The sequence below is a fragment of the Engystomops pustulosus genome, chromosome 5, assembly GCF_040894005.1.
Source record: "Engystomops pustulosus chromosome 5, aEngPut4.maternal, whole genome shotgun sequence".
Classification (NCBI taxonomy): Eukaryota; Metazoa; Chordata; class Amphibia; order Anura; family Leptodactylidae; genus Engystomops; species Engystomops pustulosus.
Window position 1 is genome coordinate 48,072,984 of NC_092415.1, and position 109,499 is coordinate 48,182,482.

At 41.8% G+C, this 109,499-nt stretch overlaps 2 protein-coding genes across 4 annotated transcripts; one reads left to right on the top strand and one right to left on the bottom strand.

The window, feature by feature from the left end:
• Positions 1-31,715: 31,715 nt before the first annotated feature.
• On the bottom strand, positions 31,716-78,662 carry TGS1 (trimethylguanosine synthase 1). Of its 2 annotated transcripts, none has more exons than XM_072151893.1 (15): positions 78,357-78,662; positions 74,828-74,894; positions 73,694-73,801; positions 71,780-71,841; positions 67,049-67,215; positions 65,402-66,137; positions 63,422-63,530; positions 63,216-63,302; positions 61,643-61,808; positions 59,398-59,827; positions 58,020-58,187; positions 54,308-54,451; positions 49,631-49,847; positions 47,347-47,425; positions 31,716-33,647 (listed from the first exon to the last, which is right to left on the bottom strand). In XM_072151893.1, exons 3-15 carry the CDS (start codon positions 73,795-73,797, stop codon positions 33,540-33,542), a joined length of 2,577 nt encoding a protein of 858 aa, XP_072007994.1. In that variant the 5' UTR covers positions 73,798-73,801; positions 74,828-74,894; positions 78,357-78,662; the 3' UTR covers positions 31,716-33,539. The 2 variants fall into 2 exon arrangements, with proteins under 2 accessions (XP_072007994.1, XP_072007993.1); XM_072151892.1 differs by having other exon boundaries at positions 74,828-74,898.
• On the top strand, positions 78,472-109,234 carry TMEM68 (transmembrane protein 68). 2 transcript variants are annotated; one of them, XM_072151894.1, is made up of 8 exons: positions 78,472-78,766; positions 81,525-81,666; positions 85,132-85,513; positions 87,642-87,809; positions 89,768-89,961; positions 93,007-93,067; positions 95,213-95,352; positions 107,275-109,234. In XM_072151894.1, exons 3-8 carry the CDS (start codon positions 85,189-85,191, stop codon positions 107,377-107,379), a joined length of 993 nt encoding a protein of 330 aa, XP_072007995.1. In that variant the 5' UTR covers positions 78,472-78,766; positions 81,525-81,666; positions 85,132-85,188; the 3' UTR covers positions 107,380-109,234. The 2 variants fall into 2 exon arrangements, with proteins under 2 accessions (XP_072007995.1, XP_072007996.1); XM_072151895.1 differs by lacking the exon at positions 81,525-81,666.
• Positions 109,235-109,499: the final 265 nt, after the last annotated feature.

A 109,499-nucleotide genomic window follows, 5' to 3' on the forward strand; every position in this document is an offset into this window, starting at 1 on the left:
GTGTCGGTGTCTGCATTGGCTTTGTTACCGACCTGCTCTCGGTAAGAAAACACACATTTAATATTGTGGAGCTGTGCAGAGACATTTCTGACGCCGAGACTATTTTCTGTCCCTGGGACCAAAATCTGTCCCGAGCACCAGAAATGTGTCCAACAGTCCCTTCTAGACCAGTTTTCTTTTGGTCTACTTTCCGCCAGTTTACAGCGCCCAAAAAGGGCTGCGACACATATTAATTGTGTCTGAGTTTCCACTCCGCCAAAGCAACGCCCCTTTTCGGAGAGTAGTCGGAGCAGACAGAAAAAGTAACTTTTTCTGGCGCCGCCAGCTAATAAATAGGTAGGAGAGCAGAACATGTGGTGAGAGCGCCACAAAACTGGCAGAAACGCCATAGTAAATGTCCCCCATGGCGTTTTGGACACGTTTTTGGGCCGTTTTCAAGCAGTCCGTTAAAAACTGCATGCATTTTTAAACGGATGCGTTTTTTAACGGATTGTTTAAAAACGGCCAAGAAACGAGTTCAAAACGCTACTCGTGCCGCCAGCCTTAGGCTGCATTCAAACGTTATGTTTTGTTTGCGTTTAACGCGAAAAATGGTCAAAAACAGATGCGTTTTAAAAAACGGGCAAACACGGGTTCAAAACGGCACTTGTGACCGCACCCTTATATGTAAAACACAGAATAAGGTATGTACCGTAAGTAGAAAGAGTATATGCACAGACACAATGCTAGGCCGGCTCCTCCAGGTGAAAACAATGAGGAAAAAATTAGTTGAGTTCTGTGTCAATAAAACCTTTGGGGCACATTGAGGGTGCGGTCACATGTCGCGTTTAACGCATGCGTTTAAAAACGCATTACAACAGCTGAAGGGAGATTTGCCTAATTAAACAGCTGTTAACACTTGCGTTTACCACACACATGCCTTTGTTAACACAATGTTAACGTGAGCAATAACATTTGCATTTTGTAAATTAGGCAAACCTCCCTTCCGCTGTTGTAATGCGTTTTTAAATCTATGCGCTAAGGCCGGCGCCACACGTGGCGCTTTTGTCTGCGTTTGCAAACCCAAACGCAGACAAAGTCGCGCCCACCGGGGCGCGACTTTGTTTGCGTTTGCAAGCGCAGACAAAGCGCCCTGTGTGGCGCCGGCCTAAACGTGATTTGTGACCACACACGTTTTTGAAAAAGCATCCTTTTTTTTTAAATTTTTTCTGTTTTTCCCAACAGTTTTTCAGTCCGTTTAAATTTTTGACCGTTTTTGTTCATTTACCATGCATCTGGCTGCTTAGAATCTGTTTATCTATTAAGATAATTGGGGAAAACGGTAAAAACGGATGCGGTTTTAAACGGACTGAAAACGCATGCTCTAAAACGGACCAAAAACGCCATGTGTGGCATCACCCTTACCCTCCAATTCAGCCGTAACTAGACAGGAGAGCGCTGTTGGCAGTGCGCAATTATACCACACAGTGCATTGTTTGCAGCCTATGAGGTGCACGCGTTCCTGTGATTGAAGCCTTATAGTGTGCCATAATATTATACGAGTAGTATGGAAAAATAAGCACATTTATAAATGTATTATAAAATCAGATGATTTCTTTGAATGTTTTCGCGCTGTATTTCTGTATTTTCTATGCTAAAGATTACAATTTAATATAATTTTACAACTTAAAACCTATAATATAAATACCTTTTACTCTCTACCTAGATCTATTTGTGTTCCTCTGCCGAAAAACAAAATACTTGGGACTTAGCTACAATATGCATCGGGAGAGATGGAATTTATGGAAGTCGTGGCATTACCTGCCGGAAAGAGAGGAAGGAAGGAGTAGTAAACAGAGATTAGTCACTGATCAATTGTAGGGAAAAGAAAATCACCATAGTAACTTGAAAAATACAATTTACTTTTGGACGAAAAAAAGTAAAAAAAAAAAAGCGTTTAAGAATACGTCCACATGGGATACCTCTGCTGCTGAATTTCATCTCAAAGCTGCTATTACTAAGAATACTTGGAATAGGGTCTCCCCAAGGCTAAGTTCACACTTGTGTCCTGCAGGTTCTGTTACAGGTTCTGAAGGTGAAGGGAAAACCTTCCGTTTTTAAGTTTCCCAGATGTAGGTGTGAACAATGACGTTTCTGCTGAAACTGTAGAGGGTTTTCTGCTTTCCTCTTTTGCATTATAAGGCCTCTTCCACACTAGCGTTGCATTTCACGTCAGGGTGCAATGCGTGAAAAACTGACGTTTTTGGCTGCGTTTTTGTTCCATTTTTCCTTGGAGTAATTAGCGTTTTTGCGTTTTTCACGCGCGTGTTGTTAGCGTTTTTTTTCGCGTTTTCGGCGCATTTTTCACGCGCGAGTCAATGGGAGAATCGAGCATTTTTCAAAGGGACCATGGTTTGTGATTAAAATGTGTTATTTAATTGAAAAAGAATGTCTTCTGATAAGTTGCAAACATCTGCGATCTATTCTTCACTGTTTCGCGCGTATATTATCTCCTGACAAGTTAGCAGATGTGAAGAACAGTGAAGAATAGAATAAAAACAGTGAACACAGGATCATTTAAGAGAAAAACACAGTGCAGAACACAGTGCAGAATAGATTACAGATGTTCGGCACATCTGCTTACTTGTCGGAAGATACGCGCGGAACGGTGCGGCCAAAATAGCATGTGAAGAACAATATATATGTGTGAAGAAGACATTGCAGATGTTTAAATACATCTGCAATGTGTTCTTCACACATATATATTGTTCTTCACATGCTATTTTGGGCGCACCGTTCCGCGCGTATCTTCCGACAAGTAAGCAGATGTGCCGAACATCTGTAATCTATTCTGCACTGTGTTCTGCACTGTGTTTTTCTCTTAAATGATCCTGTGTTCACTGGTTTTATTCTATTCTTCACTGTTCTTCATTGTGTTTTTTTTAATTAAATGATCGTTCGCGAGCAGGGGAAATACTGTTATTCTGGTCACCTAGCAACCCTTACGTTTAAAACGCATTGCACTCGCATTGCACTTGCAATGTTCGCGAGTGCAATGCGTTTTTGATACGTCCCCATAGACTTGAATGGGGCGTGAAAAACGCGCGTGAAACGCAAAAATAGAGCATGCTGCGATTTTGACGCGCGTGCAAACTAACGCAAATGAAGAAAGACCCATTGAATACAATGGGACAGAGTGCAATGCAAGTTCTGCGCGTCAAATACGCCAGTGTAGAAGGGGCTTAAGGGTTAAAAGAATAGGAAAACTTGTAGTGCAAGTCAATTTACACTGTACCAGTTTTTCATAGCATTTGGAAGACACTCATTTACTATTTGGGTACTGTACATTACAGTAGAGGAAGAGAAGGGTAACTCTGGGACAATGTCCTATGTGTGTATCCTATAAGGGTAAAAAATAACAAAAACACCACATTTCACCAGTTTTAGTATCAGTGTTGAACCGGCCACATGCATGATATGTTACATCTCTGTCATCACCATGAATTGCCTGTCATGGTTATGTGTCAAGCCAGGGACCCACTGGTATATTATAAACTAGAGGAGAATTTAAAGGGTAAGTACAATTTCTTAGTATGTCCTTTAATGGTGTTATCTGACTGTAATAAAAATTTACATGCCAGGCTGGGGAGGGCTTCTTTGAAAAAAAAAATAAACGTGAAATCGCCTCCTCCGTTGCTCCCGGTGACCTGCACCGTGGTCTGTCGGAGTCATGTTAGTTTACAGGGTCACGGAAGCTCTTCTCCGGGTGGCCTACTAGCGGGTACTTTGAATGGGTGCAGGACAACAGGAGTGACAGAGGAGGTAAGTACATATTTTTAAACAGACCTCCCCAGACCGGCACCTAAATTTTTATCACAGTTGGACAACCCCTTTAAATTATAAATGCAGATTTCAAGGTTTATAGGTTGGATCTTTGCAATATAAAATATCTTGGCCCATATGTTTGCCCATTATGGGCAGCTTTATGGGGATTCTGTGACGCAGGAGGCCTATAAATGTAAAATGATCAATATCAATAATGAGTGATCCCTAGGATAGAAAGAGACTGGACATATGTCCTATAGTTATCACAGACCCAAACTCAAACCTTTTAGGGAAGTTATTCTCCATATGGAAGAAGCCTTGATGTTTTGAGGAGATAGATGTCACATCCTCACAGGATAATTGTTGCTGACGTACAAGTCACAATATGAGACACAATAGAATGAGAATTGCAGGAAATGTACAGAAAATTCAGTAAGTAGCACAGAAACAGCAGTGGAGGAAATGACTGGGAATCATTATAAGTCGTAACGTGAAAACCAGAGTGTAATAAACAAGCAACAATATAACAGGCAGGATTATTACAGATTTGTTATAAGAGTGTGGTTTGTATTGTTTTGTGTTTTATTACCTGTATTTTTTGTAAAAAAATAAACAAATTATATATAGTTTTGCCTCTAGCATTGCATTTGTTTATCAAATAGGCACATATTTTAGGTTTTTAAAAATCTATAGAGAAAATGGGGGAGATGTCTATTCTAGAATACTGAAGTCATTTGTACCTGAAATGCTGTGCGCCACATTTATAGACCATCTTTAAGCAGTTTTCCAAACTGTCTGAAAAAAGGTAAAGTGTAACCTGCGAGCCTGCACCGTAACATGTCCTATATTTTTCTGTGCATGGTAATGGATCAGTGACACAACATTTGCTTACTGCACCGTGGGCGGACACCATAGACGTGTAATTATGTGACCATAGCAATGACCCCCATACATTCACCAAATTAATCATCCAGAATCAAATACAGAGGTTAATCTGGTGCAACAGAGAACTGCCTAATTCTACTCTGCAGTGGTCTAAAGACGGACACATTAGTACATCTCCCATTTATCTTTATGCAAATGAGCCTCTTGATGCACCAGGGGCATGGCCATGTATACAGGTGCACCTCTATTTTCGTTATGCATCCTATTTCTAGAGGGGATTTCTAATTGTATTAGAAGCAGTACTGAATAACATGAATGAAGCCTCCACCCCTGGTGAAAAGTTTATTGGCATTAACCACTCTGCCGACACCCATGCCCCTCCACCCCCACATGGCATGGAGGTGGCTTAGGCGCCAACTGACAGAAAACTACCATAGACGCACTAAGAAAAATTCCCCTCTTTGTCTTTACCTGCCTGTATCAATGGTTCTAGACATGAACCACAAGCCTATTTTGGTACAATAAGATATAAGTATAAGAGTGTAAGATATAAGTATATCTATTATAAGATATAAGAGTGAGGCTTCCCCTTAAAAAACTCATTTGCATATGACTTTGGAGGTGATTTTATATAGGTAAACAACTGAGATATATCTAAAAAGAGTGAAATCAAGACAGGATATTTCATACCCCACACGAGGAGTCTAATAGTTTAGTGAGGCAAAAGCTGGAGACAGGTTCCCTTTAAGGATGTTTAAAGCGTACCTGTCACCAGGAATGTAATCCAATATCCTATGCTGATTTTAAAAATACCTTTGTCAGCATTCTGAATTATTTCAGTTTATAAATGTTTTATTTCACATAACCTGGCTCCCTGCCATGGTTATCAGCAGCAGCCTTTGTGCCTATGCCTCCTCATGTATTCTTCATGTATTCTTCCTCTCTTTCACACCATCCCCCTCCCTCCCCTGCCAGCGAAAGTGGTAAGGTGGGAGGGAGCTGGAGCAGTGTGGAGGAAAGAAGACTGACACAGGCTGCAACTGCCCCTCCCCAGGGACTCACCACATGCTGCTGGCAAGGAGCCAGGTAAGGTGCAATAAACATATATAAACTGCTGAAATTATTCAGAATGGTGACCAAGTCATTTATAGAATCAGCATAGCATAAGCTACTGGGACCTTTTACCAGCTAAAGAGGACATTCCTGGTGACAAGTGTGCTTTAAGAAAATGCAGTATACGTACTGAAATTGTTGAGGGGAAAAGGAAGAATAATTTCACTGTAATAAAATTTTTATCAGTATCGTTAGCACAAAGAAATACCGTAGTTCTTGGACATGTAAGCAGTGGATCTGTTACAGTGTAATGGTGAATACTGAAGGATTACAGGTGGGTTTAAATGTAAGATCATTCAAAGCAGAGTTAGTCTTTAGCATAGCAGCATTCAATCCAATTTTTAAATTTTTTTATTGCATTAATTATATAAATTACAATTTTTAGTAGACATGACATTACTTAATGAGACTTAAAATGTATTTTTAAATCTAAATGAAAAATATCAGCATTTTTATTTCTGTTTTCAATTCTCTGTTCCTGTTTTACATTAAAGGGGTTTACCCACGAAGGAAAGTTGTGGATAGGATAGGGCCTTACTTGCTGATCAGTGGGGGTCTGATCAGTGAAAAAGATTGCGAAAAAGAGGGGAGGTCCGTCGGTTCACTCATCGGTCTAATGGAGCAGACGACCACACGTGACCGTTCTGCTCCATTAATCTATATGGAGCTGATGGATTAATAGAGATTAATGGAGCAGAAAGGTCTTGCACGGCCGTCTGCTCCGACAGACCACTCGTTTCTTAGCACTGAGACCCCCACTGATAAGCAAGTTAGGCCCTATCCTGTGGATAGGGCCTAACTTTCCTTTGTGGGAAAACCCCTTTAACCCCTTAACGCTCTGCGCCTTAGCTCTACGGCACAGAGGTATAGGGAATGTATGAAGAGGGCTCACGGGCTGAGTCCTCTTCATACAAAGGTGGGGGTTGTTGCATATTGCAGCAAACCCCCACCGCTAATAACCTAGCTATTAACTCTTTCATTGCCGCCGGCGGCATTTAAAAGACGGCGGCACGATCGGTTGCCACGATAGCCTTGGGTCTTCATTTGACCCGAGGCTTAATGGCTTCTGCAGTGGCTCATTGTAATGAATGAGCTGCAAAAATGCCATATATTGCAATACAGAAATATTGCAGTATATGGTAGGAACGATCTGACTATCTAGGGTTAATGTACCCTAGATGGTCTAAGATATAGTGAAGAAAAAATAGTTAAAAAAAGTTTAAAAAATAAAAAAAATTAATAAAATATAAAAAATTCAAATCACCCGCCTTTCGCTAGAACTGATATAAAACAAAATAAACAGTAAAAATCACAGACACATTAGGTATCGCCGCGTCCAAAAATGCCCGATCTATCAAAATATAAAAACGGTTACGGCGGGCGGTGACCTCCGAGAAGGGAAATGGCGCCCAAATGTCCGAAATGCGACTTTTACACCTTTTTACATCACATAAAAAATGGAATAAAAAATGATCAAAATGTCGCACAGACTTCAAAATGGTAGCAATGCAAGCGTCGGCTCATTTCGCAAAAAATGACACCTCACACAGCTCCGTGCGCCAAAGTATGAAAAAGTTATTAGCGTCAGAAGATGGCAACATATTTTTTTCCTTTTTTGTACACATTCATTTAATTTTTGAAAATGTATTAAAACACAATAAAATCTGTATAAATTTGGTATCACCGCGATCGCACCGAACCAAAGAATAAAGTTGAGGTGTTATTTGAAGTGCACAGTCAAAGTCGTAAAAACTGAGCCCACATTTGTAAATAACATTACGGGAAAGTAAAATTTGTTACGCACAAAATTAGCCCTCACACAGCTCTGTACACGTAAAAAAGTTATGGATTTTTGAAGGTGGAGAGCGAGAAATGAGCGGAAAAACCCTGCGTCCTTAAGGGGTTAAATCATACTTAACCCATGTCTTTTGTAATGGTCTTTTGTCATGTTTAATTTCCAGTGACCAGTATGAGAAAGTGTTAGAGGATTAAAACCACATTTAACCATTTCCTTACTGAGAAATTTTCCATTTTCTGTTTCTGTTTTTTTACTTCTTTTTTACTTCTTCTTTCCACACGCCATATTTTTTTGGGTTTACAGTGATATAGGGGGTTCAACAATTCTGTTCAACAAATTGTACTTTGCATACTTTGTAGTGCCATCATTTAATATTTTATGGATTGCACAGGGAAGCTGGAAAAAATTCCAAATCTGGTAGAATTGTCAAAAAAACCTCAGTTGTGCCGTATTCCTATGGGCTTTGTTTTTACAACTTGTCATGTGTGGTCCAAATAACAACTCACCTTTATTCATGGGGCTCGGTACAATCACAGAGAGACCAAGTTTTATATAGGTTTTATTATGTTTCAATGCAAAAAAAAATTAAATCTTTTGTACAAAAAAATGTCTTAGTTCTGACACTTATAACTTTTTCATAGTACAGTATACAGAGCTGTGTAAGGTGTAATTTTTTTTCAAGGATACAATTTTGGGGACTGTATGACCTTCTGATCATTTACCATACATACTCGTTTATAAGCCGAGTTTTACAGCACAAAAAATGTGCTGAAAAACCTCACCTCGGCTTAACCCCTTATCACCGACACTAGTTTTCAGCTCAATGACCAGACTCAATTTTTCAAATCTGCCCTGTCTCACGATAATTGGTTATAACTTCGGAACGCTTTAACATATCCAGGTGATTTTGAGAATGTTTTCTCGTGATACATTGTACTTCATGTTAGTTATAAAATTTAAGTGATAAGTTTTGCAATTCTTTCTGAAAAAAAGTGAAAATTTGGCAAATGTTTGTAAAAATTCTTCATTTTCCAAGTTTGAAATGTTCTGCTTTCCAGACAGGAAGTAAAACTACCCAAAAAGCTTGATAATTAACATTTACGGAATGTCTGCTTAATGTTGGGATGATATTTTAGGCATCCTGTCACTTTTTTAGGTTGTTATGAGGTACAGAACTTTAGGTGCCATTTTTCTCATTTTCATGAAAATTGCCAAAACTCACAATTTGAGGGACAACTCAGCTTTCAAGTGACTTTGAAAGGCCTAAATAATAGTAAAACCCCATACATAACCCCACTATAGAAAGTTCACCCCTCAACGTATGTTAAACAACTTCTATTATAGTCCATTAACCCTTTAAGTGTTTCACATGGGTTAAAACAATATGGACCTGCGATTTAGAAATTATGGAATTTTTTGGGAAAATGCATTCATTTAGGCCAAACTGACAGTTTCAGAATAAATAAAAATGATGAAACGCACTGCAACGTTTGATGCCCAATTCCTCCCGAGTGTACTGATACCCCATACTTGGTGGTAAACTTCTGTACGGGCGCACGGCCATGTATAAAATGAATGGAGGCGCCATTCACAGCAGATTTGTATTGTCACATTGTACAACCTATAAATTTTTATTTTTTTTGGTAATGCAAACATATGAGGGCTTATTTTTTATGGGATGAGATACAATGTATAGATAATTCATTTTGGGGGTCTATAGCTTATTCATGAGATTTTATTAACTATTTCAAGGGGGACACAAACAAAATCATCGATTTTTATTTTGGATTTTTAGCACTTTTTTTCCCCCTCTCACGTAACATAAAAATAATATTTTATCTTTATTCTCTGGTTCACTACGATTGCGTTGATACCTCATTTATATAGTTTTTCTTATCTTTGCTCAATTTTCCTGAGCAAAACCAATATTGGAGAAAATCGCATTGTTTTTACTATTGACAACTTTTTAGGGCCATAACTTCTGTATTTTTCTGTTGTCAGATCTCGTTGAGGGCTTATTTTTTGCGAAAAGAGTTGTTCTTTTCAGTCGTATCATATTAGGGAACGTAACTTTTTTGATCACTTTTTAGAACATTTTTTGTGATGGTGTTTGATGAAAAATTGTATATTACGGGAAGTTTTTCAAGTTTTTTTTTTGCGTCGTTCACCGAGCGGGTTCAAGATTGATTTAGATTTATTGTACAGATTGATACGGATGCGGTGATACCAAATATGTACATTTTTCGTGTGTTTTTGTGTTTATTTGCATTTTATGTGTAACTGGGGAGATTATGGGACTTTTATTTTATTTATTTAATTATATAATAAAAGGATTTAATCTTTTTTTTTTTTTTAACATTTTCTACTTCTTGGCTTGAACAAGCGATCGTCCGAAGGCAGAACCCGGCGGGTAGAGGAGCTGGAAGCACACCGGGGGGGTCCGATCCATGCGGGACATGCTTGAAGGCAGAACCCAGGAAGGCAGAACCCGGAGGGTAGAGGAGCTGTAAGCACACCGGGGGGGGGCATCCACGTGGGACATGCTTGACCGCGGTGTGTTTAACATCTGGGATCTGAGTTTTTCCGATCCCGGGTGTTAGTGCCGGGTCTGGGCTGTGATATCACAGCCCGACACCGGCACTTGCAGGACCCGATGTCCCGAAATCTTCTTCTGACGCGCCGCCGTAGAAAGGCGTACGCATCAGAAGAAGTACCCTTAATGACCACCGTAAAAAGCCGACAGGACGGTCATTAAGTGGTTAAACACGAGTCATTTAAAAAAATATACATACCCACCTTCCGGCATCACCATTGGCGGCATGGCCCCCCATAGCTCTTATTCTGTCTTCTTCTCTGCTGTAACAGCCGGCAGAGCCAGGGACACTAGAAGGTGAGTATGGAAGTTTATTTTTTTGTGCTGGGCAAACTGAGGGCTGGTTGGCTACTAAAGTGTGCTGGCTAGTTGGCTGGCTACTAAAGGGGGCTGGCTGTATACCAAAGCGGGCTGGCTGGCTACTTAAGGGGGCTGGCTGTGTACGACAGGGGGCTGGCTGTATACTAAATGGGGCTGGCTGTATTCTTCTGGGGGCTTGCTGGCTATATACTGGGAGGCCGTGACCAATGCATTTCCCACACTTGGCTTATACTCGAGCCAGTGGCATAACTAGGAATGAGTGGGCCCCATTCCTTTTTTAAACTGTTAAAAAATGTTTTACTATTATTTCAGGCCACCTGTGCTACTTTAACCCTAGGGGGTCTGATCACTCATACAATATATTGCAATACAGTTGTATTGCAGTATATTGTGAATATTTATGAAACTGTGGAGTGCCTATGGGTGGAGGTGGTGGTGGTGGGGGAATAATAAAGTATTATTAGTGTTTTTTTTAAATAAGGCTCCGAATGTAATGGAGGCATCTGAGGACCTGCTGATAAGTCGAATAGATGCAGCCTCAAAACGCGGTGTAGTACTCATCATGGAGGACTTCAATTACTCCAGTATAGGCTGGGGGGGGGGGGGGCAACTCCTATAAAGGCAGCAGGTTTTTGTCATTGACAAAAGACAATTACCTGTCGCAACTACTCCTGGAGCCAACAAGAGGGGCAGCACTCCTGGAGCTTATGCTAAGCAATGGGCCTGAAAGAATATCAAAATTACAGCTTGGTGGAACCTGGGTAATAGTGACCACAACATCATTGATTTTATATTAAATTTTACTAAGCACCCAAAACAATTGGAAATTTTCACAAATATTCTATAAAAGGCCCGTGAAAAACTCATAAAAAATGGGAAAAAGCATAGTCAGACTAATCTGATTGGCTTCTAGAAGGAGGTAGAAGTTCTAGTCTGGACCTTGGGGGAGGCTGTGGGTGTTGTGTATCTGGACTTTTCCAAGGAATTTGACACAGTGGTTAGTACATAAAATGCGACTGCTGGGACTAGGAGAAAATCTGTGTATTTGGGTAAGCAATTGGCTTAGTGATATAGAGGGTTGTCAATGTCACATTCTTAAAATGTGTCGATGTTACTATTGGAGTTCCTTCACTGGGTTGAGATAAGGGTTTGTAAACCTCTCTATATAGGAACTAATTCACTGTGGGGGTCACGAGAGTATGTCTGGTGATAAAACATAACCTTTATTGAGTATAAAAATAAAATGAAACACAATCCTAAACTATATAAGTGTTAAAAAGGGGGAGCTGCGACCCTAACAACCAACTAATGAGAGTGGAGAACTGCTAGGATCTAACAGATATTGCTGGGAGGCTTTTGCAGCAATACAATGAGACAGAGACCCTGGCCTTTTCTAATGCTGGTGCCTAGATCAAGCACTCAAATCACTAGGCTATAATGATACAGTCTCTGTCTAAGCTAGCACTCCTCTAGATATTATTGCGATCCGACGCGTTTCCTGATAGCATTCATCAGGGATCTGATAGTGGATATAGTGATGAACATATTCATCCACATATTGTAGATGTAATTATGTAGTTGACCACATGGTAGGTCTGACACATATAGATAGCGTGTCCCCGCTATGATATCAACGGCAGTCGCCCGCGGGGAACGCCGGATACTTAATGCTTAAACCCCTACCTCCCTTGTGACATCACAGAATGGTCTCTAGCCAATGCGGGGGCACCCAGGGGAACGGGCCTCCCCGCATTGGAACGCCCCCTTGTTGTCATTTGACGTTGCGGCCAATAAGGAGACCGGGAGCCGAAAACGCCTCCGATCACGTGATCGGAGGCGGGGCCAAGTCCGGTCATGTGGTCGCACGTCAGGGTAAAGGTCGGAAGGACCGCCCCGACCGCGCGACAGTCACTCCCATTGGCTGCTCGGGAGCAAAAAAATATACACACAGATGAGAGACCAATACTTTTAATATTTTTTCATTAATGACCTTATAGAGGGTTTACGCAGATAAGTTTCAATATTTGCAGATGATACTAAGCTGTGTAAAGTAATGCTGTGGCCGATGGTATAGCACAGTGATGGTGAACCTTTTAGAGACTGAGTGGCCAAACTACAACCAAAAACCACCACAGGTGTGCCAAATGCCAATTTAAAGTAACGTATTGCTCCCTGCTATGTCACAAATTCGAACGTTTTGGCGTCCTGAAGACACCAATTTATTAGAAAGATGGAGAAATTCCATCTAAGGTCCCCTTAACAGGATGCATCACAGGAACTGATGAGGGGCTTCAATGATAATCCAGCTCTATCCACACCCCCTTGTTCCTCCTCTACTTCAAGTCTCTATAAAATAGTGCTGAACACTCCACTTTCTGTGACTGCAGGAGGAGGAGTCCTGAATGGTGACCTTTGTGCTGGGTGATGGCCTGGGTGCCCACAGAGTTGGAATACAATGACAGATTACAAAATTTGGGATTATTCAGTTTAGAAAAGACGACTGAGGGGAGACCTCATGTACATATACCTGAACAGACATTACACAGACAGGGATTTTTTACTGTAAGAGCAGTGAGACAGTGGAACTCCCTGCCAAGAGAGGCCTGATGCCGTTCTACAGAGCAAAAATATCACAGGTTATGGGTAAAAAAACATTTAATTCTTATAGGTTGGACTTTATGGACTTGCATCTTTTTCCAACCTTATATACTATGATGCTATGATTCTGCTTCTGTATTACAGTATCCAGGATGGTGGTGTCCATCGAAAGCACTGCTAGGTCCCGCGTCAACTTCCGCTGCAGTTACCGGCAGGTGTCAACTGCGTAACACAGCTGACATGAGCCCTCTGCGTACAGCCCTTACTGTACTTTTAGTAGCAGTGCAGCTAATATTTACTAAAATGTATTAATTTAGGGATCATGTGGTTCCTTGGCCTTTTGAAAACAAGATGCCCAATTATAGAGTTGTGTCATGTCTCGTGATTGCAGTAGTGGTAGTCAGGGGTTAAAACCCTGATATCTGCCCCACATCTTTCCCCAGATGATTTCTGGCTAGATAAAAATTTCTTCCTGACCTGAATAAATTGTTAATTTTCCTGGCTATAAATATGTTGTTGTTGGACCCTTGCATATTCTTGATAATTCTTGGATTTCTGTTTAGAACTTTGTCATTTCCTTATTTTCTTCTACTGGCATGATCCCAGTTTGTCTTTTCTCTAGTGTAGGGAACGTTGCCCAGTTGGTGCTGTCATTTGGGGTGGTCATTAAGTAGGCAGGGACAGTTTTACTTTTCCTTACTCATCCTCACTAGACATCTTGTCTCAACACAGATTACCTCTAGAATTTGAGAACTACTGATGGCTTTGGGCAAAATATAGAATTTCAAGAACAATATGAAGATGACCTGAGTCCACAACAGTGAAAACGTCAGCTTTTTTAGCAAGTCTTTGTACTCAGGTGTATAAACTGGTTAGACTTGTGTCTCATCTGTAAGGTTGTTGTATAAATGACATCCAGGAGGAGTAGTGTCTATCCCTGCTCTTTAAATCCCCCTTATTCTGTAGTAAACAAGCCATGAACCCCTAAAGCCGTGGTATCCCATGTCAGAATATAAGTATGTAGAGCACATATTCTATGAAACTCCAGATATTTCTCACTAAGTGTAGCATATCTTGCAGCAATGTGGATCTACAAATGCAAATACTGTACGATTGTGGGTTGGGTGATAGATTTGCTGTTATCAGTGTTTACTTTCGCGTCACCTGTACAGTAAAGTTCATGTGAACTTCAGTCAGGAAATAAAACATTGTGGAACGAGAGACAGATATTATGTCGATTTCAGTGTACACAATCCTGTGACTCGTCTTGGTTCAGTATATGAGACAAAGGGACTATAGGTGGACACCAAGAAGATACATCAGTTATGCTGATCATTGATTGATTATACTTATATGTTCCAGATCTGTGGTATCATCTGTTCAAAATATTCATGTGTTTTAAATGCTTTTTATTTGTACATGAATTGTTGCCTACAATGAAACAATGTGCACCAAAATGCAGTATAAAAGTCACCCAAATCCGAAGCTCTGATGAATCTGATGTATCTACTCCATGTTTTACTCTCTAGACCTTAGTGTCTTCCTGGCCTCAGTCTATGCACACGTTACGTATATTGACAATTGAGCCCTCAGTGTCTTGTGTCTGAAGTGGCGCTTGAGGGGCACTACATTCTCTCTCTAGTGCATTAGTTTTGCTCTGAGCGTAGTTTTTAGGACTAGTAAGATGCATGTTTACCTCACATTCCAGGTGTCTGTTCTTGTCTGGAGTTTATAGAGGTTCCTGATACATTCTTTCATAGGTCTAAAACTGATTTTCAAGATATTTTCCCTTTGCACTACATTCAATGAATGTAACATAGTCCTATTTGTGTGAGTGGATGGGCTTGATGGCTACTGGGGCTTCAAAGATGGCACTCAAACTGTAATTGGAGGGCAATGTTTCAATAGAAAGGTAGCTGGGAGATTATCAGGGCAATTTTCTGGCGTACTAGCCCCGGTGAAGGGGAACAAGCAGCCAACTTACAGGGTCTGTTGGAGGATTGTACATCGGCACAGCTCCCCCAACTAATACATCAGGAGGCCAGAGTACAGGCTCCAGTATATGATGAATGTTCCCCATAGAATCTTTATTCATCAAACATTTTTATTATTTTGACAATGCATATACAACAAATATAAATAAACAAATAATTACATACATAATAATAGACAAATATATACCCAAAACATCGTCTGATACATTTGTATACTGTAACATAGTTGAAGAATGTATGTTCTGACCGGAGCTCTCTTGTACTTTCTTCCTTTCCGCTTTAGACACTGTATTCCACACGTTTTTACGTTATTACTCATCTCTACAAGCACAATCCTTCAAACTCTCCGATGTAAATAGGTCATGATGCAGACTAACGCCCTTGCGTTTTTATTATATGGATATCTTCCTTTTGTTGTCACTGCCCATCACAGAGAAATCACTAGAAGAAATACGCAATAGGCTTAGAGTAGTATTTCCTTTAATAAAAATATACTCCACAAACAATTATTTAAAATGCACATAGCAAAAACAAATCGGGACGCCAGTTACACATGTCCGGCCGACCCTGGGTTTCGCCTTCTTTGACTTATTCCAGGGCGTTACTCCGTACTCATTACTGTTGAGAAAAATGTGTGGAATACAGTGTCTAAAGCGGAAAGGAAGAAAGTGCAAGAGAGCTCCGCTCAGAACATACATTCTTCTCTTTTAATTTGGGACCTTTTGGATCGGTCTTTGACTGTTTGCAGCTCTAAAGGGGTGGAAGAGTGTGACACATAAGTATAACTGTACATAGTTGTTTGGGAGACACTTTTTTTTTCTAAAGTGTAATAGGTGTAGGTAAAATCCTCTAACACAACATACGGTAACTAATCTTTCTCTAAAACAACTTTTCTTTGAATTTTAAAGATTATAAAGTAGATAGGCAACATTTTGCTTTTTGTTTCAAAATTCTTCTCTTAACAAGTGAAAGCTTTCTATTTCACTACCAGACCGGACCTTCTTAGTACCAGCACTTAATATTACCTCCACAACAATCCGCCCCAAATAAAAGTGCAGTTTCATAAAACATCTTGCTGCACATATTGAATCATCTTACCTTTTTTAGAAAATTCATTATTAATAGACTCGTTTTGAAGACTTTATTAGCATATCTACTCTATTATGGATTATTTTCCAAATAGACACCAATATATTTATAACTATTTTTGCCCATGTTCCTTCTAGTGAAATTGGAGTTACCTCAATATTTATCTTTTAGAAGTCAATAATCAGTCATTTAGATTTTTTGCTATTTAGTTTGATCATTGCTTGGACACATATGATGGGTGGCTTGATAGTTTGTGATACCGGTTACCATATGGTCCTTATTTGTTCCCAACCTTTATCATTCATAGTTAGTTTTGGCTTAAAACACAGCATAAAAAAGACAGACAGAAACTTGTTATGTAGATTTTGAAGAGAAAACCAAGTACTGTATGAATACTAAAGGGCAAGTACCTATAACAATATGCTTTTTATTGTTTTCCATCCACTTTTTTTTCCAATATTCAAAACATGCAATAAGAGGACTGAACAAGCCTTGATACTGTTTTTGTGTTTCAATTTTTTGCTCCCCCCTTTCAAAAATCCATAACTTTGTTTTTTTTTTCAGGGTACAAGCTGTATGGCAGCTTGTATTCTGCGTAACAAATTCTACTTACTATTGATTCATGCTGTATAATATAATAGTAATGATGTGTAACTGCCATCACTGCACATCACCTCACTGAGATGACGTCTCACCACAACACTGGTCATACAGGATGCACTGCAACCAACCGACCACAGCCAAACCGTGGTGATCACATGACCTGCCCAGGCAGGTGCAGAACATATGATGTGGACACGTGACCAGCGGCCATCTTCTGTCCTGTGTATTCTCCTTGCGGAGGAAATCAATGGACTGATTAAAGGACCAGTAGCATTTTAATTCTCCATTACAGTGTATATCCACAGCATTTTCTGCCATATTTTGAGGACCCATTTGTATATGAATTATGCGTATTCCTGGAATACCCCTTTAAACAAATATTGAACTATTGTTTTGTCTAGGAAGTTGACACTGTCAAATGTTTTTCTTTTATCTCTTAAAATAGTGAGAAATAGTTGGGTATTAGTGTTGCTGGTGGTGGTGGTGGCCCAAAAAAAGTTGGGGAACACAACTGAGGATTATCTGGGGTGACACAGGAGGAGGTTAAGGCATTAACTGCTGACTAATGGTGTGGTGAAGTTGCCTGGTCATGGTTGTTTTACTGTCAACATCTACCACTGCCTACAGCCCTTCTACTTACATCTTCCCCTATTCCGAGCTCCAGTACTACTGGGCAGTGAGAAATATAAGGAGCAGAAGTGCCATGCTTGGCACCATATCTCTAGTCAGCTGGTGGTAATGCTTCATCTTTGTATTGGTCCATGGCCTGGGGAACACTGCCTTAGGCTTCGTCCACACAACTGTGTTCACTTTGCAGGCCATAAGCAGGGGAACGTGATTGTGGTCCATTTGAATTTGGTGTGTAAGATACGCTCATGTGCTGATGTCAATAGAAAACTACTTCCAGGGCCTCAAAGATGAGCAAGAATAGGACTTGTTTTATGATTTGTGGAGCAGGCAGTCAGCTTGGTCATATGCGATCGGGTCAGGACCCGTCCCTGTACCCTAGTGCTGCATTTGTAAACCCATTGCTAGCAGTACGTGTGACCGCACCTTAATGAAAAAAAGGCTACGTCACGGCCAAAATGAATGTTTGTGGGGATGAGGCCTTAGAGCACAGATCTTCACATGATCATATTGGAAACGTAATGTGAATAATAACCATCTGGATTTCAAAATGTGCTGTATACTGCAGGTAAGGCTGTCAATTTTCACTGTGCTTTGAAAACCTTAACCCTGTACCTATTTGCATATCAGTGGAGCAGCTCAAAGGTTATATTCCACTGGATTATATGCAAATGTATTCTTGGACGGCTTTATTAATTGTACTGAACTGGTAAATAATTACCTTGAAAGTTTCTTCCGGGAAATTCCCAGATACCTGAAAATCAATGCATGCAGTGTGACTGAATGTGACTGGATGTATTACTATCAGACATTCAAAAGGCCTAAAATGTTTTTGCTATGTTGTAGAATTATAAGAATAGACTTGACATGGTGCGCAAACTATGAATGTTAGAGGAATGGAACAATTTATTTTTCTGATCTTTGGCTTACCTTTTGAGTGATATTTGTACATGTTCATGGGGTCATAGATGTCTACCTTTTGTCAACCATATAGGTTGGACTTGATGGACATGCGTCTTTTTCCACCCTTATCTACAGGATGGACATGCGTCTTTTTCTAACCTTATCTACTATGATACTATGATTGTGAAGAGGCCGCGGTTTTCCCCTGAACATGGTTGTCTAATCAGAAGAGCTGATCAACATGGGTTTCAGGTGTCGGGTAGATGATCAATAATAGAATTTTTGAAAATTTTTGTTATATCTCTACTATTTAATTGTGTAATTAACAATCTTCATAGATCAGCCATGTCAGGTTTCCATGTCAGGTATATCCAGTGCTCCATTGTGCATCTAGATTAATTCTACACCAGCAACACCTGCTTGGCATAGAATTGCTTTATCACATAGCCAGGAACTGGTGCAGGCTATATTTAAAGTGCCAACATGGGGCATTGGCCCACTTTTTCCCCTTTCTATCTACTTGTTGTGGAGGTTGTGTAAGGGGAGTCACAAATCCTGGCCATGCGCCAAGAATTGCCACTTTTTCATGGCTTGTGTGCCAGTAAGGCACTAAAAGTCCCCGTATAAACTAAAAGTAGAAAACCAAAGTAGAAAACTGAGGTACTACAAATACCAGCAAAACCTAGCACTTGATAAACTTAGTGGATAAATGAGGCACTACAAATGTCCTAGTACAGGATAATTACATAATGGAAAATTGAAGAACAATATATGGCAGATGGTGTTGAAACCAAACTTAGATAACCATAAACTAAAATAGATAAAGCAACTAAACTTGGACTACGTGTTTTGAATCTGTAACAAATTTCTCTAATTTCTGAACTGTTGAAGATTTTATCATGGATCCAAAAGGCGTGTTCCAATTTTAATTCTTTATCTATTTTAGTTTCATGTATTTTAAGATTGGTTTCAATTCTAATAAATCTGTAATTTACAGACACTGCTAGCTCTTAGAAAGAATTCCTTCTAGCTTTTATATAAATCCGGCCTTGTCCTGAGACCAAAGGCAGGGTCCAAAACTGATGCAAGCGTATCCATTGTTGTGATCAGTCACAAAATATTAAATGGGAAAAATAAGCACATGCCCTTTTTGCATCACTTAGTATTCACAGCATTGTCATGAGGGCACAATATTAACTGCAACTTTCAGCACTTGGGAAGCCATAAATATGAGCCTAAGATTCCACCATTGCTGGGAAACAAAATTGTCAACGGTAGAGACCCAAGCATAGTCATTACCCAGTCATCATGAATTACATTATCACAGTCCTTCCAGGATTTATGAATGAACAGCAATATCATCTCATTTTACTGTAACATTACTTAAAACTGAATAAACTGCTGAAGAAATGACTGCAGAATTACAAAATTTTGCAGGAAATTGCATAAGACACCAACCATAACAACACATACAGTAATGTCAAAAGGGGAACTTTTACCAAACTTTTAACACTCAGGATTTTACATCAGTTTTACTTTATAGGTGAAGGCTGCAGTGGGATCACAGTTACATTGCAGCCCGTGGAGCCTCTTAAAGGCCGAGTTCAGACGCTGCGTTAGGTGTAAATGCAGCCATAGAAACTCCTCCCCACTGCTTTTGAACTGCATTTCATAAACCAATTAAAGCGTCTGAGAGAAGATAGGTTTAGCCCCTTCTCTTCTCTTTTACGCTTTTTCTCGGACGCTTTCATCCCTTATGCTGCTGGACCCCAAAGCAAAAATCTAGATAACTACATGTGGGAAAGAGACCTCTGAACAGGGAATACATTTAAATTTAAGTTTTTGTATATGAATCATTCTGCCCATAATTATGGGTGCAACCTGGGCTCTAACAACATCACTTAGTGAAATACTTTACAGCAGGCTCATAGTGTTGAGCAGACCCGAACTGCAAAGCTTGGATCCCGCAGGACTTGACCCTGAACTTGATTAGAAATTCGGGTCCGGCTTAAGCTCAAACCCTCTGCCTTTAATGTCCTCGATTGGGACTGGCACCAATCATGGACCCTACGCTAACTCCTTAATTTCAATCACTGTGGCCTCATGCGCTGGTACTAATATGCTGGTGGGCAGGGTGCCATTTTAGGGAGGATCTTGGCTCTTTGATGACATCATTTGGAGCATTGACCAAAATGGCAGAACAACCGTGACAGAAGTGGCCGCAGTGGTTTAAATGCTGCTGGTGACTTTGTCAGCAACATTTCAACAGTTAACACCTGAAATTGGCACCTGAACCCAGACCAATTTTTTAAATTCGGGGTCTGAGTCCACTCATCACTACTCTATAGGCAACAATCACCTGGAGCCAATATATTGATATCTATGCAGAGTCTTTTAGATTTGCTGCAAGCAGATAAGTTGTGAAGATGGTGTTTTCTATAAAGGTCACATATTCTATTGTAAGTCTGTCTTCGATGTAAGAACTCCTTCCCTTTATGCCCTGGTTGCCCTCCCTGAAATCACATCTGTGTGAATGTAGCATTACCTCTACAGAAATAATATACAAATAAATGTATAAAAAATCTAAATTTGTTTGCATTTTGCTTAGAGAAATAAGCATGTCATTTCCTAGCACACAAATGTGCCTTTTGGTGGCACGATCCCACGGGCTACAAACAGTAAAGTGGATGGGAGTTCCTACATTATATAGAAATACAAAGCAAGAAAGTTCCCTTTGCCGGCAGATCCAGTGCGGCTGTTTTGCCAGAAAAGGGAACGTCCTTGCTTTATATTTCTGTTTGATCCAGCAAGTCCCATCCACCGCATGTGTGCAACCTGTGGGATCGTGCCGCCTTACGGCACGTTTACAAGGGCTGCACATGATTGACATCAATCTAGGGCACAATGCATCCTTGATCACGAGGAAGGTGAGAGATCAGCCTAAAACTACATGGCTGGAATTTAGTAATGATCCCAAGGTAGATGACCACCAAGAAAACCATTGGTAACATACATGTTACCGTAATGGATTAAAATCCTGCAGTGCCCATAAGGTTCCCCTGCTCAAGAAGGCGCATGTGCTGCCTGAAGTTTGCCAATGAACCCCTGGATGATTCAGTGAGCGATTGGCAGCATGTGCTGTGGTCAAATGAAATAAATTTAGCTCTTTGGCATTAACTCAACTCACCGTGTGTGTGGAGGAAGAGAAATGCTACATATGACCCAACAAACACCATTCCCACTGTCAAGCATGGAGGTGAAACATTATGTTTTTGGGGGAGTTTCTCTGCTAAAGACACAGGACTGCTCACTGCATCAATTGGAGAATGGATGGAGACATATACCGTAAAATGCTGAGTGACAATCTCCCTCCCTCTGCCAGAAAATCAAAAGTGGGTCGTGACTGGGATTTCCAACAAGACAATGACCCAAAACATACATTGGGGGAAAAAAGTATTTAGTCAGCCACCAATTGTGCAATTCCACCAACTTAAAAATGCAGAGAGAGGCCTGTAATTGACAATATAGGTAGACCAAAACTATAAGAGACAGAATGAGAAAACAAATCCAGAAAATCACATTGTCTGATTTTTAAAGAATTTATTTACAATTTATGGTGGAAAATAAGTATTTGGTCACCTAAACACAAGAAAGATTTCCGTCTCTCACAGACCTATAACTTCTTCTTTAAGAGCCTCCTCTCTCATCCACTCACTACCTGTAGTATTGGCTCCTGTTTGACCTTGTTATCAGTATAAAAGACACTTGTCCACAACCTCAAACAGTCACTCTCCAAACTCCCCTATAGTGAAGACCAAAGAGCTGTCAAAGGACACCAAAAACTGGATTGTAGACCTGCACCAGGCTGGGAAGACTGAATCTGCAATAGCATCTTAGGAGTGAAGAAATCAACTGTGGGATCAATAATAAGAAAATGGAAGACATACAAGACCACGGATAATCTCCCTCGATCAGGGGCTCCACACAAGATCTCATGCCGTGGGGTCAAAGAATGATGACCAAAAATTCCCAAATCACACGGAGAACCTAATGAATGCCCTACAAAAAGATGGGACCTTGTCACAAAGGCTACCGTCACACTACATCGCCAGGAAATCAGATCCTGCAGTGCCAAATTTATCCCCCTGCTTAAGCCAGTACATATCTGGGCCTGACTAAAGTTTGCTATAGAACATTTTGATGTTTTAGAAGAGTTATTGGGAGAATGCCAAATGGTCTGATGAACTGTTTGGTAGAAACAAAACTCGTGTTTGGAGAAAAGTGAATGCTAAATTGCATCCAAAGTACACCCTACCTACTGTGAAGCATAGGGGGGCAACATCATGACAATGGGCTGATTCTCTGCAAAGGGACCAGGACGACTGATCCGTCCGTGTACATGAAAGAATGAATGGGGCCATATGTCTTGAGATTTTGGGGGCAAACCTCCTTCCATCAGCAAGGACATTGAAGATGAAACGTGGCTGGGTCTTTCAGCATGACAAAGATCCAAAGCACCCAAGCAATGAAGGAGTGGCTTAATAAGAAACATTTTAAGGTTCTGGAGTGGCCTAGTCAGTTTTCAGATCTCAACCCCATAAAAAACCTTTTGAGGGAGTTGAAAGTCTGTGTTACTCAGTGACAGCCCAAAAGTGACACTGCTCTAGAGGAGATGTGCATGGAAGAATGGGCCAACATACCAGCAACAGCATGCGCCAACCTTGTGAAGACAGAAAACGTTTGTCTGTCATTGCCATCAAAGGATATAACAAAATATTGAGATGAACTTTTGTTATTTTCCAAATACTTATTTTCCACAATAGTTTGCTTTACAAAGCAGACAATGTGATTTTCTGGATTTATTTTCTCATTTTGTCTCTCATAGTTGAGGTCTACCTATGATGTCAATTACAGGCTGCTCTCATCTTTCTATTGGGAGATTTGCACAATTGGTGGCTGACTAAATACTTTTTACCAACAGCCAAGGTAACAAAGGAATGGCTCTAAAAGAAGCACATTGAGGTCAAGAAGTTACTTAGCCAGTCTCCAGACCTTAATCCCATAAAAAACTTATGGAGGGAACTGAAGCTGCAAATTGCCAAGCGAAAACTTCAAAATCTTATCTGCAAAGAGGAGTGGAGCAGAATCCCTCCTGACATGTGCACAAACCTCATCAACTACGAAACCTCTGATTACTGTGTTGTCAACAAGGGTTATACCACGAAGCATTAAGTCTTGTTTGTCAGAGGGATCAAAGACTTATTTCTCACTGCATGCTAATAAATTTATACAATGTCATTGTCTGGATTTTTTTTTTTTAATATTCTATCTCTCATTGTTAAAGCGTAACTGTAAAGTTATAATGATTTTTACCAAATTATTACCGTATATACTCGAGTATAAGCCGACCCGAGTATAAGCCGAGGCTCCTAATTTTACCACAAAATACTGGGAAAACCTATTGACTCGAGTATAAGCCGAGGGTGGGAAATGCATTGGTCACAGCCTCCCCAGTATATATCCTGCCAGACCCTGCCCCATTGTATATAGCCAGCCAGACCCTGCCCCAGTGTATATAGCCTGCTAGACCATGCCCCAGTGTATATAGCCTGCCAGACCCTGCCCCAGTGTATATAGCCTGCCAGACCCTGCCCCAGTGTATATAGCCTGCCAGACCCTGCCCCAGTGTATATAGCCTGCCAGACCCTGCCCCAGTGTATATAGCCTGCCAGACCCTGCCCCAGTGTATATAGCCTGCCAGACCCTGCCCCAGTGTATATAGCCTGCCAGACCCTGCCCCAGTGTATATAGCCTGCAAGACCCTGCCCGAGTGTATATAGCCTGCAAGACCCTGCCGGAAAGATTGCACAGAAGATATACAGGGGTCACGGGAAAGTTGAGTTTAGATATATTTATTTTATGGACTCAAGTATAAGCCGAGTTTGGGTTTTTCAGCACATTTTTTGTGCTGAAAAACTAGGCTTATACTCGAGTATATAAGGTATATGTGATTTCCCCTTTGAAAACAAACAGAACGATGTCTACTCTTTGCTGCTCGCCCTTTTCTTTCCAAGGTTATGGTATTTTTTGTTCAGAAAGTGTTTGACAAAAATCTTTCTCACCAGAGTGGAAGTGGGCGGAGACTAATATCTGTCAGTCTACGCCCCCAAGCTGAGGCAGGTTAGCTTGCCCACAGATCTCATGATGCCTTGTGTTCTCTCTCAAAGTAATTTAACATTAAATCAATTTAGTTTCCCACAAGTTAATCCATTGAACACTGCACAGTGCACATACAGGATGTATATGGTGACAGCCTAGCAGCTCCCATCACATCAAGGAGCAGGGAACATGTAATAAGTGAAAGAAATCATAAGTAAACCAGTTACATGAATTCTATAGCCTGTGCTGTGTGAGCATTAGGGGTTGATAGCTTATCTGCACATAAAGAGCTCTGTGATGGCTTATTTTTTGCGTAACAAATTGCACTTCATAGTTTTTAATATTAAATGCCGTGTACTGGGAAGCGGGAAAAAAATTCCATATGCAGTGAAATTGTTGAAAAAACGCATTTGCAACGTTTTCTTGTGGGCTTGGATTTTACAGCTTTCACTGTGCGCCCAAATGACATGTCTACTTTATTCTTTGGGTCGGAGCGATCATGGGGACACAAATTTGTATAGGTTTTATAATGTTTTCATACATTTACAAAAATTAAAACCTTCTGTACATTTTTTTTGGTGTACGGAGCTGTGGGTGGTGTCATTTTTTTTGTGACTTTTGATGGCGTTTTCATTGCTATAATTTTTAGGACTGTGCAACATTTTGATCACTTTTTAGTGATTTTTTTATATTTTTCAAAATGGCAAAAAAGAAGGTTGTCTGATCGATCCTATCATATGCTGCCATGCTACAGCCATGCTAGCACATTGTAATGAATGGGTTAAAACGAAGACCTGAGGCTGCCCCTATAGAAAGACAGTAAGCAAAGATCTAAAAAACCGTGAGGAATTGATACAGAAAGTATATTTGAGAATGTAATAACCTTACATTACACAAGCAATATCAATTATTTGCTGTAATTTGCTTAAAGTGGACAACCCCTTTAAAGTACAGGGGACAGGAACATGGCACAGAAGTGCCAATTAGCATGGAAACTCCAAGATATTGGCACAAAATCTGAGTAATAATACTAATACTTGGAAGTTTGTGTACATTTCTTCTTACATCATAAGGCTCCGTTTTTATGGACCTGGTAACTCATGTACTTTGCACCCTAAGGCTACATGAACGCTACTTTGTGTTGTGCCGTAGTCTGGCTGGACAATTTGCTGCAAGATCACAGCCGCCATTGTAATCCATGGAGGCCAAGACAATGTGCGCTGAGGGGAGATTTATTAATCTGTCGACGACAGAATCCGGTCGTAATGGTCTGCGCCTCATTTATAAAGGGTTTTAGACAGTTTTCTGCCTCTTCTATGATTAGTTCGACAAAAGGATGTGGTTTATTAAAAGGGGACATGGCCTTACATCAAAATAGTCTGTGCACCAAAAATTGTGCTGACCTGATTTTGCCAAAGTTTTCTGGCCAAACAAAGCCAATTAGGAGTTGCAGAGTACGACTAGACAGTCTTAGGCCCGTTCCACACTTGCGAGTGTGATGCTAAGGACTCGCCACACGCATGCTGCCGGGATCGCACGGCCCGAACGCTGCACACACCGGAATGAACTGACATGCTGAGTTCACTCCTGGTGTGCAGTGTTCAGGCTGTGCTATCCCAGCAGCATGCGTTGCAAGTGTGGAACGGGCCTTATACTACGGCTGATTTATCATCCAGCCCCAGACACTTGTATGAATCTTTTGCTGAATAAGACTGTCCAGTCTAACTCTCTCTAGTCTGCATTGTCTAACCTTAGGAAACTTTTTATAAATCTGCCCCACCGCTGAGGGCGGCAGCACTGAAAAGCATAGAGCAGGACCTATTTGTGCCCTCATTTACAGTGTGGCCTCTCAGCTTCCTATGGAGAGGGCAGGAACAAGCACCGCTCGCCCTTGCCCTCTCCTCCCAGTTTGCGGCCTAAGGCACATGTACGCTTCTACGGAAGCAGGGTCGGCACCAGCACTGGGCCACATAAGGCTGTACATAAGGCATACTTGGGGAAGGGGGGGGGGGGCTTTATCGAATGAATCCATAGGGTGTGAGGGGGGCTTATACAAAATAACCATGAGGAGGCTGTTTAGTATGATGAACTAGGGAGTATTTTAAGACAGGAGACTCTTTTAGTTTGTGAATTTTGAATGCTGCCATATGAGTTCACTGCAACCTAGAGCCGACCCTGTACGGCAGTGTGCATGTCGCCCAAGTTTTTAAAAGCTCCACCTCCCAGTACAACCTATTAATAAGGGAGACCCACGTGTCCATATTATTGTCCCCTCAGTATAACATTACTGCTCTGCCGCTCTTCCTCATCACAGACTTCCTGGAATTGAGTATTCTCCCTGGTCATGGACCTACGGCCACTGGTGACACTACAAGGGGCCCTTTTGTTCCCAAATCACCAAACACAAACTGTACATGTAATAGATTAACAGGTTTACACAGAACTGTCTGTTCAGCGCGTCTACAGGTGCCAAGTTTTTTTATTCTGGCCGTTACCTAACACTTTCTTTAGAAAAAAAAAATGTGTGGACGAGCTGGGAATTTCTGAGGCCAGAGTCCAGAAGAAATCCATCTGCATTTACTGTTCTAATAATAATTAGCTGTGAGAAGTCGCTCTATAAAATGACCTCATGTGTCCTGTGCCTGTAGCAGTGGCTTTCTAGGTAGACAGCGACATGGCAGTGCTACAATCATTATTAATGATCCGGAGGGAACAAGAGAGAACACAAGTTTAAGGCATAAAGAAAATCAAGTACAAGTATGGCCCGTTCCACACTTGCGAATGTGATGCGATGACACCGGGAGTGAACTCAGCATGTCAGTTCACTCCCGTGGTGCAGCGTTCGGGCCGTGCGTTCCCGGCAGCTTGCGTTGCGAGTGTGATGCGAGTTCATCGCATCACACTCGCAAGTGTGGAACGGGCCTAAGACTGTCTAGTCGTACTCTGCAACTCCTAATTGGCTTTGTTTGGCCAGAAAACTTTGGCAAAATCAGGTCAGCACAATTTTTGGTGCACAGACTATTTTGATGTAAGGCCAAGTCCCCTTTTAATAAACCACATCCTTTTGTCGAACTAGTCGTAGAAGAGGCAGAAAACTGTCTAAAACCCTTTATAAATGAGGCGCAGACCATTACGATCGGATTCTGTCGTCGACAGATTAATAAATCTCCCCTCAGCGCACATTGTCTTGGCCTCCATGGATTACAATGGCGGCTGTGATCTTGCAGCAAATTGTCCAGCCAGACTACGGCACAACACAAAGTAGCGTTCAGTATAACTTCAGTATAACTTTAAAAGGAACCTGTCAGCAGCAAACCATCAGCACCATTACCTTCTACAGCATCTTATAGAGACTGCAGCATTTTACCCCACCAAACTAGACATTTCTAGATTTCTGTTATGTGAAATCCCACCCTTTTTATCAATAAAAAATTGCCCTCAAAACTAATGATAACGAGAAGTCACTTATAAAAAGGACACCTGTCATCGGGAACTCTTTCTGGCTCCCCCATGTCTCCATAGATAAAGGTGTGCACATGGCCAGAGAGTTTTTTTTTAATGGTAAAACTGCCTTTTTCCGAAATGAATAGAAGTTAGATCAAACTTTACCTTTCTGTGTCCCTAGTCCCCTGGGAGTGGCCAGTGATGAGCCCTCCCCCCACCGGGAAACGCTCTGTAGTGCACCAATTTCAAATTTTAAACAACTCCCATGTCCAAAACGATGCTTCCCCCCTCTGGGTGTCATACATGTCTGCCCTGCTCCTCCCTGGTCACTCCCATGGGAATAAGGACAGAGCTCCCTAGGTAAACGGTCATCTAACTTATATATTTTTTTTGAAAAAAGTTATACTATAAAAAAACCCTTTGGCAATATGTACACTAGTCTCTATGGGGATATGGGGGAGCCATAAAAAGAGCTCCTGATGACAGGTTCCCTTCAAAGGCTGAATGGGGAGTGTCTTCAGTTCTGTAGCACCAGTGCTTCTAGGGTCATATTAAAGTAGAACAATCTCATCTTTGAGATCACATCAGGCTTTGGTTCTGTGATCTACAGAACCACAAGTTACAGCCATTTAACCCCTTAAGGACGCAGGGTTTTTCCGCTCATTTTCGCTCTCCAACTTCAAAAATCCATAACTTTTTCATTTTTACGTGTACAGACCTGTGTGAGGGCTTATTTTGTGCGTAACAAATTTTACTTTCCCGTAATCTTATTTATTTTAACATGCCATGTACTGCGAAGCTGAAAAAAAATTCCAAATGTGGAAAAATTGAAAAAAAAATTCACGTGCGTCACGTTCTTGTGGGCTCAGTTTTTCCGACTTTGACTGTGCACTCAAAATAACACCTCAGCTTTATTCTTTGGTTCGGTGCGATTGCGGTGATACCAAATTTTTATAGGTTTTATTGTGTTTTATTACATTTAAAAAAATTAAACGAATGTGTACAAAAAAGAAAAAAAATTTTTTGCCATCTTCTGACGCTAATAACTTTTTCATACTTTGGTGCACGGAGATGTGTGAGGTGTAATTTTTTGCAAAATGAGGCGACGTTTTCATTGCTACCATTTTGAGGTCTGTGCGATATTTTGATCATTTTTTATTTCATTTTTTTATGTGATGTAAAAAGGTGTAAAAGTAGCATTTCGGACATTTGGGCGCCATTTCCCGCCTCGGAGGTCACCGCTGTCCGTAACCGTTTTTATATTTTGATAGATCGGGCATTTTGGCACGCGGCGATACCTAATGTGTCTGTGATATTTACTGTTTATTATGTTTTATATCAGTTCTAGGGATAAGGGGGGTGATTTGAATTTTAATATTTTATTAATTTTTTTTATTTTTTAGACTTTTTTTTCCTTTTTTTCCCCACTATTTCTTAGACCATCTAGGGTACATTAACCCTATATGGTCAGATCGCTCCTACCATATACTGCAATACTTCTGTATTGCAATATATGGTATTTTTGCAGGTCATTCATTACAATGAGCCACTGGCTCATTGTAACGAATCTGCAGAAGCCATGTAGCCTCGTGTCAAAAGAAGACCCGAGGCTACCATGGCAACTGATCGCCGCCCCACCGATGACGTTCGGGGGCGCGGCGATCGTAAAAAAGATGGCGGCGCCCGTGTGCCGCCGTCTTTTAAACGCTGCCGACGACTTTGCCGGCGGCAATGACAGGGTTAATAGCCGCGATCGGTGCAAGCACCGACAGCGGTTATTAGCGGTGGGGGTTTTGTGCAAAATGCAAAAACCCCCACCTTTGTATGAAGAGGACTTAGCCCGTGAGCCCTCTTCATACACTCCTTATACCTCTGCGCCGTAGAGCTACGGCGCAGAGCGTTAAGGGGTTAAAGAAATAGTAGAACATTTGAGCAGTAGATAAAGATCCAGTTCCTACCCATTTCTTTAACTGCATGTATCTCAGGTTCTGTAACTCACAGAATGCGATAAAATTTCTCTGTAACATGACATCAAAGCAAATTTGTAGCTACTATAGAACCAAAAATAGGTGTCTGACATGATACTACACTTTCAGTCTCTAAACCTGGACTCATCTCAGTTAATACATGACTCTTTTCTGCTCATTAGCATAGGACTTTGGTGGAGATGTTTTTTGTAAACAGGTGAGATTTTACATCAAAAAGGTAATGATAGAAATTACATTTCTATCATTATAATGCAGATAGTTTAGTGGGGTAAAAATCAACTTTTAATCTGTATGGTAATAAGCAGCATAAAATCAACGATTTCCTTAAAGGGCTATTCCCACAAAGACAACGTTTCTTATATGTACTCAGGATAGCAAAATAATAAATTCTCTAATTCACTGTTATCAACAAAAATGCAGCATTTCACAGACGTAAGTCCAACCTATCTATCAGTCCTGCTGCACACAATTTCAGTTACCCCTAGACACGACCCTGTAACTCGGTCACCATCTTGGATTTCTGTGTGAGATTGTGCAGCTGCCTGTAGCCTCACCCCCTGTAGTCCGGACTCCGAGCTCACACTGACATTCACTTCCTGCCAGCAACACATCATGAGGAAAGAGAAGATGCAAGCTACAAACTCCAGGCAGATAAGTGATTCAGGGGAAGGGGGAGGCAGGCACATATCTGTGAGAACAGAGATGTAGCAGAGCTGACAGTGTAAAAGTCTGTCAGCCTCGGTCTGTCATGCCTCTGTGTAATATTCATCTCATCATCTCTGATCTGTCTCATCTATGTGTGTGGTAGTTCGTCAAAAGCCAGATGAAAGTGTGTACACACCTGTATCCTGATAATCTAACCACATTGTCACCCCACGGAACTAGACGGATCATAATGGGGTTTATTTATCAAGGGTCTCGCGGTCACATTTCCGTTGGCGACGGCTTTCATGCGACAGAAATGGGGGGGGGGGGGGCGGCGGGCCAATACGACTGAGTCGGACAGAGCGCGGGATTTAACTTCAAAATTGTGTCGCAAGCCATGCACTTGCACCAGGAAGAAGGTGAAGTCCAGCGGACATGAGCGTGGAGCGACACATGCAGGATATCTATGTAAGTGAATCGCGGCACAGTGCATTCTCGTCGGACACTCCGGATCGGGGAACGCTCAGGACCGGTTAAGTAAATGCTCCCCAATGTGTCTGCTTAGAGAGTCCTTACCTACACCCTGGAATTTTGCACTGAGCCGTCTAGGGAACCATAGGAGCTAAAACAGCAATAAAACTGGGTAACATTGCAAAGTAAGGGGTTAAAATTATCTTTATTGTGTAACCATCACTAGGGGATTGAGATGTGAGAATTTTCTTTTTTGGGAAAACCCCTTTAAAAAAGGTATTTTCCAGGAATGAAAACCCCCCTGACGACCAGGCCAAAGGTAAAAAGATCTCTGAGTCTTTAGCACTGCTGGAACGTCACACGTTCTACACCTCAAGACTGGAAGACGATTGCTATGCTGGAACTGGAGGAGTCACTGTGCAATCACTGCACGCTGATCATAGGCACATGCACTCAAAATACATGGCCCATTGGCAAAACCTCACATGCAAAAGAGAGAGCGATGGCACTACAATGAGGGGCATCACTCATAACTTGACCTCCTCTCGTTTAAGCAGAGACTTGTCTTCCCAGCAGTGAACAACTATTGTTAAGCTACTGCTGGTTTATATCCAGCGTAGTAATTATACCAAGAGCCATCGATCTCAAAGCAATCACATTAAAAATAAGCACTAGACGACCAAGAAAGCAATTTTTTTATTTATGGACAAAAAAAAAAAATTTTAACATCAAATTTTTTTTACAAAATGAATACACCATGGTTATAAGAATGGGTTTATCCACCCATGATCCAAATAAAACAAAACACTGAACAATACAAATTCTATAAAAATACCTTGAAATCACCATTTACCCTTAATTTACAGCAAAACTTACAATATAAGATTTAACATCTGATATTACATCTTATTTATGTATGGAAATTGTGAGGCTTCTTACAGATGGTCAGTAGTAAAATATAGTCACAAGTCTTTGTCCCTGATCTCAAGCTAGAGTCACAGTCTTTTTTCATAGTTTGCTTCCGTCTTCACTGTATATATGTTTTATACCATGCTAAATACTTTGTATAAAGACGCAGCAAGCTGCTTATTTGAATATTGCTGGGCAACATTTAAAGGAAATCTACCACTCAGACACAGGTCAGCCCGTTGTCCTGGACTCCTGAAACACCTTTAACAAACAAACAAAAAAAAAAAACAGTTTAGGACAAGTGTATTTAGTTTAAATCTTGTCTACCTAAGTGGTAGATTTCCGTTAAGTTCAGTGGAGCTCATTGTAGCCTATGGGGAACCGGAGGCAGTAGCACTGCATCCCCCTCTGGCCTCCGCTGAGCAGTCAGGGAGTTCACCAATGGTAAAACTGTCCATAATAGGAAAGTGACATCAGTGGGGAAACCTAACACTTCCTCCTGTATTGGGGGGTGGTGGTGGGAGGGACAGGGTGACATACTCCCCATTGTAATGGTATGTGAGGAATTCTCCCAATGTACGATTACAATGGATGACTGCACCGTGATGCGAATGCAACCTCCGTTAGGGTGGACCTCCAGGCTCATGAACAAAGTATTCTTTTTTCTTGACATCATTTTTTTCCGGTGTATTTTGGAGCAGAAGCACAAGTCATTTTTAAGCAGTCTTCTCTTCACAAACATTTATGTACGATCTGCATTTATACCAGTTATGGATGTGGATCCAACATTTCTTACTGACAGACTTCCCAATGCATAGCTCTGCAGAAGTGCAGCTCTATAGAGAGACAGGCATCACAGTCCACAATACAGAGGGACCCCAATGTGTGGGTCCCAGAGTTGTAACCTGTAACTATAACAACTAATACTCTATGGATACAGAATGTCAGAAATATCGGAGATGAGAAAAGCCACTTGTCGGACAGATCAGTTTTAATTAGATGAAAACAAAATGAACACAGGAAGGGCTGTTTTGTTTTATACATTCTTCATGGGACAAAATTAGAAAAATAAATGTCTGCTTTCTTTAAAAACATGTCTGAGGAAATCTGAATACCTTTAAAGCACATCTATTACCAGGATAAAAGACTGTATGTAAATGAGCCTGAGGGGCTCCATAGGTGTTAATGGAGCCCCTCAGGCTCATTTGCCTACAATCTTTCATCCTGGTGGTAAAATGTCCAGGATGTCCTGTGTAGTTGCAGGAAGGTGCTCTGCAATTTACACACATATATACAGTTATATAAAATGATCTACAGAACTGGATATCATTTTAGAAGTTATTATGTGGTGAAAGATGTAACCGGGAATAAAACATATTTCAAGCTCAATGAACATTTCACTTTCAGAATAACATTTGCCATCATGTTGGTTATAATGAAACATTATCTTACAGATGTGTCAGGATGACAACGTGGGTTTAAGATAGAATATAAAAACTATTTTCTTAATAAACGTTTTCCCTCAAATACCCTTAAAAGACATCCACACGACCATAGCAGCGCATCGCCAGGCTTTACCGTACCATGTACATTCATCATTTTCGGATTAAGTCCCCAAAATACACAGTCATAGTCTTCAACTTTTTGTTTAGGAAATTCTGTTCTATTTCAACCTGTCCACCGGGGCCAGCGAGAGACGCCACCTGAAAGAAGCAAAAGTCATGAATTATTACTGCAACTTTCCACACAGATGATGAGAAAGACGATCGGAGCCATTTCCATAGGCAGCAAGAAACTTCTCCCCTCCATAATGTACCAGCCATTTACCTGCCTGGCCACGCACCGGATTTACCCGTTACAGTACAAGGCGAACGCTCGTGGAAAACAATTTGTGATATGCGCATTTTTACCTTTTTATGTGAGTAGAACCTGTAATAAAAGCTTTTAAAATTTTGAAACTGTCTACACTATGTCTGGATATGTCTCTTATATACAGTGAATGGAGGAGACTGGGACAGAAGTAAAAATTTTGCAGTTTCTTATCTGAATGGTGCCTTATTCCCGAAAGTGATCTCTTGTGTTTTGGAGTGGTGTACAAATAAGGAGGAATCGTACAGTGATCGATGGTGGAATTATGAGCTCCGGTCATTGAAAAAATTGTTTCTGCTGGACTACTTTTAGGAAAAGCTGAATACAAAATAACTGTAAAGAAACTGGGACTAAAAGGACAATGTCACCGGCAGCCTCCAGTAGGGTATGAAATATAATTTCTGGCATTCCTACTTTTATGATATATCTCACCCATTCATCAATTAAAAATTGTCCCCAAAGTAATATGCAAATGAGCTGTGAAGAGTTCCTTTTTGCCTTAGATAAATCATGTGGGCTCTATAGTACTAGAACCATTTTGGTATCATATTAAAGCTAATAATGTCATCAGGCTTGCTTCTATGTATAATAGAACTAGAGATACAGGCAGCTAAAGCAATACAGGTGGTCCTTGATTTAAGGACAACTGACTTACAGATGGACCCCTCTGCCCACTGTGACCTCTGGTGAAGCTCTCTGGATGCTTTACTTTACTCCCAGGCTGCAATGATCAGTTTATTGATGAGTTGAATGGATGGTACCAAAGATTAAGAACAAACCTAAAAAAAATATCTATCTTGTACGAAACCCGGTGACTGCCTGTAGTTGGAATATGAGCTCCAGAAAAAGGTCCCGTTCCTGCTTGTATGTCCGGTTAAGTAGCTCACCACTCCACAGTCCTGAACTTTGATATCTTTATATGATACCAAAAGCAAGGTTCTAGAGCCCAAGATGGTTCTAGTTATAATATGCCCACTTATTTAGGAAAGACTGGCTGTGGAGGGCAACCAGTAGTCAGAATCAGGAAAGATAAATGGACGTACCCTCCTCACCTATGCTTAATAATGGCTGAAGAAAAATGTACTAAACTCAGTTATGCTAAAGAGCCAGCACCTTTTTTCCTTGTATTGGAGGCCACAAGATGTCCTGGATTGTAGAGAGCTGGACCTTTTTATCACACTTATTGTCTGTTTATTTTGCATTCCCACTCTTTTCACCACTTTAAAAAAAAAAAAAAAAATGATGAAAAAAGGAGATTTCCTCCTTAATTGTTACTTCACCACCTGGTTTTAATCATTAAGAAAAATGGGCGATACAATTCCCTCAGAGTCAGATCTATTGGTATGTAATTGATTTTTCCATTCAAGACATTATTAAGATAACTACTGATGAAGGATTTGATATAACGATGACTTATGAAACTCACATGATGCCACTAACAGAAGGTAAACACAATGGCCAACAAAATACTTTAACCACAAACATTTTTCAGATTTTTACTTCCCTGCTTTGATCCCTTGCCTTTATTGGCTCTAATTCTCATCCCTCATCTCAGTCCACCAACCCTACCCATGCTCTCCCCAGGCCAAAGATTCAAGATTAACGTCTTCTGTAATTGGAGTTTCTCACTTGAAACTTTTCTCAAGCTGCACCTGTTGATTGGAATGCGCTACTCTGGACAACCACATGGATAATCAACAATCACAGTTTCGACTGTTCTCTCAAAACACACACTTACATGCACAATGGGGGTCATTTACTAAGGGCCCAGTTCGCGGTTTCCCCGACGTGTTACTCAAATATTTCCGATTTGCGCTGATTTCCCCTGAATTGCCCCGGGATTTTGGCGAACGCGATCGGATTGTGGTGCATCGGCGCTGGCATGCACGCGACGGAAATCGGGGTGGGGGGGGGGTGGGGTGGTGGGGGGGCGTGGTCGAAAGAAAACCCGACAGATTCGGAGAAAACGCCGCATTAAAAATAAATAAATAAATGTGTCGCAGAGCTTGCACTTACCTTCACTAGGAATAGGCTGGTGAACTTGAGTGCGTTCCGATGCCACCTGGTGGATGTCGGAGGAACTGCCTTAATGAATCCCGGCCGGACCCGAATCCACCGCAGAGAACGCGCTGCTGGATCGCGAATGGACCTGGTAAGTAAATCTGCTCCAATGTGTCTGTACCTGCAGACGGGCTCCTGCATCTTTATTGGTATGGCCTTATTTTATAACATTTCAATGCTTTAGAAATAAAAGTTACTATCAATATATGGATTTTATAGAATAGCATGTTCCACAAAATATAATTTCCAAAGTAAAATCTCAAGGTAAAGGTGTCCCAATACTCTGCATAGACTGTTGGTGCATGGTCTATAGCGGGGATATTCCCTGCCAGGTTCACACAGTGATCATGTATATCAGTGATCATGTAAGTCAAACACAATTCATTTTTATCTAAATTTTTTGTCATTAAAAAAGTTTTTGAAACTTTTTATGGTTATATAAAAGTGCATAAATGTATTATCCCTGCACAAAGGCAAACACAATGCATTCCCCTAGATACAAATAACAGAATCTTTGGGTCCATAACTACCACTTGTAGCAAAGTATATTTTACATTATGCTTTTTTTAATTCTGATTTCAATTCAACACTCTGCATGACTGCCCTTCTAGGCTTGTATCGCCTCTGCAGTATAACATCACAAAAGAGGAAGCGCTTGTCTTATGTTGTAAATCATTTATCCAACACTATTACTTCTCTTTTCTAGAAAACACACCCAGAACATACATATGGGATGTAAGGAATAGTGTTCTGCAAAGGGTTACTCTACCACCCAGTCTGACATTGGGGGTGAAGGGAACCAACCAGATCACTAATGGATTTGACTTTGAGCTAAACCTTTGAAGATTCGGCATTCTGTACCTTTAGCCTCTAAATGAAGGTGTGGACTTCCCAGAGGGAATTTCTAGGTGACTGCCATTTCTAGAGGATTGGCCTGTTTAAGAATGGCTGACACGTAGAAAAGCAGGTTTTTCCAACCCAGGTAGCAGAGAGGAATCATATTTGGGACAAAAGGTGAAGGCTTGAAGAGTTTGGCTGTAAGCAGAGGTCAGCACAGAGAGAAGACTAAAGCCCAGGAAAGAAGCCAAATGGAAAACAACAAAAAATCCTTTTGCAGGTTTAGGAAATATAAGGACCTCATGGCAAAGTCTGTGTGACAAAGGAGAGGTCCTCTGGTAGCCTGGGGCAGGGGCCCTCTGCCAGAACAGTGCAAGGACGGAGCACAGGGGCAGCAGCCAATTCAAACTATGAAAAACAGAACTGGACTTCCTCTTAGTTGTGTAAAAGTGCTGCAGAAATGCTGATGCCTCAAAACAGTTATTAGGCTTTATAGTTCCAGTTTTACTTTTTTGGCGTCATATCAGCCAAAATTTTTAAAATATGGCCGGAAAAGATGAAACAAATAAAGATACTAGGTAGATATCATTAGAACAAGTACAGGCGTACCCTGACACCCAACTTACAGACAGACCCCTCTGCCCACTGTGACCTCGGGTGAAACTCTCTGGATACTTTCCTTTAGGCTGCAATGATCAGCTGTAAGGCGTCTGTAATGAAGCTTTATTGCTTAAAGGGGTTATCCGGGTTTAAAAAATTTCTTATGGCCGGGCTGGGGAGGGCTATTTAAACACAATAAACATGTACTTACCTCCTCTGGTGCTGCCGATGTCCCGCGCCACGGCCGGTCTTCTCTGTGCGCCGGTTTCATTACAAGTGCGCACAGGGAGCTTCCGGACGGAAGCTCCCATGCGCACCATCTCCCAGCGCTTACAACGCTGAGAGATAGGGACGGATGGGAGGAGCCGTCCACATCGCGGTCCGGAAGCTCCCAGTGCGCGGCATCCGTGCCCCTGTAAACAAACAGGGGCACGGATCGAAGGGACCGCGGCGCCGGAGGAGGCAAGTCCATGTTTATTATGTTTAACTAGCCCACCCCAGCCATAATAAATTTTTTAAACCCGGATAACCCCTTTAATCTTGTAAGCTTGTTTCCATGATACCAAACATTTTAAAAATCTTTTGTCTGGAGCTACTGTTATAAAATATACCAATTCTGACTTCCATAAAAAATTCTACTTATAGAGGTATTCTCATCTGGGAACTCATTATTTAATTTATATATACATGCCATCAATTGTAGCAGTGATGGTGCAAAGAAACAAATAGTTTTTGTGTATGAAATGTCTGTAATGAATGCGTGAGATGGTGGGGAAACTATTTAGGTTTCTTTTTTTGTTTAACTGTATATTTATTGAAAGAATTCTATACAATGTCCAAGTAGAACCACAAGCTGTAGTCCAGAGAATAATAAAAGGGCCAACATTTGAATGTGCCTTAAATCTGTAATCACATTTAGTAGTGGCAGGTATTACATCTTATGCATACTGTTCATACAAGCTCATAATAAAAATGTCTACCTGATAACAGCTGTAAATATAACCTTCTTACAAATATACATGACAAATACACATAAGGGAAGGAGGGTTCCTATAGGGGACAAGCTTGTCATGGGGCCTGGTCTTCTCACTGTTGAACTATTGCACCCCAATAAGTATCCCTTTGGGCTCAAACCTTAGCAAAAAAGACTCCATAGTCCTTACTGCTTTCACTCCTGCCAAGAGTATAACTCTGGAAGGTGCAGTCGTCCTCTTCCAGTGCTTGCCAATCACATACCAGGCCACACGTAGGCCAAGTTTAGTGGCCGTCTTAGATAGGGGCTGCTGGGGTACAGGTAGAATAAGGGATTAAGAGGTATCGACAGGGACATTACCTCCCAAAGCATTTCCTGAACATCATCCCAGAATGTCTGAATGAGGGTATGTTGCAAGTTTCCCCAGATCCCCACATCGCCAGCATGCAAAAAAATCTGATGCAACTGAGCAGGTGTTTGGTACCAGAGATAAAATAGCTTATATTGTTTTTCCTTGTATGCAGTACAGATCGATGTTTTGGCTGCATAGTGCCATATTTGATGGCAGGTTTCCTACAATACTTTCCCATTTAGCCATATAAGTGTCCAGACCTCGTCACGTGACTTGTGATGTGACTGTTCGGGTTAATTTAGCCTACTCAACTTGCGCTCACCTTTCACTCAGGACACAAATTGAGCATAAATCACACCTCATACAGCTCCAGCCCTCCAGATATTATCCAGTGCCACCACTTATTGCATTTATACCGGGACCAATAAGTATCCCACGCTACATCCACTCTTGCTTCTCCAGCAGTCACCTTGTTACACCACTAGACATGCACACTCAGCACTCTAGCAGTCACACTTTACAAGGCTGTGAGTTCTCAGAGCATACAGGGACCAAAATTAAAGTGAAATCTTTAATACAAAAAGGGTTCATTGCGTCCAAAAAAAGATGTTGAAAACAAAAGAATTAAAAAATAAAATGACACACAATACGGCACAACAGTTATAAAATAAAGGGTGAAAAATAACAAACTTACAAATGAAAGAAATTCCTGATTCTCTGGAGGTGGGAGAAATATGGGACACCCCAGCTTGTCCGGCAGCCTCCTTGGAGTTAACCCGGTTTTCCTACATATCACACATGTTTTATACATTTACCATTCGGTTCAGGTTACAGAACCTCCCATTAATTAATTAGTTAAAATTGTTTCTCACGATTGGACAAAGTGTTAATGAGGGAGAGAGTCCCGGAATATTTAAACAGTTCTTTGTTTCAAAGTCCTGATGCAAGGAGGAGGGGGGATGACCAAGAGTCCTTTGGGGTCTGCACAGACCAGTCTTCAGATCAGAGGTTATCAGGCTGTAAAAACTCTAGAATGTCATAAAAAGCTGTCTGGACACTTCAAAAGATGCCAATTGTCATATATTTCACCAATTCTACACCCTGAATATAAGTCCTTCCATGACAATAAGCATGGGAGGCTGGGGCCTCAGGATCTGGGTCCAGAAGCACGTATAGAAGATACATATCAGAAATGAGCCCAGACGTTTGTTTGTTAGTCTTACAGAGTTATCCAAAAGGAGTGGGGTTGGAAACTGCATCGAAACCCCCAAGGGTTTAAAGGAGATGACAGATCAGCAAATAATGATATTGGGACAAGGTTGGGATGTCAAATATTTCTTGGAGGATTACGAAGGGGAGTAGTGCCTGAGTAACATGATCCACCAGGTCCGCAAAACGGTATAGGCACATTTTAGCCAAGGTTTAATGGTAGACCCCATCAGATCATGAGGAATAAGAAGTGTATATAAACTATAGCATAGGCAATTGCTGGGAGACCAAAGGAAATTTGGAAAAGCAATTGCGCCAAAGTGAAGGCTATGGGGACCAGCAGTAGTCCCTAGGGAGGGGTTATGAAATTATTTAGTTTCTAAAGGGACATCATAGCTACATTTTTTAATTATAATTTATTTTCATTTTCTACAATCGTTGTTACATTTATGGGAACTTATCTTCACATGTGTAGATTGTTTTTAAATAACATGCAATTGAAAAAACAAAGGTTTATGGTAGAGCAGTGGTGGCGAACCTATGGCACGGGTGCCAGAGGCGGCACTCAGAACCCTTTTTGTGGGCACCCAGGCCATCACCCCAGCGCACCAGACAGGACTCAAAGAATCTTCCTGCAGTTCCAAGCAACTTAAAAGATGCTGCTTTCAGTCATATTTTGATACTGACTTCGCTCCTTGGGACTGTAGGAAGAAGGAGAATGAGTAAACGATTCTCCCTCTTGAGAACGATTTTTGATGTACAGAGGGACACTGGAAAGAAGCTAAAATGATGAAAATTTTCCATCTTTCTACTGTGTTGCTGTCCTCAGGAGGCCAATATGATTGAAAGTTGTTGAACAGGGAGCAATAAGTTACTGCTTTAATTTTTGGTTGGCACCTCGCGATAAATAAGGGGGGTTTTGGGTTGAAGTTTGGGCGCTCGGCCGCTAAAAGGTTCGCCATCACTGTGGTAGAGGAATTAAATTACATGTTAATGCCCAGATGAGAATATCCATTTAAGTACGAACATGTAATGTGGTCTGTAATGTGACTTCTTGCTTAAGGAACTGGTAGTTTTTGTTACCAAATCTGAACTAGTCATGCAGCGGCTAGTTAAAATTTATAGAATGGGTTTAGTGGTAAAATTATATTTCACACTTATTGTGCAAAAATGTGCAACAATTGTTTTACATGTCCCCATCTGGATTCTTAAGATAAAATCAGGCGCAACACTGAAAAACGTGGTCGCAGTAAAGCAGCAAGAATGAGATTTCTACAATCACCTTGCATTAGTTAATTTTACTTCTTCATTCTAAAAGTGGAAAACCTGACGTCTCCTCGCTGTAAATAAGCCTTTCTCAATTATGAACTTTCCCAAATAATAATACAAAACAGAATACAGAAGTAAATATGAAGGATAAGCATTCAGACTTCCTGCCTAAAAAATCCAGAAGTTATAAAATGAGCAAAATCATATACAGTCTACAAAAACTAACGTATATTTACCACCAAATAGATTCTTAAAGGAGGAGACAAAATGTGTCGAGACTGATGAGTGCACCGTGATAAAATCAGATCATTGTAAGTGTATTCCTGTTTATAGAAGCCCAGTCCATAAAGAAACTTTATGTTATATTATCCGGCAGCAGAGGGGCATGTCCTGCTCAGTCGGCTCTTCCACCTACTCCTCCCCATGTTACATGCCTCTTCTCAGCATCTACAGCTCTGTTACATTTGCAATATCTACCCAATGTATGCATCTGATCACTTGAAAACGCTGTGATTTAATGCGATCAGATACATACATGGGGTAGACATTGCAGATGTTACATGGCCTTAGATGTGGTCATCCTGGTCCCATGACTAAGTGACAGAGCTCTGCATGACTCACTTGTGTGAATGTGTCTACTTTGGAATAAAAAGGACTTAATATTATTTACATTTTGGAGTGCTGCCCATTTTTTTGTATATTGATGGATTGAGTCAAACCTCTTAGCTTTGCAACCACTTATATGATATTTGTTGTGCTGCTTTCCTTCTCTTTACTAATATTAATAGTAAAGATGTGTGTATATGTACACACCTTTTGCCACATTTCCAGCTTCAAAAATAAAGAAAACAAAATTGTAATTTTTTGGTGAAGGAACAACAAGTGGCACATAATTGTGAAGTGGATCGAAACTTGGATATTTTTTTAAACTTTTGCAAGAAATAATAAACTGAAAAGGGGGCGTGATCCAATGTTGTCCTAAATGACCGATTATAAATTTAATCCCCCTGTGTGTAATCAAGTCTCCGTATAAATACACCTGCTCTGTGGTTAGATGCTTAGCGCACCAGGACGCACTATAACGTCCTGCTTCTGGCACCGGCTCACGAACGGAGCCGGTACCAGAAGCAGCGGCTGCCAGCTGTCTAGTACAGCTGACACCGCGCTGTAACACCCACGATCGGAGCAGACTCTGATTGCGGGTGTTAACCCCTTACACGTCGTGGTCAAGCATGACTGCAGCGTGTAAGGGTGTTTCCGCTATGGATCGGATCCCCCGTGTCGCTTACCGGGAGATCCGATCCACTTCTGGGCAGCCCCGAGGACTGCCATGTGCCCCGGAGCTGCCCGCTCTCCCTGGCAGTCAGACCCCTTCCATGCTCTGCATGCTCAGACAGTTTACACTGCTCTACAATGAAGAAGTATTGTAGAGCAGTGTATTGAACTTGAACCAGCGATCAGAGCATCGCATGCTTTTTTTACGATCTGCAAACGCACTAACTAAAAACTGCCCAAAAACGCCATGTGTGAGGAAGATGGATGGAGCCAAACACATGACCATTCTGGAAGAAAACCTGTTGGAGTCTGCAAAGGACCTGAGACTGGGAGGTAGATTTCTCTTCCAACAAGACAATGATCCCAAACATAAAGCAAATTCCATAATGGAATGGCTCACACATAAACAAACAGCTCCAGCTGTTTTCCAAGGAAGAATGGACAAGAATTTTAGTGTCTCATGATAGAGACCGGATACCCCAAGCGACTTGTAATCACAGCAAAAAGTGGCGCCACAAAGTATTAACTTAAGGGGGCCAATAATGTTGCACGCCTCACTCTTAAATTGAGTTTAAAATATCCAATGAATTTAATTCCATTTCACAATTGTGTCCCACTTGATGTTGATTCTTCACAACATAAGGTTGGCTTGTGCTAAAACCTATTTTTAAAAGGATCTGACCCATGCGATAAGTACCATAAAAGTAAAGTAAAAAAAAAAAAAAAAAAAGTACCAAAGTTTTCTGTGTGAAGATATCCATAAACTTTGAAATCCATAGTGGAAAGCAGTTCCCCGCTTGTGTGGTCGCCCTTTAGAGAGTATTCTTATGCAGACCAACACAATGAAACTACATAAGATAAATGTTATCACACACTGCATACAGTATAGTGGTGAAGTTATACATTACCACAGTCTTTCTGTGCCACGAAATATGAATAAGAAGCAACCGTTGTACCTGGATGTCCCTTTCCAGATCACCTGCCCGTTACATATCTCACACTTATGGAAAGTACATATTATGTAACCCTTATCTGCTAGAATTACAGTATAGAACCTGCTGCAGAGACACTGGGGAAATGCCCAGGATCAGACACACGTGTAACACACACCAGACGTCCTCCCAAGACAGACGATTATTCTTTTCACATCAGCCATACATTATAGTAATACCTGATCCTAAAATGAACCCATATCAAAACAAATGGTGCCTAACACCTTGCCGCTAATGGATGTACTTTTACTGCGTCCCACGGCCGAACGTGGGTGTTAACCTTTTACATAGCACTGGCAAAGCCTTAAGCGACATGTATGCCGCTGTATCGGACGAAAGGTTAGAGTTCGGCCTAAAAAAAAAAAAATAAATAAAAAAATATAAACAAATTCAAATTCTGTCATGTCATGAAATAGCGAGAAATTTAGATTTTTATGCAAAAGATTCGATTTTTAAAGATCTATTAAAACACAATAAAACTTATATAAACTTGGTATCTACGTGATCCTTTTGACCCAAAGAGGCGTCACTTAAAACAAACAGTTAAAGGGAACCGGTCATCAGAAATTGGCCTAATAAACCACTACCAGTATGTTGTCATGCAGCTTCTAGATGGTGTTTCATGGCCTGGTGTGGTGGCATTATCCAGAAAAATCTACTTTGAAGTGAGATGTAAATTGGTTTTATGAGGTCAAGGAGGCAGAGAGATTAACACTGAAGTCAAGCTTCGCTGCCCCAGAACGCCCCCTTTACTGCAATTCATGGTCCTGTGTCCAGCAACATCACTGATCCGATCCCCTGAAGTCCGGTGAGTGATGGGAGGAGGAATTCAGAGGCAGGGAGAGCTTGACTTCAGTGTTAAACTCTCCGGCTCCCTGACTTTATGCATCTTACTTACATCTGACTTCAAAGTTGATTTTCTGGATGATGCCACCACACTGGGCAATGAAAGAAACATCATACTGCTGGTGGTAAGCTGTAAAAAAAAAAAAAAAAAAAAAAAAGAAGGAGGGCCCACAGTTATATTGTGTTTTTTTTGTCAATTTCTCCACACTTGGAAAGTTTTCCAGCTTCCCAGTACATGAATATTGACACTAGTATGTACAATTTGTTATATAGAAAACAAGTTCCCATACAGCTGTGTACATGGAAAAATAAAAAAGTTATGGATTTTTAGGGAAGCAAAAACTGGAAACAAAAAAGGTCAACAGCAGCAAGGGGTTAGTCTGTCTGTCAGGATATTCCCAATGACATGTGAATCAGTAAATATTAATTAAATGCACCCTTGCTTTGGGCTGAATTCACACACACCAATTATATTGCCATTTTAAATGCCAGTTTTCTGTCTACAGGAAATTACTGAAATTCCACATTGTGGTATTTTTTTTTCTTTTGTATTTTTCTAAAAACGGATCAGTTTCCGACTATGGAGTTTCCTTTCCCATGGGCTTTTCTACAGGACATAAACATTCCAACCCAAAAATATTTTCTTTAAATTCTCCAAAATCACAGCTTTTCTAACGGTGTTTAAATACTAGTTACTTTTTCATGACGCCCCGGTAAGATATGTTGAAGAGATAGAGATATATATATATATGAGATTTTGAAATGTGCAAGACAATTTTTTAATTTTTTTTTTAAATAAATATATTCTTTATAATGCAGACGTTCTCTGGAAGAGCAAGACATCACACAAACATACTATACAGCACAACTGTGGCCCTTAAAGAGGTCGTTTCAACTACGTAAAGCGTAACCTATATCATGCTGTGGTTTCTTCCTAGTCTGGAATCCAGCCTGGTATCTATCAGCCCTGCTTATAAAAACATCTCCAGCTCACTCCCCACCTTTAAAAATCTATAACTTTTTTATTTTTCCATGTAAAGAGCTGTGTGAGGGCTTGTTTTCTGCGTAACAAATTTTCTTGTGGGCTTGGCTTTTACTATTTTAACTGTGCGCCCCAAAATGACTCCTTTATTCTTCTGCGTTGATAGAATCAGGAAAATACTAAATTTGTATGGGTTTTATGTTTTCATACATTTACAAAAATTAAAACCTCCTGTACAAAGACATTTCTTCCTTTTGCCATCTATTGCAGCTAATAAACCTTTTCATACTTCAGTGTACGGAGCGGTGTGGGGTGTCATTTTTTGCGATTTTTTAATGACTTTTTCAAAGCTACAATTTTGAGGACTGTACGGCCTTTTTGATACCTTTTTATAGTTTTTTTTTTTATATCTTGCCTAATGGCAAAAAATGGCATTTCCGGACTTTGGAAGCCAGTTTCCATTTTGGGATTAAACGCCAGGAATATTTTGGGACGCGCAATACCCAACAAGTTTAGGATTTTTACTGTTTATTAATAACAGTTTTAGGGAAAGGGGGTGTTTTTAGGTTTTATTTAACTTAAAAAAAACCTTAACCCTAGGTTGTTTGATTGCTCCTACCATATACTGCCCTACTACAGTATATGGGGATGCTGCACATCTATTACAATGTGCAAATTGCTTAAAATCAGACAGCCTTGAGTGTTTGTATGACCAGAGGCTGTCACAGGAACAGATTGCCACTCCCCGATTACGTACCGGGCAGCAAAACTTCCCAGCCAATATGACGGCGCCCATGCGCCACCAACTTTTTAATACCGCCCGCAGCTTTGACGACGGCGAACAAAGGGTTAACACCCACGATTGGTGCCATCACCGATCTCGGGTGTTACGGTGGGTGTTTGCGGCAATATGCAGCAAATACTCACCGTGTATGGAGAAGGCTCAGCCAGTGAACCCTCTCCAAACACAGTCAGACCACGTGTGACGTACTAACACATCAAACATTGTTAAGGGGTTAGAGTGGGGGGGGGGGCACTTCCTGGTTGTTACATCAGCTAAGGGAACTGAGACAAGAGCAGCTCCCATCACTTCCCATAATGCTGAGCTTTCCTCTCTAGCAAAACCAGTTGCAGCTCACAGATTATTACACACACACATATAGAATTATGCACTGTTACATAGATAGACCTGTAAACTAATACATCCTTATGACTACTCTACACAATACCTGCTATGATGGATGTGTCAGCCATGCGATCACGCTCTCCTCATCCCAGGAAAGTGATAGTGGTAGATGGGGAGTACAGAGAATGGAGGAGACATAGCACACAAATAAATAGCCTTAATCTTGGGCATCAGATTGCTGTGCTGATCCTACCCCCTTTTCTGACCAGATTATAACCTTTTCAAAGCCTAAAGAAATGTTAGGGAAGGCTTATGGATGGTAGTAGATTGCTTATTAAACTGCAGTGGGAGGATATGGACTGAATGGGGGAACAAAGAGAAGAGTGTAGTCAGAACAGATGTGAAAGAGTTGCTGCTGCTTCCAGAAATTACTTAGCAGAGACCATAACTAGCTCTGTGCATAGCCCCACCCCTTACCCGTATTTTTCATCAATTGCAGCTATTAAACAAAAAAAAAAAAAAACTTTACAGTTGATTTTTAAAATTTGACAGCAAGCTGCTGGGATCTCCCCCAATCACGAGAACCAGAGCCCCAGCAATCCCAAGAATGGGCGTGCCTTTCTCACTAATGGGTGGAGGTGGAGAAGCAGAATGAGCATGAGTTCTCCATCACGAGAATGGAACATCTGTTCCCCGGATTGTTGGGAGTTTCAGCATGTGGACCCTCACCGATCAGATTGTTATTACCTATCCTGTGGATATTTTATAACTTGGGACATTTTAATAAGGATCCATATAAATTGTGTGCTGCTGTAAATTGCCCAAGAACATAAAACAGTACAATGAGCAGTACTTCCTATGTGCAGATTTTAGAGCGAAAATTCAAATACACGAAATGCAGAATAATAAACCGCATTCATACCTCTGACCAGTCAGACAAAAAATGTAAGTTCTATATTTACAATAATTAGTGATAAATAAGTTAATTTTCACAAAATGTAGAATCCTTACCTGTTCTACATCAGTATTTCGTGGTACAAAATAAATTATGTTCTTTGTTATCTGCTGGGAAAGTTGAAAAATTTCAAAGGTAAAAGAAAGTTAAGGAAATCAGTCAAATATACAGTACAGGTGAGATTTACATATTAAGCTGTATAAACAGGGAAGGCGGTTTCCTATAGAAACCGAATCTGGAAAAAAAAAAAAAAAGGGGGGGGGGGGGTCCCTTTTAAGATGTTGTCACCTGACTCACTCCCATGGGGTAGGGGTAGGGCAGGGCCGCCATCAGGGTGGGTTGAGTGTGACTGTTCATGGGGCCCGGAGAAGAAGGGGCCCCAAGTCCCAGAACACCCCCTCCCCCCAGACTTCCTAGTGACGACCTTGGGGTAATGGGTCACGTCTGCAATTCAGCTTTATTGTTAATCCAACATTTTTAAAATCTAACTTGCATACAAATTCAACTTAAGTACAACCCTACAGAACTTATCTTACGTAACCCGGTGACTGCCTGCAGATTTTTAGTTTTTGATCTGATGTGAATTTTGCGAGATATTTCCCCGTCCGCACCTTTTTGTTACACCCTTTATGTGACAGAATGGTGTGTTCTCTCAGGGAGTCTCAGTGGCACAAGAATGTTTTTGTTCTCTGGATGTATACAAGAATTCTGCAAAATATCCAAATGCAGATCTTAAAATGTGAGAAAAGCGCTGGACTGTATAACATAAGGCACATTAATAATAACGGGTTACACAGTGTGTCGGAAACTAAAAATACCCCCGAAGTGTTAAGCAGTAACTATTTTCTGATGTTGTACTAATGTGTGAATGGTCACCACAGAACATTTCCATGCATGTGACCTTTCATTACATTTAGCGTTTCTTGACAATAAAGTTCACAATCAGAGACTTTTACATCGAAGGTCAAAGGAAAAACAACTCCTAGGCCTCCTATCAGGTCGCCGGATTATTTAGTCAGCAAGTATCTACACAAAAATTCTGAATGTAAATAATTTTTTTTTACATGCAGATCTCCCTATTTAACACAATTAGATTAACCCTTGAACTCAGGTACTACCTATCCAAACAAAGGTAGTACCTCTGTAGGTTAGAAAGTCGGGAAAATGCACCCCTTAGGCCTCAAGCACACAATGTATATATGAGGCCAGTGAACTAGCGCTCACAGCCCCCACAGACCTCTATTATGCAGGGCCGCGGTGCGGTGAGATTGCAGTGAATGTGCTGGGAGGGCACTAGGAATGGACATCGGCCCATGTCAGCCGGGCTGCAACAATGGTCGTATGCAGATTAAAAATAGAGTTTACAAATACAGATGGACCCCTCAGCCCACTGTGCCCTCTGGTGAAGCTCTCTGGATGCGTCCAAGTTGAAAGGTGTCTGTAATGAAGCTTTACTGATAATCCTTGTTCCCATTACAGGAAAAAAAATAAATAAAAAAAATAAAAATTGAAAATCCATTTGTCACTGGGACAGATTTTTTTTTTCTGGAGCCATTACAAAATATACAGTTGCCACTTGGGACTGCCTGTAAGCAATAAGCCTGAGGCATCACCTGAGCTAAAATCTAACAAGACAGCCCCCCCCCAGACTATAAGGGGGGTGTCTGTCTTGTTAGATTTTAGCTCAGCAGTTGTGTTGACAATTAGCCAGTTTAGGGTAGAATGAGCAATGTATATGGAAAGCAGTGAGCCAGTCAATCTTCCATAGGTAGTCTAGAATAATTTTAGTCAGTTCTGTAATAACCCCCCAGACGTAGAGGGGGGCCGGGTTCGAAGTGAAATGGAGGTTCTTCCATACCCCTAGACACTTTGCTGAATTTCAGTTTCACACAGATGAAAGTCTATTCAGTGTGAAATAGACTAGTTAGTGTCAGTACACATTGTTAGGTTATACTAGCGATTAATATTCAGTTGCCAATCTCTGGTATACAAGTGAATTTGATCACCATTTGGAATAATGAAATATAAATCCCTCTCACTCAATATAAGAAAAGGTGCCTAGTGAGAATAACCGGGACACAGGATTGGCACTGATAATCAGTACGGAAGAGTTGACAAAATATATGGCTCGGCTTCCGTTACTACGTCAAACAGATTGGACATAGTCAACTATGGTTTGATAATTTTAAAAGAAACATTGTTGGATGAACGTATATTCAAGAGCTATAATAAAGGTTATATTTTGGTGACCAATGGGTTCACATGTCCCAATTGGACAACTCTCCTGCACTAGGTGCCATCATAACATCTCATATTGCTTAGCCAGATTGTGAAGGATATCCATCAGGGGACATCATGGTCTTGATATCGAAGGTCTCTGCACTGACATAGTCAGGGCCTCCCCATGGAGGGCTGAGAAAAACCACATCTGCCTTCAAATCACGAGCGATGCCCATGAAATCAGCGCGGATCAACTCAATGCGATCCGCTACTCCATACACCATGGCGTTGTTATACGCCAGCTCCAGCTTCACAGGATCAATGTCCACCGCGATGACTGCAAAAAGAGGGATAGAAGCAAAAGATAAAACAGACATTACTTTTACTGCATTATACATAGATAAGAACAAATTACCGCTCACTAAACTACCCAGATACGAGGCCGAGGGGAGTATTTTTAGTGACAAAATTTAGGAAGGAAGTAAGAGTATGCAAGGGGTTTAGGTTACTCATTTAACAAAAGTCACTGTTTAATGAGCTTAAAAAGTCTCCTGCCCATTCTAGTAAGTACTGAAAAGGCAACATTGCCGCTTTATTTCTTATAAATACCCAGAAGGAATAACCGAGGGACAACAGTATAACCTTCCAAGTGAATTGACAACTAGAGTAACATCTATTCACCTATGTTCACACTTTCTGGTCACTCTGCCCTCACACTTATCTGTTTAGATACACACACACATATATATTTTACTGTATGACCCACGCCTGCACCATTTGTGCTGTACTAATACTGTACATACTGAAAACATACTAAAAAGATACATGTCCTCGGCTACAAAGGCAAAATGTGCTTGCACCAGGAGTCTGGGAATCATCTCCAGCAAATGTAAAATCATATTAATAATAAAGTAATGGTTGAGCAGACATACAGCTGACTAAGGGACCCCAGTCCTGGAGACATCAGGCTCTATTCATACTACACTGCTTTTCTACATCCATTGTTTGGATTCTTTTGAATGAAAAATAGCACTAGCAAGTCACTCCATCTGCTTTCTAGTGTACTGGGACAATATAGATTGCGAAGTGTTTCAATTAAAAAAAAAAAAAAAAACTTAAAAAGAGGCAAGATTCTTAAATATACTGAGGATAACAAAATAACACAATCTACAGCATTTCACAGATATAATTCCAACCTGTCTCTTATGTTGTTTACAATTTTTGTTTGCCCCTGGACCTGACCGCAAAACTTCTGACTATGGTCAGATTCTTCTCATGAATAGCTTCTCTTGTCTGCACACTGCAGTGCTCTCTGCCTCTTGCTCCTCCCCTGCACTACAAGACCAACTCAGTCAAAGGCACTTCCTGTCGGCAAGCAGCAGTGTGCAGGGCCTTGCTCTATGACAGGGGTAGGGAACCTATGGCTCGGGAGCCAGATATGGCTCTTTTGTTGGCTGCATCTGACTCTCAGGCAGATCTGTAATAAATAGTGATGGCTGCTGTGTGTCTGTTAGACTGATCACCGGACACCGTCAGCGATGTTACCGCTGCCTACGTCCTTTGTATGACCCAGGTGCTATTGCGGCCATCGTCTAAGCCTGAGTCAAAGAGAAGAGTGTGGGAGCAATGAGGAGCTGGCTGCAGGGAGAGCTGGTAAGTGAATATTCTTTATTTTTTTTGCTGTGACTACCTATCTACCGGGGAGCATGTGCTGTGGCTTCTTATCTACTGGGGGTATGTGGTGTGGCTACCAATCTACCGGAGAGCATGTGCTGTGGCTACTTATCTACTGGGGGTATGTGCTGTGGCTACCTATCTACCAGGGAGCACGTGCTGTGGCTATCTACTGTGGGCATGTGCTGTGACTACCTACCTACCGGAGAGCATGTGCTGTGGCTACTTATCTACTGGGGCTATGTGCTGTGGCTACCTATCTACCGGGGAGCATGTGCTGTGGCTATCTACTGTGGGGTATGTGCTGTGACTACCTATCTACCGGAGAGCATGTGCTGTGGCTACTTATCTACTGGGGGTATGTGCTGTGGCTACCTATCTACCGGGGAGCATGTGCTGTGGCTATCTACTGTGGGGTATGTGCTGTGGCTACCTATCTACCGGGGAGCATGTGCTGTGGCTATCTACTGTGGGGTATGTGCTGTGGCTACCTATCTACCGGGGAGCATGTGCTGTGGCTATCTACTGTGGGACATGTGCTGTGGCTACCTATCTACCGGGGAGCATGTGCTGTGGCTATCTACTGTGGGACATGTGCTGTGGCTACCTATCTACCGGGGAGCATGTGCTGTGGCTATCTACTGTGGGACATGTGCTGTGGCTACCTATCTACCGGGGAGCATGTGCTGTGGCTATCTACTGTGGGACATGTGCTGTGGCTACCTATCTACCGGGGAGCATGTGCTGTGGCTATCTACTGTGGGACATGTGCTGTGGCTACCTATCTACCGGGGAGCATGTGCTGTGGCTATCTACTGTGGGGTATGTGCTGTGGCTACCTATCTACCGGGGAGCATGTGCTGTGGCTATCTACTGTGGGGTATGTGCTGTGGCTACCTATCTACTTGGGGGCATGTGCTGTGGCTATCTACTGTGGGACATGTGCTGTGACTAACTATCTACTGGGGAGCATGTGCTGTGGCTGCCTATCTACTGGGAATATGTGCTGTGGCTGCCTATCTACTCGGGGTATGTGCTGGGGCTACCTATCTACTCGGGGTATGTGCTGGGACTACCTATCTACTGGGAGGCATGTGGTGAGTGTCAGGATTTGGAGTAATGCACCCCCTGGACCACCATGAATGATGATGTAAGCAGAAACCTGGGACCAATCAGCGGCGCTCTAAATCTGCAAGTGCCGGCGCGTGTAGAGGTGAGTGAGCTCGGAAAGAGGCGCCGCCACAGAGAGGGGCGCGGGTGTGCACCCGTAACACTGGGACCACCTATCTACTGGGGGGCATGTGCATATTGTACGGCTCTTACAGAATAACATTTTAAAATATGTGACGTTCATGGCTCTCTCAGCCAAAAACATTCCTGACCCCTGCTCTATGAAATACAGACAGATAAGGTCTTTATCTGGGAGGTAGTCATTTAGTAGAGCTGACTCTGTGTTTGTTATAGGTAAATTAGCAGAGCTGAGAGCGTCATAGTGTTTTATATCCAGCTCATGGATCTCATCTCTGATCGGTCTTATCTCTCTTTTTCTATGTGTCAGATGCTAGTAGGATGTTCAGAAGTTAAATAAAGGTGTATATAAACCCTGATCCATGATAATCTAAGCACACTGTCAGCACACAGCATCTCATAGCATAGAGGAATCATGAAGTGTCTGCTTAGACAGTCCCCACCTTACACTGACCATCACTAGGTTATAGGAGCAAAAACAGCAATAAAACTGAGTAAAATTTGAGAACTTCCTTTCATGGAAAAAACCTTTTAAAGGGAACTTGTCAGGCCAATATGAAAAAAATTCAAATTGTCTGCAGTTCTCCAGTTATCTAGTGAAGTTGGCAAACTGCACCCTCACTTATCTGCATATGTGATGTAAGAACAGTGCATATGAATTGATTGTAATACAACAAGAATAACATGCAGGTACCAGGATCAACGGAGAGGGAGCCAATTACTACCATGGGCCAAGATGATGTAGGACGCTTTGGAATATTAAACCATGGCATGGCATAGGGTATGAATTCTCCCTTAATGGTCAACTTTGAAAGAAGTCTCCCGCCTACACCAAGTGATAATAGTCTGCTGGTAGTAGGTTTTAGAAAAATGCACTGTGTTTGCCAATATACCTTTATTATTTTGGTCCACTATGCAGTTTATGAGATATTCCTAGTTTAATCTGTATGCTAATGAGGCAGTTGGTGCACCGGAGGTTGTCCTTATCACCCCTTAACAGAGCACTATGGACAGAGTTCATTCTCTCTTCTTACAGTGTCTCTCCGTGCCTCTCCCACTAGGCTAGAGGCTAGTGGTCCAGGCAGGAATACAATGCCGTGGGGGGAAATGCCGCGGGTGTAAACAAAAATCAGGTTGCACCTTGAATAGCACCAAGTTAGCACCTCTGAGGACGCATCCTAAGACGAAATAGGGATGCAGAAACGCATTAGGTGCGACGCAAATCAATACCACATATAGGTTATCGCCGATCATCAGTGCCGCCTATGTTATGCCTGGTCTAAAGCAACAAACAAATTGTGTTGCATGTTAGACTATCTGTGGCTCGCATACAGGGACAGTGTAAAACAATAAAACACTATCAAACACTGTACCTCTGTAGGACCATAATACTAGTCCAACTTGCTGGCCAACGCCTGAACAAAGTATATATTGAACAAGACTAGTCTTATATCATTTTAAATTAATTCTAATAAAGATTAATCCTATTTTAAACGTTCTAGTCAGGCAGAAAATGTGATAATTAATTCATTAGGACGAAACCTTGACAATATCAGTGTGTATTCATACTTTGGTCCAGGCAGGAATAGCAGTGCTCCAGGTGCTAGAGACATGACCTTGGTGCATCAACTACCTCATTAGCATAAGGATTAAAATGGGTAAAAAAACAGTATAATGGACAGAAATAATAAAGGCATTTCTGAAATCACAGTACATCTCTTTACAACACACTACTAGAAGATTAGAACGCTTAGGGAGAGGATAAAAATACATTTGCATAAAATCAATATTCATGGGAAAAAAAATTAGAAACAAAGCATACTGTTTCTTCCCCTTATTGCGCCAAGGCTTTTGTCAACTCTGACGTAAACTCACCCTGCATCCCTGCCAAGGCAAACTGAATGGCATTGCCACCGACACCACAAAAGGCATCCACTACCACAGCTCCGGGGATGCACTGCCTCACCCGCTGCGCAATGTGCTCTGCAATCTTCTCTGGGGTGACAGAAAACCAGCCTTCTGCAAAAGAGGAAACATGAACGCTCAGTACAGGGAAAAGTGTATGGTGGACTGGGTTATCAGTACATAAAAATATTGTGGTGTGGACCCAAACTTAAAGCGAACCTGTCAGCCGGAATGTCATTTTAAGCTGGTGACAGGTTTCAATAATGTATACTGTGTGGATTTTAAAATTGCCTTTGTCAGCATTCTGAATCATTTCAGTACTTTAGAAGGCCTCATGCACACAAACGTATGAAAAAAATATATACGAGTAGAATATGGCCCTATTATTAGAATGGGCAATATGGCCTCCATTTCAATGGCTGTATTGTTCACCGTACCGTGAGCGAGACAGAAAAAAAAAAAAATAATAATAATTAGGTCGTGTCCCATTTTCTCTTGTATTTCTGTTCCGTACCCCCCCAATGGGGGGTGTATAGTTTGCATATGGTTTGCAGTATATACGTGCAGTATCCAGGAAGACCAGAACCAGTGGGAGGCACATACTGTCAGCCAGCCAATAGTCAGCCATCCATCATTTGCCAGCCCAAGGTTTTTTACACGGACACGGTACCATACATGCTCAAACGAGTGAAAAAAGTCCTGTATTTTCAGCGGAATATATAGAACAGAAAAAAATACATTAGTGTGCATGAGGCCTAAAGCTGTATTTCACATTTCCTGTCTCCCGGTCAGCAGTGTGTGGCGAGTCCCGGGGAGGGAGGGGGGGTGTCAGAGGCAGCAAACGGTTGCCAGTTTTGTCTCTTTTGTTTCTTACCCACTTCCTGTCATGTGCATTGAGCAGGCAGTGGAGGGAGAGGGATGGTGTGGGGGGAGCAAAGAATTGAGTTACAGCTGCCCCTCCCCCCAGGACCCACCACATGCTGCTGACAGGAAGCCAGGTAATGTGAAATAAAGTTTTATAAACTACTGAAATGATTCAAAATTCCTAGAAAGGAAGGATTTCCCTATAAACTCTTAACTTAGCCTTGACTAATCTGCACCACTTTTTTATCAAATCCAATATGTACATTCACACCATAATTGTCATGTACTGTATAACTGAAAACACAGATGTCATAATTGTCAAATTCCTAGAATTACATGGAAAAACCTGATAATGTCAGGAGGAATATATAGTGCAAGGTTTCTGGAGATTTAGACGAGGTGTCACTTCTGCTTAGAATGATGATCTAATATGGATAACACTGAGGCCATTTCCCCTTTTTAGGAATTTGTACTTACAGGAACAGCATGAAGGAGGAAGTAATTATTATATCAGATAAAAGAGAAAACTATGCTAGGAAAGTGTCAGACCTGAAAAATTATAGGCCACGTTCACAGAAGTTTGAGGCTCTGTGGATTTGGTCAAAAATAACAGAGAAAAAGAAATGTACTGCCCTTGTAAGGTTTGGGGGGTGTTGATCATCTCTATATATAATGTCCTTGTCCCAGTCTACCAGCAGAACTGTACAGTGCCGATGCTGCAGTTCAGATGACAGACAGGGAGTCTGTTTATCATATTTCTCAAAGCTGCAAGGACCCCCGTCCACTGTGTTCAATCTGTGGGATCAGACCAGCAAATGGGTCAGTTTTCAATGGCCAAATGCGATCTTGTGCAGTCGGCCTTAGGCTACATTAACACACATGTATGGGGCTACGGAGCCTCACGTGTGCTGCACCATACCGCTCCCATACAGGGCCGTGAGCCCATAGAAGTGTATGGGGGACGCATATCGGCCGTATATACGTCCCCCATACACTTCTATGGGCTCACGGCCCTGTACGGGAGCGGTACGGTGCAGGACACGTGCGGCACCGTACCGCTCCGTAGCCCGGGAAAAGATAGGACATGTCCTATCTTTTCCCGTGATACGGCGCCGTATCTTCCTATGGAGAGGGGTGGGGGTGAGCAGCGCGGTACGGCGGGCATACATCGTGTGAATGTAGCCTTATACTGCATAACCCCACCTGGGAGAACAGAGTTGAACCCGTGGACTATAGACCCGGGTAAGACCATTTCAGTTATTTCCCTTTGGTGGAGTGATGCGAGAAATAAGTGGCATAGAAAGTCCCATAGATTAGGTTATCTTTGGTGTTTTAGGTTTTGCGCTACATTGGAATGATCAGACCTTCTAGGGTTAATGTACCCTATAGGGTCCAAAAAATAGAAATCGTAAAAGAAAAAAAGTTTCAAAAATAATTAAAAAAAAAACTAAAAAACCTAAAAGTTCAAATCACCCCTCTCCCTAGAACTGATATAAAACTTAATAAACAGTAAAAATCACAGACACAATAGGTATCGGCGTGTCTTAAAATGCCTGATCTATCAAAATATAAAAACAATTATTGCTGGAGGTGAACCACATAACGGAAAATAGAGCGTGATCAGAATGTTCCACAGTCCTCGAAATTGGCAGCAATGAAAAAGTGCCATGAAAAAGTCGGCCCATTTTGCAAAAAAATGACACCTAACCGGAGTATGAAAGAGTTATTAGCGTCAGAATATGGCGAAAGTTTTTTCTTCTTTATCGTACACATTTGTTTGATTTTTGAAAATGTATTAAAACGCAATAAAACCTGTATAAATTTTCACCGTGATCGTACCGAAACGAAGAATAATCACTGCCTCTGACCATGTGACCAGCCTCATTTACATAATAAAGAAAAGATTATTTTATAATGATTAATGTATGAATTGACTAGATAAAGGCTGTGATGGATCCATGTGAGCTGCTCCAACAGGTAGAGGTGACAGAAATAGTGACACAGACCTGATGACAGGTGTCCTTTAACTATAGCTCCCTGTTCCTGCAGAGTCTTCTGATTGGCTATGTGGGCCAGGGGTTTGGAGGACTGATTCCCAAGTTCCAAAGCTGTTTTTTTAGTAATAAAATAGTAAGGAGTTTGTTTTCTCTATCAGGGCAGTGAGGTATGAGACCTGTATTGATCGGTTGGTTTCTGAGGAATTTGCATTGTATTACTGCTCTAGATCATTACATCTAGCTCTGCCACCGTATGAGCAGATTCCTTCTTATTCAAGGAAATGGCTGATTGGAGGCACCACCTCAGGAAGCTTTTGAGGACATCCCACTAGAGACTTATGAATAATGATGAGAAACCCCCGAGTTTATCAGAGGCGCCTCTATCCAGGTACCGTATGGATTGGGTGGGAGTCAAGAGTGAGGCGCATCCCAGAATGTAATTGATTGGGAAGAGGGAGAAAAATGAGGCACTGTAGTAGAATGTAGTAGGGATGTAGACACCCAATATGCTGTATAGTAGGGATATCATCAATGCGTGTGTGGGAAATACATAGCAAAACATAGTTTGGTATACAATTGCACCGACGCTATGCAAGAGTCCTTTTTTAAAAAAGTCTTTTAAAATTAGCATAGCATAGGCTACTGGAACCTGTCACCAGCTCAAATGACATTCCTGGTGACACTTTCACTTTCACATAGAAGAACAAATAGTTTTTTGACGATAACAGTAAAAGTACAATCTTTTAGAGCTCCATAGGTTCCCCTAACTTTACAAAAACCTTGTTGCTCACAGAGATGACAATGTCCTTGTTACCGCTTACCTTCATCAAGTTTAATCCCTTCGTCAAAGCGGGAGAAGAGCCTGTAGCGCTGAGCCCAGTATTTGGCAAGGTGAGGGTCTGAAGCAATCTCTGGAGGCAGAGACTGAACCTTCTTTTTCAGCTTTTTCCTTTTCTTCTTGCAATTGTCCACAGCTTTACTGAAGGAGCCTGAGAATACCACAATCACATCTCTAATACAAGTTAGGAGAACAGTCCGCTCAAATACAGATTTTGGCCTCTTTCAGCACCTTCTATCTTTTTCCTGTGCATGGTACGGTGGCACAAGTGTGGGCGCCACAGGTGTCTATCGGGATGTATTATCCCCACAACGTCAGTGTGAAAGGAACCTTCGGCTGCATTCACACATTTTGTCTGGATTGCGTTTCAAAATGCAATCCAGACAGAACAGGGAGAAGGTCGGCCCCATCGACCCAATATGCATTTCACTAAACGCTTCTTAGCCATGGCAGGCATTTCTATTGAAAAGCATATGTGATGGGGACGAGCTCCTCCCCATTCTGTCTGGATTGTGATCAGGACTCATTCACCTTACAGAGGTCATTCTGTAGATCCTGGACTGTGCAGTGTCCTGGATCTCAGACCGACCACAATACAGAGGACCTGACTACGAGCATCAGCCTGCCGCCACAAGTGGCAATTCTATTGTGTTGCAATGCAAATGCCCGGGGCTCATCCCAAACCTACTGTATATGCATTTCCAGGGAAAAGCATGCGATCGGTGTTTAGGGTGATGCCACACGTGGTGTTTTTGGTACGTTTTCAAGCATGCACTTGCAATGCATTTTTAACGTTTACCATGCGTTTGGCTGCTTCAAACATGTTTGTCTATTAAGATAAACAGGTTAAAAGCAGCCAAACACATTGTAAAAGGTAAAGAACTCATGCGGTTTAAGAACGCATCTGTCTTTAAATGGACTGAAAACGCATGCTTAAAAACAGACCAAAAACGCCACGTGTGACATCACCCTTAGCATTGTTTGCACAGGTTGCTGGTTTCCGATTGCATTTGTTTTCATTGAAACACATATGCGATCAGGCCAAGTCCTAAGCGTAAGCATTGCAAGTAAAACAAATATGATCTGAGGAGGACCTTTTCCCACTGCATCATATTGCTGTATGGTCCATGATTCACGGACAGATCACGATCATCTTTTTCAGCGCTTAGACATAGGTAAAAAACATGTTAGATTACTGGAGTTTAAAAGGGGTTTGAAACTCGTGGAGGACATTCGCCATCTTGTACCTCATTGTGTGTAAGTCACAGGCACATGATTTCTGAAGTCTAGACAAACCTTTTAACCCAAGAAGCACCAACTAGTAGCAAAACAGGGAAACAATCATAAAAGGCAATACAAACCATTACAGTTTTCTTCGGCTTCAGCCTGTAGATAGTCCGGGATTTCCAGAGAGACAAGCTGTCGTGTATCTGCCAGGTTTGTGTCGGCATCGGATTCTTGTTCCATGCCAGTTGCATGGTCTGAACACCAGATGGCGTTAGAAGGTAACAAGGAGCCCGGCCTGCGGCTGCCGCTATCTGTTGTATCGGATGGAGATGTAATTATCTGGTCGTGTGATACACATTCTCCTTCTACATCAGGATCCTCTGTATTTTCAGGAAGTTCTTTGTTGTCGGACGGCCTGCACTGAGCACTGGGGTCACTGATACTACAATGATCCAGACCTTCAGAATCAGAGCTGCTGGGGGACTCTTCTACCTTTTGCAGGGACAGATCTTCATTTAGGAGATCACTAGAAGCTTCACCAAACCCTTTGAGAAATTTCTGCACCTAATATTAAAACACATAACCTCCTAAATGTAATAGATGAACATATGTAGATTTCACAGATACCTCAAAAGCATATATTCACATGAAAAAAAAAATCATTATACGATCACTAAAACTGAAATAAAATTTAGATTAAGATTTTTAGTTAAGACTGTTACAGTAAAACAGATTAAAAATTAAAGACAATTCTAAAACCTATTATTTTTTTTAAAAGCAGACAACCTGGCGATTGCATTTGTCTTGATAAACAGTTGACAACCTTCATTCAACTTTGTGTCAAACACAAATTATTTTTAAAAAATGCACTGAAAACATACATTTTTACAACTCACATCAAAACAGAGGTTGACGCACAAATAGGGATGTTAAGATAACACAAAGTAAGCAGATTTATGTGTACCATAATGCACCACATCAACAAGAATTTACACTCCCAAAAATGCTAAACCAAGAAAGCAATATTTGGTTGCAATCCAAAAATCTGCTTACCAGCGATTCTAACAAAAGCAGAAAATCAAGTTTTATTCTCTACCTGGTAATTAGGGAGAACCCAGCGAGTAAAGGGAATAAAGGGCTCTATGGGAACCAGTCTTCGATGAATTTTTTTGAAACCGCTATGACAGGTTCCCTTTAAAAATATATAAGGCACAAAGTAAAAATCTCCCATTCTGTCAAAATCACAGCCTTCTATGTATAATGTATACAAAAATAACTTAATTCACACAATTTAATACACACAACCATCTTCATGCAACTTTGCAGCAAACAGTGATAAAATGCAAAACTTACATTGCTGGCCTGCTGGCTAGCTATATACAGGGGACTGGCTGGCTGGCTATATAAAGGGGACTGGCTGGCTATGTACAAGGGGCAGGATTATAGTAGTTATATTCTTGTACATGTGGGCAGTATTATAGTAGTTATATTATTTTAGATAGGGGGCAGTAGTCAGTATTAAGTTGTGTTCTTTTAATCAAAAAGCTTTATTCCTGTATAAGGGAGGCAGCAGGAGTCTCTCTGCGCTCTACATGGTGATTTAGACCATCTACAGCTAGTGTGGAGTTTAGTAACTCCACCCACATTACATGGTCACGCCTACTTATTTTGACTCTGCCCACAGAATGGGGCCACTTTAAATTCCCAGTTGAACCCTGGAAACCGGTAACTTCCTCCTGTGTGGCAGATTCTTCTCAAACAGGCGGAGGACAAGGCTATACAAGAAAAAGAGGCAAGTGGAGAGACCCCACGGGAAGCTGATGACGAGATCCCCCGTACATACTCATGTAAGTCATTTACCTCCCCAAGAACTCTTTCACCTGCGGAGATTAAACTTTTACAGAATGGATTATCTTGTAGTCCAATGGACACATTAAACTCGTTCTCTTTGGATTATGTGCAGCGGTTACAACAGAATATTGTATTCTAGTCCCCCCCCCCATTCCCCTAATAATCCTGGTTGCTCTCCTCTGCACCCGTTCCAGCTCTACTATATCCTTTTTATACACTGGTGCCCAAAACTGTACACAATATTCCATGTGTGGTCTGACCAGGGATTTGTATAAGGGCAAAACTATGTCTTTATCATGAGAATCTATTCCTCTCTTGATACATCCCATAATTTTATTTGCTCTAGCAGCAGCCGCCTGGCTCTGGTCACTAAAATTATGTTTACCATCCACCAATACCCCCAAGTCCTTTTTAGCTGCAATTTTACCAAGTAATTGACGGTTTATAACAGAATTGTACTTTTTTTTAGTTCCTCGAACCAAGCGCATTACATTTAACCAAAATAAACAAACAACAAAAATCACATACCTTGTTCACGGTTTTACTTTTCAATGGTTTGACTTCAGATCCCTCAGAGAAAAATATGTGCCTGTTCTTTACAGGCCTGTGCATATCCAGGAAATGTGAGCGGTGCTTGACGCCTTTTTCCAGGTAGCGCAGGGTCCGATGCTTGAAATGTGAAATTCCCCCATATCTATAGAAGTGCACAACATAACACTGGTCAATTAGTCTGTAACCATTATATACGCAAATACACAAAAAAAAAAAAAAAAAAAAACACACACACGAAAAAAAAAAAAGTGTATTTACACTCCTGCCTGGTTCACAGTCCACAAGCCGATGACAGAAATCTATGAGTTGTTTAGAAATAGGTGGCAAAATAAATAAATGAATAAAACCAGCTTGACAAAAATGATAATTATACCCCCTGTATAAACCTCTCACAAACACACACACCTTCCTCCTGTGCTTTTTATTTATTTTGTTACTTTCAGCTTTTAACCCAACTGTGACTTTAACAATAAAAATCTATAACACCCCTGCCAAAGTGTAGGCAAGGGAGTAGTTGCGAATAAGGCCCTCTACCTGATCAACTCACCCAAGGGATAATGCAGGGAGATCTCAGGTAATATCGGCTGTATCCTCTGCCTGGATAGGCAATAGTTAAGTGGGTGTAGAATGTTATCCAATTATGTGGCTGCATTGTAAACTGGAGTGTGATTGGAGAGGTGCTACCACCTGACCAGGGGGAGTATAAAACCCATGTGTAGTGGGAGTACAGAGCTCTTTACCACCAGGTCTGCTCTTTGTCCAGCATCTACTATCAGGCTAGTGCCTTATTCCTGAGGATCCCTCTCCATGACCACTCCAATACCAGAATCCGAATCTGCTATTAGATCGTCGACCTGTTGCCCGCTGTTGTTTAATAAAGAACCGTTAATTACTTTGCACAGCGTTGCCTCCGTCTGATCCCTGGATACGGCTGTCTACCACCACGGGCTTCCCCATCCATTACTCAGGGACTCTTCTTACAGATACTCAGGGGTTGCCCCATGAAGAACTAGTACACCAGCCTCTCCCTCCATATTTCTTGCACACACCACCTGCTGGAGACCTGCCGGGCTGTAGGACAGCCCTCCAGTCCCCATACCAAGCACAACCAAGTAGGCCGTAACCGCCAGCCAATCCGGTATTCTGGGCCCCGGCTGCCTCCAGGCCCCAAGAAATGGCTAGGCCCGGATGGGGGATGTTGCAAATCCTTATACAAATCCATCACTGAATATAAATTAGATGTCCCTCAATTCTTCTCCGGGCACATTTACACTTGCTTACATTTCTTAAAGGGGTATTCCGGGAATATGAATGTCTGATACAAAAACCCACAATGCTATAAATAAATGAATACATCAGAACTCATGTCATTTATCACAAAATGGAGCTTAAATAGTATGCTTTTACAATTCACAAGATATGAAGGGCTTTGAGTCCTCCAAGATGGCCAAATAACAGCTAATTAAATATTAGCTTATATTTTAATGCCCCATTTGAATATGAATTATGCTTATTCCTGGAATACCCCTTTAATTCCATTTCTTCTTACTTTTGTCCTGTGCCATGTTTGAGTCCCAAGACAGTGCAAACTTCTGCAGCCACTTGACACGGGTTATCTTCAGCGTCCAGTTCATGGCTATGGAAAGGAAGAAGGAATATGACAAACTATTTTCTACACAATGCATTGTCCAACGTTCTAAGCTGAAGACTTTCAATTCCTTAACAAAGAGCTCATCCCTTTAATGGACACCTTACCTCCTCTTTATTTTAGCCTGTCTGCACTCCGGAGGTTCATCCTCATCATCGTCTTCTCCGGTAACTGGTGTTTGTCCACAAGACGAGTTGTTTCTTGACACTTTTACAGCTGGAGAAAGAAAAAAACAACAAGTGATGTGGTGAATGATCTAGCGTGAAAAGAAAACCCATGAGTGACATAAATTAAAGGCAATCTACCAGCAAGATCCAGTATTGTAAACCAAACACACTTACACGCTGGCGCCCCTCGGTCGGGGTCAACTCTTCTTTTAGTTTGTTTTGCACTCATTTTGATAAAAAAAAGGCTTTAACATGATACAAGAGAGCCCGGGAACGTCACCAGAACCCCTCCGCGTTGCTTTGCCTGTTATTATGCAAACCTTCTTGCCTGCCCCTCCCCAGTGACATCACTCATCTTTCGGCTATTCCTGCACATGTGCGGTCATCTCGGCATTGTGCAGCCGGCTGGGGACTGCAATTGCCATGAGCCAGGTGACGTCACTGGGCAGGGGACGGAGGAAAGAGCAGCTAATAAACAGGCAAAGCAGTCTGGAGGGGCTCTGGTGACATTCAGAAGAGCACTTCAGACTAATTTACATAATTTTAAAACCACTATTTTTGTCAAAACTATGGCATGAGAGACTAGAAGAAAAACGGATCCTGACCAAGGGTGCGTACACCAGCGTGTAAGTGTATTTGGTTTACAATACTAGATCTCAGTGGCAGTAAGAGTCCTGTCCAAGCCAAGTACCAATGGACTTGCATTACTGTGCCTTCAACTGAAAACCAATGCACTTGATTGAAGTAGTGCATTTCCATGCATAACAAAACTACCACGCTAAAAGCTATTAAGCCAAATGTTTTACAGTTTCTCATGTGTTTTTCAAGAGTTAATGACTTAGCTACTCAAAGTGCTGAATAATCAAGTGAAATATTATCCAGGTCGCTTAGGAGTTCCTCTTTAGCCTCGTCTTCTTATCTATGCGCTGTCTAAGGGTTTTTGAAGACTTTCAGATACATTGCTCACTACAGGAAAAGAAAGTAGCAGACAAAACGGACAGCCTTTTTCTCCATAAAATCTTTGTAAAGTTTTTTTTTTTTTTAATAATAGGAATTAATATTGGAGGTGATAAAAGTAATCAAAAAGGTTTAGATATGCTATAGCATTTCCTTAGATTGGGATAGTAATCATGCCATGGGCATATCGCTTTGTGGCACCGTGCGTTGTCTGCCGAGGACAGGAGTCTAACTGATATATGATGCGAGGAGTCCCTTCTTCCCCTATGTTTTGATGATTACAGTTTGGCGCCGCCGTTTTCCTGGGGAGCAGGGACTTTCTATATTATTAAGATTCACATAGTCCCATCCCCGTCCATGAAATACAGCCAGCACGTGGTTTGTTTATTTTACGGACTAACCACTTTTGTGTGCTATTGGCCTAATAATGGAACAGTTTAAATGCAAATTCTCAGTATAGGATTCAAAAATCTCAATGGCTTCTTATACCAGTGAGAAAAAGGTCTCTTTATTGGTTCAGGGTAGCTTGGCTTTACATGATGGCTAACACACATTCTAGATGGGAGCAGTATGTATGGATAATTCATAGAAAGCAGTTGTGCAAGTGAACTCTGTAACAGTGGGGTATCTGAAAGAGGGGCATACAAAAACCAAAGAAGCTCCCTTCTCATTCCTGTTTTTTGTTGTGACTTCATTAGTTTTAGACTAAATGCTTCTATTTGCATCCACATTTCTGGACAGGATTAAAGTAATGTATAGAAATCACAGTCCATGAAAGTGTGTATTCAGGCAAATCGCAAGACTTTGGGAAAGAAGAAATAAAAGATGGCCAGCAGTTAATCACAAGAAGCTTTCCTCCCGTTTATAAATTGCTTTAATGAAATCTCAGCCAAGGCCATTTCCTGCTTTATATCGGCAATAAATTAGCTATTAGTAAAATCAATAGGCGCTAATTTCACAGACCTGGCTGGCTCGTATGAGTGTGTCCGGATGATGCATCCCTATCCGCAGAGCCGACATCTCTGGGTTCGCTCTGATCTGGATCACAAGGGCATTGAGCTTCAAGGCTCTCTGGGTTCTGCATCTGATGACTCTCGTAAATAACACTTAAAGGTTTACTGTCTCGCTCCATTCCCTTTAGATCAAGATTTATGTTCTTTACTCCATTTACGCAGTCACTGAGACAATCAATACTTTCTGTAGAAGTTGGGGGTACATGCACAGTATGGTTCGGTATCTTATCTGCTTCTTCTAGGTCTTTACATTCAGAAACTTCATCAAATGTCCACCCCTGCTGTGCCCAGTACTGGAACTGCCCATAATAGTGCCAATATGTCTCATTGTAGTGCTCAGCCCACTCCTCCTTGGTTGTGGGGCAATTCCATGGTTCTCCCCCTGAGAGCTCCGGTTCTTCATGCTTTGTAACCCAGCCCTGCCACAGAATACCCTGTCCGTACTGATTCCAGTAACGGTCCCAGTTCTCCTGGAAGTTCGGCTCCACAGACGTTGGGTCCAGAGCTCCCTCCTCACCGGTAGTAGCAGGACTATCCTCACAGCCATCCCTGATGCTATCAGAACCATCTTCACAGACATCAGTAATGTTGTCCATCACTTCTTTTATGCTTTTGTCTTTAGAGCACTTTGTCTTTTTCTTCTTCTTCTTCCGGATTTTATGTTGCTTTACACAAGTTTCTGGTGGCTGAGAGAAATGGAGAAAAAAAAAAGATTAGTGGTAAAGAACTAGACATGGTGGCCAAGAACATTGAATATCCGAACTCTAGACTTTCACAAGGACGAAGTGATAAACTAGACTCAGGCTACATCACTGCCGTTGCCTGCCGCACCGTAGCATGGCGGGCACATGGCAGCGCGGGGAGAGGAGGAGGAGGTGAGCGCAGCTCACCCCCGCCCCTCTCCATAGGAATTAATGGCGCACGGCGCCGTAATACGGGGAAAGATAGGACATGTCCTATCTTTCCCCGGGCTACGGAGCGGTACGGTGCCGCACGTGTGCTGCACCGTACCGCTCCCGTACAGGGCCGTGAGCCCATAGAAGTGTATGGGGGACGTATATCGGCCGCATATACGTCGGCCGTATATACGTCCCCCATACTGTAGTGTGAATGTAGCCTTAGACAGTAATTAGTGCTGCCATTGGTAAAAATAGCTTGATTAACAGCTATTCCTCCAGTTTCCTTCACACACATGGCCCGGTCAACCTGCAGGATACACTTCAACAAGTCAGATTCTTTCTGTCCGTCATAATCTATTGATGGGGTTAAACACACAACAGTCTACTGATCTCTTCTTTGTAGGAAAGCAAATAATGAGAGGCTCGCATTACAAATATATATATATTAGTTCAAAGATTTTTATTTTATTTTTTTTTTACATACATGGCTGGGCATCCTCTACAGAGCCGCCATTGTCAGGCTGGGATTCTTTACTATGAATGAAAATATAGAATTTCTGCAAGATCTTGTCATGTGATTCATTGTATCTTTTACCTTACAAAATTGTAAATTTTTTTGGTGGGGTCATAGAATCTTTTCAGACTCCAACTTTCTAATGCCATCCTGTAACGTATATATGTACCAGCCATATCCTTACCACAAAGTTCTTTTCAAATGCTGATCCACCAAACTGTACCGGGAGCCCCATCTGCAGCATGAGCTCGGCCTCAGAGTCTAATTCCGCTTCCTCCACAGTCACCTCGGAGACACTGGAGACCTCAAACGCTTCCTGCTCATCGTCTTCATCCTCGTCCTCTCCATAATCTGTGCACGGACAGAAAAAAGAAAACTGAAATCTGATACAGCAGTCCCCGGGTTACGTCCATGATAGGTTCCATAGGTTTGTTCTTAAGCTATATGCTATGTTGATTTTAAAAATGCTTCGTCAGCATTCTGAATCATTTTAGTAGTTTATTTCACATTACCTGGCTCCCTGCCAGCAGCATGTAGCGAATCCTTGGTGGGGTTAGGGAAACTGCAGCCTGTGTGTGCCTGTGTCTCCTCATGCATTCCTCCTCTACTTCAGGGGGGGCTGCATGAGTGTGGAGAGGAGATTAACACCGCCACACAGGCTGCAGCTGCCCCATCTCTTCGGGACTCGCCCGACGCTGCTGGCAGGGAGCCAGGTAATCTGAAATAATACTACTTAAATGATTCAGAATGATGACAGAGATTTTTAAAATCTGCACAGCATAAGCAACTGGAACGGTCACCAGCTAAAAGTGACATTGTTGGTGGCAGGTTCACTTTAAGACATCCTAATGTTCAAGGCAGGAGATAAGGGCTGGAGGGTATAATTTACCAGGAGCAGTTTACCTCCCACTGTCCTGTAATCCTAGACAATTGCTGGGATGGCTGCTGACCGCATTGTAATCCTACCCATAACATTGGCAACCAGAGATCAAAATGTCATGCACTTCAATAGTAGTACCTGCAGTGCCCTGGGGCAGCCGCTACACTACACATGGAGAGGTCTGTTACCAAATCTGTCCATAGTTTCAAACAGCCAATTAGCAAGGATGCCAAGTGTTGAACCCCTGCAATTTGCCAATTAACAATCCATCTTGGATAAGTGATTAATGGATTTTTCCTTGAAGACCAGTCTTTGGAACTACTATCGGTGATTCTACTACACTTCTGTCACCATCTAAAATATCTTTTAAAGGGTTTGTCACAAAACATTGTCGTGCATATCCACCATTGATGGCAGTTTCCTACAAGCCCCATAACACCTAGAGTGCACCTCTTTGTGATTTGTTCTGCCAAGTCTCCTTCTACCTTGTGGTTGACCCTACAGTATACATAACAGTCCTAAATACAGTGTAGTATGTTTGTCAATGTATATGTTATGCTGGGTCATCTCTCTGGATACTTCACAGGAGCCATTTACTAATATAAATACCCTATTTGCTCATTGTATGAAATTTATGGGTGCTTCTCCATCAGGTAGTAGGCATGTTAGGCCCTTAGTGCTTTTGGAAAGCCTTGTTGAAAAGAGCAGTTCACAAAACTGTATCACCGCAACCAGAATAGATCTGGCTGAACAGTAAGCTCCTCTGCACATGCCTGACACATATGACCTCAGCCAATTATGTGCAACAGGGGGCGCTATATTTGTCGATTGCAATATTTTTATAATGGGTTCCAATTAGTCAAACATTAAACTTTAAAGTAGAATAATATAACAGAGTGTACTTAACATGCATGCTACATCCCCTTTAAGGCTCATAGGCAGCAGAAAAAAAATCTCATGCTTACCCTTTCATTGTGGCCAATAATGAAGCCTAGCAATCAGGTTCTACAAGTTACTTTTTTATACCAATAACATCCAGATCTGATCACGCGCTCACAAAGTGTAACACGGTCACATTGTACGAAGCTAAAGTAAACATCAACTGTTGGCATCCGGAAGAGGCGCATCAGAGAAAACAAACTGTGTATTGCACAGACCTTATACTAGCAAGGTAATGACATCCAGATTCATGTCTGCACAGTGTGGTCTCTAAGTGCTGGATCACTTAGTCACACTGTAATCTTAAAGGGAACCCATCATCAGCTTTTACCAAGCCAAACTAGCTGCCCCCTTAGGTAGGGTATGATATACAGGTATCATTTCTAGAATTCTCACTTTTATGCAAAATCTCAACATTTATCTATCCCCCCAAAAAAATCTCCTGTGAGGTCTGCTCATTTAGCATTACAGCCTTGCAGCGCTGGGTTTCTGGGTTCAAGTCCCAGGGTCAACACCTGCAAAGAATTTGTATGTTCTCTCCCTGTTTGCGTGGGTTTCCACCTGGTTCTCTGGTTTCCTCCCACACTCCAAAACATACTGGTAGGTTGATTAGATTGTGAGTACCATGGGGACAGGGACTGATTTGGCAAGCTCTGTGTGCACTATATACACTCACCGGCCACTTTATTAGGTACACCTGTCCAACTGCTCGTTAACACTTAATTTCTAATCAGCCAATCACATGGCGGCAACTCAGTGCATTTAGGCATGTAGACATGGTCAAGACAATCTCCTGCAGTTCAAACTGAGCATCAGTATGGGGAAGAAAGGTGATTTGAGTGCCTTTGAACGTGGCATGGTTGTTGGTGCCAGAAGGGCTGGTCTGAGTATTTCAGAAACTGCTGATCTACTGGGATTTTCACGCACAACTGTCTCTAGGGTTTGCAGAGAATGGTCCGAAAAAGAAAAAACATCCAGCGAGTGGCAGTTCTGTGGGCGGAAATGCCTTGTTGATGCCAGAGATCAGAGGAGAATGGGCCGACTGGTTCGAGCTGATAGAAAGGCAACAGTGACTCAAATCGCCACCCGTTACAACCAAGGTAGGCAGAAGAGCATCTCTGAATGCACAGTACGTCGAACTTTGAGGCAGATGGGCTACAGCAGCAGAAGACCACACCGGGTGCCACTCCTTTGAGCTAAGAACAGGAAACTGAGGCTACAATTTGCACAAGCTCATCGAAATTGGACATTAGAAGATTGGAAAAACATTGCCTGGTCTGATGAGTCTCGATTTCTGTTGCAACATTCGGATGGTAGGGTCAGAATTTGGCGTCATGAAAGCATGGATCCATCCTGCCTTGTATCAACGGTTCAGGCTGGTGGTGGTGGTGTCATGGTGTGGGGAATATTTTCTTGGCACTCTTTGGGCCCATTGGTACCAATTATTGCTGATCATGTCCATCCCTTTATGAGCACAATGTACCCTGTAACATCTGATGGCTACTTTCAGCAGGATAATGCGCCATGTCATAAAGCTGGGATCATCTCAGACTGGTTTCTTGAACATGACAATGAGTTCACTGTACTCAAATGGCCTCCACAGTCACCAGATCTCAATCCAATAGAGCATCTTTGGGATATGGTGGAACGGGAGATTCGCATCATGGATGTGCAGCCGACAAATCTGCGGCAACTGTGTGATGCCATCATGTCAATATGGACCAAAATCTCTGAGGAATGCTTCCAGCACCTTGTTGGATCTATGCCACGAAGAATTGAGGCAGTTCTGAAGGCAAAAGGGGGTCCAACCCGTTACTAGCATGGTGTACCTAATAAAGTGGCCGGTGAGTGTATATATAATTATATATACAATCTTTTCCTAGAGAAGAGTCAGGCTCTGAATCTGAAGCGGGAGCATCAATTTAGACACCTATATCTTGAGATCTATAGGAGTCATAATCAGTCTGATCCTGATTAAAGAAGATCATTTTTTCTTTCAAACAGCATCAGACTCATGAATTTGTAAGTAATAGAACCGGAAAAGGTGACTCAAATCGAAAGAGAAATTCTCATCTTTAATCTGATGCTATAACTATTGTTCTAGCTGCTATAGAACCCAAGAGATTGACACCTAAATTGACACCACTCTAGTCTCTGAGCCCAAATATTGTATGTCAAAAGATGAAAAGTTCTTTGCTCATTTTCCCATGACTTTCACCATGTACTATGCGGTCTAGGAGATTGCACAGACTCAGAAGCAGAGCCAGTGGATTCACAGCATGAGACTGATAGCCATGCCACAGCGTCCAGAGTCGGGGTATTCACCAATTGCGGGGCGATCAACCGCTTAGATGCTGCGGTCACTACTGACTAAGACACTGACTGTTCTCCCCGCGGCACGATCGGAGGGTGCCGCCTATACAGTCATGGTAGATAGGGGCCTAGTGAAGGCATGATCTATTCTTAATAAAGCTATTAATACCTTAATTTTTCAAGGAAAAAAAAAATTACTTTTAAAATATATGCAAATGAGCCTCATGGGCTCCTGTCTACATCACAGAAGCCCCTTCTTACCCTGTTGGCTGTCAGCAACTCTCTGGCTGGAGAAGGGAAGGAGGAGGATGAATAAGATGCAGCCAACAGGACCTCTGTGACATACACAGAAGCCCCTGAGGCTCATTTGCATATTTCTAAAATATTTTTTTTTTTTACAAAAAAATAAGCCAAAGAGCAAAATGATTAACAGATCTGGTTTCAGGGGGCACACAACAGCTTCCCCCTGTTCATGAGTGGAGTGACACATAATGCTTCCTGCTGCTCAGTTCAGAGTTTATATCTATGAAGATGAAACCGGACACATGCTATTTTTCGAGTCCATTTAAGTCTAATGTGCAGCGAGTGAGGTTAATCAGGTAAAGCTCCAAGAGTCAAATTATTTATGAATTATTCACAGGATCCCAATTGTCAGAAAAAAAACCTAAATAGCAGAATATTTTGACAGACAGGACATGACACAGACTCCCTAAAGAGGTACAAAACCATCTTTACTTCTATAATAGGACATTATAATGACAATAGTCAAAGTGGGATCAATACCTGCGAGGTTCCTCTTACTGATATCAATTCCCTTCAATCCCAAATAGTACAAGTCACGATCACTAGAAGAAAATAAATCACATTATACATATGGGAAGATGAGAGAACATCCTGTGCATTGTTATATTACAGAAGGCCCATGAATCCTTACAAAGTTACACCATAAAATAGGTTTACACCCAGCAATAGTACAGGGCACACATAAAAACACATGACTGCACTACAACAATCACAACTGTTACAGCGATCTCCAAGCACTGCTGCAGGACTTCACTAATCTATAGCAGGAAATATTCATTACTGTACATATGGATTTATAGAAAATTGTCACACAGATTTTAGATGAGAGACTGCTGAGTGTGTATAGCAGTGCTGTGTGCGTTCTTGTGTGCGTGTGTATAGCAGTGCTGTGTGTGTTGTGTGCGTGTGTACAGCAGTGCTTTGTGTGCGTGTGTATAGCAGTGCTATGCGTGTTCTTGTGTGCGTGTGTGTGTGTGTTCTTGTGTGCGTGTGTATAGCAGTGCTGTGTGTGTTCTTGTGTGCATGTGTATAGCATTGCTGAGTGAGCACATGTGAGGGGGTAACATAATTTCAGGCACCTCAATCTTGTGCTATATTGTAACTAGAACCACGCTTTAGGAGTCACATTAAGGATAACAATCTCTGATGGCATCGAGCTGATGGGATTGGCAGCTACCGAACCAGAGTAACAGGCAGTTTAAGATACATCACATATTTTCTTAATGATAGGGTTAGTGGAACCACACAAACATGAAGATTAATTCTCAAACAGTCTTGTTTACCGATGAGTGTTGTGCAACACATGGAGTTTGTATGGTTGATGGATAGTTATCATGACCCAACCAGGCTGCGATGTCAGCAAGTAGGTGGTCGAGTCATGTTTTGGGCCGGAATCATGGAGAGAGAGAGCTGGTAGGCCCCTGTAGGGTTCCTGGAGGTGTCAAAATGATCTTGGCACAGTATATAGAGTTTCTAACTGACCAATTTCTTCCATGGTACAAATAGAAGAATCGTGCCTTAAGGAGCAAAATAATCATAATGCAGGACAATGCACCATCTCATGCTGCAAAGATACCTTTGTGTCATTGGCTGCTATGAGTATAAAAGGATAGAATCTCAGGATGTGGCCACCATCTTCCCCTGACCTCAACCCTATAGTGAAAAAAATCTACGAGGGTGGGAGGCCGTTCACATCAACCCAGCAGCTCTGGGGGGGCTATTCTGACATCATGGAAAGAAATTCAGACAGAAACTCTCCAAAAACTCACAAGTTCAATGGATGCACGAATTGCAAAGGTGACATCACAGAAGGTTCCTGTTACATGTAACTTGGACTGTTATGATGTTTTGGTAAGAAATAGCTTTTGATCCAGTGAATGTCACCTCCTAATTCCGCAAATTCAACTAATGGCCATTTTCAGTTCTTTAAAACCTGTAAAATGTTTTGAAACTCTGCTGTGCGTAATAATTGAACTGTGTATTTTGAAGGTTTTTTTCATTTTGAAGAATATCCTGTCATCATTGGGAGGTTTGTTCAATAAAATTCGATTTACTCTCCAACGGGTGATGACTTATTACACCAACTGTCATTTGCATTGACAATTTAGAAAAAAAAAAAAAAAAAAAAAATCAGAGAAAAATATTATTTGCATAATAATTTGGAATGTGGTATAGTTGGAAATACAAGCTGCAGATGAAGATCCAGTCTGTGATCTAAAAGATTTAATTCTTATCTTTAATACGACACCAAAAACACGAGCGTAGGTGTTACAGAACGGTACCTGAGGTAAGTAGTTTGGCAAAACTCCATCAAAGGGATTCGCCAGACACGTTTGCATATTCATAATTAGATAACATACATCCCAGTCGTATAAAAACATGTCGTCTACTTACTTGAAAAAAGCTCTGGAGCAGAGACACAAGATCCGACTGTCATCACTCATATCATCCAGATAAAGACACATCTCCGCCACCTGATTCCATTCCACACACAGCATGGTCCTGACATAAGGTACAATGAAAGACACACATAAAACTAAAAATAGCACGATATATGCTGCCCAAATATAATGAGACGGGCAGCTGGCAGCCGCTAACAAAGACAATCCTTGTATTTAAAGGAGTTTTCTGACAACAAATTAAGGTCCGATGTTCCCAAATTGGACCCCTCGTCACTCCCCGAGATGAGCGGAGCAGCCGGTTACACATGGCAAGAATACGGCGTTTGGCAATCTCCGACAGCTCCATAAAGATGAACAGGGTAGCCTGGCTATGTGTTACCGGCGGCTCCACCCGAGGAACAACAAGGGGTCAGACAAGGGTACACCGTTCTTGTGATCCATGGGGGTCTCATCACTGATCAGCAAGTTAGGTCTTATCCACAGGGTAAGGCCAAACTTGTTTCATGGGAAAACCCCTTTAAGGGTTTTAGAGTGTTAACGCCCAGCACTGACCAATGAATGACCACCTCCATCATGTCTCTGCCTGTGCAGAGGAAGGGGAAGGAAAGGTAGGTTTTACTGAAGTTTAAAAGGTATACCCATCAACTATTTGAAAGGCATATTTTTTTTTTAATTTTAAGGCTAAACTACATAATGCAAATGAATGAGATGTATTCTGACCTTAATCCAACTTTTTTTTTTAATTTTTCTGTATTTCTAAACCCTAGGGGATCCAAACAATATACAATCAAATACAATATACGGCAACACTACAGTATTGCACTATATAGTCAATTTACTGGATCTGTAAAAGCCTGCAGACAGCAGAATCTTTTACAGATCCTGGCTGCCATAGCAACTAGCCAATGCCCACCGATGATTCCACAGGGGGCACCGGCCGGATCCATGATGGCGGCCACTGCGTTTGATGGTGGCACTTAATGGGTATAATGCAGCTACTAATGCGCCTGCAGCCCGTGATCCTGCTCTGTACACCCTTACACGACATGCAATGTCACATGTCATTGAGGGTTTTAAGACTGATGACACAATGATAGGATATGAAGTTTGTCCTTTTGCTTCTCACCTGCTTTTAAATGTACAGTCATAGAAGAAAATCAAACGCTAGAAGAGTTCTTTTTAAAATGACATTTCTATCTAGAAAAGAAAGAAAAAAAAGCAAGTTATAATATATTTCTGTACACCATTCCTATATAATCTGTAGGACTTTGCACCTTCTTCTTCGTTTGCATGTATTTAAGAAGTGGCAGTGCCACATAGCGGGGCATACATCAGCGCCAGGGAGAGGAGGAGGGGATGAGCGCTGCTCACCCCCGCCCCTCTCCATAGCGATATATGGCCGCGGCGCTGTATTATGGGGAAAGATCGGACATGTCCCATCTTTATCCCGGCTATGGAACAGTGCCGCACGTGTGCTGCACCTTACTGCTCCCGTAGGACGGCGAGAGTCCATTCCTGTGTATTGGGGACGTATATACGACGTATATTCGTCCCCCATACGTTTGTGTGAATATAGCCCAAATCCCATTTGTTCCTGAGCTTTATATTAACACGGAAGCCTATGGCCACATGACAATGGTCCAAAAATAAGCCATGTAACGTCAATATGCAAGAAGAAGGGACTCCTTGTATCACATATCACTATGATGCAGGGTTCCCTCCTTTGCACTGTGGTCAGCCTGTGAAATCTGGCCACAGCAGGTCCATTTTTTATGGACTGGGCCTCCTGGCACACACCCATGTGCTCACCTGGGCAATAACCCGGGTATTGGTGCTTCTTACGCCCATTTCTCCATAGAAAGCCAATCCACCACCGCCGTAATCTAACAAAATATAGTCTCTCATGAATTCTTCCTCCATGTCACAACCTCTTGTAATATCTAAATAAACTACTAATACTAATGTATGGGGTGGGGGGACGGGACTTATTTTCAGGGGGTGTCTTCCTTCGGGGAAACGGGGTATGCTGCCTGTCTTAGGACCATTTAAAATGAGTGTTTTGCCACAAATTGTCAGTTTGGTCAGTGAAAAACTCACGACTTTCCATCAGATTCAATCACTTTTCTGTCAGATTAGTATCAGTGTTTTTTTTGTTGTTGTTCTTTTAATTTGATGCCGTGAAAAAACTTACAAAGTAAAGAATACGGTCAAATGTTTTCTATGGGAATAGACTAGTGAAAAGCAAATTGTGTCATAGTGCGATGCATGTCTGATGTGCAGTTCCTTGAGTTGAATGGTGTTTATTACTTACTGTATTGTTTGTATGGTCATTAATGCTTGTACACTCCTTTAAAAACCTGCAGTAGTGGTCAGTTTGTGCAGTTTCATATACAGACCATCCCCAGGGTTACGTACAACCTTCTTTAGGTTTTTTCTTAAGTGGAATTTGTATGCAAGTCGGAACAGCTACCATAATATTTTATAATTGTAACCACATTGTCAGCTCACAGAACAAGATGGATCATGAAGTGTCTGATTAGAGAGTCTCCTCCTCCAACCGGGAATTTTACACTGACCATCGCTGCGCGATAGGAGGCATAACAGCAATAAAATTGTGAAATAAAGTGTTAAAAATGATCTTTGAACACTGAGCGAGAAGGGAGATGACGGGACAGGCTCAGTGATAGAGATGATGGGAAGGGGTTAAATACCTTATGCGCCACAACAGAATCTCTCTATTATGTCCTTTGTCCCGGTGGCAATCAGATTTTTAAAAAAATTGTCATGGGAACAAGGATCATCAATAAAACTTCAGTACAGCTGATCAATGCAGCCTGCGACTAAAGTAACAAACCCAGCGAGCTTCACCAGACGTCACAGTGGTCTGTCTGTAACTTAGGGTTTGTCTGTAAACTACACTCACCGGCCACTTTATTAGGTACACTATGCTAGTAACGGGTTGGACCCCCTTTTGCCTTCAGAACTGCCTCAATTCTTCATGGCATAGATTCAACAAGGTGCTGGAAGCATTCCTCAGAGATTTTGGTCCATATTGACATGATGGCATCACACAGTTGCCGCAGATTTGTCGGCTGCACATCCATGATGCGAATCTCCCGTTCCACCACATCCCAAAGATGCTCTATTGGATTGAGATCTGGTGACTGTGGAGGCCATTTGAGTACAGTGACCTCATTGTCATGTTCAAGAAACCAGTCTGAGATGATTCCAGCTTTATGACATGGCGCATTATCCTGCTGAAAGTAGCCATCAGATGTTGGGTACATTGTGGTCATAAAGGGATGGACATGGTCAGCAACAATACTCAGGTAGGCTGTGGCGTTGCAACGATGCTCAATTGGTACCAAGGGGCCCAAAGAGTGCCAAGAAAATATTCCCCACACCATGACACCACCACCACCAGCCTGAACCGTTGATACAAGGCAGGATGGATCCATGCTTTCATGTTGTTGACGCCAAATTCTGACCCTACCATCCGAATGTCGCAGCAGAAATCGAGACTCATCAGACCAGGCAACGTTTTTCCAATCTTCTACTGTCCAATTTCGATGAGCTTGTGCAAATTGTAGCCTCAGTTTCCTGTTCTTAGCTGAAAGGAGTGGCATCCGGTGTGGTCTTCTGCTGCTGTAGCCCATCTGCCTCAAAGTTCGACGTACTGTGCATTCAGAGATGCTCTTCTGCCTACCTTGGTTGTAACGGGTGGCGATTTGAGTCACTGTTGCCTTTCTATCAGCTCAAACCAGTCGGCCCATTCTCCTATGACCTCTGGCATCAACAAGGCATTTCCGCCCACAGAACTACCGCTCACTGGATGTTTTTCTCTTTTTCGGACCATTCTCTGTAAACCCTAGAGATGGTTGTGCGTGAAAATCCCAGTAGATCAGCAGTTTCTGAAATACTCAGACCAGCCCTTCTGGCACCAACAACCATGCCACGTTCAAAGGCACTCAAATCACCTTTCTTCCCCATACTGATGCTTGGTTTGAACTGCAGGAGATTGTCTTGACCATGTCTACATGCCTAAATGCACTGAGTTGCCGCCATGTGATTGGCTGATTAGAAATTAAGTGTTAACGAGCAGTTGGACAGGTGTACCTAATAAAGTGGCCGGTGAGTGTATATCGCTAGTGTAACCTGCAGCATCCCGATTACTGGCGGTGTGGTTCTAGAATAACATATACTATATGGGGCAGTCTCCCCCCACACCGTGTTGTACCATGGATGTGCAAAGTTTTAGGATTACTGGATGCCGTCCTATACAATACAACACATAGATGTTATCCATGATATATCCTGCTGGAAGGAGGATATGTGGAAGCTCATTTAGCCTCCGGTGATATAACTTGAAGCTGCGGGTCTATTCCACAGAATGTATTGGCATCTTTATCCGGTACATACTATAAACGTACGCTGCAGACGCACAGCAAATCATCATTAGGTTAAGAAGTTGGTCTTATATATATATATATATATATATATATATATATATATATATATATATATATATATACACTCAAATTGGTGCAAAGTCATTAGAAGTGACACAGAGATGACAGAACTATAGAAACATCTACAATGCATAGGAGAAAGGTATAGACATACACATTTCTACAGCTAAGTACAGTATAACATACATGCAGTCACATCGCGCTGTGACACAGGCGACATGCATCCTCATCCACACGCCGCAGTTCTCAGCATGGGCTCCACAAAACCTGCACTACAAAACTACAACTCCCGGCATGCACCGCGACGTTTCCTGCTTCCTGCACGCTGAGAGGACGTCACTTGGCTCCGGGAACAGGATTCGGCTCATTTATTACCGACTACAGGGAAATTTGTATCACAGCCACCCGGTAGCTGCAGGACTGCCGCTAGGAACTACATTTCCCGGCATGCTTTTCTGTATTGGCACTCTGCAGTCCAGCCTTCGCCTCTCGTCTAAGTGACAGGAGGCAGGAAGAGCACGCGAGGCCGGGGAATGCTGGGTATTGTAGTTTTATCGGCCGTCTATAGGCGCTGAGGATCTGACGCTGGCATCAAGGTGGGTATTATGTTGTGTCTGGGGATTGGTGGTCACTGATTGGTGGACGTTGCTGTGATGAATTGTATAGATGTCATGTACATGGCTAATGTACCTAGATCCAGATGTAGAAGCCTAATATATATAAAATAATATGTATAAATCCAAAGATAATGAGACTGCACTCCAAAAACTGGTGTAAAAAAACGAGTGGGTGCTTTATTTGCCCTAGAACAACGTTTCAGGCCCTATTCTGGATGCTTTCTCAAATATAAATATTTGTGGCATATCCTAAGGAAGCTGCATCTATCTGAACCACAGGTGTCCACGGCCCCTTCTGCCACAGGAGTATTGAGGGGAGGGGTAGATGTGCCCACCCTTCATATTCCAGAGGTGAGAGAGTGATATGCACAATCATGGACAACTCGGCTTCACTAATTGCAATACTTTTTAATGAATCAGATCCCACGGCCCTAACTTTAATAGGTTATGCAACGGGTCCAATTTAAATTTATAGTATGTCCTAGTAACATCCGTTTTTCATTGATCATTTGCGAAAAACGGATGCACATCGGCCAAGAATAACGGGAAAAAGCTGTGATGCTGAGCTGCGGCACATTCATGTGCAGGTACCTATCACAGTAACAACCAAATGGGGGAAGTCATTTAGGGGGTACACGCGGTGCTCACTTGGTTATCTATCTAGTGTTTGGCAGCACGGTGGCTGAGTGGGTAGCACTTCTGCCTTGCAGCACTGGAGTCCTGGGTTCAAATCCCACCCAGGTCAACATCTGCAAAGAGTTTGTATGTTCTCTCCGTGTTTTCATGGGTTTCCTCTGGGTCCTCCGGTTTCCTCGCACACTCCAAAACATACTGGTAGGTTGATTAGATTGTGAGCCCCATGGGGACAGGGACCAATTTGACATGATTTGTGCAGCGCTGCGTAATCTGTGTGCGCTATATAAATAAAGAATTATTATTATCTGGTTAGGGGGACTGCTGTACACCTTTGCTGGATCCAGTCTGATAGTGTAAGTGTATATGAACAATGTTGGAGGAGCAAATCCAGGTTATTAGATGTGTTGTCTCTAAGGATGATGCCTACAAGTACATTATAGACATTAACCTTTAATTGGGATTATGCGTTTCAGAAGTGTACCATACACAAAAAAAGACGGTGCATGTGGGTATGTACAGAGATAAGTACAAATATAAAATATATATATAATATAAATTTATCATATTGGACCTTCCAAAACACATCATTCCAATCAGGAATGTACTATAGAGAACGTGTCTATAGATTGTATGACTATAGATGTATTGTTATTTGATGTCTGTTGAAAAATCTGTGAATAAACTTTGATATGAAAAAAAATATTTATATAATAAATGTATGTATAGAAAAAAAATGTGGGAGGAGCAAATCCCAGATTTTAAGATTTAAGGATGACGCTTAGAAGTACAGTGTAGAACCTTTTTTTCCGGACAACGCATTTCAGAAGGGTACCCCTTCCTTAATGGGGTCCGATATGATAAAAGCACAAAAAAAGACACTGTGTATGCACAGCAGTGACTACAAATATACACTTATCATATTGGACCCAATGAAGGAAGCAGTACGCTTCCGAAAAGCGGTTTCCCAAAAATAACGTATCACTATGCTTCAGTGTTTGCTTAGTATGTAGTTGCAGTAGGAATGGACCTCGTGATACGGATCTTGGTATTTAGGTCAATCCTTCCTATTAAGACATTTGATCCTTCCTATTTAGCACATAGTTTGCTCAGATTACAGTCGTGCTGAACTTTGTTAGACACATAATTGCAGCCTGCATAAGAATATTCATTAACATAGACATCTTCCTAATTTATTGTATAATAATGTAGGAATTTCCAAATTATTGTAATTTCAGCCCCGGTGCCACAACCTCTTCAGGCAGTAGATAGGCAGGGGGCAGGAGTCACCAATATCAGAGTCAAGGCCTATTCTATGGATAGACCATGTTTGGTTAGTCTGGACAACCCCTTTAGTTAAAAAAATATTGTATATTTAGTTATCCAAGATATTCAGTGTGTGTGTATGTATAATATTTTATATTACTCACACATGGAATATTTGTTGCAAAAGGTTCTTTGAATTTTGTGAATCGTGTTGTAGAAATCCATGTGCTGCTAAAATAATCCTAGAACCCTGGTGATTTCAACCGTTTTCAGAATCCATATACAGGCGGTCCCCAGGTTACATACCAGACAGGTTTGTTCTTAAGTTGAATTTGCATGTAAGTCAAAACTGTATATTTTATATTGTAATGACAATTGTATTTTCAACATTTTTATTCTGCCATGGGAACAAGGGTTATCACTAAAACATAATTACAACATATACCTTACAGCTGACCATTGAAGTCTGGGATTAAAGTAAAGCTTTCAGAGAGCTTCATTAGAGGTCACAGGGGACGTCTGTAACTAGGGGTTGTCTGTAAGTTGGGTGTCCTTAAGTAGGGAATCGCCTGTACATTGATAAATTCTTTACAGGAGTTTATTTAAAGGGAACCTGTCACCAGGAGACCCATTTTTAGCACTCCCCAGTCCCCATAGAGCATAGTACATACACTGCCGAAGAGTTTTTGTATAAGAAATAGGTTTTATAGAAAAAAAAAATGTTCTATGGTAACTTTCAATACCATGTGCTATGTGACCAGGCACTCGTCACCTGGGAGTGGCTGTATTGTAGAGAATTATTTTCATAATATATCTTTGAACTTTTATCTCATTTTAGGTTGGATATGCTATTTCTTGGTTTGTGATGTTTATTCCCATCCTGAAACCTTTTTGACTGCAGCTGCAATGTATGGAAAGGCTGACTGACCGCGTATGTGCTGTATGCTGTGAGGTGACGTGAGCAACACGTTGGTTATTTGGTGAGTATGATGGGAAATGCGCAATAATGCAGCAGAAACATACATATAATAATCTTTATTTATATAGCACCATAAAATTCTGCAGCGCTTTACAAATCAAAGGGGACACATACAAATATAATAATACAGTACAAACATTCATATGGAAAAATAGGAGTGAGGGCCCTGCTCGCAAGACCTTACAGTCTATGAGGATAAGGTGGTGACACAAGAGCTTACAGTCTATGAGGATAAGGTGGTGACACAAGAGCTTACAGTCTATGAGGATGAGGGGGAGACACAAGAGCTTACAGTCTATGAGGATGAGGGGGAGACACAAGAGCTTACAGTCTATGAGGATGAGGGGGAGACACAAGAGCTTACAGTCGATGAGGGGGAGACACAAGAGCTTACAGTCTATGAGGATAAGGGGGTGACACAAGAGCTTATAGTCTATGAGGATGAGGAGGTGACACAAGAGCTTACAGTCTATGAGGATGAGGGGTGACACAAGAGCTTACAGTCTATGAGGATGAGGGGGTGACACAAGAGCTTACAGTCTATGAGGATGAGGGGGTGACACAAGAGCTTACAGTATGAGGATGAGGGGGGAGACACAAGAGCTTACAGTCTATGAGGATAAGGTGGTGACACAAGAGCTTACAGTCTATGAGGATGAGGGGGAGACACAAGAGCTTACAGTCTATGAGGATAAGGGGGTGACACAAGAGCTTATAGTCTATGAGGATGAGGAGGTGACACAAGAGCTTACAGTCTATGAGGATGAGGGGTGACACAAGAGCTTACAGTCTATGAGGATGAGGGGGTGACACAAGAGCTTACAGTATGAGGAGGAGGGGGTGATACAAGAGCTTACAGTCTATGAGGATGAGGAGGTGACACGAGCTTACAGTCTGAGGAGGAGGGGGTGATACAAGAGCTTACAGTCTATGAGGATGAAAGGGTGACACAAGAGCTTACAGTCTATGAGGATGAGGGGGTGACACAAGAGCTTACAGTCTATGAGGATGAGGAGGTGACACAAGAGCTTACAGTCTATGAGGAGGAGGGGGAGACACAAGAGCTTACAGTCTATGAGGATGAGGGGGTGACACAAGAGCTTACAGTCTATGAGGATGAGGGGGAGACACAAGAGCTTACAGTCTATGAGGATAAGGGGGTGACACAAGAGCTTATAGTCTATGAGGATGAGGGTGTGACACAAGAGCTTACAGTATGAGGAGGAGGGGGTGATACAAGAGCTTACAGTCTATGAGGATGAGGAGGTGACACGAGCTTACAGTCTGAGGAGGAGGGGGTGACACAAGAGCTTACAGTCTATGAGGATGAGGGGGTGACACAAGAGCTTACAGTCTGTGAGGATGAGGGGGTGACACAAGAGCTTGCAGTCTATGAGGATGGGGGGGTGACACAAGAGCTTACAGTCTATGAGGATGAGGGGGTGACACAAGAGCTTACAGTCTATGAGGATGAGGGGGTGACACAAGAGCTTACAGTCTATGAGGATGAGAGGTGACACAAGAGCTTACAGTCTATGAGGATGAAAGGGTGACACAAGAGCTTACAGTCTATGAGGATGAGGGGGAGACACAAGAGCTTACAGTCTATGAGGATGAGGGGGTGACACAAGAGCTTACAGTCTATGAGGATGAGGGGGAGACACAAGAGCTTACAGTCTATGAGGATAAGGGGGTGACACAAGAGCTTATAGTCTATGAGGATGAGGGGGTGACACAAGAGCTTACAGTATGAGGAGGAGGGGGTGATACAAGAGCTTACAGTCTATGAGGATGAGGAGGTGACACGAGCTTACAGTCTGAGGAGGAGGGGGTGATACAAGAGCTTACAGTCTATGAGGATGAGGAGGTGACACGAGCTTACAGTCTGAGGAGGAGGGGGTGACACAAGAGCTTACAGTCTATGAGGATGAGGGGGTGACACAAGAGCTTACAGTCTGTGAGGATGAGGGGGTGACACAAGAGCTTGCAGTCTATGAGGATGGGGGGGTGACACAAGAGCTTACAGTCTATGAGGATGAGGGGGTGACACAAGAGCTTACAGTCTATGAGGAGGAGGGGGAGACACAAGAGCTTACAGTCTATGAGGATGAGGGGGTGACACAAGAGCTTACAGTCTATGAGGATGAGGGGGAGACACAAGAGCTTACAGTCTATGAGGATGAGGGGGTGACACAAGAGCTTACAGTCTATGAGGAGGAGGGGGAGACACAAGAGCTTACAGTCTATGAGGAGGAGGGGGAGACACAAGAGCTTACAGTCTATGAGGATGAGGGGGTGACACAAGAGCTTACAGTCTATGAGGATGAGGGGGTGACACAAGAGCTTACAGTCTATGAGGATGAGGGGGTGACACAAGAGCTTACAGTCTATGAGGATGAGGGGGTGACACAAGAGCTTACAGTCTATGAGGATGAGAGGTGACACAAGAGCTTACAGTCTATGAGGATGAAAGGGTGACACAAGAGCTTACAGTCTATGAGGATGAGGGGTGACACGAGATTACAGTCTATGAGGATGAGAGGTGACACAAGAGCTTACAGTCTGAGCTGTCATATAGATATTTCAGAACCATTACATAGCTATATTGGTCGCAGTGGTCCCTCTTGTGACTTGAACCGTATCCAATGGGTCCTAATGCCCCCACCATGCTGACACTGCCTCCCCTTCATCTTTATGATCAGGCAGAGCCCTTCAGGAATGCTTTGCTCAATAATGAAGAGAGGCTGGTAGTTGAGTACACAGGGTCTCGCTGCATAGTGACCTAGCCGGGAGGCTATCAACAGAGAGGGGAGGCCTCAATCCCCCCTTTTTTTCAACCTGCTTTTCTGGGAGTGAACACGGCTGTGTGAATATTGGACCCCAGATGTGCACAATAAACGTCTCCACTGCCATAGACCACAAGCAATACTGAAATCAGCCCCTTTAGTACTCTAGACCACCAAGTATACTAATAACCAGCTCGCTGCCCTAGATCACCTGGTATATTCACATTTGACCACCTTACTACCACTAGGTATATACTGCTATTCAAAAGTTTGAAAATGACCTCTAAAAGTTCCTGTTACCTCATGAGTTAGAAATATTTGCACTTTGCCCTCTTGGGGTATGTTCACATGGCACTCAGCAAATATTTTTCAGAAACCTGAGACTGAACCTCTTTCTGCTGCGGGTTGGCACTCTGCCCCACAAGATGTTGTGTTGGTGGATACATTACATGGAACCTGAATGCCTTTCTTAAAAGTAGAGATATCAAGTAACTGGAACAAGATGTTTGTGATTGGATATTGATCCATGGATTTATTTTGCTGTATTTGAAGTTGGGTTGGATTCCCCCCCCCCCCCCCAAATATGGGCCTGATCAGTCACTGACCCGATTTGTAATATTTCGTTGTACCCCTTTGCTGATGCGATCCTGTTCTTAATTTATTATTGGCTTTTGCTTTAGGATGGAGAAGAGACACCTCTGAGATCGCCTGCCTGTGCCTTAGGTTCTGCATTGAAGATGCAAGCTCACAACGGCTCATGTGACATCGCCCCATCGCTGTCCTATCTCACCTGCCTCATGGAGCTCCTCCTGGACTGGCTAGAGTTGGACAATTTGGAGGATTATCTAAATTATCTAGACTACCTCATGTGGGTCTTCACACCACTAATAATAGTATTCATTCTGCCCTTCATTATTGTCATTTTTCTCTACCTGTCCATCCTTTTCCTCCACGTGTACAAGCGCAAAAACGAACTAAAAGAAGCATATTCCAACAGTATATGGGATGGCGCTCGGAAAACATTGGCAACACTTTGGGATGGGCATGCTACAATATGGCATGGTAAACATTAATGATTGTTAGCAGTTATGACAACAGTAATAGATGTTGAAATTTACATTTTCACAACTTGCTTACACTTCCAGAAATGAAGAAAAACTGATTCAAATCATCCAAATGCATGATGAACTTACAAAAATGCATTTGTTTTTAAATACATGCGTTTTAAAATGCACTCAGAATGCACCATGTGACCTCACCTTAAGAGTATCTAGACACACCCCCTTCCCCCAAAGATTCTCTTACATCATGGAGACAAATCTTTTAACAAAATTGTAAAAATGGTGCAGATGATAATAGTTAACTTTAATCAAAGAAATATTTTCCAGTGTCTTTTTTTTACCTTTTCTTTCCGAATGTTGAAAAACATGGCTGCCTTCTACCAAAAAGCACCACACCTGACCATGGTTTGTGGCATTATTGCAATTCTACTCCATTCAGCTGAGTTGCAATTCCAGCCCAAACCATGGTCAGATGTGGGGCTGTTTTTTGGTAGAAACCAACCATGTTTTTCAACCTCTGGACAACCCCTTTAGGCAATGTCCAATGACAGCTGAGAGATAAAGGTACCTGATGATTTAACTCTCTACAGTCCCTTGATAGTATAAGCTTCTTACATAGCTGAATCATCTAGAGAAATATTCTCTAGGTCTGTCAATAATCAATTATTAGCCTCCTTATCTGTCTGAAGAGGATGGTACTCAGGTGGCTTTCTGGTACACTGCTTATTTCAGAGGAAACCAGGCAAGGAGAAGCTGTGTTATTTTAAGAATACTACAAAGTTTAATATTATCACCTGCACTGTAACGCAATGAAAAACTTAGCTTCAATTCTTAGGTATTTTTTCTTTAATTTTAAACAAAAGCTGCACTTTTTACACCTGATGCTTCTGCCAGTGCCAAGAAAAAAGGATTGGACAGTTCAAAATGATCATCCGATATCTGCCATGAAGAGTCATGATGTACAATGTATCTGATCACATGAAATCACTTCAGCCTCAATGAACGTCTTCTCCTCCCCATCCTCCATGGAGGCTTCTGTGATTTCATGTGATCATACATGAGGTAGACATTGTAACAGGACGTTCGATTACATCAATTTGGTCAAGTGCCCAATGATGTAACAGAGCTCTATCTTAATGTTTCGCACCGTAGTGAGACCCGTCAATCAGGAACAAGGAGGCGGGGCTGTGGACTCTCTTAGTGAGGTGGACTCACATCAGGTTATTTGCATAAAAGTTTGCATACTCATTTTGTAACATGACAGCCATTGCAGTATTTTTTTGGGTGGGTTAATTTGCATGGCAGGTTCTCTTTAATATGACACCAAACCAGCATGTCCCCAGATACTATAGCACCAAAGATTGGGACGTATAAAGTGTCACTCTGCCTGCAGTCTTATCTGTGGAAAAATGTCTCTTCTCTGCTCTTTTTCACATGACTGGAGGAGATTTTTATAGGTATACGGGTGACATTAAACAGAAAGGACATTTTATATTCTACCTGAAGGGGCTAGTAGTTTAATTGGGTAAAGTCTGGTGACAGGTTCCCTTTAAGAATGTAAAGTATATTGGTGATCTATCTTGCGGTTTGTCTACTCGTAGGGACATGTTGCAGCTTATACCTATAGGTATAAACAATAAGTATATATATCGGTGGATAGTGTAATGTAAAGCTCAAAGCAAAGTGTGAATGGCCGCAGATGGGGCTCATGTGATCTCTATCTGACCATGAACAATTGCCCTTCCAGGACCTTGATCTTATATTCATGAATAGCTACGATAAGGTCCTGTCAGGGCAATTGCTCATGGACACATGATCCTCCATCTGCAGACAGGAATGGCTCACTGATGAGGTATATATCAATAAAGAGATTTAGAACTATTAACAGATGTATATTGGTAAATGACCTAATATCCTGCACCCCCACCCGCCCCAATCTTACACACATTACAAAAACATGAGGTAACGTTAACAACCCCTTAACGTGTTTGCATCTTTTTCGGAGGAACAAGAATAAATGTTGCTATAAATACACTATTTTTTTTACTGAATTGTTCTTTAATGAAATTTTATTTTTCATATATGATAGAACTTATGTGAATCCTGTATTTTATCTCGTTTCTGTACAGGTTATGAAATTTACGGCTTGGAGAAAGTACCTGAGAGCGGGCCTGCGCTAATTGTGTACTATCACGGAGCGCTTCCTATAGACTATTATTATTTTGTAGCGAAGGTCATTCTCCTGAAAGGAAGGACTTGTCACTCGGTGGGGGACCACTTTCTTTTTAAAATACCAGGTAAGTAGTCGCGCTGCGGTATCTGAAAGCGATCTGCTGGGGAAGTGATTATTACATCTAGAGCCAGACCTGGAAACCTATCATTTATTACAGATAAGCAGCAGCTGACCTACTCATTATGCCGGCCTTTTACTAACACCACTTGAAAAGCAAGAAATGGGAGCTTTGCATCCATAAAACTGGTGTTTTTTTTTTTTTTTAATTGTTTTTTTTTGTGGTCGGCTATTTTCTTTTTTTTTTTTGTCATCAATTGTAACTGTTTGTTCTTAATTATTACAGATAAAATCTTTTTGTTAGATCTTTCTTTTTATATATGTGTAGTGTCTTATTAGGTTATTCAGTACTTGTACACACCCCAGGCTGCTGTAAGACAAGTCAGCTAAACAGTACGAAAATATACTAATGACAATAACACTAAACACAGGCTTCATGCATGGGGGTTTCCACATTAGAGGTACGTGTGGCAGTGGTGTGCTGCAATTTGCTTTTGTCAGAATGCACACTGCCCGTAGCTCCACTTTTGCCAGGTATCGGTACTTCGAGCCCTTGGACCATTGGAGCCTTTGGTACAGTGTCCTTCCTAACAATCGGTAAGGTACTGATTGCGATCACTTAGATTTCAGGTGCTCTAATGATGCTGTAAGTGGTGCACTTGCCTGCCCGGTTCTGATTCCGGCACTCTGTTGCAGCCAGTCCTGCGACATGGAGCTCTGCTGATGATGAACCGCTTGGTGCCAAAGGATGGGGGTGCCGTGTGGAGGGGGTGGACCGCATAGAGGCTGCAGACCATGTATTGCCTGCAATGACAATGGCTGGTGGGCTGCTGGTGAATCCATTGGGTTTTCCGACAGCAACGCCGCCCGATTTCCGTCACATGCATGCCGGCGCCGATGCGCCACAATCCAATCGCGTGCGCCAAAAACCTGGGGCAATTCAGCGCAAAACGGTAATATTCTGGAAACCCGACAGAAGAACGCGATTCAGACCCTTAGTAAATGACCCCCACAGTCTCTGGCGTCAGTTGGCCAGGGGCTGTCCACTAAGGAGCTTGGCTCTAGGCCTATTGTGCACTCCCTTTGTACCATGCATTGGTTCTGGTGCACAGTGCAGACCACGTGTTGCGACCTGATCTCCTGTGCGCTGCTGGGGGGTAGGGCCACCTTGTGTCTCCAGAGCCGGTGGATGTGTGCGCTGATGGGCCTCACCAGTGATGCAGCTTTCTGGTGGCAGGGCAAGATGCCATTGCTAGTGGTGATTGAATCCTTGGGTCCAGACATTGGAGGTAGGACACTTGCTGTTCCTGCCTCTATGATGTGCTGTTCCATGCTCCCTCTGCTGGATGCAAGCTCCGATGGAAGGTTGCGTTTGGTGGGTGTGGGAAGAAAGAAATGGTGGGAAAAATGTGCAGCACCATCTTTGATGTCAATGCAGGAATGATGATGCAGGCCATCTCTGGTGTGTGTGTGTGATGAAGATGCTGGCCGTCTCTGGTATGTGTGATATGGTATGGAACGTTGAGAGCTCTGTTAGATCATCGAGCACTTAAAATCATGTGACCTGAATGACATCATCTAAGGTCCTGCAAATCATGTGTATCTGATCACATGAGATCACTGCAGCCTCCATAGAAGATGTGGAGAAGTAAAATTCCATGGAATTTCATGGAACAGGACACGCCCCCTCTGATGCCAGGGAATATAAGATTAATTGATTTTATGAGGATGTAAGGCAAACCATTTTTAGCTAAAAAAGGGTGTCCGTCAGTCAATAGGGCTCTATGGGATCCTGTCACTAGCTTTATTTGTAAAAATCTGGTGACCCGTTCCCTTTAAGCCTCATGTGGCACTTATATTACAGTCCTGAGTACAGAAATTGGAATAAATCACATGATAAATCTACCCTATTGGCTCTCATTCGGTGAGTTATAACCCTATAACTTATCAACATTTCTATTACAGGTTTTAAACCATTACTTGAAGTGTTTAGTGTAATCCACGGACCACAGGAAGAGTGTGTGAAAGCTCTGAAGAATGGCCATCTCCTGGCTATCTCTCCAGGAGGGGTGCGGGAAGCCTTGTTCAGTGATGAATCCTATATCATCATGTGGGGAAATCGCACAGGTTTTGCACAAGTGGCCATCGATGCACAAGTGGTGAGTTTAACTAAAATCTCAAACATTACCAAACTTTGCAAAACCACAAGTGCTCCTCCCTTTCATATGGATAGCACAAATAGGACGGTGACAGACCATGGGTCATGGGGAATGGTATCACCCAGTTGTCAATCTATAATGACATTTCCAAGAACAGGTTATTTGTAGTGTTCTTTAGAAACGATGCCTTGGAATTTGTGTATTTTGAGGAATATAAACATTTGTGCAAATATATCTCTGTTTACCCAATGATTCATTTGGATAATTTTAAAAACCTTTTTTTTGTTTAAAAAAAGGGAATAAGACTCTAAATGAAGAGTAGATCCTAGCAGAGGGGGCGCACACAGTATGTCAGTGTGCAGTATGTCCTGGTGGTAGATGTCCTTTAAGAAGGTCAAGTGGGTCGGGAAATGCGGTCCATTGCTGCATCCCAACGTACATGTATGTCTTGGCGATCGCCCAAGCGCAGTAGAAGACCCCATGCGATCGCTGTGGGAGCTCCATTGTATGTGAAAGCTGGGTTTCCGCATTAATAGCTGGGCTTGTGATACTATACTATGACCGTGGTGTCTATGAGGTTAAACAGTCGGGATCTATGGAGCAGTGAGGGTACTCACTCGGCAGGTCAGCATCCTTCGTGAGGTCTGATGAAGAACCCCAGGGTTGCCGGCAGTAAATTTCTGCTGCAAGCACGATCTAACAGTGCTACTGTCGGCCTATGCAGAATGTAGACTGACTACAGACGGTCCCCTACTTAAAAACACTCGACTTACATACAACCCCTAGTTACAAACGGACCTCTGGATATTGGTAATTTATTGTACTTTAGTCCTAGGCTACAATAAACAGCTGTAACAGTTATTAGAGGTGTCTGTAATGAAGCTTTGGTGTTATTCCTGGTTCTTATGACAACCTAACATTTTTAAAGTCCAATTGTCACAGAGACCAAAAAAGTTGTGGCTGGGATAACAATGATAAAATATACAGTTCCGACTTACATACAAATTCAACTTAAGAACAAACCTACAGACCCAATCTTGTATGTAACCCGGGGACTGCCTGTATATAGTATGCTGTTATACATTAGCATTGCCGTACATCAAATGATCACTTGTTAATGTCCCACCCTCTGACAAAGTATAATAGTCACAGCTACATAATGGATATCGCCACGTCCGTAACTACTCATACAGTGAAATAAGATCCGTATTGAACTTTATTTGGAATGCCGTTAAAAAAACAAAAAAAAACATGCAACAATTATATTTTCACATCCAACCTCATAAGAAAAACAATAAAAAGTTACCAAAACTGAACATTTACCCCTACATGATATCAATAACAAGTACAGCTTGACCTGCAAAAAAAGTCCTAAAACAACTCTGTATACAAAAAATAAAAATGTTCTGCCTCTTAGAACATGGCGATGCAAAAACATACGAATTCCTCAACAAATGAGTCCCATATTCTGTAAAACAAGTCAACCATAAATGAGCTATATAAAAGGGATATTGCATAGAATAAAGATAATAAATTATTTTTATGTGATGGTGTACAGCCAACAAAAGAAAAGCTCCTTTTTGGGGTATCAATCTTTGTGGAGGAAATCGTCATTTAATCTATTGTGAATTTTGAATTTTTGGGCCAAAATTAATGTATTGTTCAAAAAAAAATTACAAATTGTAAGTTCCACCGCCATTTTATTTTGATCCCTAAAAACACCTAAAGGGTTAACAAACTTCTTTAAAGTTGGTTTCTCATACATTGAAGGATGTAGTTTCTATATTGTGGTAATTTATGGGATTTTACCCTCTCAAAGTCACTTAAAACCTGAGCAGGTGCCTGTAAATATAGGTTTTTTGCAATTTTCATAAAAATTTCAAAAATAGACCCACAGTTCTAAGCCCCATAATATCCTACAAAAAATGGGAGGATGCATAAACAACCATGCTGACGTAAAGCAGACTAAAATGTTAGTTCTAAAGTATTTTGGGTGCTATGACTATTTCCCTGTATTTAAATGTTGAACTTTGAAATTTCAGAATTATTCAAAAATTTTGCCAAATTTGAGTGTTTTTCCATAAACGCTAAATCCAACTTTTTTTCTACTGATTTGAAGGCCATATACAATGTGCGACAAGAAAACTAAAAATTACGTGGATACGTTAAAGAATTTAAAGGTTATAACCACATATAGTGACACAAGGCAGATTTTTACTAATCGGGCATTGTCCGAGAGCCCTAAAGTGATTTGGTCCTTAAGGGGTTAAAGGGGTGTTCCCACAAAGGTAAGATTCTTTAAATATACTCAGTGTGAAATACAGAATTTCACAGACATAATTCAAACTTGTCTCTATTAGTCCTGGTGTACACAATTTTGGTTGCCCCGAGATCTGACCGTTAAATACTCTATGGTCAGGCAGGGCAGATTCTTCTCATGAATAGCTTCTCTTGTCTGCACAATGCAGTTTGCTCTCTACATCCAGTCCCTCCCCCTTCATTACAAAACAACCTCAGACACTTGGACACTTCCGGCCGGCAAGCAGCTCACAAAGACCTACTCTACAAACTACAGACAAGATCTTTATAGCAAGAGAAGGAGTTATAGCAGAGACGACTGCATGTGTTATAGCTGATATGTAGCAGGGCAGAGAGTGTCTCTGTGTTTTATATCCATCTCATGGTCTCTCATCTCTGATCTGTCCCATTTCTCTTTTTCTGTGTGTCCGATACTAGTAGACTGTTCAGAAGCTAAATAAAAGTCTAGATAAACCTTGTACCCTGCCAATCTAACCACATTGTCAGCACACAGTGTATCAAAGCACAGAGGAATCGTGAGGTGTCTGCTTACGTAGAGAGTCCCTGCCCACTATCGGGGGTTAAAAAAATTATCTTGTGTAAACATCAATTAGGATTAAAATTTTAAAACTTTCTTTCATGGGCGAACCCCTTTAAAGAAGGGGATTTGCAAAATATATTAGAAATGTAAGATATTGAGGAATGCTGAAACTGCCTGATTTGTTATTTATTTATTTCTTTTCTTAGTCGATCATCCCAATGTTTACACAGAATGTCCGGGAGGGATTCCGATCTCTTGGATTCTTACGTAAGAATTATCTCTTAATCTCTTAATTATCTATTATTATATATAATATATTTATATCGTAATATCAGATTCCGTGTCTAGCAAGCCATGCAACTTTACTCATCAACTAGGTCAGGTTTTTATTTCAGATGTACATAAGAGGATTGTATTCACTTCTTCAAGTCATATCATGTTTTTAGCCTTTTATTTTAAGGATATGTTGGGTGGATATGTTCCTTACAAAGTGTACAAAAGTGCTACAACGTATCCCATTGTACACTCGTACAGTGGTATACGTCCTCCAGTCAAGCTCCTTCCACCTGAAGTGGTGAAAGGAGTGAACATTGACAGTGTTTCTGGAGTGACGTCGCTGAGGAAACGCCCAGAGTGTATGTTCAAAGGAGGCCGGGATGGGATGCCACACAGCTGCATCCATCTCCCAGTGCCCAATGCTGAGTGTATACATCACTATCCAGCAGGAAGAAGGATGGAAAAATGTAGTCTGCTGCATTTTTTAATTTCAGTGTTTCCTGGTGGATGCAACATACAGTGGGCACAGAAAGTATTCAGACCCCTTTAAATTTTTCGCTCTTTCTGCTCATTAATGTGCACTAATTTATTAAACAAGAAAAACTGAAATATCACATGGACATAAGTATTCAGCCCCTTTGAGTAGAAGCAACATTTGAGCTAGTACGGCCATGAGTCTTCTAGGGGATGATGCAACAAGTTTTTCACACCTGGATTTGGGAATCCTCTGCTTCTTCCTTGCAGATCCTCTCCAGTTCCCTTCAGGTTGTGTGGTAAATGTTGGTGGATGCCATTTTCAAGTCTCTCCAGAGATGCTCAATAGGGTTTTAGATCCTGGCTCATGGTGGACCAGTCAAGAATGGTCAAGAATTAATGTTTTGTGTTTTTTGCAAACTGTATAAAGGCTTTCATATGTCTTGCAGGAGACAAGTTCCTGTTGGCACACTCTACCATAAAGGCCCTGACTGGTGGAGGGCTGCATTTATAGTTGACTTTGTGGAACTTTCTCCCATCTCCCTACTGCATCTCTGGAGCTCGGCCACAGTGATCTTGTGGTCATTCTTTACCTCTCTCATCAAGGCTCTTCTCCCATGATTGCTTAGTTTGGCTGGACGGCTAGGTCAAAGAGGAGTTGTGGTCTTCCCAAACTTCTTCCATTAACGATTGTAACGATTATGGAGGCCACTGTGCTCTTAGGAACCTTGAGTGGTGCAGAAATTCTTTTTGTAACCTTTTGTAATCTGTGCCTTGCCACAATTCTGTCTCTGAGCTCCGTAGGCAGTTCCTTAGACCACATGCTTCTCATATGCTCTGTCATACTTCCATATGCTCGTATAAGTCTATGGACACAGTTAGAATGTATGCGTGGTCAGGTTCACTTTCAGAAGACCCCTGGGTGACAGAACCTCAATGGCCTCACGTGGCAGCATTAAAAATATTCCCTAGTTTATCATACCGAACAGCCCGCACTTGGTTATTTTATATAACGCCCCTTTGGATACATCCCCCTAACTCTCATGGATTCCTTCTTTACAGCTTTATGTGGCCCCCCAGCAGCTCTGTGCCTCGGCACTTGCCCAGGTGTGCACTGTGCTGGCGCCGGCCCTGTGCTTGGTGCTTTCCTGGTGTACACACTAAACATATCAATTAATCAAGATATGAACCTAATCTCATAAAGTTCCTGACACTTTAATTATTCTGTTATGCAAAGAAAGTTAGTCTCCAGTTTTATGGAGAAAGTAAAGCTGTAATTTTAAGTTTTTGAAGGAGTGTATAAAATGTGACATTTACGTCTGACTAATACGTCTGATCCCTGGCATCACAGCAACAGAATTTTCTCAAATATGGCATCTGCTCAGTACTTGGTCTAGTGAATGATGCCAGGGCCCCGCTTACATGTCCCATCCAAGTAAATGGGGCAACACTTTAGTTTCCTGCTGGAGTATAAGGAGCATTTCCGAAGAGAAAGTTCTTGGGGCCCCGCTAGTTTGTTACCCAATCCTGACAGATTATTATTAAAACGTAGCTTTCTCTACATTCAGACAAAGGATTTTCAGCGAGTTCTATAAAATGTTATTTCTCATTGAACTCTACCTGTTGTTGGATGTACGTGTTAATTTCTTTTTCCTATGACAGGGATTCTTAGATGGCTGTATGAGAGGTATAAAATACCACTGGTTCCTGTGTACGGTGGATTTCCAGTGAAATTTCGCACATATCTTGGGGACCCTATTCCGTATGACCCAAATACCACTGCAGATGAATTGGCAGAAAAGGTAAGTTGAATTGTAGTATTGGGGGGATGAGTGATGCTGCTGCCCATTATGTGGGATAGGGGCTGACCCAAACCTTCATTCTCAGGTAGTACAAATGTCCTGTTTTGATAACTGGGATACACAGATGATACACCAAATTTGGAACAATTACGGCTACAACTTTTATTACAGGTTACAGAATTGTTATAAAGTCCTGATTTTCAGTGACGGATAAGACTCCTGGTCCTATATAAAACCATAACGTGACAGGACCTAGTTTTTACAATCATGAACCATCTCTTGTCCAGCTTCCAGTTAATAAGCACGGAATATTAGGAAAAAACCTAATATTCCGTGCTTATTAACTGGAAGCTGGACAATTACAGTTTTCTGCTTCTCGATAAAATTAGAAAGTTAACCCCTTTGTGACCGAGGGTCATTAATGCCTGAATATCCAGGCCAGTTTTTGCGATTCTTTTCTGCTCTTTAAATGACAATTTATAACTAAAAATGTGAAAAAACTATGCTCTTTTTGTCATTTTTTTTCCCCTTAAAAATGTTTTAATAAGCGGTAAAATTGTATAACCATTTACCAAAATATTTTATAAATGGGAGAATCTCCCTTTAACATAATATGAGGATGGTGTTTTTTTAGGTAGAGAAGAACCAGAGATTTTTACTCTTAAAGTTGCAGATGAGAATTGAGATCAGTATTTAAAAAAAACATTGCTGTAACTTTAAGGCTATAATCACACACACACACACACGTATGGGGGACGTATATAAGTCCCCCATACATGGCAATGGCTGCACGACGCCCTACGAGAGTGGTATGGTGCTGCACACCATCTTTCTCCTGTAATGCGGGGCCGTGGCCATATATCGCTATGGAGAGGGCCGGGGGTGAGCGGCACTCATCCCCTCCTCCTCTCCCCGGCGCAGACGTGTGCCCACCATTCTACGGTACGGCGGCCAACATCTGTTTAGAAACACAATTTTATATTTTTTAATGAAAGGGGAGACTCCCCTCTTGAATGGGGTTGGCCACTTTACCTCATGTTTTTTGTAATGTGTGTGTGTATAAGTGTTTGTGGGGGGGGGGGGGGGGGAGGGGGCTTGGCAGGATATTATGTAATTTGCCAATATACAACCAACCAAGATCACATCATGTGATCTTATCTGTCCATGAGCAATCACCCTGCCAGGACCTTATGATAGTATTCAAGATTATAAGATCAAGGTCCTGGCAAGAGAATTGTTCCCGGACAGATAGAGATCACATGACCCTCCATCTGCAGCTATTTTATGACCCTCCATCTGCAGCCATGTTTGGCTGATGAGGGCCCTTCTTCCTGCCCTTTACCACGTGCTACACACAGTTGTCTGCACAATGACTGCTGCGCCCATTCTGCCCATACTTTCATGCTATTAATATTTGATCATGTTAATGTATTATTGAAACTCGTTGAAAGGAAAACCTAGAAATCAATTATTAGATGCAATGTGTAATTGCCCTATTAATCAAATGATTTTATTGTGTATTTAGGCAGGAAAAGAAAATACTTTTTGATTGAAACTTTAATAATCTGCAGTATCTGCTATTCTCAGTTATTCAGCCAAAATAACACTTTTTATTATCCCATAATAAAATATTATCTCATAATGTGTTTGGCATCAGCCTTTTTCTTAAATTAGTTTTTTCCCCTCAAACACTTATTTTCCTATCCGTGAGATAAGGGCAGGGGAGATTGCTGGGAGTCCGAACACTTGTGTATGGAATGGTGGTGGACATGTGTGACAATCCAAACAAAACAAGAAAAAGTTGGGATGCGTACACAAGGCTAGACAGAAATAACAAAAAATGTTTATTGGATAAGTAACAATTTTAAACACAAACAAGACGGGACAACAATAAATATAAAAACACTTAAAAAGTACACCAGAGGGGTGTACAAAGCTGCCAAGGGCCAAGTTGCCCTAGAAACCCCCTACTACAGTCTGCCAATAGAACTACAGTAACCATAAGGACCAGAATATGAATAACCATATAGAGCTAAAGTGCAAAAATGATGCATGAAAAGTGCAATTTGAACAATGTAACAAAGCTCCGATGCATCGATCCCTACATGCCCAACATATACAATACCATGTTGTCGTAGAATGAGACAATAAAGCAAGGCAGGCAGGTGTAGGCATAGAGAGAGGGGGGGTAGGCAGACCCCACGCGTATCGTCACCTATTCGGTGACTTCCTCAGGGGTAAGGACATGTGTGACTCCTGAATCATTCACTGAGCTCTGCTATCTGTCATGTAATGTAGTCCACTTAGTCCACGTGCCATCTACCATATAACCATATGAGTTGATAGAGAACAGTATTAGTATAAAGCAAAGGAGAACCCGTGCTTATCATGCTTATAGTGATCGGATAGTGGACCTGATCGGTTGGTGGCATCCGACTACTGTGATCAGTGCCGGACTGGGAATTTAAAGTGGCCCTGAAAAAAAACTCTAAAAGTGACCCCATTCATGCGGGTGGAGTTGCCAAACTCCACACAAACTGGTGATAGATGGTCTAAATCAACATGTTCATCGTAGAAAGACTCCTGCTGCCTCCCTTATTCAGGAATAAAGCTTCTTTACACAACTTAACACTATCTTATATATTTATACAAAACGCCCTACTACAATACCTTCTCCGATAAACAAGAATATAACTACTATAATACTGCCCCTATGTACAAGAATTGATAGAATTTACTCACGAAATTCTCTTTTCTTGGAGTCCAAAGGCAGCACAAGAACAATGAGATTATGGTCCCTAGGCATAATCACATAGATACAGGTTAGCACAGCAATGATTAATCACCATGGGGTGGAGCTAACCCCACCCATATAAGCTCCCATAGGAGCATGGGCACTTTGTAATATTAAACAGCAATCATTTCAAACATATTAAGAAGGGAGGGAGCCTTGTGCTGCCTTTGGACTCCATGAAAAGAGAATTTCGTGAGTAAATTCTATCATTCCTGATCGTCCTTAAGGCAGCACAAGAACAATGAGACTTACCAGCAATACCTACTGTGAAGGGTGGGTCAAGCACGCCAACTGCAACACTCTTTTGCCAAACTTAGACCCCTCTGCCACTAATGAATCAAGCCTGTAGTGACGAATAAATGTAGAGGAGTTTGACCGGGTTGCAGCCTTGCAAATGTCATCCAGAGGATTATGGCCCATCTCAGCCCATGAGGTCGCTGTTGACCTTGTGGAATGGGCTCTGATCTTCAAGGGAGATGGAAGTTTCGCTAGAAGATAACATTTTTCTATGGCAGATCTAATCCACCTTGCTAGCGTAGCTTTGCTGGCTTTTTGCCCCTTGTTGGGGCCTCTTAGCTGTAAAAAGAGTGCTTCGGACTTACGGAAGAAGTTCGTTCTTTGGATATATATCAGAATTGCTCTTCTGACATCCAGCAGATGCCCTTTTCTCTGTTCCTCATCTTGTGGATTTGGAAAAAAAACTGGTAGACAGATTTCTTGTGTAATGTTCTTGAAAGATGGAACTTTGGGAAGAAATCCTGGCATTGTTCTTAGGATAAGGCATTCTCCTAAGTCCCTTAGGTATGGATCCCTATGGGACAAGGCTTGTAGCTCGCTAACGCGCCTTGCTGAAGAGATAGACACTAGGAAGAGAGTTTTCCCTGACAACCACTTGATTGGAGCCTTTTGCAAAGGTTCAAATGGTGCACCTACCAGTTGTTCTAGAACCGTAGGTAAGTCCCAGGAAGGGGATGGAGGATGAGGATTTGGATCCATTCTTGAGAGAGCCTTGAAAAAATTTCTTATCAAGGGATTACCTGAGAAGATATTCTGCAATTGTGCGTTTATCGCATTAAATTGAACCTTAAGAGTATTGATCTTGAGGCCTTTTTGATATCCTTTTTGCAGGAACTGAAGTACTGAATTCAAGGAATCAGGAGTAGTGGTGTTTTGAGCACACCATGACTTAAACAGAGACCAGACTCTATTGTAGACTTTCACTGTAGAGGGTCTTCTTGATAATAGCAGAGTGTTTATGACTTCCTTTGAAAATCCTAAATTTTTCAAGTTTTCCCTGTCAGTCTCCAGGCCGCTAGTTGAAGCATTCCGGGGTTCGGGTGAACCTGACCTCTCTGAGAGAGTAAGTTGTGGGAAACCGGAAGTTTGATAGGATCTTCTTTCGAAAGCGACCACGCGAGTGAGAACCAGGCTCTGTGTGGGCGAAAAGGATGGCTATGGCTTCCGCCTTGTCCTCTCTGATTTTCGTCAGGACCCTCGGGATGAGAACCACCGGGGGAAATACATATATCAGGTGATGTGACCAACTGATTGATAGACCGTCCAGAGCCAGGGCTTTCGGGGAGCGAAATATAGTGCAGAAGTGAATGCATTTTGAGTTCTCCTCCGTCGCCATCACATCTATCAGTGGTGTACCCCATCTGCTTGTCAATAGGGAAAAAATCTGATGATTTAGTGACCATTCCGCTTGGGAAAGACGATTCCTGCTGAGGTTGTCTGCCAAATGATTCAGACGACCTTTGATGTGGACTGCTGTGATGGACGGGACATTGAGTTGTGCCCAGCTCATGAGCTGGTTGCACTCCTTCATCATGGAGCGACTTCTGGTGCCGCCTTGTTTGTTTTATATAATAAAACACCAGAATCTTGAAACCGCGTAATATTGGCTGGAAATGTAAGAGGGCCAATCTGACCGCCTTCAGCTCTTTGAGATTCGAGGATAGGTAAGAATCTTTCTTCTTCCGCTTGGCCCGGAACTGGAGATGATCTACATGGGCACCCCAACCCCAGGAGGATGCATCCGTAGTGAGGACCTTTTGTGGCCGGGGAACCAAAGACACCCTTTTGAGGAGAGAGGACGGTGTCTGCCACCAGGAGAGATCTGTGATCGTCTGTGGAGAGACTGTTAGATATGATTGTAGATCCTTTTTGCCCCGTCGCCAAGCCCTCAAAAGATCTCTTTGGAAGGACCTCATTCTTGCTCTGGCCCAAGGCACTGCGTCGATTGTCGTGGTCATCTTCCCCAGGACTTTCATAGCGAATCTGATAGTCACTGTCCGCTGACTTTTGAGATTGGACACTATTTGTTGGATAGACTGTATTCTTTCTGGAGATAACGTGATTCTCCAGTTGACAGAATCTACGATGAACCCTAGAAACATTATGTTGCGAGAGGGTGTGAGGTGAGACTTCTGATGGTTTATAAGAAAACCATGATCTAGCAGTGTCCGTAAGGTTCTCTGGAGTTGAGATTCCAGAAGAGCTTGGGATGAGGCCTTGACCAGCCAGTCATCCAGGTATGGGATGATGCATATATTCTGTAGTCTTAAGACTGAAGTTAGCACGAACGGAAGAATCTAGTCGTTTGTTTCTTCTTTTCAGGGAATTTCGCTCCTTTGTTTCCTTCTAGTGATTCCAATATTGTGGATAGCTGAGGACCAAACATCGAGGCCGGCTGAAAGGGTAAATTGCAGAAATTAATCTTAGATACCACATCACCATTCCACATTTTGAGCCAATGGGCTCTTCTTGCTGAGTTTGAGGTTGCTAGGGATCTGGATGAGCACTTGAGGACCACCAAATGAGCATCAGCAAGAAATTCGACTGCGGATTTCAATATCGGCATAGTGTCTAATAACATAGAAAAAATATATAGATGTTGGAAAGGATAAAAGCTTTCAGCTCACCTTATCAGCCGATATTCTTGTGTGAGGCAGTCCTATATGCGATTTCCACTTGAGTCGTGTGAACGGTGCCCGGGTCCTTGGACAGCAGTATACCTGTGCCGCTACAGGTGTAGGACTAAAGGAAGGAAATTTTGTGGATCCAGCACTCGTAGTTCTACAAAGTAGTTTTACAAAAATGTAAAAATCTAATATTTTGCTTAGCGGAAAAAATCATGGAATGCACAAAAGTGCTATGTGCATATCATAGTGCCTGTTAAAAAGTGCATAGTAGCAGACCTACGCGTTTCGGGCGTAACCTAGTCTGTTGCCCTTATTCATGGTCTGTCTGCTTTAGGATGAAGCGTGCTTCTTATGCTAAAGTGTCAGGTGCAATAGTGTTAGCGCTAATGAAGACATGCGCATAGGTAATGAAGTGGGGAAGGCGTGTGTTCGAAAGAGGAGGGTATGTTAGGTTAGAAATAATAACCAGATATAATCAAATTTATGATTTAGTAGAAATACATGGTATCTGATCTATTGTTGAGACCTTGCGGGTATCGCGTATCTAATTTGAGAATCCAGTGTATTTCTCTATTTCTTAGTTTGTGTTCTGTCTCCCCCCCCGTAACGGGGCCGTGACCTTTTCTATTGCTGTGATGCGTAGGTATGAAATATCTCCTGCGTGTATATGAATGAAATGTTTGGATAGACACGATATGTTTCTAAGACCAGCATCTTCTTTTGTGTTGGTAGCATCTCGTATGTGTTCTGCTATTCTTGTTTTTAATGGACGTATGGTGCTGCCTACATATTGTACATTACATTGGATGCATGTGGCTAGATATACAACATATTTAGAGTTACAATTAATGATGGCATGAATATTATAATCTCTTTGATTATGACATGATGAAAAGTGTTTGTTGGGGGCCATATATTTACATAAGTTGCATCTATTTCCTCCACATGGGTATGAGCCTTTTGTTGTTAACCATGTTAGTGATTGATGCGGTTTGTTGGTGTATACTGATGGTGATGTAATACCACCTATGGTGTTGGGTTTACGTGCCACGAAACGGCAGCCTTTGTCAAGTATAGCATATGATCTGTCATCAGTTGTAAGGACCGGTAAGTATTTCTTAATTATTTTTACGATGTCCCGGTAGTCATTACTATATGGTGTGGAAAAGACTAGCTGATCAGAATTATCGTTTTTCATTTTTGTTTTTTGTTGATGTATTAATGTTTGTCGATCCATTTTGTTTACTTTATTTGCTGCTGTGTCCAATATTTGTTTTTGATATCCTCTACTTGTGAGTCTGTCTCTTATATTTTTTTCCTCTTTTTTGTATAAATATTCATTGCTACAACTGCGTTTTGCCCTTATGAGTTCCCCGAGTGGCAAATTGCATACAACATGATTTGGATGGCCACTTTCCGCATGTAGCAAAGAATTGCCACTAATGGGTTTTCTATATAGGGACGTATTAATTGAGTTAGTGGCACTACATCCCTGTAGGAGGATATCCAAAAATGGTACCTCACTATTTTCTGTATTGTGTGTAAATGTCAAATTAAAGTGATTGGTGTTAATGTACCGGATGAAAGACTCCATGCACTGTGCGGACCCCTGCCATATAATTAACATATCATCTATGTATCTTCCATACCATAGAATTTGAGTTTGGAAGGGGTTATCCGCACAGTACATGAAGCTCTCCTCCCACATGGAGACATATATATTTGCAAGAGACGGTGAGAAACATGAGCCCATGGGGCAACCTTGTATTTGTGCATTCCATGATTTTTTCCGCTAAGCAAAATATTAGATTTTTACATTTTTGTAACCAATAAAGTATATGCCTTTTTAATCAACGAACTACGAGTGCTGGATCCACAAAATTTCCTTCCTATAGTGTCTAATAACACCTCTCTGGGGGTACCTTCATCAATACTAGTGGTAAGATCACTTAGCCAGACCCTGAGGGCTCTGGCTTCTGGAATGGAAGCCAGGGAAGCTTTACAAGCGCCCACTGTAGATGTATATGACTTTTTCAAACTAGAATCTGCCTTGCGGTCCATTGGATCCGACAAGAGAGAAGAATCTTCTGTAGGGAAGATAGCTTTCTTGGATAATTGAGCGACTGTTAAATCCACTTTGGGGATATCCTCCCAATCTTTATATGCAGACTCTTCCAGTTTGTAGAGGCTCTTAAACCTAGGACCTTAGTCCATCCTCTTATCTGGCTTAGACCAGTCCCTTTTCATCCAGTCTAATAGAACGGGGTGACTAGGGAGAACCTTGTTTTTCGACACAGGAAAATAAAACAGTTGTTCCTTTTTGGATTTATCTGTCAGATTCAATTGTATCCTTAACGGCTTTAAGCAAAGCTGGCAACTTATCCTTATTTAATAAGAAAAAGTCCTCTGGATCTTCCGCATCTGAGGAAGATACATTCATATCAGAATCATTATCAGATGAATCATATAAAACAACTGAACCAGAGGGGGATCTCCCCGTTACCTTCTCCCTTTTTGCATCATTGAATGCGATCGCAAGTTGATGCTTAAACCATGATGCTTAAATCTGCCGATGGTTACTGGTAGGAGGAGGTGGAGAAATACAGCCGTTACACAGATCGCCATCCATGTCATCTGACAGGGGTTGCTGGCAGCTAGAGCAGAGTCTATCATGAGACTTGCGGGATCTCTTGCGGCTTGTTCCTGAGCTAGGGGCTGACATCTAACAGGAAAAAACAGATAATACAAGCAGAGATCAATATGCACATATTCGCCACTAGAAAGGTGCATAGCCCCTCACCATGTACTAACCACAGTAGCAGAGGGGTCCGGGCTTGATGGCAGAGTGCAAGCTGAGACTAGGCTCAGGTGAGTTTTTAAACTTACTGCTCCTCCCCTTCTTCCGGTCATGCTGAGCGTGTGGGACGCCGATCCGGAACCTTTCTGCATTGTCTGCAGGGGAACACAAAGGGAGATGCACATACCTGCCGAAACCGGAAGTCGCGCGGGGCCGCGTGACGTCACTTCCGGTCTGCCCGGGATACCATCCAGCCTGGCGCCTGAGAGATACCGATGTCCCCGGAGGCCAGCCCACACCCGGATTGGTATCAGGACTCCCACGGCATGCGACCACCGCAGCCGGATAAGGGAGGAAAGGGGGTATTAACCCGTGTGCCCCTCCGTTGCCCAGGAGGAGTACACCTTCGGAGCGAGGGACGCTACTACACGGCGTATACAATCTGGGTGTTAGGGCTCGGAACCATTACTGCGTCTTACGTCTTGTCTCTTGGGAGACCTAGAGAAAATAAAATACAAAGTGCCCATGCTCCTATGGGAGCTTATATGGGTGGGGTTAGCTCCACCCCATGGTGATTAGTCATTGCTGTGCTAACCTGTCTCTATGTGATTATGCCTAGGGACTATAATCTCATTGTTCTTGTGCTGCCTTAAGAACGATCAGGAAATAACCACTATAATACTGCACCCCTATGTACAGGGATATAACTACTATAATACTGCCCCCTATGTACAGGGATATAACTACTATAATACTGCCCCCCTATGTACAAGAATATAACTAACTGCCTCATATGTACAAGAATATAACTACTATAATACTGCCCCCTATGTACAGGAATATAACTACTATAATACTGCCCCCTATGTACAAGAATATAACTACTATAATACTGCCCCTATGTACAAGAATATAACTACTATAATACTGCCCCCTATGTACAGGGATATAACTACTATAATACTGCCCCCCCCCCCCCTATGTACAGGGACACAACTACTATAATACTGCCCCCCTATGTACAAGATTATAACTACTATAATACTGCCCCCTATGTACAAGAATATAACTACTATAATACTGCCCCCTATGTACAAGAATATATCTACTATAATACTGCCCCCTATGTACAAGAATATAACTACTATAATCCTGCCACCTATGTACAAGAATATAACTACTATAATCCTGCCCCCTATGTACAAGAATATAACTACTATAATACTGCCCCCTATGTACAAGAATATAACTACTATAATACTGCCCCCTATGTACAAGAATATAACTACTATAATACTGCCCCCTATGTACAAGAATATAACTACTATAATACTGCCCCCTATGTACAAGATTATAACTACTATAATACTGCCCCCTATGTACAAGAATATAACTACTATAATACTGCCCCCTATGTACAAGAATATAACTACTATAATACTGCCCCCTATGTACAAGAATATAACTACTATAATACTGCCCCCTATGTGCAGGAATATAACTACTATAATACTTCCCCCTATGTGCAGGAATATAACTACTATAATACTGCCCCTATGTACAGGAATATAACTACTATAATACTGCCCCCTATGTACAGGAATATAACTACTATAATACTGCCCCTATGTACAGGAATATAACTACTATAATACTGCCCCCTATGTACAGGAATATATCTACTATAATACTGCCCCTATGTACAAGAATATAACTACTATAATACTGCCCCCTATGTACAAGAATATAACTACTATAATACTGCCCCCTATGTGCAGGAATATAACTACTATAATACTTCCCCCTATGTGCAGGAATATAACTACTATAATACTGCCCCTATGTACAGGAATATAACTACTATAATACTGCCCCCTATGTACAGGAATATAACTACTATAATACTGCCCCTATGTACAGGAATATAACTACTATAATACTGCCCCCTATGTACAGGAATATATCTACTATAATACTGCCCCTATGTACAAGAATATAACTACTATAATACTGCCCCCTATGTACAAGAATATAACTACTATAATACTGCCCCCTATGTGCAGGAATAGAACTACTATAATACTGCCCCTATGTACAAGAATATAACTACTATAATCCTGCCACCTATGTACAAGAATATAACTACTATAATACTGCCCCCTATGTACAAGAATATAACTACTATAATACTGCCCCCTATGTGCAGGAATATAACTACTATAATACTGCCCCTATGTACAGGAATATAACTACTATAATACTGCCCCCTATGTACAAGAATATAACTACTATAATACTGCCCCTATGTACAGGAATATAACTACTATAATACTGCCCCCTATGTACAAGAATATAACTACTATAATACTGCCCCCTATGTACAAGAATATAACTACTATAATACTGCCCCTATGTACAGGAATATAACTACTATAATACTGCCCCCTATGTACAAGAATCTGCCAGTCCCCTGCCTAGCACATAAGTTCAGGGAACTTGATCCAGTCCTGCAGTGACAGGGCCAGGTCGACAGATTATGACGTTAGCCGCTTGCTAATATCATAGTCAGTGTGCTTGGGTATCAAAAAAATAAAAATAAAAATAAACGGAGTATAAGCCGGCTTATACTCAAGTATATACAATGATCTAGACCGGCCCCACACCAGCCCTGGACCAGTCGGCCCACCAGAATTTCTCTGGTTTCATGTACAATCCGCCCCTCACTGTGACCCCCACCATGTACCGACTACCCATGAAACCCCAATCGTTAACGAGAACCGAGGTTTGGTCCTCACTAATTGAATAAAGTGTCAGGTCTAGCATGTGTCCTGTGGATCCAATCAATACTATGTGAGCGCGGGGAACTGCAGAGCACAGCGCTCGGATAATTTTGGCACTCTTAGTGAATGGGAAAGCTGGAGATACCTGAGCACTGTGCAATTCCAAACTGATGATTGAAGGGGCAGGACATATGCTCAACCTGCTCCATCATTCAATAAGTCAACTTGGTACATCCCCTTTAAGTAAATAAAGTATTATACTGCATTTAGGCCACTAATATTCATCTTCTGTCAAAGTCTCTCATAGTCCTGCATAGCCCAGTCCTAAAATAAATCATTTTACAGTCTTGCAAGCATTATGGGGGCTACATATCATGTCACTGTTCTATGTCTATCACTAGCAGTAATTTTATGTTTACGCCAGAAAAGTCACCTTGTGGAAATACTCCTGTGTGACTTTTTAGCTGTAAAAAGTCACAAATAATCACAAATAATCTCAATGCAACTTTTTTTGTAGACACTTTTTTACACCAAAAAAGTTCTTCAAAACGAATGATAAATTCCCTCCTAGGTGTGAGGCTTAAGCCCAATATGAAACCTGCTTTAATTTTTTTGTTATTTTTATAGACCAAAGATGCTCTTCAGTCGTTGATCGACAGACATCAGAGAATCCCTGGAAATATTTTCCGAGCCCTTTTGGAGAGATTTCAGCGGAGAGCTAAAGAAGAGTAAAGTGCAGTTCTGATCAGGATTAAGCACTGGTTTCTTATTTGTTGTAAAATTGTGTAAATAGTATAGGATTTAGTTTGATAAATCATTTTATGGATGTGTTTTGGGTGAACACAGAGAAAAGTTATCTATTGTGCAATATGTAAATTTCTTAAGGTTTCTTGAAAATTACCTTCTTTATCTCTGTTGAACAGAATGTAAGCAATCAATGTAAATAGTTCCAGTATCTAGTAACAGTCTAGTAACAGTCTGCACATGCACTAGGACCAGCATTTCCTATCCAGGAGACTTGCTATGTGAGCATCAGGGCAAATGGTCTTCATCCTTGGTTGTTTTCTCCGGAAGGTTGTTCAGTACATAGTGTTCAAACCTAAGATGATTGGTAAGACACTGCCACGGTATCTCACTCAATGCACAACAGGTACCATGTGTCCCCATCTTTAGTTGGCACATTTGAAGTCAATGGAGACTTGAAACTACCTCTTTTTTAAACAAACAATGGTTAGGTATTATATCATTATAGGAAATCTGCCATCAAAATCAAGCATGATAAACCAGGGACACTTACTCATAGATCCAAGCTAAAAAGGTATATATCATCTTATATATTGGTTATCCATGGTCTCTTTCCTTCTAGAATCAACTTTTAAAGCCCATCTGTGCTGCAGATTCACAAGCTGTTACACTGTGCCAAGACTTCCTGTGCTGCAGTCAGATAACATCAGGCAGAAGGAGGAACATCAGGCAGAAGGAGGAACATCAGACAGAAGGAGGGGAGAAGTGCTGAGGGAGACAGTGTTCCCCTTACCCCTCTGTTCCTTTAGCACTTCTCCCCTCCCTGTGCCTGATGTAATCTGAGGAAGTCTCAGCACAGTGTAACAGCCTATGAATCTGCAATCTGCATGAATTGTACAAGTTGATTTTAGAAGAAAGGAGGCCATGGATAACAAATATAAGAAGATTACCACAGTCTCAGTGTCTGGATCTATGAGTAAGTGTCCCTGGTTTTTCCATGCTCGATTATGAATGTAGATTTCCTTTAAGTGTTGAAAATAAATCTGTAAAATGGACATGTTATAATAGACTGCTGAATGGAAGGTTTTTTTATATGTCTGTTCAGTTTGTGGGATGCAGACCATATGTCGGCCATATTTCCTGAACTAAACACTCTGCTTGGCTCTCAGCACCATAGTCCTGTATGACACTAGAAGTTGTTACTGATTTCCCCTGTACTAGACACATGACATTATTGATGAATGTGTGAATGGAAGCCTGAAAAATATTACCTACATACAGTCCATATTAATTTTACAAGTGAATAATACAGGTACAGGTAATAACATGCCTTGTAATAAAAGCCTTCTCAAATCAGTACACAGCAGTTGGATAAGGTCAGGAGGCCAAAAATTCAAATCTATATGATGAGTCTATCTAGTAACTGTAAGAAGTTAAATTGTAACTAAATCATTTGGCAAAATTGTATAGATCAGTAGAGTAGATAATAGAAAACATTTTGTAATACATTTTATTAAAGAAATATACTCCTGCACCCTTCTTCCTTATTTAAGTAATTTGTGTAAATCAGCTTTATGTCCTGTTCTCCACTGACAGCTGAGAGATATAGGAACCTGTTAGTGTCTAATGACTTAACTATTTACAAATGGTCTCTGCATAATGTCTGTACTGAGCGGAATCATAAAGGGAAACATTCTATACTAATGAATAATGGAAAGAGTTAATCATTAGTCTTCTTATCTGTCTGAAGTGGACAGAGCGCAGAAGGTTTTCAGATACACTTTATGAGAAAGCAGAAAAAAAACCACAGAGAATCTTCTTAAAGGGCACCTACCACCACGAATCTACCTATAAAGGTAGATCGGGTGGTAGGTGGATGTATGGGACGTGAGGATAGCCCTTTTTAGAGCTAATCCTCACGTCCCCGCTAGCATACCATAAACTTTATTGCCCTAATATGTTAATTTAATTAAGCGGCTACCGGGGCGTGGAGTAGCCGGACAAGAGGCTACATGGCGCGGCTACTCCACGCCCCAGTAGCTGCTTTCCCCCGCCTACCCTGTGATCTTCGGCGCGCAGCTCCTGGCAGCTGCGCGCCCTCGTCCGAG

Bases quoted from the DNA above. Each gene is read 5' to 3' on its own strand.
- TGS1 (XM_072151893.1), bottom strand. From the start codon at position 73,797: ATGCTGTGTGTGGAATGGAATCAGGTGGCGGAGATGTGTCTTTATCTG. The intron at 63,531-65,401 runs GTCTGTGAAATT...TTCTTTCTCCAG, and splicing joins CACTCATACGAGCCAGCCAG to CTGTAAAAGTGTCAAGAAAC. The intron at 54,452-58,019 runs GTAAGCGGTAAC...CCTCTTTTGCAG, and splicing joins AGGGATTAAACTTGATGAAG to AAGGCTGGTTTTCTGTCACC.
- TMEM68 (XM_072151894.1), top strand. From the start codon at position 85,189: ATGCAAGCTCACAACGGCTCATGTGACATCGCCCCATCGCTGTCCTAT. The intron at 85,514-87,641 runs GTAAACATTAAT...GTTTCTGTACAG, and splicing joins GCATGCTACAATATGGCATG to GTTATGAAATTTACGGCTTG. The intron at 87,810-89,767 runs GTAAGTAGTCGC...TTTCTATTACAG, and splicing joins CTTTCTTTTTAAAATACCAG to GTTTTAAACCATTACTTGAA.